Consider the following 124,412-nt stretch of genomic DNA (forward strand, 5'->3'; position numbering starts at 1 on the left):
TCAAATACCTAGCATCCATGTTAAAACCAAACCAAACCAAACCAAACCAAACCCAACCCAACCCAACCCAACCCAACCCAACCCAACCCAACCCAACTCAACCAAACCAAACCCAACCCAAATGCTGGGGAAGGCAAACAGGAAGATCACTGGGGCTTGTTGGTCAGCTCCTATAGTCCATCAGCACAATCTCCTGGTAAATTGAGAAAGAGTGTACTTCAAAAACTAAGGTGGAAATGAATATGCCAAACTAGACAGAGAAAAACCCACAAGGCTTCATTCTACCCAAAGAGCTAAGGGCAACTGAGAATAGCTGGGAGCAGGAAAATTAGTTTTCCTCAGGGGAGAACACACTAATTAGCTATCAAGAAGTCAACCCTGAAATCACACAGAAAGTAACATTATACATAGTGAACATGAACAGGAAAACACACACACACACGCAGACAGAGAGAGAGAGAGAGAGAGAGAGAGAGAGAGAGAGAGAGAGACATACACACACACACACACACACACACACACACACACACAAATGAATGCACACAGGGAAAGGAAGAGGGAGCAAGGAGGGACTTACATAGGCATCTAAAGTGTGCATCCTTCCTGAAACCCACAGGGCACACTATTCTCTATACTTCCCCTGCCTTGCTGCTTTCTGCCTAATCTCTGAATTTGGACAAGCCAATCACACTTCCTCTGGTTTGTTGGTTTGGGCTGCCCTTAGGTCTTTTCACTGAACTAACTCTGCTGTCTAGGGTATATCTGCAAAAAGAATCTTTCCTTTGGCCCAGTCAAGCCAGCGATCTCTTTGTGTATACAATTTCTAGTCCACAGGATTCAGACTGTGTGGTCAAAAACAGAGAGAGAGAGAGAGAGAGAGAGAGAGAGAGAGAGAGAGAGAGAGAGAGAGAGAGAGAGAGAGAGAGAGAGAGAATAGTAACACATTTTCTTGTCAGAAATAAAATAAATAAACAGAAATAAAGAAATAGCAAGCCATGTGTGGTAGCTTATGCCTTTAATCCTAGCACTCAGGAGTCTGAAGTAGGAAGAATGTAAGTTTAAGGCCAGCTGGCACTCAGGAGGCAGAAGCGGAAGTATTGCCTTGAGTTCCAGGCCATACTGAGCTACAGACTAAGACTTAGAGCAGAGCATTAACAAAAATCATGGCTTCTTCCCTGTAGAGCTACATGGATGAGATTATTAAACTTCTGAAAATGATATGAGATATTGTATATAGTGCATTTATAAGAATATGGCTCAAATTATAGCTATTATCTGTAGTAGTGATAGATATTATAGTAAAATTTGCATATCTTATGTCTAGAAAATTGCTACCACACAGCAAATGCCCAGGTGCTAAGTGAAGCAGGCAGCTGTTTCCTTACACTCTAGGACAACCTCCAGCAAAACAACTAGGAAAGACATAGACCTGAGCCTGATGCTTAAGTGCTACCTAAGTCAAACAGCTGTGGGGCTTACACTGGCAGTTTTTGATTGACATTTTAAGTTACCTGGATGAATAAAAGAATTTGCAGATTATCTAGTATAATTCCATTATTTTAAGATTTAAAACAGGTCAGAGACACTGTCTTAGTCAGGGTTTCCATTTCTGTGAGGAGACACCATGACCAGGGAAACTCTTACAAAAATAACAATTAACAGAGGCTGGCTTACAATTCAGAGGTTTAGTCCATATTATCAAGGTGGGAAACGTGGCAGCGGTGCAGACAGACAGACATCGTGCTGGAGATGGTGCTGAACGTACTGCATCTTGATCTACAGGCAGCAAGGAGGAGACTATCTTTTACAGGTAGCCAGGAGACTGAAATTCCACCCTGGGTGGAGCTTGAGCATAGGAGACCTGAAAATGTACCCCTACAATGATCCATTTTATCCAACAAGTGTCCGGCCATGGAAGGATATCTTGGTTCTTGGCTGGGCATGGGTCTTGAATCCTGACTCCAATGGATAAACTACAGGTGTTTGGCCACACCCCCAGAATCCAGGCTCCTACACTTGGTCTAGACCTCCATTTAACCTGTGCCTTGCAGTCATGTTTGGCTAAGCAGCCCCTCCCAGAGAGGTTTGCATAACCATCCACACATAGGTAGTGGGCATGACTATAGACTTCAGCCTCGAGAGATTTCCATATTCAAGAGTTCCCTAAAGGCCGGAGGGCATGGCTAAATTAAGTGGCCCTCCTCTCTTCCTCCTCCCTCCCCTATTTAAGTCATGCCTGCCCTGGCTTAAAGGGGGGGGGGCTGTGCATCTAGACCATCTATCACACACCATGAACAATAAAACTCTTGGAACTCTGGACTTTCTCCTGTTATGGGGCCTGCTGCTGTGGAAAGCTTCCCTGGGTTTCTGCCACAGAAACTCGAAAACAAGGCCATACCTCATAATAGTGCCACTTCTTGTGGGCCAAGCATTCAAACACACTATGGGGGACAAGCCTATTTAAATCAACACAGGCACCAAGAATGTTGTCTAAGACCAAGTTTCTAGCTGGGACGTACAGTCCAGATCACTCAATTCCCAGTTCAGTGCCAAAGAACTAAGTACATGATAACATTTTTTTCTTCTCTTCTCTTCTTTTGTTCTTGGGTTGATTTGAAGTTGCTGTGTAATCTCAAGCTAGCCTTAAAGCATTGATCCTTCAAGTGTGGGGATTACAGTAGCTTTCTTTCAAAAAATATTTCTCTATTCCTAGTTCATTAAATATGGCCCACCTCAGAATCCATCACTAGGCAATACTTAGCATAAGGATTATAGCCCTGTGGGCTCCTCCCCAATCTACAACTGATGGAAGATGGGTCTTCTTCTGCAGGTACATTGTAGGCAGTCATAGTTGCTGGGAGAGAATCACTGTATTGGCTGGGCCATGCCCGGAAGTCAGCATTTCACAGCCCTTGAGCCTGTCACCCGGCTTCTACATTCTTTCCACCCCCTCTTCAGCAATGATCTCTGAGACTTAGAAGGGGTGGCATAAATGTCTTGTTTAGAGCACTCAACTTTTACTCATTCTCTGTACCTTCAGTAGCCATGCATCTTTATATTCAGCCCCTTTCATTGCAAAGAGAGGCTTCTCTGATTAAGGCAAGGCATAGCATTTGTCTAAGAATATAAGCATAAATATTTATGAGATAGCTTGGCATTATGACAGTTTAGTTAAACAACAGTAGAAAGATCACCCCTAGGGCCTAAGACCTCAGAAGCTATGAGTTTTTGACTGTTATCACGTTTTTCTAGGAAAGCACCCAAATGCTTTGCTAACTGCAAAGGCATCTAGCAATAACAGAGAAGTCCCCAGAGTACCAGACATCTTCTTCAAGGACATGGTATTTGAAAGATTGTGCCAGTACCAAGCCCAATGGCAAACAGAGTGTGCCAATAGCCCCAACCTGAGTGGTGTAGGGTAAAATATTTAATGTCAACTCTGTATTATTTCTGGAATGTCAAGCATGACCTCTGAGTAAGAATCTAGGCAATTCATTCTAAAGCCAAAAGGACAGTTAAATGAGCCCAAAGTCACACAGGATATTATTGTTTACATGCAATTCTTATCCAATGGCTGTGGGAAAGGGAGCCAAATTCCACAAGTTCCTTGCTTGCAAGAGGTGCTTTGCAAAAGAGAAGAGTGGAACTGCTGTTTGCTCTATTGTTCTTATTTTCATTAGATGCCATTTTATTATGATTATCACTGTAATTTAAATGAAAATAAAATATACCAAAATAAAAATATTACAAAATAAATTTTGTATTTGACTATTTTTTCTTTTTTATTCTTTAATCTTTTTAAAGTCAGCTTTATTTGAAATGAAAAGAAATGTTATCTTTAGAATTCAAGTTGCAAAATTGAGAGAGGGGACAGACACATTAGCTTGTTTTACTGACAATTAATCTAAAGATGTAGAAATTAAATTAATATCTTGTTGGCCAAAAACAAAGAACTTCATAGGAGGGGGCAAAGGTAAATTACTAATGAATCTGTAATACTTCTAATTGAAAAATCAGTCTTACAGAACAAAAAAAGGATGCTTTCTATGGAAGAAAATCAATATTTAAAATTCCAATGGAGAAAGGGGAACATTCCTCTATTGCTGGTGGGATTACAAACTGATATAACCACTCTGGAAATCAATCTGAAGGTTCTTCAGAAAATTCAAAATGAGTCTACCTGAAGACCCAGCTATACCATTCTTGGGCACATGCTCAAAAGATGCCCCACCACAGGAACACATGCTCCACTATGTTCATAGTGGTCTTATTTGTGGTAGCCAGAAACTGAAACAATCCAGATGTCCCTCAACCAAAGAATGGATACAGAAAATGTGGTTCATTTACAAAATGGAATACTATTCAGCTATTAAAAAATGAGGAAATCATGAATTTTCAGGCAAATGAATGAAACTAGAAAATATTATCCTAAGTGAGGTAACTCAGACCCAAAAGGACATGCATGATATGTACTCACTACTAAATGGATATTAGCCCAAAATAAAGTACAGAATATCCAGGATATAATCCACAGAACTCAAGAAGATTAACAAGCAGAAGGGCCCAAGTGAGAATGCTTCAATCACACTTGGGAGGAAGAAGAAAGCAATCACGGGGCAGAGATGTCCCTGCATCCAGTCCTCAGCTCTGAAAAAAAGAAAAAATGAAGAGAGGCATTGAGGTTGAGGGAGGATGTCAGTTCATTGGAGGTCTGAAAGAACTGCAGGGACAAAAATAGAGAAGAGCCTGAGGAAAAGGAGGTCCAGCAACAGGCCCAAATTGGGATCCAGCTCAAGGGGAGGCCCCAAGGCCTGATATTATTACTGAGGCTATGGAGTGTTCACACAAAGGGGTCTATCATGACTGCTCTCCGAGAGACCCTACAAGCAGCTGAAATAGTCAAATGCAGATATTTACACCCAACCAATGGACAGAAGCTGCTGACCCCTGTGGTTGAATAAGGGAAAAGCTTGAAGAAGCTGAGGAGGAGGGTGACCCTGTAGGATGACCAGCAGTCTCAATTAACCCCAAGATCTCTCAGACACTGGACCAGCAACCAGGCAGCATACACCAGCTGATGTAAAGCTGGTCCAACACATATACATATACAGCAGAGGACTGCCTAATCTGGCCTCAGCAAGAAAAGATGCACCTAACCCTTGAGAGACTTCAGGCCCCAGGGAGTGGGGAGGCCTGGTTGAGGGGGAGGTGCAGTGGAGGAACATCCTTTTGGAGACTGGGGAGGAGGAATGGGGTAAGAAACTGTGGAGGGGCAGACCAGGAAGGAGGCAACAGCTGGACTCTAAATAAATAAAAGTAATAAAAAAAAAAAGAAATGAAAATTCCAGTGGCACTTTTTTCTCCTAAAATTATCACAGAAATACATTTCTTCTTTCCCATTGTGCTGCTAGGTAACGGCTGTTGCAGGCACATATGACTGATGGAAGGGGCCTGTCTCCATATCCATGTCATACATTTCCATGTCAGAAGTGTCATACCCTACTCCCCCAAGCACCAGTCAGTTAAAATAGGTCTGCACAGACTGAGGAAACATTATATGTGAACAGTGTCAGAAGCATAAACAAATATGTTTGTGTCTTTTCACAATGCCAGAAATTATTGCATAGCAATAAATTCCTAGGTTGTTGTGATTTCATTGGCTTTCATTTGCCAGCTAGTTCTAATTTTGCCCAATAGTTGAGGCAATTGTAGGTTCTTTGACTCCAACTTTAATTCTCAGGTCACATCACATACTCTACACTCTATGTATCCAGCAAGTTATGTGTATGTTACAGAATGGCTGCAAAGAGTTAAAGAGAGAGAATTTCACAGAATTCCAAAGAGGCTCAATTGGAAATAAGTAGAAATCTGAGGAAGATACAAAAGAGTCATCGAAGTGGTTGCATAAGACTATTAAGGAAACCAGTGGAGGTGATGTTAGAGGTAGTACTGCAGAGTCAAGTTGTGAAGTTAGAATAAAGCCAAGTCTCAGGGTTAATTCGTGCATCAGAAGAGCAGTTCCAAATGATGGCCATCAAGATTAAAACATGGTGGGCTTAAGATGGACAAATGGGTGTTTGGACAGATGGTAATTTGAGTAGAATCCATTGGCATTAGAAACTGAGCTGTGCTGAAGGCCATGAGACAGTTGGGTCTTCTCTGCCTGTCAGTGTCCTTATGTGTACACAAGGTTGATGGGGTCTCACCATCACAACGCTAGGTGTGCTCTTCTTCATGGGATCCAAGTGAAGGTGTCACATTCTTTCCTTGGTCTTATATGTTCCACAAGTTCCAAGGTCTGAGATACCTGATATCATTTTTAGTCCATCTGAACTAAAATTACTTGTCACACTGTTGTGACAAAATACCTGACCCCAATCCCGCATAAAAAGAAAACTTGAAGAAGAAAAGGATTGTTTGGGGTTATAATTCCAGGGGTATAGAAATGTTCTTCATGTCAGGGTAAATGTAGCATCAGAAGCAGATGGTTGGTCATGTTGCTGGTCAAGAAGCAGAGAGCACTGAAAGCTGTGCTCAGATTACTTCCTCCTTTCTGCCCAGTACAGGTTTTCAGTCCGTGGAATAGTGCCATCCACAGTTAAGGTGGGACTTCCCATCTCAGCTAACCAATTTTACATAATCACCCTCAGACATGCCCAGAGATTTGTTTCCATGGTGATTCTAAATCCAATCAAGTTCACAATGAAGATTAACCATTACAACCCTTGTGCTCATGTGTTCCCAAACTACTTTTTATAAATTTATAGAGTGGTACCCTTTCTTCTTTGAGAAGTGAGATATTTATCAGGCTGTGCCTAGTGGGTAGTGCCAGACAGATGGTGGTGTTTATCTGCCCAACAAGGTACAGAGTCATATAGTTCTTCTGTGTTTGTATTCAGAAATGAAGTCAAAAGCTGCTTGTAGAATGGAGTCTTCCAGGGTAAAGCACAGCTTGAAAATAACAGTTTTATGCAATATGGAGTAACTTAGAGCAGGGCACATATTATTCTCAACTCCATCTCCTTGGTTTTCTGTGGTCCTAATATAAATAACCATAGCAAGTCTTGCAGAAGTGTTATTAGCATGCTTGTTTTGGTCTTGGAAGTAAAGGAGAACATTCTTTTTAAAACATTTTTAAAATTAATATTTTACTATTTTTTATTTCTATTGTATTTGTGGTGTATGTGTCCGTGCATGCATGCGTGTGTGTGTGTGTGTGTGTGTGTGTGTGTGTGTGTGTGTGTGTATCTGTGGGTATCTGTGTGTGTGTGGCCAGAGGTCAACATTAGATTTCTTCCTCTACCACTCTGACTTATTCCTTTGAGATGGGTCTTTCACTGGACAGGAGCCAGCATGCCCCAGCTATGTTCCTGTCTCAGCCTCTATCAGCAATGTGTTTATAGGCATATGTAGCCAAACATGGGTTCTGGGCATTCAAACTCAGGTCATCATATTTTCATACTGGTAGTTTACCCATGGAACTGTCTACTTAGTCCTAAAAAAGTGCTTTTTGAAAACATTATTTTCATTTTGCATGTTATAATTAGTTTTAGTCTGATTGCATTCAATAACAGTTTACTATAGTATGTGTTCTGAGATAAACATTATATGCAGTGAGCAGGGGGAAGCAATCTGTTCTGATTGGTAGAGAAGGGACTGGACTTGATGCAATTCTAGTTAGTCTTAGAGGATATGAAGAATGTTTCAGCAGGCATGGAGGTGGCGATGAACTGCTAATGGCAGAGACAATAAAAGGAGAGAAGCTGGCTGATGGCTCATACTCTCACTTACTTAAACAGTCTACATCACTGGAGTGTAAACGATTTTCTACATTCTCAACATGCATAAGTATAATCATGGAAAATGTGCTTGTTATTAAAATGATGCAATGCCTTTTTGAAAAAGATTACATGGAATTGAATGCAATGGGCTTCTGTAACCATGTAAGCACTCATTTATAAGACTTCCGAACCTTCTAATAAACAGGAATTTGGTCTGTGTATAATTGAGTTTTAATGGCTCAAGCAAAATTAAAAACTAGAGTAATTTAGGATGACTATTCAAAATTTACATCATCATAATCTCCTCAGAAGCTATAAATTATGACTTACCCTCAGCAGACTATAAGCAAAGCCCATAAGCAAACAAAAATCAGATATTTTTAGTTGTATTGGATAGTACATATTACATCCTTGGCCCTACGATCAATAATATGATAATATAAATTTATTAATTTCATTATAGCTTATTGATGAAATGTTTTATGAAACTCAAAGCTAGCTCCTATACTGTTAGACCTTACATATACAAATGTGTATCTAACATCTATATCCCCATGGTGATATTATATCTCTGTTATTAATCAGACAGAAGAAACTAAAGTCAGTGATAAATCATTCTTCATTGTGTGACATTTTAAACAGTGTTATTCTCGGGCTTAGGAATCTTTCCATCTTAAGTTTTAATCAATTGGTAAAGGATGAACCTATAGAATCAGGGTGTTACATTATTTATAATTCTTTTGTTCAACAGTTTCACAAATGTCTATAAATTTTAATCATTTGGCTTACTCCCTGTCTTATCTTTCTTCCCAACATGTCATTCGTATATCTGTGTGAATCAGGAAATTCAATTATATAATTTATTATAACTGAAAAATAATGTGCGAAGGACCAGCCTCAGCATGGACAGCAGTTCTGAGAGAAGGGTTGTCTGGGAGGGGTGAAAAAAAGGGCTAAAAATCAAATCTTGTATCCAATCTGAAAACCTGTGTTCTGCTTAGCACAGCTTTTCCAGTTTGCTTCTCTCTATGTTCTGCTTTCTCTCTGGAGATTTCTCTGTCTATATTCTGCTTGCTTGCTATTCTAATAGATCTCACTGCCTGCCCATGTCCTGCTTGCTAGTGTGTGTCTCTTCTCCAAGCAATCCTCTTTCTGTTCTAAAAAAAAAAATGCTCTGGATAGCTTGTTTGATTCAGAACTCAAGTCCAGTCTTTTATTTTACATATCAATCTAGTCTTTTACTCTTCTTGGGAGACAGCAAGCATACATTTTTTCTTAACATTGCAAAAGAATTCAGAGATCTGTCTGCCTTTGTTAAGCACAGATGATAAGCTAGTTGGGTGGGAGCCGGAAACTACCATTTCCACCACACCTGGGCCTGGACTTGCTGTGCTGGAGACTGATCTTAAACTCAGGAATCTGCCTGCATTTGTATCTGCCTGTCTTTGCATCTTTCTGACAAGCTGGCTCCTAGTGTAACTACTTCTGTTCCTTTAGATTTATGAAGTCCCTCATAATTTATATTGCATCTTTATATTTTTGCACAGTTAAGAAATTATATACTTTAGAACTCATGTATTTAGAGCCCTTTCCCTAACCTTAAGGGCTGTCCTGAAGGTCCCACTGTTTAACATTTGCTAAGAAATAGTGACACCCTCGACTCCTGGATTCCTCCTGTTTCTAACCATCATTGAGTCATTAACATTAACAGGGAGGACATTCCTCAGAAGGAAAGAGTCCTCCACTGCCAGTGGGTCCAGAAGATGTGTTACACAAATAAGCCTTATGCCCTCAGCAGCCTTTGACATTCCTGGAGACTTACCTCAGGGCCTTGTCACAGGGGCAAGAACCATGTCACTCTGTCTCCATGAGGGCCATGACAGGCCCAGCAGTAGCAACTGTCTCTCTCTCTCCAAAATCTAATCCTTAACATGTAGCAGAAGCTTCTGCACAGAAAGTAATACTAAAAGAGCACAAAAGTAAATGGGTCATGCATATAAGGTGGTAAAATATTTTATCTCTAATTCATCATTTTCCCTATCATTTCCACCCCCTCATCACATATACACAGCAGTCTAGGGCTAGCCTGGTGTAACATGGGGTGGGCTCCATGGCTGGCCGAGATAATGAAGAGTAGACAAGTGGAAAGCTGTGTGTACTAAGGTTTTCTCCCCATTGCGTTATACATTACCAAAGTACACATTTTCTCAGAGGCACAGCTCTGTTTTAGCAATCCCACTGGGGAAGTCACTGGCTAATGAATATGTTTTAGATTTCCCCTGTAGTTAGGTACTACAGTCCAAGATAGCCAATAGCTTTAATAGAATAGGAACTCAACAAGAAAAGTAGTCCATGGGAATCATGAGAAGGCATGATGATACAATTAGGACTAGCAGTTGAATCTAGTAGGGTGTGTATTCTCTATACCAACAATACAAAGGGTCTGTGGCAAGAACTAAAGGGGCTGCAGGAAATCTGACCTACTGAATGAATCTCCTTTCTTAAACATAATTTCACATAAAGGACAAAAATACTGATACTGAAATAAAGATTGAACAGGATAGTTCCTTCTACTCCAAATTTGTTCCTTTTGATGTCAATTCATTGAAAGATACGCAACTATAAACTCAGAACAAAATATATATAAAAAAAATTGGGGCTGGAAATATGGTGCAGTGGTTAAGAGTGTAGCCTGATAATGAAGAAGACCCAAGTTCTACTCCCTGCACTCAAATCAGGCAGTTCACAATGGTCTATAATTCTAGCTCCAAAGCATTTGATACTTCTGGCTTCCACTAGCACTGGAAGTCACATGCACGTGTTCACACACAAACCCACATACACTCACACAAGTAAAACTAATAAATATTTTAAAAGACAGTAATTTGATGATAGTTGAAATTAAATAGAAGCTTCTAAAGAGGTGTTCATGTCTAAAGAGAGGCATTGTATAAGATGTATGTAGCCTATATCCTGTAAACAAAGGAAAAGTTGAAGTGACTAAGTACATCACGAAGAGCAGATAAGAAGTAAAGGACTGATATGAAGTAAAGGACAAATCCTAGGCTAGACAAAAATATTGACAAGTGAGAGATATTAGCTCCATATCTCTCACCCTGTATAAACATCAGTTCAAAATTGATCAAATATATTTGATGATTAGTGTTCACTGTCAACTGGACAGAATCTAGAATTGCAAGATCATGGTTGTAGGGAATTATCTTGATTATACTAATGGAAGTAGAAAAAGCTACTTACTGGAGGTCCTACAGTTCCAGGATTGGGATTCCTGGACAGTATAAATGGAGAAGGAGAACTGGGAAGTAGCATTCATTCATCTTTCCTGGATGTGGATGTCATGTGAGCATCTCCTTTAAGTTTCTGCTGCCTTGGCTTCTCCACCATGATGGACTATACTTTGCAATGATGAGCTAGAATAAATTCTTTCTCCCTTGACTTGTTTTTGTAAGAGTATTTTATCACAGTAACAGGAAAAAGGACTAAGACAATCTAAGACCTTACATCCTGAAACTATAATAGGAAAACATTTCTGATACAAGCATAGATATGTACTTTCTGAAAATAACTCCAATTTTATAGGGAATTATCCCAAGAGTTAACATATGGGATCATGTAACATTACAAAAAAATCAAAACAAAACAACAACAACAAAAACTCTTTGGCACAGCAAAAACAAATAAACAAGCAAACAAAACAAAAAAAAAACCCAATTACCAGAGTGAGTGAATATGCAGCCTACCAAATTGTAGATGGGCATCTTTCCTAATTATGTACCTGACATGGATTAATGCATAGGAGCTATAAAGAACTTCAAAATATTTGTAACTATCATCCAGCTTATACTAATTGTATGAGACAATGTATTTCTTTGTGACACTTTCATACATGAACATACTGTACTTTGATCACATCCTTCCATTCTTGTGCCCCTCCCACCTTCCTTCACTCCTTTCTTTTAGGCAAATAATTCTCTTTCTACTTCCACGTCTATTGTTCAAAATCTAACTTCAGATATAAAAGAAAGCTATTTTTTAAATATCTAGATAATGAATGCAGCTGAATGAGAGACATGCTAGTCCAAAGCTCAGCCCCAGTGACACACTTCCTCCAACAAGCCCATCTCTACTCCAATAAAGCCACATCGCCTTATCTCTGTACTAGTACTATTCCCTAATGATGAAGCATTCAAATATATGAGGCTATGGGGGTCCATTCCTATCCTTAGCTGCATTTGTTGTTGTTTTCTCATGGTGACCATTCTGATTGATAAGAGATGGAATCTGAGTATAGTTTAGTCTTTCATCTCCCTGATGGCTAAGGATCCTTATTCATATATTTGTATTGGCTGTTTATATTCATTTTTGGTACCATTTGTTCCATCCATTAGACTATTTATTAATTAGATCCTTTGTTCTTTTGGTGTGATTTTCAGAGTTTTCATTCTTACATTATTTCAGTTCTCCTTCTCCATTAATACAGGCCAGGATTCCATCTAGGCAATGGTCTCTCTGCAGTGGGTTGATTTTCTCATTTAATAAAGAAAATATTTTGAAGAGAGGACACAGAGAGAGGAGGAAGGTGCCATGGGGGGAAATGGACCATGAGCACATGACCAGGAGAAATAACAAGTAACAAGGGATATATGGCTGGGATGTAAGTTATCACAGCTCCAAAACCTGCCCCATCTAGGCTTACAGCTTGAAAATAAAATATCTGGATTTTGTGTCTTTTATACGAGCTAGATAGAATGATTAACTCCTTTTATACAGCCTGTCACGTGGACCCTGTAGTTCATTCTAATCATGTGGGACTATGGAGTTGGCAAACATTTTAAAGCAATGCTGATCTCGCTGGTGTCTAAGTAATACTCTGAATGCATTTGGGGTTGTTTTATTCTTTCTGTATGAGTCTATGGAATAGTAACAAATTAACCTAGTAATGCACAAGGGATACTATGAGATACTCTAGCTATACAACTGCTGCCTAGATTCCGCTTGACCTCTTGACAACAGATATTCTTTATCAGGTGAAGAGAAATGAATCCAAATAGAATTTCAGATATTCAGATCTTCAGATATTCACTTGAAATGAACTAGAAATAAGTTATACATACACATTCATGCATAAACAGTTAAAAACTAGTTTTAGTTGGGCAGTGGTGCTATACGCATTTAATCCCAGCACTTGGGAGGCAGAGGCAGGCAGATTTCTGAGTTCGAGGCCAGCCTGGTCTACAGAGTGAGCTCTAGAACAAACAGGGCTACACAGAGAAACCCTGTCTCGAAAAACAAACAAACAAACAAACAAAAAATAACTACTTTTACTCCTTTTAGATTCTTAGAGCACACAACATTCTTTGGAGCAAAGCATATGGTATTTTGCACTTTTATATATAGTTGAAATACATAGGACAGCTATAAAAAAAAGCCAGAGAGAGAAAGAGAGAGGGGGAGCGAGAAAGAGATTAAATTGACTTCTAATATTGCAAGATTTTCATATAAGGTTTTACAATATTCTCATAATACTGCCTTTAATTAGACCATGACCACAATAAAAGTTCTTAATAAAAATATTGCTAAAAAAACCCTAAAATGCCAGGAACCTTTATATTACATACAAAATTGGAAGTAAAACTTCTTTTTTTAAAAAAAAATAATTTCTATGTTTAATCGTAATTCATTCACACAGGGGTTATAAACACAGAAAGGCAGGATGTGGGGAAGGGAATGACACTGGAGTGTGGGTGTTCAGGGGGAATACAGATATCTTCAGAACCGGGTATCAGCTGGGTGAAGGTTCAGGGGACATGTCACTATGACTCTGTTTATGACTAGCTTGTCCTTATCTAAGTTTGTATTGTCTGCCAAGGCTACCTATTTACAAGGTCTATGACTACTCAGGCTTATAATTTTCCACAAAAGCTGCCTGTTTACAGTAGCTTATAGCCATCTCTTTCAATGTTTTTTTCACAGAGACCCAAGACTTGGTGTTAGTATACATGTATGACAGGCCTATTGGTGATTTTAGGCCTACGGCTGATGTTAGGCCTTCAGTGTATAAGCAGGGCTGCCCCTGACATCTCCTCCCTTCTCTAAGTATAGAAGGGTTGTGGCAATTCTAATCTTGCGAAGGCGGGCATAGAGGCCTGACCTCCAGTACTTGAAGGGGACCTTGTAATGGCTCTGGTCCCCCTGTTGTTGTCCAGTGAGGCATGAGGGCCATATCCGTCCCGATGTCTTTTTCCTGGAGAGGGGATACTTTTGACATCAACCCTCATAAAACTGCAAAGCTTTTGTAAAGCAAAAAAAGTAAAACTTCTTAAAATAATTTCATTTGCCTTAATCTTGAAGCTTGCTTGTCTTATTTTGGCTGGTGGAAGTGATATCTAAATAAACATCTTAGGCACTTTTCAAGTGAGGAAATAATAACAATGAGAAGAATTAAGATCATAAAGATCTTAAATGAACATTCCTATGAGAAAATCATCATTGCTTTTAAAAATTTTTTATTTCAAAATATGAATGCACATGAGTTTGCCAAACAAGCTCATACTCCACTGTATGTCTCCACTTGTTTCCCATTGTGCTGATGTATTACAGCATTAGAGCAGTGGACTATAGGGCTGACTCAGGTTTCTCAGTAGTTATATGATTTGTGGGTGTGAGAAGTACATACAAATCACCATCACAAAATCATAATCACGCCCACTTCTCACCTTTGTGTCTCTGTAAACCACTAATCAGGTATTCCACAATTATGTATTTGTCATTTCAAGAAGATTGTGTAATTAAAATTATGTGGTATTTACCCTTTGACATTGATTTTTTTCTAGTAAGCATCAAATCTATCACATACCTGCAGAAGTTTTTTTTAAACTTCTTATTGTTTCTTTGTGAATTTCACATCATGCATTCCAATCCTACTCATCTCCCACTCCCTTCATATTCATCCTCCACCTTTGCAACCTCCCCTCAACAGAGAAATATATTCTCATTGAGGAAGCTGTAGTGTATCATAGTGTCTCCCACAGTATACCCTTTTGTCCAAATTGCTTTTAAATGCTCATTGCAATGACTCATTGGTCTGGTACAAGGCTTCTGGTTTCTGCTATTCTACCAATATTGGAATTTCACTGGGACTCCTCTCAAATATCTGGTTGTTGCCTTACATCTTGGAAATCCTGTAGTACCATCTCCTTCATTCACTCCAACAGTTCATCGATGGGGTAGATGTTAGGGTGAGCCAATTCGAATCCTTGGATCTGGCTTGAGAGGTATCTGAGATGGTCATCCTATCAGCTCTACAGCTCTCAAGTCCCTTGGGGCTGGCTTATCAGCAACCTCAGCTACCAGGGCCAGCTCTACCCTGCTGCACAGGAGAAATGCAGGGCTCACTGTCTCTAGTGTTGAAACCTGTGAAGGACATGGCCAGTTCTCCCACTCTCATGATCTTGGGGCCAGCTCTCCTATCTGTTGTAGATGGTGAGAGATCAGGGAGTGGCGGAGAGTATCACACACTCAGAGCTGGCTCAGTGGCCACCCTGCCATCAGGGTCAGCTCTGTTGTGCTGCCAGATGAGGTATAAGGCTTGTTCTCCCGTTCCCCTGAGCAGGTTTTCCCCTGCTCCCCTGAGTCCTGCAGCAGAGGCGTGGCCAGCTCTGCCACTCCGATGACCCCAGGAATCAGCTCTTCTTCCTGCCATAGATGTCAAGGGGTCATCTCTCCATTGCCCATGTCATTTCACAAGAGACAAGTAGTGAGGCCAGCTCTCAAATGTTCATGCACTTGGAGCTGGCTCACCCATGCCCCTGCCACCAGGGTCAGCACTACTATGCTGCCCAGGTAAGGTGCAGGGCTGCTTTCCTGAGTGCTGCAACTAGTGAGGGGCAGAGTCAGCTCTCCTGCTCTCATGGTCATGTCTCCTGCCTATCACAAGTAGTGAAGAGGGAGGGAGAAGGAGGGTATCTCTCCCTTGTCCATACCACTGCACTGGAGACAAGAAGTAGGTCCTCCCATGCTCATATCCTCAGTGACCTGATCACCTACAACTCAAGCAATGTGCAGGACCCACTCTCCCAAGTACTGTGGCTGGTGAAAGGTGGGGTCAGCTCTCCTGCTCTCATCCTCCCAGGGCCAGCTCTTCTACAATGCCCAGGTAAGGGGTGGGGCCAGTTCTGCACAGCCCTCAGACATCAACTTGTTCCCAGGCAGCAGACTAGACTAGGGATGTCCACCTGGGCTTTGGTGGTAGCAGACCTCTGCTGCTGCAGGGTCATGAACCCAGATGTGGCCCCAGGTGGCAGTACAAGCCAGGACCCCATCATGGTCCCAGGTGATATCACCAGCTACTCACATCAGGGTGTTCCTCATTGCCCTCAAGTCTCCAGTTCTACCTCTCTTCATTGTGCCCATATCCTTCTGTTTTTCTTCCATTTCTCCACTTACTTGCTCTTCTTAGTGGCACATGGGGTCTCTGAGTGTCTGTGGTCTTCTCCGGAGTGGTCTTAGGAGTGGTTTCAGGACTGCCCCACTTCTGCATTATGGCACCAGGCAGGCATCATCTTGGGCATGATCTTCTCCCGCAGTCCTGTGCAGCACCTGACTGGTGGTCATATCAGGCTAGATCCATGTCATGGTCCCCTGACACTGGACTTCTGGTCATCTCTGGCTCACATTTTTTTTCGAGGAATGTTAGGCTACTAATCTTTCAGATGTTCATAAGTCAGAATACTGAGCATAGGCATAGCCTCTGTCCTCTCTGTCACCTACTGATGCACTTGTGACACAGTAGTCACATCTGCGACACTTTTAGGGGCATGTTAGAATTTTCATTCCTTTTACTGTTGAGCATTCCATGGTATTGAGGTACTGAAGTTTATCTAGTCACCTACTGAAAGACACTTAGGTTGTTTCCAGTTCAGGGATGATTATAAACTATCATGAACATCTATATACATATTTTATATGAGTATGGCTTTTCCTTTATGTGAGATAAATAAGAGTGATATTTCTTAGGTCTTAAAATTAATTGCATGTTTAGCTTTACAAAAAAGGGAGAATTTGCATGTGTAACTTAATGGTAGAACAACTGATAGCTTGTATTTCATACTCAGCCTTGGGAAAAAGGAAACAAAAGGGAATAGGCTATATCATTTTATATTCCCATGAGCAATATATGAGGGAGCTTGTCATTTGCTCTCATAACAAAGTCTTTAGTAGTGATGAGTTTTAAATTTTAAAAGTTTAGTTTGATACATTCTCATACATATTTACTTTAATGGATTATACTATGGATAATAAGAATCCTTCATCAAATCCCAGACCTAGAATTTTCTGCAGAATTTTAGAAGGATTTATAGTTTACTTTTATGTCCAAATTCCATGTAGGTCCATTTTTCTTTTAAAGTTACTCCATGAAAATGGGCAGAAGACAAGAATACATAATTTACTACCCATAGGAAGAAGCATTAATATCATGCAAATATAAATTCATTTTACTTTTAAATTGAAGGATGCAAAATTATAACAGTAACAAGTCATGGTTTTATTTTTGGGGGGAGGCAGGTTCTCACTTGTGTAATCCTGGCTGGTCTGAAACTCACTATGTATATTACACCAACTTTGAATTATAGATCTGCCTGCCTCTTTCTCCCAAGTGCTGGGATTAAAGATTTGTGCCACTACACATAGCAACAAGTAGTGATTTAAACACACACACACACACACACACACACACACACACACACACACACAAATTAGTGGGAATGTCAAACAGTTTACCCTGCATAAATCTTCATACTCTGCACTAGGCTGACAGCACTGTCATGATATTTTAATTTTTTACTGTTTTTGTTCAGGTATAGTCAAAATAACAGATCCCGAAGCTATTTACAACTCTCATAAGAAGTAGGCATACACCAGACCATCACATACAAAGGTTATATATAAAGATTCACCACAGTCAGTCCAAAAGCAAAAGGAGCATGAGGGAAACCTGGATATTAGTGTTTATTGAAGGTTTGGAGGGAAGAAATGGGTAGGCTGTTGAAGACCAGCTGAGCAGGCTTAGAAAATTAGATGGTTTAAATACAATCAGTGATCTTTGGATGCAGTCTTTAGTTGCCATTATCTGATCAAGTTGACAGTATTCTAGACTGCAGAACCATGATAAAATGAGGTAGAACTAGAGATGAGAATTATTAGTTGGTTTGCTTATCAAGCAAATTTTTATCTGTAGGGATCAGCTAACTTTGGGAGGAGCCACCCTTTCCTTTATCCACAAGGCCCTAAGATGCCAAACAACAGGAAAAAATGATTAACAAATGTCATGTTTTATTGAAAACAATTCATATACGTGGTGTTGTGGGGATGTACATTTTGATACTAAAGTGATTAATATATGTATTTGCAGTTATTGTGTCTTGAGTTTTCCCAAAAGCAATAAATATGCAATTGGATCCCCCCTCATAACAGAGGGGACTTACTATCTAGGCAGTACATTTTCAGGATCTTCTGGCCATAATATATCAATGACAGTGTTGTAAATGTAAAATAAAACCAAGCAACAATAGTAACTGGGCAGGCTAGAGGAGTGAAAGCCAAGTATAGAGAAAGTGAAATTTCCTCAGTCTTCCAAAGTCTCCAAGGTGCCATTTACTTCTGGCATACCAACCACTGTGCAGTTGCTTGGATGGAAGTTTGAATTTAATAAAAACCACATGAGGCTAAGCCTCATCCTCAATTTCTCTAAAGTGACACTGAGTATACCTTTCACACACACAGGCTTTTCAGTTCTCATACAGTGCCTCTCTTGTGGAAATGCCCAGTTTCGGAGTCCTAAATGTATGTCAGACAATGACAGAGGAATAATTTTAAAAATGTAAGTGACACTGAGTAACCTGCTCAAATGTATATGGAAAATAGAATGCATTTGTCTTAATTACCACAATGTTTACTGTTTCAAAATATTCAAAACAACTGAAATACCCATAAATTAAAGATTGAATAATCTATTATACAAATGCTCAATGGGGTTCTAACAGCTGCTTTAAAATTGTAAATTTATCTATAAACTGAGTTAGTTACACATGCATGAATGAAGCAAACTAAAGGATTTTAAAGCTTTTTAAAAACATTGATGTTTGTGTATGTGGGAGCTTGCACTTGCACGGTGTCTGTGGAGGTCAGAGGATAATTTTCAGGTTCTGCATCTCTCCTATCATGTGGACTCCAGGGGTTGAACTTGGTTTGTCAGGCTTGGCATCAAATGCCTTTACCTGAGAAGCCATCTCAGGAGCCCTGAAAGAATTTCTATAGTGCACTATCATTTCTATAGGATAAAAAAAGATCCAAAAAAGTGGAGGTGGGTTCTGAGGAGATAGCTTGGTGTTTTACATGTAAGCATGAGGACCAGAGTCAAGATCTCCAAAACCTATGTGAATTCCCAGTGGTCTCGGTATCCCATTAGTAATTCTGATCTTGGAAAGACAGAGCAATCTGGAAAGTAAGATTAGCCATATTAATGTGTTTGATTGTCAGATGCTGCTTTAATAGATAAGAGGAAAGAGCAGTTGAGCATTACTATTGGCATCAACTTTGGGCCTCCACATGCTTGTGCACACAAACTTACACACATATGTAAAACATGCAGAGGAACATGCAAATATCACACACACACACACACACACACACACACACACACTCAATTAATAAATGTAATAAATATTTTAAAATAAAGAAGCCTAGAATAACCCCTGTGCTGTTATATTGAAGTTAGAAGTACAGTGTGAATGACAAATGGTTGCATACAAAAAGATAATGACAAATAGGTCATCTGTGTAGTTTCAAAGTGTCTACCCACAAGAATATTACTAATTATAAGGATAAAGAGTAACTTCATAGTGGGATAATCTAACAGATATTTCTTTAACTGTGGAATTAATGCTAAAAGCACTAATGATAAAAGCCTAAGGTGTCATGTATTCCCAGATAGTATGCACCAAGAAAGACACACATATTTCTTTGAAATGCTTCCCAGAAAAACTATAATCTCAAAAAAGTATAAAAAATAATTTAAAACCAAAGCAAAAATAATCTTAAAAAGTTAATGAGGCTACTTCAATTAAAGTCTAAGTTATGCGATACAGTGAAAGATTCAGAAAGTATTCTAGTATAAAATATAATCCCAGATTAGGGGCAGAGAGAAGGCTGATCTTTGAGTTCAAAAACATCCTGATCTACATAGTTTCAGGCCAGATTGACTATCAGTAAGCCCCAAGAATCTTGTCTCCACTCAGGGCTGGGATTATAGGTTTATGCAGGTACTGAGGATCTAAATGTAGGTCCCCATGCTCTGCTCAACGCCTTACTGGCTGAGATATCTCCCAGCTCTGAATCTTTTGTTTTCAATTTTTTGTTTCATACATGTTATTGATGAATTTTGGCCACTTTACTCCTTTTCATCCCCCTTTCTCTACCACTGGCACATGTGCAACTCACCACTGGCTCGATCACTGAAGATAGTGACACCCTCACTGCCAGCAACAATTAACTGTCAATAGTTCCAAAGGAGGGGCACTGAGTCTCTTTCTCAGCAATGATGAAATGTTGACAGTCCTGATCTTCTGCAGGTCTTATGCTAAACCTGGTAAAATGTGACTAAGGAGGTCATAGGCTCTAAGGAGAAAGCTACTATACTAGTAGGTTATATGCATAGATTAGTATTGCCTTCAGCCTTGGTCAGAGACATTTCTTCATTGAGTGTGTGGCAGCTAAAACGGGGACTTCTAACTAATCAAAGTGCTGAGCACATGTAACTGTAACTGTTGAATGCTCAGTACACACAAATGGCAACAACAAAAGACACATCCAGGATTTCATCCTTTGTCTTACTTTGAGTTCCCATTAACCATTCAGTAACTGTTACAAGAAAATCTGTTCCTTTTAGTTCACAATTTTGCCACTTTTAAGTTCAGGACCCTTCACTTAGTTTCTGAAGTTCTCTAGTCTCCAAGTCATATATTTACTTCTGGGGCATAAAATTTAGAATTTAAGAACACAAGCTTTACAGTTTAAAAGACCTCGTTCGAATTCTTTTTCTACCATTCCTTAGCAGGAGACCATGTTACTAGATTGCTGTGAGCCCGAGTCTCCTAAAGTGCAATGACATTGCCTATAATTAATGAAACTGTTGTAGCAAATAAATGAATCAATGTAAAGTACTTAACACTGCATGGCACAGACTGATGACTCAAATACACAGGGACTGTTAGCGGCTTTGAATGGATCCTGTGATTTTCTTTTTTACCTTGTTGTTTTTACCTAGACTGTTCCCTCCTCCAAAAAAGCTTCTGTCTGTAGAAAGTTTGTTATTTGAATCCAGTCCCAAAACTCAATTTCTCAAGCCTTCTTTTTGCTTTGCTGGGATATTCTCTTTGTTTTAAATTTCCATTCACTTGCATCAGAAACCTCTTTCACACCAATTTTTGTACTTAGGAAATTCCTAGGGTTGCACTTCCCCTGAGGAGATGCTCTATGACTCTTGCCCAAATTAAATCATAAATCATATAGTGTTCAAATGGTACATAATTCCCTAGAACTTTTAGCTAGAGTTCTCAGCCCCTGAGCAATACATCATCACATGCCTTATTTCTACTAGCAACTTCAACTTACTCTTAAAAACTGTGAGTGATCAGCCATCCATGAGCTATCTACATCATACCTCCAGTCTTTAAGGTTCAATAATTATTGAGGAATAAGGGAGAGTCCTATAGGTTGGAAGAGCCAGAGGTTCCAGAGGAGTGTTGCAAGACAGTGTTTCTGAACATGCAGGACCATTGCACACATGAACTTTGCCATTGCCATGGCCAAATGTTCAAGCTGTGTATAAGATCAAGACAGTCAAAATTCAACTGTGAATATAGGAGAGGCTTGTCAAGTCCCTACCCCAACTGAATAATTATTGACAGTTGGTGGCTGCCTGAGGGTAGTGGTGGTAGTAAGTTTTCTTCAGAGATACAGCCTTAGTTAGGTTGTCCACGATCCAGGGGAGGTCCTACATTATGATACAGCAGCAACCTCAATTAGATTTAGTACTGGAAAAGAAAAGAATGCATGACATTGAAAAGGATATGTGGTATAGGGAGCCAGTAGGTACTGTGAAGGGAAGGACTGGGTAGATCTTATCAAAACATATAGTATACATCTATGAAAGTATTTTTAAAGACACATGACAAAGAACTGAATTAGTGTATAAAAACATAGATCAGACAAGAGGGAATTCTGCTGACATTTGATGTCAATGACAATGGTGTCTTGGGATGTGCTTTTTTTTTACCCGTGTTTTGAGATTCTGCCCCAACCATTTTCTATTGAGATTTTCAACAGCAGCAGCAGCAGCAGCAGCAGCAGCAGCAGCAGCAGCAAAATAGCCATGCAAACTTTGAAAACTAGATGATGGAAAAATGCCATGAACATACTCAAATGAGAAATGTTTTTATATTGGTAAAGATGTCATTTGTCCATAAGAAAATATAAAGCCATAAGTTAGTGCTCCTCTCAACCCTAAAGTCCCTTGCTCTAATTGCTTCTAGACATCAACTTAAAATTCCATGGGAGAATAAATTTGGGATCCTACTTATGCAGCCAGTCTTTCCTGCAAAGTAATAGTGTGTGATTCTGGACCAAGTTCTTAGTATTTGGATGCTGAAAGTTTCCCCACCCCCTAAGATTTGTTTGTTGAAAGCTTTGCTGTCAATGTAGTAATATAGATGAGGTGAACGAACGTGTAAGAGACAAACTTACTTGGAAGTAGGTAAGCCATTGGAAGGAATCAAGATTCCCAGCAGAACCTTGAATTAGCTGTTTTAAGAGTGACAGCAAGATTGGCTACTCTGAGATCTATGACTTCTTTTTATCATAACCCAACCATAAGGGTATCTGCTGAGATGCAATGCAGGCAAGAAAGTCCTCACCAGAGCTTGTGATAGGATGTTTAGGCTTTCCACCTCACAAAATTGGCAGACAAAGCCTTTTCTTTATAAGTCATCTATCTTTGTGTACTTTGTTATAGAAGTGGAAACTGGACTGATAAAATTATTTATTTTACACCAGTGTGTACTTGCTGTGTAGTAAAATATGAGCAAATGGAACTATCTTGCTGAAAGAGGAGGAAAATATTTCCTCCAGCTCTGTGGAAATGTATTGACAAATTCTGGATAAACAAAACACAACCTAGGGCTACTTTGCCTTAAAATTACTTACTTACTTGAGTATGTTTACTGGCTTTGCACATACATATTGTTTTCCATTGTGAATGACTCAAAGGGAGTTTGTGGGTTGCTGAGAACCAAGCACATGGTTAAAATTAATCAAAATATATGGGCTGCCTTTAATATTTTGCTAGTGAAATAAGCAATGCTCAATTATCATTTAAGTCACTCACAGACTTAACAAGGAAGATGTGGTTTGCCACAGTGCAAAATATTGTTACACACTGGCATGTTCTCTGCTCATGGCAATGAGGGCTACTTACTGTTTTCTTGAATTGAAACAACCTCACCTTCTTTATTCCCAACCTTTACTCCATTCCATTTTTTCTTTCACTTTCTTTTCTCATGGAGACATTTAATGAATATCTACAAGGTAGAGATCTCTGAACCAGGTGTTACTGGCAAAATGAGCACAGATAAAATGGTGTCTTCAGAGGCTTAGCTGGAAGATAATAGCAGAAATGAGCCACTTGTGGTTACTGTCCTGGAGGTGCCGCAGTTTGAAGTATCTAAAAAGGTAAAGAAATGCTTATGAGAGCTTCCTAGGGAAGTTAATCCACTCATATATATTCTATATTCTATATGTAGCTAGTATAAAATACTATTCTATGAGATCTCTGTCAACACTTCAAAAATCATCTTCCTTTTGTGAGAAGGAGATTCCCATAGAGTTTAGCTCTGCTGTAAGCATGTCTACCATTTCATGTTGGAGTCTTCTGACTTACAGTAGAAATTTTTACTATTAAATATGTACATATGGACTTTTTCTTATATGTCTTGGTTGACAACTTCTGAATCCTGTTCAGTGAAGATATGTGTACTTTCCTAAGTTTAGAGAATTTTTATCTTTATTTCTTTAAGTATTTAGTTCCCCTCTAGCTACTCTAGCTCCTTTCTGAAGCAAATGAATTTGGCACTTCTTCTACCTTCAGTTTCTCTAAGTTTCTCTCTATATTTTCCAAGTATTTAATCCTTTTCTAATGCTACATTGGAAATCTTTTCAACCTGTTATTCTGCCTTATTAATTCATTCTTTGACTATATCATTCTTTTATTTACCATCTTCATCAATTTTTTTTTTTTTTTTTTTGCTGGCGTGTGGGAGGCAGAAGCTAATGTTGAGCTTCCTCCATAGCTCTCCACATTAATTTTTGAGACAGGGTCTCTCATTAAACATGGAACTTCAAACAGATTTGCTGGCCATCAAGCCCCAGGGACTTCCTATTTCTAATTCTCTGGTGCTTTGACTCCATGTATGCCACTGCAGTCAGCATTGTTATGTGGATTAGGGTCTCATAGTGTGCAACAAGTAGTTTAGTTAATGAGCCAAATTTTCAGCCCCACTTTCTTTATTTTAACTCATTCTTCAGAACCAACATTCCTGGGTGGCCGTCTTTATAACTAATACCCATTAGCTATTCAATCCTATTCTACTGTGTTTTCTATGACTATTTTCACTAGCTCATCAATTATGTTTTTTGTTCTCAAGTCTCTTGAGCTTCTGGTATCACAGTCAGAAAGTCATAATAATCATGAGATAGTTTTAAGAGTACCTTTTGTCAGTAAATTCTAGAGGCACCACAACACTTTTTAGACTGACCACACCACATTGATTAGAATCTCCTACCAGCTCCCTCATACTAATTTGAATGAATCTACTCTTGTTCTATTGAGTTTAGTATTTACAGTCACCCTTCCTGAGGTTTATTTTCTTGTCAAGGATACAAAATTTCACTTTGGTTAAGGGGTTGCCACATTATACAGTAGCTGCCATGACAATTTACTTTGAAGCATAAACATTGTTATAGTTGTGGGGTTATTGCTTCTAATCCTAGAAATATGTTTTAAAACTGCAAAACAGAACAGCATTGCTTTACTTAAGCATAGAAAACATGGGAGAAATGATTGAATGGATAAATGCTAAACAAAGTGCATATTGGTATTTGTTTCTGCTGTGGCTGTGACATTTCCAAATCATGATTAATCTGTGCGAGATTCTGAACAAATTCACCAGAGGGCATTTGATTCATCACAGATCATGGTCTTTCCCCCTGTAATAGCCACTAACAATCAGTAGTGGTAATAAAGGAATAGAAATTTGAATTCTCTTTGAGTATGGCTTAGCTAAGCAAAGCAGGTGCTGAGGGAGCTGAGTTGCACTAGGAATTGGCAGCTCTATGCTCGAGCAGCAATACTCACACAATAGCTGGAGCCATCACCTAACTCTTTAGGATTGAATTTCTTTATTTGTAAAATTGAGGTAGAACTGCATCAACTTTAGCATCCCTTCAATGTACAGAAATTTGTCATCGAATTTTGAGAGGATATAACACTCCAAACAAGTTCCATATTTGACAGAGGAATCTGTTTTAGAGAAAACAATTCCACAATAAACAAACATATATTAAATATAGTGTATGCAGTCCCATGAGCAACTGGGAATAAAGAAAGTCTCTATGTAAAAGGTCCTATATGTAACTCCCTCTGCAAGAAAGCTTAGGCTCTAAACAATTGCCATGTCAATCATGCCTCTAACTCTGCTGCCTCAGGGCATTTTCACAACTTTCACAAACCTGTTCCAGTGTACTTTTACCTATTAAATCCATAGACTCCAAGTGCTGAATAATAGATTAATAGGCCCTAACTAAGAGATTCAATATCTCAGTGAGCACATGTGCCCCCAACCTAATCTCAAGTAATCAGCCTTTGCATACTTCCCAAGACTTAGACCTTTTCTCTAATTCTCATTATTTTTCTCTCCTTGATTGAGGTTTCTGAGCTGTAGTTTATGCCAGAGGCATATGACATCATTGTGTCTACCCCCAGCTGTTCTTAATTTTCTCGAAGATCGGTTCTCTTGAAGGACTCCCAGCAGGCCCAAAGACATAGCCCTCTCTTGTAAGTTGAAGATGAAAAGCTGGGGTAGAGGGGGGAAAGGGCAGTTCACCAACCCATAATGATTAATCCCAGAAAATAAAGTGCAGGGCCCTTTTAATAAACTGAGCACTCCAGGAAGAGGGAGTAGCCAACTGAATAAGGCTCAGACTCTGATGAGACAAGTGTGTTTTAGAAAGCTGTTATAGCAACAAGTTATCTAAGGTGTATTACTATCTCTGTTTGAGGCAGTTCTCTAAAACCAGCCCATCTCATGAGACCATCCTTGATATTTGTCCACTGATATGCTAAACACAAGCCTTCAGCCTCAACCAACAGCTAGGCTACTGTACCAATAGTTATGCTGGAGATGCTACAAAAATTCAGCTCTCTCCTTTACAGATGCTCAGTGTTTTGTGGTGTTTCAGAGAAAGCCCTGATAACACCGGCTCAAATGACTCATGATTCTTTTTTTTTTTCCTTTCTTTTTGGAACTCACTCTGTAGTCCAGGCTGGCCTTGAACTCAGAAATCTGCCTGTCTCTGCCTCCCAAGTGCTGGAATTAAAGGCATGTGCTACCACTGCCCGGCATGACTCATGATTCTTATTAAAGTGTTACTTGAAAAAAAAGATTATGTAATAATGCATGGCAAAAAAAAAAGAGTGAATCTCTAAGGTGGAAAGTCTTACTGTATCATGGAACGTGGATGAACAGATAGGATGGTGCCCATGAGCTATTCATTCAGAAAATTACATCCTACTGTGGTTGTTCTTAGCCTTGGTTTCACATAAGCAGCACAATGGGAGGGGTTAGATATTTTTAATTATTATATGGCTTTGAGTATTTTTGCTTTCATGTATATCAGTGCACAATTTGCATACTTCGTGCCTGTCGAGGACTAAAGAGGTTATTGGATCCCCTGGAGCTGGAGTTCCAGACTGTTGTAAGCAGCCAGGGTAGTGATGGATTTTTAATACAGGTCCTCTGCAAGATCAGCCAATGTTCTTCTTAACCTATGAAACATCTTTCCAACAAAGGGACAGGTGTTTTTAAAGTGTATTTTGAGATAATGTTTTTGTTTGTTTGTTTGTTTAGAAATGATCTCTTAATAATTTATTTTACCTTAAAATACTTTTAAAATTACAAAGAGTCACAAAAATAGTATATAGCTAGGACACCTACTTCATCTCACATTCTTCAGGTCACCTTATATATATAACTATGGGAAGGTTATCAGAATCAGGAACTAAAACTGGACAACAATACTAACTAAACTAGAAGCTACATTTGTCTTTTACCAGTTATTCTACTAATGTCCATTTTGTTTCAAGGGTTGATTTGAGATAGCAGGACATCTCTAATCATTTCCTCTCCTGGTCCCCCACCAATTTATGACAGTATCTTTCTATGAATATCATGATCTCGATACATTAAAGAACAAGGATGCATTCTTATTTATTCCTTTAGTAATTTGTCTATTTATTAATTTAATGTTGTGGTGCTGGGGACCAAAGTCATGGCCTTACACAATAGCCAAGTGCTCTACCTCTGAGCTCTAGCTCCAGCCCAACCAATTCATACAATACTCCTCAGCACCTTTTCTACATTTTGCTGTTCTCTGATTGACATCAATGTACATACAATGTTGCATTACATCATCATATTTCCTTTGTTGCTTCTAATCAATGGCAATTGACCAATGTTTGCTTCATTTTTCATAACTGAAAAATTTAAATATTAATAGATACTTATTATGTAGAATGTCTCCCAATTTTGGGTTTGTCTGTTTCTTCAAGGTTAGGTTGGATATATACACTTTGGAGAACAAAACTAGAGGTCAATTGCCTTTCTCATTAGAATATAACGTAGGTTCAAGGTGTGACCATAGCAGACTGATAATGTTATCTGTTTTATTTTCCAGCAGTTTGGCCCCAAGCATGCTAAGCAAGCACCACTATATTACTGTACTTCAGACTCACCATGTAATTGTGGGTGACCCTGTACCTGAAAGCCTCCTGACTCTACCTTCCTAGTATTTGACCATGAGTATGTGCCAACAGTTTTATGTTGAGCATCAAACCCAGGGCTATCTGCATGTTAGGCAAGTACTCTACTGAATGAGCAATATCTTCAGCCCATTTTCATTTTAGTTTTTCTGAAAGCTATTGTGTTCAGATTGTTATAGGTTCATATGAATTTGACAAAGTAATGCAGAGAGCCCCCGTGCATTCATAAACCAGGAAACTAACAATGGTACAAAACTGTATATATAGTTGTATGCTATTTGATTACTTGTGTATATTATATTTTTTGTCTTATATTTTTTCATTCATTTGCTTACTTCTTTGTTTGAGACACGGTCTTATATAGTTTAGGCTGCCCTTGCACTAAATATATAGCTGAGGATGTCTTTGAACTCCTGACCCTCTTGCTTCTGGCCTCTGAATGCTAGAAGTACAGAGTGAACGACCTACCATGCTTGGCTTTTGCAGTGCTGGGGTGGTGAACTCCGGGCTTGCATACAAAGTAAAGATCAACTGAATTACATTCTACTGTAATCCAGAAGTAAAACTATTGCATCACTCAAAGATCTTTTTAATTTTCTTGTGCTGTAGTTATAACCTCTACTCCCAATATCTCTCATCTCCTGGAAACACCAATTTATTATACATATTTTAAGTTTATCATTTCCCAGATTATATAAATGAAATTAAGCAGTATGTTACCTTTGAAATTGTCTTCTTTCTGTGCCCATCATCATGCCACTCATCATCCAAGTTTCACATATTAATAATTCATTCTTTTCATAGCTGAGTAGCTGCCCACATTATGAATTAACCTTAATTGTTCAACAATTTCTTTACTTTGGTACATCTGGACTGTTCTTGTGTTTTGTTTATTATAAATATCTCTAGTAAGTATACTCAACTATATATTTTTGTAAAGCCATAAAGTAATTCATTCTTTTCATTGCTGAGTAACTGGCCACATTGTGAATGAACCTTAATTTGTTCAACAATTCCTTCACTTTGGTACTTCTGGACTGTTCCTGTGTTTGGTTTATTACAAATATCATTAATATGAATGTTCAACTACATATTTTTGCAAAGTCATAGATTTCATTTCTCTGAGACACATGACTTGATGGTTGGTAAATAAATGATAGAGACTTTGGATTCCTAATGTTTGACTTAACAGTTAATATTAGTAATTAAGATTATAATAAAGAACCTGTGTGTTTGTTTTCATCTGCCAATCAAGGAAAGTGAGACTACCTTGCAAATGCCTGCCAATAAAACTACCATAGCTTGTAAATTTGTTGTTATTCTAGTAATTCTGACATTGTGGGAAGACCACATGTGTGTGGGTCCCTAAGTTCTCTCTCCAATACTACAAAAAAGCAGAACAAACAGAAAACTCATATGGGCACATTTAGTGGGTATATTTCTGTGTTCTCTATTCTGTCAAACTCAAGTGTGTATATATTCTCTTTGCCAACATCACATGGTGTTAATTGCTGAAGCTATGTGGTTAGTGATATATAGAGACAGCTACAATGATCCATGCAACTTCATTATTCTTCTAAACAGTATTTTCCCTATTCTAGAACATGTGCTTTTTCCATACATATATTGTTGGATAAGCTTGTTACTTCAATCCTCTCCCAGAGCTTGGAAATTATTAATCTCATTTTTTTAAGAAAAATATGAATGAATTGAAAATCAATGATTTTTCTTATACTCAGGAAACTGAGGTTGTGGAGTAAACCAGCATTTCCAACCTGGAGAACCAACAACATCTAGGGAGACAGAGTTGTAATTTGCATCACTGGAGAAAAGGCCACTGAGACTCAAAACCGTTATAAATACTTCAAGTGGTTGTTGTAAGGAGCTACATTCTGTGCGCAGATTACTCTGACATTAAGAGTATGAGAACTTTTTTTTGTTTTTTTTTCTTTTTTTCTTTTTTTCTTTTTTTTATTGGATGTTTTACTTACATTTCCTATGTTGTCCCCTTACCCCATCCCCCACCCATCCAGGAACCCCCAATCCCCTCACCCCTCCTCCTTCTTCTCTGTGGATGTAACCTCTATCTACCCCCCCACTCCCACCTCCCCACCCTCAAAATTCCCACCCCCTGGGGCATCCAGCCTTCATGAGGTCAAGGTTCTCTTCTTCCACCTATGCCCAGCAGGGCCCTCCACTCTTACATATTCAACTGAAGCGCTGGATCCCTCCCTAAGTGCTCCCAGGCTGATGGTTTAGACCCTGGAGCTGTGATTGGTTGGTATTGTTGCTCTCCTCATGGTGCCGCAAATCCTTCCAGCTCTCCTTCAGTCTTCACTCTAACTCCTCTATTGAGAACCCCATGATTAGTTCAATGGCTAGTTGTGAGAATCTGCCTCTGAGTATGTCAGACTCTTGAAGACCTCTGAGGAGATATCCATATCAGGCTCTTATCAGCATGCACTTCCTGACTTCCACATCAGCATCTACCTTTGGTGATTGCACATGGGATAGATACTCAGGTGGAGCAGTCTTGAGACGGCCCCTCCTTCAGTTTCTGTCCCTCACTTTGTCTCCATATTTGCTCCCTTGAGTATTTTGTTGCTCCTTCTAAGAAGGACCGAATCACCCCAACTTGGTCTTACTTCTTTATGGGCTTCATGTGGCCTGTGAGTTGCATCTTGGGCATTTCAAGGTTCTGGGCTAATATCCAATAATCAGTGAGTGAATACCATGTGTGTTCTTTTGTGATTGGCTTACCTCACTCAGGATGATAATTTCTAGTTCCATCCATTTACCTAGGAACCTCTCGAATTCATTGTTTTTAATAGCTGAGTAATACTCCATTGTGTAAATATACCACATTTTTTGAATCCATTCCTCAGTTGAAGGACATCTGGGTTCTTTCCAGCTCCTGGCTATTATAAACAAGGCTGCTATGAACATAGTTGAGCATATGTCCTTGTTATATGCTCAAGCATCTTCTGGGTATATGCCTAGGAGTGGTATAGCTGGATCCTCAGATAATGCTATGTCCAATTTTCTGAGGAACCGCCACACTGATTTCCAAAGTGGTTGCACCATCTTGCAGTCCCACCAACAATGGAAGAGTGTTCCTCTTTCTCCACACCCTCGCCAGCATCTACTATCACCTGAGTTTTTAATCTTAGCCATTCTGACTGGTGTGAGATGGAATCTCAGGGTTGTTTTGATTTGCATTTCCCTGACGACTAAGGATGCTGAACATTTCTTTAGGTGCTTCTCGGCCATTCGAGTTTCTTCCGTTGAAAATTCTTTGTTAAGCTCTATACCCCATTTTTTAATAGGGTAATTTGGTTGTCTGGAGTCTAATTTCTTGAGTTCTTTGTATATATTGGATATAAGCCCTCTATCAGATGAAGGATTGGTAAAGATCTTTTCCCAATTTGTTGGTTGTCGTTTTGTCCTATTGACAGTGTCCTTTGCCTTACAGAAACTTTGCAATTTTATGAAGTCCCATTTGTCAATTCTTGATCTTAGAGCGTATGCCATTGGAGTTCTGTTCAGGAACTTTCCCCCTGTGCCCAAGTATTCGAGGCTCTTCCCCAACTTCTCTTCTATTAGTTTCAGTGTATCTAATTTTATGTGGAGGTCCTTTATCCACTTAGACTTGAGCTTTGTACAAGGGGATAAGAATGGATCAATTTTCATTCTTCTACATGTTGTCCTCCAGTTGAACCAGCACCATTTGTTGAAAATGCTGTCCTTTTTCCACTGGACAGTTTTAGCTCCTTTGTCAAAGATCAAGTGACCATAGGAGTGTGGGTTCATTTCTGGGTCTTCAATTCTATTCCATTGATCTTCCTGCCTGTCTCTGTACCAATACCAGGTAGTTTTTATCACTATTGCTCTGTAGTACAGCTTGAGGTCAGGGATGGTGATTCCTCCCGAAGTTCTTTTATTGTTGAGAATAGTTTTCGCTATCCTAGGTTTTTTGTTATTCCATATGAATTTGAGAATTTCCTTTTCTAACTCTGTGAAGAATTGAGTTGGGATTTTAATGGGGATTGCATTGAATCTGTAGATTGCTTTTGGCAAGATGGCAATTTTCATTATATTAATCCTGCCAATCCATGAGCATGGGAGATCTTTCCATCTTTTGAGATCTTCTTCAATTTCTTTCTTCAGAGACTTGAAGTTATTGTCATACAGGTCTTTCTCTTGCTTGGTTAGATTCACACCAAGGTATTTTATATTATTTGCAACTATTGTGAAAGGTGTCATTTCCCTAATTTCTTTTTCAGTCTGTTTATCTTTCATGTAGAGGAAGGCTACTGATTTGTTTGAGTTGATTTCATAACCAGCCACTTTGCTGAAGTTGTTTATCAGGTTTAGGAGTTCTCTGGTGGAAGTTTGGGGGTCACTTAAGTATACTATCATATCATCTGCAAATAGTGATATTTTGACTTCTTCCTTTCCTATTTGTATCCCTTTGACTTCTTTTTGTTGTCTAATTGCTCTGGCTAGGACTTGCAGTACTATACTGAATAGGTAGGGGGAGAGTGGGCAGCCTTGTCTAGTCCCTGATCTTAGTGGGATTGCTTCAAGTTTCTCTCCATTTAGCTTGATGTTGGCTACTGGTTTGCTGTAAATTGCTTTTACTATGTTTAGGTAGGGGCCTTGAATTCCTGATCTTTCCAAGACTTTTATCATGAGGGATGTTGAATTTTGTCAAATGCTTTCTCAGCATCTAGTGAGATGATCATGTGGTTTTTTTCTTTAAGTTTGTTTATATAGTGGATTACATTGATGGATTTCCGAATATTGAACCATCCCTGCATTCCTGGGATAAAACCTACTTGATCATGATGGATGATTGTTTTGATGTGTTCTTGGATTCGGTTTGCTAGAATTTTATTGAGTATTTTTGCATCGATGTTCATAAGGGAGATTGGTCTGAAGTTCTCTTTCTTTGAAGGGTCCTTGTGGGGTTTGGGTATGAGTGTAATTGTAGCTTCATAGAACGAACTGGGTAGTGTTCCTTCTGTCTCTATTTTGTTGAATAGTTTGAAGAGAATTGGTATTAGGTCTTCCTTGAAGGTCTGATAGAATTCAGCACTAAAACCATCTGGTCCTGGGCTTTTTTTTAGTGGAGAGACTTTAAATGACTGCTGCTATTTCCTGAGGGGTTATGGTACTATTTAGATGGTTTATCTGCTCCTGGTTTAACTTTGGTACCTGGTATCTGTCTAGGAAAATGTCCATTTCATCCAGGTTTTCCAGTTTTGTTGAGTATAGGCCTTTGTAGTAGGATCTGATGATTTTTTGGATTTCTTCAGTTTCTGTTGTTATGTCTCCCTTTTCAGTTCTGATTTTATTAATTTGGATACTGTCTCTGTGCCCTCTGGTTAATCTGGCTAACAGTTTATCTATCTTGTTGATTTTCTCAAAGAACCAGCTCCTGGTTTTATTGATATTTTGTATTGTTCTTTCTGTTTCTATTTGGTTGATTTCAGCCCTGAGTTTGATTATTTCCTGCCTTCTACTCCTCCTGGGTGTATTTGCTTCTTTTTGTTCTAGAGCTTTTAGCTGTGCAGTCAAGTTGTTAGTGTGTGCTCTTTCCAGTTTCTTTTTGTAGGCACTTAGAGCTATGAGTTTTCCTCTTAACACTGCCTTCATGGAGTCCCACAAGTTTTGGTATGATGTGTCCTCATTTTCATTGAATTCTAAAAAGTCTTTTATTTCTTTCTTTATTTCTTCCTTGACCAAGTCATCATTGAGTAGAGAGTTGTTCAGTTTCCATGTGCATGTGGGTTTTCCATTGGTTTTGTCATTATTAAAGACCAGTCTTAGTCCGTGGTGATCTGATAAGATGCAAGGGATTATTTCAATCTTTTTGTATCTGTAGAGGGTTGTTTTGTGACCAATTATATGGTCTATTTTGGAGAAGGTACCATGAGGTGCTGAGAAAAAGGTATATTCTTTTGTTTTAGGATGAAATGTTCTATAGATGTCTGTTAAGTCCCTTTGGTTCATAACTTCTGTTAATGTCAATGTGTCTCGGTTTAGTTTCTGTTTCCATGATCTGTCCATTGCTGAGAGTGGGGTGTTGAAATCCCCCACTATTATTGTGTGAGGTGTAATGTGTGTTTTGAGCTTTAGTAAAGTTTTTTTTATGTATGTAGGTGCCCTTGCATTTGGAGCATAGATGTTCAGAATTGAGAGTTCACCTTGGTAGATTTTTCCTTTGATGAGTATGAAGTGTCCTTCCTTATCTTTTTTGATTAATTTTGGATGAAAGTCGATTTTATTTGATATTAGAATGGCTACTCCAGCTTGTTTCTTGGGACCATTGGCTTGGAAAATTGTTTTCCACCCTTTTATTCTGAGGTAGTGTCTGTCTTTGTCACTGAGGTGCGTTTCTTGTATGCAGCAAAATTCTGGGTCTTGTTTGTGTATCCAGTCTGATAGTCTGCGTCTTTTTATTGGGGAATTGAGACCATTGATGTTAAGAGATATTAAGGAAAAATGATTGTGGCTTCCTGTTATTTTTGTTATTAGAGGTAAAGTTATGTTTGTATAGTTATCTTCTTTTGGGGTTGTTGGGAGATTACTTCCTTGCTTTTTCTAGGTTGTAGTTTCCCTCCTTGTGTTGGCGTTTTCCATCAATTATCCTTTGAAGTGCTGGGTTTGTGGGAAGATATTGTGCAAATTTGGTTTTGTCATGGAATATCTTGGTTTCACCATCTATAGTGATTGAGAGTTTTGCTAGGAAGAGTAATCTGGGCTGGCAATTGTGTTCTCTTAGGGTCTGTATGATATCAGTCCAGGCTCTTCTGGCTTTTATAGTCTCTGGTGAGAAGTCTGGTGTAATTCTTATAGGTCTGCCTTTATATGTTACTTGACCTTTTTCTCTTACTGCTTTTAGTATTTTTTCTTTGTTTTGTGCATCTGATGTTTTGATTATTATGTGACGGAGGTATTTCTTTTCTGGTCTAGTCTATTTGGTGTTCTGTAGGCTTCTTGTATGTTTATGGGCATCTTGTTCTTTAGGTTAGGGAAGTTTTCCTCAATAATTTTGTTGAAGATATTTACTGGCCCTTTAAGTTGGGACTCTTCATTCTCATCTATACCTATTATCCTTAGGTTTGGTCTTCTCATTGTGTCCTGGATTTCCTGGATCTTTTGAGTTAGGAGTTTTTTGCATTTTGCATTTTCTACCGTATCTTCTGCATTTGAAATTCTCTCTTCTATCTTTTGTATTCGGTTGGTGATGCTTGCGTCTGTGATTCCTGATCTCTTTTTTAGGTTTTCTATCTCCATGGTTGTCTCCCTTTGAACTTTCTTTATTGTTTCTATTTCCAGTTTCAGATCCTGAATGTTTTTGTTTAATTCCTTCTTTGTGTTTTCTTGCATTTCTTTAAGGGATTTCTGCGATTCCTCTTTAAGGGCTTCTATCTGTTTACTTGTACTCTCCTGTATTTCCTTAAGGGAGTTACTTAATTCCTTCTTATAATCCTCTATCATCATCATGAGAAGTGATTTTAATTCTGAATCCTGCTTTACAGGTGTGATGGGGTGTTCAGGGCTTGCTATATTGGGAGAACTGGGCACTGATGATGCCAAGAAACTTTGGTTTCCGTTGCTTATGTTCTTGCACTTGCCTTTCGCCATCTGGTTTACTCTAGTGGTACCTGCCCTCACTGTGTAAGACTGGAGTCTGTATTTCCAGTTATCTTGCTTATTGCAGAGCTCCTCGGAGTCCAGAGGTCTCTGTGGTTTTATGCTCCTAATCTCCTGGGTGGAAGAACTCCTGGGACTCAGGCCACCTCTTGGATCTGGAAATCCTTCTGCTCTGAGTGCAGTGGCTTCTCGGCTGCTCTGAGTGCAGTGGGTCCTCGATGACTCAGGATTCAGTTTCAGCTGCTCTGAGTGCAGTGGCTCCTTGATGACTCAGGATTCAGTTTCTCCACAGGACAGGAGCAGACCGACTCTGTGTCTGCTCCAGCCCAAAGGACCAGGCAGGGGCAGAAGGGAAGTGGAATTCTGGAGGGGCGGGGTTTGGGTAGCTGCTGTGCCCTGAATGTCCCTGGCTCCCAGATGTATCTCTGGGGCTTAGTGAGTGAGATGGAGTTCTTACCGGCTGCTCTGAGTGCAGTGGCTCTTCTAGGATGACTCAGGATTCAGTTTCTCCACAGGACAGGAGCAGACCGACTCTGTGTCTGCTCCAGCCCAAAGGACCAGGCAGGGGTGGAAGGCGTATGAGAACTTCAAATATAGGAATACCTCTGTAATTTTATGGGTTTGTCTTTCAGGAAACTAACAGATTCTTCTCAGTTAAGGTGTAAGGAAGCTTTTCTTGAAGATCTCATAAAGAGTGAAAACTCCCTGTAATGTGATATGCTTAGACTCTTATCCGTAATAAGAGACTGACTGATAAAGAAAATGGCTTTTCCAGACAATTTTACATGCTGCAGAAGGGCTCTCTCCCTGCTGTAGCCCCCTGTAGTCTTGTAGGAAACCAAGGACAGTGTAAAACTCCTTTAAAAAGATGGAGTTGTGGGTTGTTTATAAAGCAACTAAGATAAGGTATACACCAAATTCTTGTCTGAAAGAATTCAAATAGGGAGAGAGTGGCATGGATGCAATTAATCTTGAAGGGAAAATAATCCATCATTTTATAATTCTATAGACAGGAGAATTATGCTTCAGGTGAAAGGGAAATAGTTTCTTAGGAAAAAACTTAAGGAAAATGAAAACAGACATGACCTGCTAGAAATAGTAAAAGTCCTTCATAGGAAAAGAAAAAGATTTGAGCTCAGTGCTTAAGAAAACAAAGGACAGTGCAGAAGGTATAAATGAAGTTAGGGCTAAGAAACATTAAAAACCACATTCATGTTGTGTGAGGTGGTGCATTCCTTTAATTTCTGCTCTTGGGAGGCAGAGGAAGGCAGATCTCTGTGTGAGTTCAAAACCAGATGGTCTACATAGTGAGTTCCAGGACAGCCAGGGCTACACAGAGAAACCCCATCTCAAAATACAAACAAACAAACAAACAAAACAACAACAAAACAAAAAAACTACAGCAAGCAAACAAAGAAAAGAACCCAGCATGGTTTTTGGTAGGACTGATTATGTTCAAATCGACTCCCAGTCTTCTAGAGCTTCCACTGACAACTATCAATGAAGATACTGACCCAACAGTAGCTGAGAGGAAGTATTTAGACAGTACTCCATTGCCTAAGTCTATTAAAGTGTCAAGTCCACAGTAAGTAAGTATTGTGTTTTGAAGAAAACCTCTCATTCTCCTGTCTATGGGAGTCTACAATACTGTCTTAGTGCCTACTAGTTACATATTGGCCGAGCTTGCCCAATGTGACTGAATATAAGACACAGATTATACCCATTTAAATTACTGCAGGTGCCATCTAAGCCATGACAGCCACTTCTCTGAGATAATTTTGATCTCTTCTGTTCTCATGTTTTACTGTCACCAGACCAGGCTCTTACCAAATTCAGTTCTGGACAGCTACATGGGCCCTGTATTCAATATTATTTACCTAAATTTCAGTTCCACAATGCATAAAAGCTCTCACTTATAGAACATTTTAGCTTCCACCAACAGCTATCCTTCCATACAAGAGGCTCTCAGTCTATGATGGCAGAGTAAAAAACAATGACTCACTTTTTTTTTATTTTATAAAAACAAATTGTATGAATATTTACAGTAAAATCAGCATAAATAAAAATTTCTGATTTGTTTCATTCTTTTTTTTCCAGACATTTATTTTCTCAAATCATAATTCATTCACACATTCATTCACACAGGGGTTATACACACAGAAAGGGAGGATGTGGAGAAGGAAATGACACTGCACTGTGGGTGTTCAGGGGGAATACAGATATCTTCAGAACCAGGTATAGGCTAGGTGAAGGTTCAGGGGACAAGTCACTATGACTCTGCCTATGACTGGCTTGTCCTTATCTAAGTTGGTATTGTCTGCCAAGGCTACTTATTTACAAGGTCTATGACTACTCAGGCTTATAATTTCCCACAAAAGCTGCCTGTTTACATTAGCTTATAGCCATCTGTTTCAATGTTTTTCCACTGAGACCCAAGACTTGGTGTTAGTATACATGTATGACAGGCCTATTGCAGATTTTAGGCCTATGGCTGATTTTAGGCCTACAGTGTGTAAGCAGGGCTGTCCCTGACATCTCCTCCCTTCTCTAAGTATAGAAGGGCTGTGGCAATTAAACTTGCAAAGGCAGGGATAGAGGCCTGACCTCCAGTATTTGAGGGGGACCTTGTAATGGCTCCAGTCCCCCTGTTATTGTCCAGTGAGGCATGAGGGCCATACCTGACCCGATGTCTTTTTCCTGGAGAGGGGATACTTTTGACATCAACCCCTATGCAGTCAGGCTTCTCCCTCAGGGAACACAGAGAGATATTTTTATCTTTTATTTATATTCCCTTGCAGTGCTTAGCCTTGCAGCCTAAGCAAGAATTCAGATCGCCTGTAAGAGGGGGTTCTGGGTGGCCCCTCTCTGCTTGGTCTACAGGCAGAAGTCCCCCCTTTTAGGTTGGGTGGAGACGGGTTTTGGAAACACCCTGTATAAAGTAACAACCTCATCTTGAGTCTCCTGGTCCTCCATAGCTAACTTATGATAATGTATCTGAGTAGGTTTTGCTACCAAATTATTTATCTGTTGTATCACAGAGTTAGTCTGCCTATTTGAGGGGCAGGGACCAGCAGAAAAAAGCAAAAAGAACCCAAAAAGTGGTCCCAAGATGGAAGGAAATAGGGTTGACAACCTTGGAGAGGCTGCAAACCAATTCTTGTACCAGCATTCATCTGTCTTTTTCTCTCTCTGATTTTTCTCAGGGCCTTCACTGACCTATTTCATGCTCTCTTTAACCCTCCTTGTCTTGTCTATGCAAAGGCAACCTTCTTCTTTGAGGGTTGAACACACCTAAGAGCTGTATGCAGCCTTTTCTATTGTACTAGAGTAAACCAAGTCCAATAAGGGTCTTTGCAATTTTAGGAGGTCTCTTCAGACTGCAAAATGAGGGTTTTCTTAAGATTAGTGATGTCAATCTCTAGCTGTTTGATGTTCTTGTCAGTGGCCCTTCAAAGGTCTGAGTAGTATAAGTTCGGAGGCCAGCATCTGGATTAGAACTTCTAACAGCAGACATCATGGGTGATTCATTTTTACCTGGAAAGGAAAAAGAAGGGAATTCTCAGGGAGATTTCTCTTCCCTGGATGTAAATTGTTATTCATCGTATTTATGGTTGGGCCTGGCTTTGTGGAGGTATCTATTTTTTTCATTAATCTTTTTGGTAGCCGGTTAACTGTGCCTTCTGTGGTATCCAACAGACATATCAGTCCTCGGCCCCATAAGGGAACTGACTCTGGGCCATTCCCTTTAAGGGTAAGAGGGTCCTTCTCCATATCTGTGGCAAAGTTTTATTGGTCTCAGTGGTGCCAGAGGCAGTTAGCAGCAGATTTGCCATGAGCTTTAAGCTTTAGAGAGTTAAAAGTGAACAAGGCATGATGGAGTGTATTTCAGGGGGACTCCTTCTTGTGGGGGGGGGGTACAGTTCAACCTCTTTTGTTTTAAAGCCAATTTTTCAGAGTTCTTGTAAAATCAGGGCAGAAGCGCCAACAGCTGCTCCTTCTACACTCAGAGAGTCATGAGACACTATTTAAGGATATATAAATCTATAGTAATAATCTTTTGTCAAAGGACAGTTATAGCACTGCCGACAACTAATCAGACTATACAATATATCGATTAGTAAAAGCTTCTTCTACTTTTTGTGAGATTACCTCTCTTTTGTCAATTCATTGTTGAGGAAAATTAGGGTTTACCTCTCTCTTGAGACTATTGAACAGAGACTTAAATTCTTTTAAGGAGAGCTTAAAATAGGATCTTAGCCAATTAGCAACTCCTAGAAACTTTTGAAATTAATTTAAAATAAGTAAACTCTCTCCCTCGATCTTTTTTTTTTAGACCATTTATCTGTGTGGTTTTTTTTAATTGGATATTATACATATTTACCTTTCAAGGTTATCTCCTCTCCCATTATCCCCAAAACCCCTTATCCCATACCCCCTCCTCCTAATTTTTGTGAGGGTGTGCTCCAAACATCCTCCCAATCCCATCTCCCTGCTCTCCAATTACCACACAGTAGGGGATCCAAACTTTGGGGACCATGGCCCTCCACTTTCACTGAAGTCTAACAAGGTCATCCTCAATTCCCTATACAGGTGCAAGAGTCCCTCCCTTTGTGCTCTCTGGCTGGCCATTTAGACTTTGGAAGCTCTGGTTGAAACTTTTGATACTCCTACTAGAAAGGAACAAAGCATCCACACTTTGGTCTTCCTTCTTCTATGTGAGTTTTATGTGGTCTATATGTTGTTGCTTAGAATTTGTGAGCTTTTGGGCTAATATCCACTTATCAGTGAGTGCATACCATGTATGTCCTTTTGAGATTGGGTCACCTCACTCAAGATGATATTTTCCAGCTCCATCCATTTGCCTAAGAATTTCATGAACTCATTGTTTTTGATAGCTGAGTAGTACTCCATTGTATAAATGAACCACATTTTCTGCATCCATTCTTCTGTTGAAGGGCATCTGGGTTCTTTCCAACTTCTGGCTATTATAAATAAGCCTGCTATGAACATGGCGGAGCATGTGTCCCTGTTGTATGTTGAAACGTCTTTTGGGTATATGCCCAGGAGTGCTATAGCTGGGTCCTAAGGTAACACTATGTTTAATTTTCTGAGATACAGCCAGACTGTTTTCCATAGTGGTTGTACCAGTTTACAATCCCACCAACAGTGGAGGACTGTTCCTCTTTCTCCACATCCTTGCCAACATGTGCTGTCACCTGTGTTTTTGATCTTAGCCATTCTGACTGGTGTGAGGTGGAATCTCAGTGTTGTTTTTATTTGCATTTCCCTGATGACTAGGGATGCTGAACACTTCTTTAGGTGCTTCTCAACCATTCGAGCTTCCTCAGTTGAGAATTCTTTGTTCAGCTCTGAGCTCCATTTTTTAATAGGGTTCTTTGATTGTCTTGAGTCTAATTTCTTAGTTCTTTGTATACCTTGGATATTAGCCCTTTATCAGATGTAGGGTTGGTGAAGATCTTTTCCCAATCTGTTGGTTGCCACTCTGTCGTATTGACTATGTCCTTTGCTTTACAGAAGCTTTGCAGCTTTATGAGGTCCCATTTGTCAATTCTTGGTCTTAGAGCACAGGCCATTGGTGTTCTGTTCAGGAACTTTTCTCCTGTGCCTATGTGTTCCAGGCTTTTCCCCAGTTTCTCTTCTATTAGTTTCAGTGTGGCTGGTTTTAGGTGGAGGTCCTTGATCCACTTGGAATTGTACTTTGTACAAGGAAATAAGTATGGATCAATTTCCATTTTTCTACATGAGGACCACCAGTTGGACCAGCACCATTTGTTGAAAATGCTATCTTTTTTCCACTGGATGATTTTAGCCCCTTTGTCAAAGATCAAGTGACCATAGGTATGGGGGTTCATTTCTGGGTCTTCTATTCTATTCCACTGATCCTCCTGCCTGTCTCTGTTCCAATACCATGCAGTTTGTTTTTTTTTTATCACTATTGCTTTGTAGTACAGCTTGAAGTCAGGGATGGTGATTCCCCGAGAAGTTCTTTTATTGCTGAGAGTAGTTTTTGCTATCCTGGGTTTTTTGTTATTCCAAATGAATTTTAAGATTGCTCTTTCTATCTCTGTGAAGAATTGAGTGGGAATTTTGATGGGGATTGCATTAAATCTGTAGATGGCTTTTGGCAAATAGCCATTTTTACTATATTAATCCTTCCAATCCATGAGCATGGGAGATCTTTCCATCTTCTGAGATCTGCTTCAATTTCTTTCTTCAGGGGCATGAAGTTCTTGTCATACAGGTCTTTTACTTGCTCGGTTAGGTTGACTCCAAGGTATTTTATATTATCTGTGACTATTGTGTATGCTGTCATTTCCCTAATTTCTTTATCAGCCTGTTTATCTTTCAAGTAGAGGAAGGCTACTGATTTGCTTGAGTTAATTTATATCCAGCAACTTTTCTAAAGTTGTTTATCAGTTTTAGGAGTTCTCTGGTGGAAGTTTTGGGGTCACTTAAGTATACTATCATATCATCTGCAAATAGTGAGATTTTGACTTCTTCCTTTCCAATTTATATCCCTTTGACCTCCTTGTGTTGCCTAATTGCTCTGGCTAGGACTTCCAACACTATATTAATTAAGTAGGGGGAGAGTGGGCAGCCTTTCCTAGTCCCTTATTTTAGTGGGATTCCTTCAAGTTTCTCTCCATTTAGTTTGATGCTGGCTACTGGTTTGCTGTATATTGCTTTTACTATGTTTAGGTATGGCCCTTGAATTCCTGATCTTTCCCAGACTTTTATTATGAAGAGGTGTTGAATTTTGTCAAATGCTTTCTCAGCATCTAGTGAGATGATCATGTGGTTTTTTTCTTTGAGTTTGTTTATATAATGGATGACATTGATGGATTTCCAAGTATTGAACCAACCTTGCATTCCTGGGATAAAGCCTACTTGATAGTGATGGAAAATTGTTTTGATGTGTTCTTGGATTCGGTTCCCTAGAATTTTATTGAGTAATTTTGCATCAGTGTTCATAAGGGAGATTGGCCTGAAGTTCTCTTTCTTTGTTGGGTCTTTGTGTGGTTTAAATATGAGCGTAATTGTGGCTTCATAGAATGAATTGGTTAGTGTACCCTCTGTTTCTATTTTGTGGAATAGTTTGAAAAGAATTGGAATTAGGTCTTCCTTGATGGTCTGATAGAATTCTGCACTAAAACCGTCTGGTCCCGGACTTTTCTTTGTGGGGAGACTTTTAATGAATTCTTCTATTTCTTTTGGGGTTATGGGACAGTTTAGATGGTTTATCTGGTCCTGATTTAACATTGGTAACTGGTATTTGTCTAGAAAATTGTCTATTTCATCCAAATTTTCCAATTTTGTTGAGTACAGGCTTTTGTAGTAGGATCTGATGATTTTTTTAATTTCCTCAGTTTCTGTTGTTATGTCACCCTTTTCAGTTCTGATTTTATTAATTTGGATACTGTCTCTCTGCCCTCTGATTAGTCTAGCTAAGGGTTTATCTATCTTGTTGATTTTCTCAAAGAACCAGCTCCTGGTTTTATTGATTCTTTGGATAGTTCTTTTTGTTTCTATTTGGTTGATTTCAGCCCTGAGTTTGATTATTTCCTGCCTTCTACTCTTCTTGGGTGTATTAGCTTCGTTTTGTTCTAGGTCTTTCAGGTGCATTGTCAAGCTGCTAGTGTGTGCTCCCTCCAGTTTCTTTTTGTAGGCACTTAGAGCTATGAATTTTCCTCTTAGCACTGCTTTCATTGTATCCCATAGATTTTGGTATGATGTGTCATCATATTCATTAAATTCTAAAAAGTTTTTAATTTCCTTCTTTATTTCTTCCCTTACCAGATTATCAAGGAGTAGGGTGTTGTTCAGTTTCCATGTGAATGTGTGCTTTCCATTGTCTTTGTCATTTTTGAAGACCAGCCTTAGACCATGGTGATCTGATAGGATGCAGGGGATTATTTCAATTTTTTAATACCTGTTGAGGCCTGTCTTATGCCCAATTATATGGTCTATTTTGGAGAAGGTACCATGAGGTGCTGAGAAAAAGGTATATTCTTTTGCTTTAGGGTGAAATATTCTATAGATATCTGTTAAGTCCATTTGGTTCATAACTTCTGTTAGTTTCACTGTATCTCTACTTAGTTTCTGTTTCCATGATCTATCCATTGCTGAGAGTGGGGTGTTGAAGTCTCCCACTATTATTGTGTGAGGTGCAATGTGTGCTTTCAGCTTTAGTAAGGTTTCTTTTATGAAAGTCTATGCTCTTGTATTTGGCGCATAGATATTCAGAATTGAGAGTTCATGTTGGTTAACTTTTCTTTGACAAGTATGAAATGTCCTTCCTCATCCTTTTTGATAGCTTTAAGTTGAAAGTCGATTTTATTCGATATTAGAATGGCTACTCCTGCTTGTTTCTTAGGGCCATTTGCTTGAAAAATTGTTTTCCAACCTTTTACTCTAAGGTAGTGTCTGTCTTTGTCACTGAGGTGGGTTTCCTGTAAGCAGCAAAAAGCTGGGTCCTGTTTGCTTATCCAGTCCGTTAGCCTATGCCTTTTTATTGGGGAATTGAGACCACTGATGTTAAGAGATATTAAGAAGAGGGTGTTGTTGCTTCCTGTCATTTTTGCTAATAGTGGAGACATCGATTGTGTGGTTATCTTCTTTTGGGTTTGATGGAAAAGGATTATTTTCTTGCTCTTTCTAGGGAATGATTGACCTCATTGTATTGGAGCTTTCCTGCTATTATCCTTTGTAGAGCTGGATTTGTGGGAAGATACTGTGTAAATTCGGTTTTGTCATGGAATATCTTAGTTTCTCTGTCTATGATAACTGAGAGGTTTGCTGGGTAAAGTAGCTTGGACTGGCATTGATGTTCTCTTAGGGTCTGCATGATATTTGTCCAGGATCTTCTGGCTTTTATAGTACCTGGTGAGAAGTCAGGTGTAATTCTGATAGGTTTGCCTTTATATGTTACTTGGCCTTTTCCCTTACTGCATTTAAAATTATTTCTTTGTTTTGTGCATTTTGTGTCTTGATTATTATGTGACGGGAGGTATTTCTTTTTTGATCTAGTCTGTTTGGTGTTCAGTAGGCTTCTTGTGTGATTATGGGCATCTCATTCCTTAGGTTAGGGAAGTTTTCCTCAATAATTTTGTTGAAGATATTTACTGGCCCTTTAAGTTGGGAATCTTCACTCTCATCTATATCGATTATCCTTAGATTTGGTCTTCTCATTGTGTCCTGGATTTCCTGGATGTTTTGTGTTAAGAACTTTTTGCATTTTGCGTTTTCTATGACAGTTGTGTCAATATTTTCTAAGGTATCTTCTGCACCTGAGATTCTTTCTTCTATCTCTTGTATTCTGTTGGTGATGCTTGTTTCTATGACTCCTGATTTCTTTCTTAGGTTTTCTATCTCCAGCGTAGTCTCCCTTTGTGATTTCTTTATTGTTTCTACTTCCATTTTTATGTCCTGGATGGTTTTGTTCAATTCCTTCATCTGTTTGTTTGTGTTTTCTTGTAATTCTTTAAAGGATTTTTGTGTTTCTTTAAGGACTTCATCCTGTTTACCTGTGTTCTCCTCAAGTTTTTTGATAGTGTTATTTATTTCCTTCTTATAGTCCTCTATCATCATCATTAGAAGTGATTTTAGATCTGGTTCTTGCTTTCCTGGTGATATGGGGAGTTCAGGTCTTTCTAATGTGGGAGAACTATGTTCTGATGATGGCAAGTACCTTGGGTTGCTGGTGCTTGTATTCTTGTGTTTGCCTTTGCCATCTGGATCACCTGTGTGCTATCTGTGCTGTCTCTGACTGGGGTCTGTCTTTCCTATTATCTAGGTTGTGTCAGGACTGTTTGGGATGGGTTTTGCTGCTGGGGTTAGAGCTGAGGCCCAAGATGTGCTCCGTGCTCAGGTGGAAACCGGAAGGGCCCTGGGCTCTGGGTCAGGAGTGGTTTACTGGGTCCCAGTGGGTCCAGGTTGCTTCCTGATTGGGGGCAAGTATTGCCACCTCCTAGCCTAAGATATTGCTTGAGTTAGAGCTACTGAGAGCCCAAGCATAACCTCTAGGTTCTGAGAGATTGAGTGCAGAGCTGACTCCCGGGATCTGCGCGGGCTCAGACTGGAAGGAACCCATGCTCCGGGCCAGGAGTGAGTTCCTGGGTCCCAGTGGGTCCCGGTTGCTCCCTGTTTGTGGGCAAGTATTGCCACCTCCTAGCCTAAGATACTGCTTGGGATAGAGCTCCTAAGAGCCCTGCTTCCTCTGGGTTCTGTGAGATTGGAAGCAGAGCTGACTCCCGGGATCTGTCGAGTGCTCGGGCCCAGACCGGATGGAGCCCGCTCCAGGCCAGGAGCGAATTCCTGGGTCCCAGTGGGTCCCGGTTGCTCCCTGTTTGGGGCAAGTGCTCCTTTTTCCTTACCTGGGATGCTGCCTGAGTTAAAGCTCCTGGGAGTCCCTCTTTCTCTTGGTTTTCTGGGGTTGGGTATGGAGCTGCTGCCTGTGACCTGCTCTATGCTCGGGCCCAGACCGGAAGTCCTTTTTTTTTTTTTTGGAAGGTTTCATGTACTTTATTTCTTTATTAGTTTTTCAGTCTGCCATAGTTTAATGAGTACATGATTCTTTGACTTGGCATTCACTTATGAGTTAGTTTGGAAACAATTCCTTGATTATTGTACCAGCTGACATGACTACTGATCTCTCCATTCCTTTGGGGTGACTCTGCCAACAGGGGACAGGTTCCATTCTATTCCAATTTGTGTGGCTGTATATGTCCATGTAGATATACAGAAGATGCCTCCACTTGCTAATATAGCATTTCCATATTTATCATGGAAATTAGGTGTCCTCTTCTGACGGCTCTGCCTTGCCACCACTTGCTGAATGCTTCGAACTTGGAGACGGCTTAGTGCGTTTTTGGCCAATGGCAACATCATGGAATCGGAGATGGAACTGCGGCTACTACAGCTGCTACCTTGGTGCAAATTCACCCCAGCTACCCTTGCCAATGGCTCACTTTTGACCTGCTCTCACAGTTCAGATCTTAATTCTCTAACCCAGCTCTCATTGGTTTGGTTTATCAGTATTATCTTTCAAACCCATCTTAGAACCCAAATATGATTTTATTATATCAAAGTAACTATATCAAAAGGCAAGAAGAAATAAAAAAATGTGTGTACAACACACAAACCACCATCACTACCCACAAATAAATAAATACATTTATTTTTATAAAGAACTAGAGTTCTGTAATTTCAAAAGTAAAGTTTCCTTTTACCAGGTTGTTATGTGACCACGATAGATGACTTAATATCTTTAAACCCAAGATCTATTCTCCATCCTACTTTCAGTCATAGGAGATTAGCCCAGACTGATATGGAGTGTATATGTGTGTATGTATATGTGTATGTATATATGTATAGTGTATAATGTGTATGTATGTGTGTGTCTGTGTGTGTGTGTGTGTCTGTGTGTATTACAATATTTCATTGGTTCTTGGCTATTCATTGAGTTTGGCTGAGTGGATTTCTGGCAATTAACCAACAACCTTGAATTGTTTCTGCTTGCTTCCTACTTGTGGAATCACCCCTTGAGTAGTTGGGTCTATTCCTACAGCAATGGACAGCTATTGTGAAAGACCTTCCTTCTAGACATCCTCTTTATAGATCGATATCCCATTATTCCCTTGCTTTTAAATATGGACAGGTAAAATATCTTCACTAGTGTAGGTATAATGTTTTTCAGTATCCCTGAACCTTTCCCACAACTTGTAAAATAGCCTTTTTGCTGATCTTTCTTAAATGCTCCTATTTGCATAAAAAATCTGTTTGATATAAAATTCTTGACTAATATTGACTTTTCTTCTCTTTCCTGTAAAATAGAAATGTTTATATCATATGCTTGTCATCAAACTATAAAAGAGAAAAGTTATATTAAACCAACTAACATAGTATCTGGTACAAAGCAGATGCTGAAATAACTCCCTTATTATTTTCTCTTCTTCAAAAATTTTCTTGTTTTTTACATTACCACTTATGAGATAGGTAATTTTTGACAGTTGCATCATATCCTTAAACCTTAGTTTTCACACTTGTAAAATAGAGTGCATTCAATACTTATGCAATAAATGCTTACTAACTACTATGTACTATGATTTTTTCTAAGTGGAGTTAAGACTTATGCTTATTTCAAAGCATTGTTTTAAAATAAAAATGAAATGATGGGATATTCATAAAATGAAATTCTGTTAGTTGTGGCAACTTAAATGGGCCTAGAGGATAGACAAATGCATTTTCTCACCAATATGTTGCTGATAAAAATGTTGGTTTCTGAATTCAAGAGCAGAGCATATCAAAAAGATTATCCACCATGATCATGCTGGCTTCATTCCAGAGATGTGTGGAGAGTTTAATACATGTAAATAAATAATTATAATCTAGCTCAAAAATAAACTAAAAGATAAAAACTCATGATTTTCTCATTAGATGCAGAAAGGGTCTTTCAAAAAGCCCACCATACATACCTTCATGATAAAATTCCTGGAGAGAATATAAATAAGAGAGATATATCTCAACACAATAAAGAGAATTTCAAGCAAGCCAAATCCAACATCATTTTAAACAGGGAGAAACAAAGCAACGCCACTAAAATTAGGAATGAGAAGGATGCCCACTCTCTCTATAACTCTTCAATGCAGTGCTTGCAGTAATGGCTAGAGCAATAAGACAACTTAATGAGATCAATGGGACACAAATAGGAAGAAAAGAAGTTACTATATCTTTATTAGCAAATGATATGACTGTATACATAAATGACCCTAAAAACTCCACCAAAGTAATTCCACCACTGATAAGCACTTGTAGTAAAGTAGCAGTATACAAGATTAACAAACACACACACACACACACACACACACACACACACACACACAACAGTAGCCTGCTTATATACAAATGACAGATCGACAAAGAAATCAGGGAAACAGTATCTTTCATTCACAATAGCCTCAAAAAAATTCTTGAGATAACTGTAACTAAGCAGGTGAAAGATTTGTAAAATAAAAAACTTCAAGTCTTTTAAGAAAAAAATTGAAGATACCAGAAGATGCAAAGATCTCCCATGCTCATGGATTGGTAGGGTTAACATAGTTAAAATGGTCATCCCACAAAAGGAATCCACAGATTCAGTGCAATCCCAATCAAAATTCCAACACAATTTTTCACAGAAATTGAAAAAATAATCATAAACTTCATATGGAAATGCAAAAATCACAGATAGCCAAAAGATAATCCTGAATAATAAAAGAACTGCTAGATGGATCACCATCCCAGATTTCAAGCAGTATTTACAGAACTACAGTAATAAAAACATCGTGGAATTAGCATACAGTGGAGTGGATCAATGGAATAGAATTGAAGACACAGACTTAATTCTATGTACTTACAGACACCTGACTTTTCTAGATGGCCATTTTTGGCTTCTTTGTTCAAACAAACAAACAAACAAACAGGTGTCCGTAGGTACATAGCTGGAAACTGGAAACAACCTAGATGTCCATTAACTGATGAAACAATTAAACAATGAGAATGTGATACATTTACACAATGATCTACTATTCAGTCCCATCTAAAAGAATTGCAGGGATTCTCCTGCTACCGTTAGACTTCTGCCTCTCTCCTCATCTCCATCAGATTCCTGAACCATACAGGTAAGCTTCCCTTCTCCCACCTACCTGCCCTGCTGGCTGAACACTCTGGGTCCAAGTCAAGCTGCCCTGAGAAGCTTGCTATCCTAGGGGGCCCTCCATTCTCCCACCACCTCTCCTTCACCTCCACCAGACTCCTGAACCATATAGGTCAGTTTCCCTTCCCCACACATCTTCCCTGCTCTCTGAGCCCTCTGGGCCAAGCCAAGCTTCCCTGAGCAGCCTCCTAGCCTAGGGAGGCCTTTATTATTCTGCCACCTCTCTGCCCACCTTCATCGGACCTGAGGCTCCTGAACCTTACAGAACTGCAGGTCCAGAAATATATTGTCCATCAGAGCCTAGCATAACTGTCCTGAGTGGCTATACCCAGCAGCAGTTGGAAACAGTAGCAGGTACCCACAGTCAAATATTAGACGGAGGTCAGAGACACTTACAAAAGAGTTGAGGGAAGAATCAAAGGCCCAGAAGTAGATGGGAACTCCACTGGAAGACCAACAGAGTCAACAAACCTGGGACCCTTGGGAGATCTCAGAATCTGAGCCAACGAAAGAACATACACTGACTGGACTGAGGCCCCCAGCACACATGTAGAAAACAGGCAGCTCAGTCTTCACGGCTGCCCTTTCTGGCCTCAGTGGGAGAGGATATGCCTAATCTGGCAGAGACTTGATGTGCCAGGATTGGGGAAAATAAAACCTATGATGAAAAAGCACTACATGGTTGGAAAATTGCAATATAGAGACTTTCTGGTAAATCCTGATATTTATGTTTTAGATTTCTAAATGTACTGAAATAGTCATTTACCCACAGTGATCTGAATACATCTGGTAAAAAAGGAAGATAAACTGTGTCTGTGTTTACAAATGACAGTCAAATTGAATCAGATCTTGTGCCAGTATGGAACAATACAGCATTAGAAGTTGTATGATGATTCAGCCTAGATACCCTCTTTACCCCATTTTGCCACTGCTTAAGTACTTAATGTTTAATACTTGACATGTGCACCACATCTCAATGGTTTCTTCCTTGATCACATATTTTCACTGCAGAATGACAATGTAACAATCTCTTTCCTTCCAACATCCTTTCTGCTTCATGTTCCGTTTGCATGTTTGTGTCACTTAAAAAAAAATCTTGTTTTCTACAGTTTGAAGGTTTTTGCCTCCCCACTAAAGTTTATAAGGTTGAAACTTAAGCCCTTTCTGTATTAGTTTTCTATTGCTGTGAAAACATCTGAGAAAGCATCTCAACGCAAGGAGGATTTATTTATTTGGCCTTCCGGTTTCAGGGATTTTGGTGAAGGGTCACTTGGCTCTGTGTTTCTGGGCCTGTGGTGAGGCAGAGCATTTCATCAGAGAGGCAGCATAAATTGGAATTGCTTAATTCATGGTAGTAAGGAAGCAGAGAGAGAGAGATGTGGGAGAAAAGGTACAGTAATGAGATACAACATTCAAAGGCATCTCTCAAGGATCTTTGGCTTATTTTATTTTTTATTGGATATTTTATTTATTTACATTTCATATGCCATCCCCTTTCCCCTCCCTAGAAACCCCCCATCCCATCCCCCCTCTTCCTTTTTGCTTTTATACAATTTTAATTACATGAAAGTATTAAGGTCAGTTCTAGGTTGAGGAACAAGCAATACAATAGATGCAAATAGTCAAGGAACAATCAAGACAATGAACACAAACAGTCAAAAAACAAGCAGGGCAATAAACAAAATTCTGTGAACACTCCCATTATCACTATTTCTAAGGGCTTATCAGGATGACCAAAATATTTGACCCTACTTCCCTGTCCTAGCCCAAAGTCATTTTCATGTCTGAAGCCTACTTCCTTGTTGTAGCCAAAGATTTACATTCCTGCCTGAAATTATTTCTTTGTTCTAGCCTAAAGGGGGAGAGGCAGAGAGCTTCTGGGGCTGCTTGGCAGGAATCTGACACTGGCCATGGACAAAAAAGTGGGCTTCAGGCAGAAATCTGACATTAGGCTAGATCAAAGAAGTAATTTCAGGCAGATCTCTAAATCCTAGGCTAGAACAAAGAAGTAATTTCAGGCAGGGATTGTTGGCTTCTTAACAGCACCCACTTCCCAATAGTCTATTCAGCTATGAACTCAGTAAGGGGTTTATCTACTGATGAAATTAGAACCCACAATGATCTAGTTGCCTCTCAGCATTCTAGCAGCTGGCAGCCAAGCTTTTAACATTAGATCTTCAGGGAAAAGTTTAGATTCAAACCATTACAAACACTTTCAAGAGGTAGGGGCATTTTGAAGTTAGTACATCATGGGACAGATCCTGCATAAAATGGATTCCTGCTCTCACAAGAGAACATTTACAAAAGAAGCACATATGAGGCCAGAACAAGGAGGAGGCCCTGTCTATAAATGAAACCACATTTTCTTGTACATCTCAGCCTTGAGAACTACTGAGTAACAAGTTTCTGTTTCTGAATTACCACATGTAATGTGTCTGTCATAGGTCCCCAAATGGATTAAGGTGGTGTTTTACTTATTATTCATTTAGTTATTTGTTCACCACCGGGTCTTACTATGAAGGTCAGGCTGCCCATCTCTGCTCAGCTTCCTAAGTGCAAGTTTCAGTGACTGACTACCTCCATGCTCTGTGTTTTGGTGTTAATTGCCCCAAGTTTTTACAAGCTATTTCAAAAGAAGGGAAAGAGCCTTTTCATCTTTATATCTCCAATACCTAGCATGATGACAGGCATATTTCAGGAGTTCTCATTAGGTAAATGAATGAATAAATGGGTATATATGAATAAATCAGTAGAGAAATCAAGGTGGAAGAAATGTGACTTTTTAAAAAATCATGTGTTTTAGTCAAATTATTATATTCTGTTATGTCAATGTCAGCTTTATTGTCATGATTCTTGAACCTGAGGGTAGAAGTACATAGTGATTATTAAATACATTTTAGGATAGCAAAACTGAGTTGCCATTATTATACAGAAAGCAGACACTCTGCCTCATGGGAAACTATCATAATGCACATTAATTTTCATTTTCATCCACCCCTAAAGAAGCCATATTCTGAATTACTGCTACAGGTTTCTAAAGAAGAGAGAGTTACACTAAAGAAAACACGTCCTATTTAATGAGGAACTTCTATGATCCTCCTTGGACCTCCATGGTCCAAGTGTTGATTGAAAAGATCCTGAAGCCTTTGTCTGAGGAGAAAAGATAGCTCCAGAGTTCCTTTCAAAATAAAAGATAAAAGAAAAATCGAGGGAAGTAAAACAAATAAGTCAAAGAGTGAAAAATTCCCAAGCCTGCTTTTCTTTTGCCTTAGCAAATTCATTTCACTGTGGAATCATTCAGTCCTCCATCTACTCCTTATGTCACTCTGTAGGTCACAGAGGAACCACTAGGCTCTCTTACCTCACTCATGCTATGACTTCAGAGGTCAAAAAGACTATGTGACTTTCAGGAAATCTTCACCAGATAATTTTTTTCTTGATTAGCCTCATAATATTAACAATAATATGATAATAAACAATTTGCATTATTTATTTGGGATCATCAACTCCATTGCCACTATTAAGTACCTGTCAAAACTGTTGTCAATGAAGGAAAATACTACCTCTGGTTTTAAGTAAACTCATCGCATAAATAATTCAACTTCACATAGCATTCTAGTGACTGATGAACCGAAAATGGGGAGCATGAATGTGAAAATCCCTATGTTAAGAAGTGTTTGCAACATATTTTACTCATTGTAAAGGCTTCCAGTTGACACCAGTGCATTTAACAATCTATTCTATGCAAGCACATCACAGTTCCCGGGGGATCTGAGAATGATGGGACACTGTCAGGCACTCATTACTTACTCTAAAACCTTCCTTTGGACACCTGTGCATGTGCAAGAGTGACATCCAGTAGCAAGAATGAAGGTTTTCACAGTACATTTTCCTTAATGCCCCTCCAATCAGCAGTGCTTTACCTGTAGAATTCTGAGCTCAACTTGTAGCTAAGCACTGTCAAATGAAAAGGAAATAATACAATTACTAGTGTGTTGCAGGGTGATTAAATTTACATAATGTCCCTGAATTTGATTAAATGCCAGATTCCTCCTCCAAAACTTACCTGTGGAAGCATTAAATCTTGCAACCACATTCACTTCACTGCCTTTACCCCTTATCCGCAGAAGCTCCCGTTTATCTTAGCACAGATTACTGCCATCCCCCCACAGGAGCACAGCATGCAAGTAATGCCTGAAAGCTTATTCAAAAGAGTAGCAGAGGCTCATGCAGCTGATTTGCAGAGCAAATATCTGAAAAATGTGACAGAAGACATTCACTGTGTTCACACAGAGAATAGAATATATGACAGACTCAGATGCAGAGATTCTACCTCACTGCAAATGGAATGGTTTCTTTAAATGTCATCCAATGCTTTTGAAACCCACAACTTTCCTCCCACTAACAAACCCTAGGCACATAGGAACATTCACCACAGGCATATAGGAACACATTAGTGAAAAGTGAAGCCATGATATGTCAGATCTGGAGTTCATCTCTGCCAAGTTGTTAGGTAACTAATGAATGTTCTCTCATCCTAAATACCATTCCAGAATGAGATTTCAGAGTGGGGTGCTTCCCCTTTGTTTGATTGCTGCATAGACTGACTGTGACTTGACTCCTTTTCCTAATGGTATGACAAAATACTCTGGCAAAAGCAACTTAAGGGAGAACTGGTTTATTTTGGCTCAGTTTGAGGTTACAGTCCATCGTGGCACAAAAGTTACAGCAGAATGAGTTAAGGGGGCAGCCGCAGTTAAACTAAACCATAAGCCTCAAATACTTAAGCACTTATGTCCCACTCATGTTCTCCTTTTTATACAGCCAATGATCTGAGCTAAGGGAATGGTACTAACCTAAGTGGGTGTGTCTTCCTCAATTGACCTAATCAAGAAAATCCCGTCCAGGCTTGCCTGAGGCTAAAACACAATTTAAAGAATCCCTTACAGGTATGTCTGGAGGCTTGAATTCCAGGTGATTCCACCTTTATAAGGTTGACAACTGACACTATTACAGCCTGGATGACAGACTTTGAATCACACAAGTAAATTAATAAACAAACAAACAAAAATACATATGCATTGTTGTGAAGATGTACAACCTAACAAAAGGCACTATAAAAGGTCTCCCAAACTGCCTGTGCTGACTAGTTTTGTCAACTCACTTTAGGCTACACTCACTTGGAAACCCAGACCTTCAATTGAGAAAATTTCCCCTACTATGTTGTGGGGCACTTTTAGGGGCAGGTTCAAGACAGGGTTTCTCCATGTAGCTGTCCTGGAACTCACTCTGTAGACCAGGCTGGCCTCAAACTCAGAGATCTACCTGCCTCTGCCTCCCAGGTGCTGGGATTAAAGGTGTGTGCCACTATCACCCAGTGGGGCATTTTCTTAATTAATGATTGATGTGGATGAGCCCATTCCACATAAGACTGTGTCACCCCGAGTGTATGATCTTCAATGACATAAGAAAGCAGACTGAACAAAACACGATGGGCAAGCCAATAAACAGCATTCCTCATGGCTTCTGCTTCATTTCCTACTTTCACATTCCTGCCCTGACTTCCCTTAGTAACAGATTGTAATCCAAGAGTTGTAAAATCATGTAAGTTCTTTCCTCCCAAGTTTCTTTGAACCTAGTGTTTTATCACAGCAATAAAACCCTAACTAAGACAATCCCCATTATATCTACTGAAGGTTGTTCAACAAAAGTACTCATAATAATCATTTGCTTTTAGACAAAGTCATGGGAAATGGAAAGGAAAACAAAGCCCTGTCCTTTCCAATAAACATCAAGAATATAGACTGTAGCATTGGCATGCTATTTGCTGCATCCAAAGTAGTTCAGAGAAAGTACTGTTATTACTATGACCCATCAAAACTGATAGTCTTAGATATTCTTAGTCCTAGATAGTCTAAAGTTCAGTAACAGGCAGAGAGTTGTATGGAAAGTATGGCACTCAAATGCCATTATTCAATGCTTTATGTGTATATCCCCTTTAAAACATAAAAATGTGCATCAGTCCTGTTGCTCATCATTTGCAAAATTTAAAGACATTGTGGTCCACTGATAGACTTGCTACAGTGCAAACCTTAGGTCAGTGCACTCTAAGTAACTTTAAAGAGTTAACTACAATTTAGCAAGCAGGTAGTCTGAGAAACTTGAAACAGTGCTTTAGCATATGTCCCACTGACAATGCTTATGAAATAACCTTTTTAAAACTATCATTATTGGGCTATTTTTCAAGTGTGCAACAAATTTGAATATAAAAAGAACAAATTTCCAGTTGCTGGCACAAAGTAAATACTATAAACTAGTGGATTAATATTTTCTGGGCATCTGTATGTATGAATGCAATAAATAAATAGTTTTAAAGGACACAGGATGTCCTTTAGTATTTCAAAAGATTGTTTTCTAATTTTTGTAATAATCATTCAAAGGCTAAAACTGAAATTTGTTTCCCTTTAAAATATTTTTCTTTATTGCATTGATTATTATGGAATAGTTGCTATGAGTCATAAAACTGCCTTGTTCCATTATCCTTTTTTTAAAATTCCCAGGGAACACAGGGAATTAAACTCATAAATTTAATTTCAATATGTGGTAAGCTGTGAGGACAATTATTAAGGCCGTCATTTATGAGTATCTAGGGGAAACCCTAGTGATAAACAGTAGTCAATATAGTTTCTTCAAGCACAAATCATGCGAAACAAAGCGAATTCCTGCTTGTGATAGGATGTCAAACTGAATGGCAAATGTGAATGGATTAAAGTTACCCTGCCTTAAAAACAGAAGCATTTAATAGAATTTAATCTGACATTCTAGTAAGAATACCAAAGAAAGACAATAAATTGAGCCAGTAAAGAGAAACCGGATGGACTAGTTAGCACTGGTTTGATGGAAGCTCAGAACAAGTAAAACAGATGACAGGGTAAATTCCAGATGTCATCCTCATCATGAATAACCTCTCTTGGGTTATATCAACATGGAGTGAAATCTTAGACAATGTTATACAAAACATATGTAGTTAAATATGCTGTTGGGGGGGAGAAATAAACACATTGTTGATATATTAGAGATGTTTAAATCAGCCTCATCTGGTGTGTATTTTTTAATGTTAAATATTTTTCACATAGAAATATTCAATAAGAAGGAAATACTTCTAGGAAGAAAACTATCCATACAAAGACACTGCTAGTAAAGAGACGTGGTACAGTAACAGGAAAGACTGCTGTATTATTTTGGGGCAGGCTATTTCTCTTATTCTACTGACCCAAGGCTCAAGTTTTAACCCAGGGCTCTAGAGTCTTCATAAAACAGATTAGTGTTTCCACTGTATTTCATTCTGCCCTCCACACCACTTTGCCAATCTCCAGGCCTGGGACTGTACACCTAGAATTATGGGGATCCTTAGTCTTCAGCACCCTTTATCTCGATGTCTTCCTATAATAATCACCATAGTCCTTTAAGAGCAAACACAGAATCTCCTTCTTTCAAATAGCAACTTTCTAGATTCCCTAATTAGAATCAATTTTTACTCTTCAAATACTCCCATAGCACCTTGTTTAAATTTCTATGTAGGCTGTATTATTGTCTTCTTTGTATGAGAATTAACAGTGTACAAGTCGATTTTCCATTAGATTGCGAACTCCTGGAGAGTTAGAGCCATGCCTTATTCATTCTTTATCTTTTTCACAGCGGGCATTCAACAAATATTCATTGAACTGAATTAGGTTGGAACAGGAATAAACAGATCATCTGAGCAGTTATTATTGGAAATACTCAGTTCAGGACAACTGCTATTGGTCTTTCCTTTTCCTGATTTCAGATTTATTTTATAGTAGTGGAAATAAAATAAAACAATAAAAAACATTAAAAACAAACACTCTTGGAACTCAATTTCTACCACGCAGTAAAGAAATGAGGGACATTTACCTGAGATCTATAATGACCTTTCTTTTTGATACTGAAGAACATAAAATTCCCAGTATAGGGAAGCAAGATGGCTCATGTGGTAAAGACACGTGCTACTGAATTCAATCCCTGGAACTCAAATTGTACAAGGAAAGAACTGACTCCAACTCCATACATATATGATGGCACACTGCTACACTGGTATGTATACAAACATACACACACACACCATATGTATATATATTGATAAATACATACATATACATACATACACATACATATACATACATACATACATACATACATACATACATAATCAAAAAAGGAAATGCCCAATTCTGTGAGTGAGCCATTATCTTACCCTAATTCATTTTCTTTTTCATTATTAAAGTTGTTTAATTAATTAATTAACCTGTGTGTGTGTGTGTGCGCGTGTGTGTGTGCATATAAATACCATAGAATGAGAGTGGAGGTCAGAGGCCAACTTGTGGGAGTTTATTTTTTCCTTCCACCATATGAGTCCTGGGGATTGAATTTAAGTTATCCAACTTGACACCTTTACCCACTGGCCCGTCTCCATGGCCCACACATCTTTATTCCACTGGACAGAGCTAAAACTGTCCAGTGGAAAAAGGACAGCATTTTCAACAAATGGTGTTGGTTCAACTGGAGGTCAGCATATAGAAGAATGCAAATTGGTCCATTCTTATCTCCTTGTACAAAGCTCAAGTCCAAGTGGATAACATAAAACCAAATACACTGAAACTAATAGAAGAGAAGGTAGGGAAGAACCTCGAATACCTAGGCACAGGGAAAAAGTTCTTGAACAGAACACCAATGGCTTATGCTCTAAGATCAAGAATTGACAAATGAGACCTTATAAAATTGCAAAGCTTCTATAAGGCAAAGAACACTGTCAATAGGACAAAATGGCAACCAACAGATTGGGAAAAGATCTTTACTAATCCCACATCCGATAGAGGGCTAATATCCAATATATACAAAGAACTCAAGAAATTAAGACTCCAGACAACCAAATAACCCCATTGAAAACGGGGTAGAGAGCTAAACAAAGAATTCTCAACTGAGGAAACTCGAATGGCCCAGAGGCACCTAAAGAAATGTTCAGTATCCTTAGTCATCAGGGAAATGCAAATCAAAACAACCCTGAGATTCCACCTCATACCAGTCAGAATGGCTAAGATCAAAATCTCAAGTGATAGTAGATGCTGGCAAGGATGTGGAGAAAAAGGAGCACTCCGCCATTGTTGGTGGGATTGCAAGATGGTGCAACTACTCTGGAAATCAGTCTGGCGGTTCCTCAGAAAATTGGACATAGCATTACCTGAGGACCTAGCTACACCACTCCTGGGCATACACCCAGAAGATGCTCCAACATATAACAAGGACATATGCTCCACTATGTTCATAGCAGCCTTATTTATAATAGCCAGAAGCTGGAAAGAACCCAGATGTCATTCAACAGAGGAATGGATAAAAAAAAATGTGGTATATTTACACAATGGAATATTACTCAGCTATTAAAAACAATGAATTTGAGAAATTCTTAGGTAAATGGATGGAACTAGAAAATATCATCCTGAGTGAGGTAACTTAATCACAAAAGAACACACATGGTGTTCACTCACTGATAATTGGATATTAGCCCAGAAGCTTGAAATATGCAATATTCAACTCACAGACCACATGAAGCTCATGAAGAAGGAAGACCAAGTGTAGGTGCTTTGGCCCTTCTTAGAAGGCGTAACAAAATACTCAAGAGAGCAAATATGGAGACAAAGTGTGGGACAGAAACTGAATGAGGGGCCATCAGGAGACCATTCCACCTGGGTATCCATCCCATGTGCAGTCACCAAAGGTAGACACAGATATGGCTGTCAGGAAGTGCATGCTGACAGGAACCTAATATAGCTGTCTCCTTAGAGGTCTACCAGAGTCTGACATATTCAGAGGCGGATGCTCACAGCTAGCCATTGAACTGATAATGGGGTTCTCAATGGAGGAGTTAGAGTGAAGACTGAAGGAGCTGAAAGGGTTTGTGGCCCCATGAGGAGAGCAACAATACCAACCAAGGAGAGCTCCCAGGGTTTATACCACCAGCCTGGGAGCACTTAGGGAGGGATCCATGGCTCTAGCTGTATATATAAGGGAGGATAGCCCTGTCAGGCATAGGTGAGAGAGGAGATCCTTGGTCCCATGAAAGCTGGATGCTGAGTGTGAGGGAATTCGAGGGTGGGGAGGTGGGAGTGGGGGGGTTATGGGTTAGGGGGATTTTGGGTGGGTGGGGGAATGGGGTAAGGGGCATCTGAAATGTAAATAAAATATCCAATAAAATTTTTTTAAAAAGCTCAACATGAAGATACTATCTCCACTTTGAACAAAAATACTCAAATATAAATCTAAGCAAATTTTCCTACTAGTCCCATACAAAACACTTCTTTATGGTTTGTTTGTTTGTTTGTTTGTTTGTTTGTTTTTCTGTTATTGGGGCTAATTTTTCCTCTGACTTTTTGCTCAGCATTCCATTTGTAATTACAGTATTTGTACTGGCTAAATAGTCAATGACAATACTTTGATGTCTTTTGTGTTTCTGAATTCTTACCAGTTACAAGAATAAACTCATATCTATGTTAAAGTTTAAAAAAAAAGGAAATACCCAATTCTGTGAGTGGGCCATAATCATACCGTTTCCTTCATCATTATTAAAGCTGTTTAATTAATTAATTCATGTGTGTGTGTGTGTGTGTGTGTGTGTGTGCATATAAATACCATAGAATGTGAGTGGAGGTCAGAGGCCAGCTTGTGGAAGTTTATTTTTTCCTTCCACCATATGATTCCTGGAGATTGAATTTAGGTCATCCAACTTGACACCTTTACACCTTTACCCACTGGCCCATCTCCATGGCTCACATCTTTATTCTGAATCTCTATGGCATTAAGTCAATGCAGTAACAGAAACCAGGATTGGAGGCTCCCAAACAGAAACAGAAAAGGAAATAATCTTTTAAATTTCTCTCTCTCTCTCTCTCTCTCTCTCTCTCTCTATATATATATATATATATATATATAAATATATATATATATATATATGACTTTCTCTTAGATGTCTCAATTTAGAAATCATACACAGATTGAGAATCATACACAGATTGAGAAGCACTATAGATCTGATATGGAAAAGTATCTTCTTTTGTCTCTTGCTTATCAATATTGTGTATCAAAATAGTAGCTATAGGCTTATAGCTCCATCTAACATGGAACATGAAGATATTAAACAATTATGCATACTAGATAACCAATGCTGCCTATGGTCTTCATGATAGCATTACAGAATATGGGAGTTCCTTTCCAACTCATACAAGCAGGAAATGCTTCTCTCCTGCCCCTATGTCTCACACATGATCTCTCTTTCCAGAAAATACCATTTCCATGTGAGAGATCTCAGCCCCAGTGTATTGTTCAGATCTAGTTATGAGTAATTTTGAGGTTTTACATCAAAAAACTCACCAGCTCTCAGAGGCCGGAGATGCTCTACATGACTTTTTGGGCAACAAACACTTGCTGCTTTAAGGGGGCAATATACAAACTAACTAAACCCAGAATTTTATAGCTATACAAACCTGAATATAAAGTCTACTTCTATCTGCTAGCTATGTGATGTTGGACAGTGTCTTTAATCTTTTTGTGTCTGTCATTTGGAGATAATTAGCACACCTTCATTATGGCTTTGTAATGAGGGTTAAAGGAAATGATGAATACAATATAAAGTATAGAAAATACCCAAATGAGGCTCAGCTGGAATTCATAGTTCTTTTGAGTCATGTCAAAATGAAAACTACTAAAGAGAGAATCTTTCCAAAAAAGGTGTGTGTGTGTGTCTGTGTGTGTGTCTGTGTGTGTGTTTATGTGTATCTGTGTGTTAGGATTTAGGGACTAAAGAAACATCTCAATGTTTAAGAACAACTGCAATTCTTAAAGAGAATTCAAGTTAGGTTCCCAGAACCCAAATATAGTGGCTTGCAATGGTTGTAACTTATTCCTCGAGGAATATGACAACCTCCAGCATAGACACACAAATAATAGAATAAGTGTTTTTAAAATTTTGGTTGATTAGTTGAAACCAGAATATATAAACTGAGATTGTTAGAGAAAACTAATAGGGTTACTCTAGAGACTAATCTGGGAATTACCTTGGGGATAATCTGGATCCAGAGTAGATAACATATTTTTTCAGGAAAGGGAAGCAACTTTGATGTCTCAAGTTACTAGAGTATTTCAAGTTTAAGAGTATCTAAGTGGAAAGCGCTACTGAGATAGAAAAGAATTCAAACAAATTGCACAGGGCATGAATACTGAATGTGTGCATTCAAAAATGGCTCATTCTCAGCAATGTCTATAGAAAACCCATTATATATGCTGACACAGGAATCATACCAGGATATGCATGGAAGAAGGCTGATGACATTTTGTATATTACTCTCCAATCTATTTTCCAAAAGAGTACACATGTAAAGAGATATGTGTATGTATCACTGCATGTATATGCACATACACTTACATACACACAAAAAATTCTAGAATGATATAGAAGGATGTTTTCTAATATTACAATTAAGACATGAGATTAGTGGCTTGAAATGGGAAGGAATCTTATTAGGCTATATTCTTTTACATGGTTTGCATTTGTACCACCAACCTGTATTTCTTTTGTGAGTCACATAGGTAAGTCAAGAGCAGGGAAGACTGACTCTACAAATTCAGTAGCCTGCTCAGTAAATAAATAATTGAATGATTAGGTCTCAACTAATCATTTACTCAATCAGTAAAGAGAAGAGTAAGAGCACATAAACAACTTTTAACAGTTTCTAATCTTCATTAAGAAAAATTAGTGCAAGACAAGTGACCAAGGAAAAAGCTGGCAGGTGTCTTCCCCATAGCAGTTTTTACCACTTAAACTTCTATTGCATCTACTGTCTGTAGATGTATAAAATGGTGGAAGCAGGAGGCTTTAAAGAGCTGGTTAGAGCTATGGAGTGCTCCAAGTAGAGCAAGTGTTACTTTTGTTTTCTGGCCCTGAGTTGCTTTGCTAAGAGGATGGGCCCAGAGACTCAATGAAAAGTTATATACTGAAAGCCCACCCTCCCCACATTGGGAATAATATATGCCATTTTTAGAATACTACTCTTTTAAATATGACAGTTTACTATGAAATGATTTTTCATCAACAGTAACAGAAATTAAACACAGAAACTCTAGTATGCTATTTAGATTGAATCTAATTCTATATGAATACTAGCACTTTTAGTGATGTTTACAGGAAACTTACACTAACAAATCCTAAATGGAAAACATGGACTTTATATAATTATACTGAAAGTTAATCACTATTACAGATTCATCTGAATACATTCCATGGCAATTATGAATTTCCAACATTATAAAAACTTATTTCCTTAGAAAATATCACAACTTCATGGAAGCTCTAGTGAAACTATCAGAGTTCAGATGCACAAACATGTGCCAATTTTAATTGATTAATCTAATTCGCTCTTGGAAAATAAAATTTCTGTCCAAATATGAAAGAGAAACAGGGAAATTTGTTACTGTAGCAAGCACAATGATCTGTTATTTAAACAAACAGAAACACTTTGGTGCCTTTGACTTTCCAAGCCTAGGTTTAAAAATTCTCAGGCTATGGAAATGGCTCAGTGGGTAAAGCACTTGCTATGCTGATATCCCAAGATCCAATGTAAGAATGGGTGCAATACTGTATACCTGGAGTCCTAGTGTTCCTAAAGTGAGATGGGAGGCAGAGTTGAAAGAATCCCTGGGAGTTTGCAGGCCAGCTAACCTGAAGTAGCTAAAACAACCAAGATTGCATCTCAAAGAACATAGGAAGGAAGTCCCACACCCAAGGTTATTCTTTGAGTGCCACAGATCCACCACAGCATGCATTCATCTTCATTCACAGACATGAATGCACACAGGTACATACACACATGCATATCACATCACATACATACACACTTTTAACAACAACAAACCTAGAGTGTAGAGATGACTGTAGAGAATGATTACAATGGATTTCTTGTCCCTGGAGAAGTTCATCAGAGAGATAATTTATTTTTCAACAAAATCCTCCTCTCTATTGATCAATTTTGTGATTTAGTACTGAGTGATCTTTCACTTTTGGACAATTACTCACTAAACAGCCCACAGAAAACAACACAATGGGAATCCAGACTTCTCTTACCAAACAACCTGATTTCTTTCTGTTCTGCCTTCTCTTTCATGGCTATTGTTAAGACTTCTGAATGTTGTACCTAGTCACACCACTAACTTGCTAAATGATTGAAGAAGTGTCCTTATCTATCTCAGGTTGACTCTCCTGGAGATTGAAGTAGTAGATGAAATAAGAACAGTACATGACATCAGCTCCATCAAATCTAAGTAAGGGAACATTAAAAACTTCATCTCATCACTACCTTGACTCTCTCTCTCTCTCTCTCTCTCTCTCTCTCTCTCTCTCTCTCTCTCTCTCTCTCTCTCACACACACACACACACACACACACACACACACACACACACCAAAAAAACCTATTTATAGGACTATCCTCTGAGTCAAACTGCCACCATCTTTATGAGTTCAATTGTGCCTACTTGCAAGAGATCTTCATAGCTAGATTTGTTGAGTGTTGACATTTAGTCATGGAAGAGGGGAGCACAGAGGGTTATGGGATCCTCATTTGAGTATCCATCCACACCTCTGAACCAATTACATGCAAATTTTCCCAAACTGCAAAAGGCCTCAATGTCATGGGGTAGGGAATGGAGTACATAGGCTAGGGAGGATTAGGAGAAAGGAGCTCCCTCTATACAGCCATGGTGTGTACAGACTTTATGGCATGGTTGCTTTAAGGTCACCCACATGCCTGCCTATAACCCCTTACCCATTTCTCTGTAAGTAAGTAAGTAAGTAAGTAAGTAAGTAAGTAAAGAAAGTAAGTAAGTAAGTAAGTAAGTAAGTCTAATTGTTTCCCCAGGATTAACTTTGGTTTGTCACTGGCACCTTTTGAGACGGGGGTAGATGCTGCCTAGTCCTCAAAGAGAAAATTCTCATAACGTCCATGTTTAGCTTAAGAGCTTTGACTAATCTTGAGTGAGGCTTCTGTGATATTCTGGAAAATAATCCGCTCCAATCAAATTTGGCTCAATTAATTTTTTTTTAGGGAAATAACTCACGTAGGTTTTAATTCACATTATTGTAAAATATTGTGTTCTCAGAGAATTTCAAACATGTTAAGATCTAACTAATATTTGAAAAGATGTGTGCATTTCTTCCTGATGGTAATGTTGTTTATAAAACAGAAACATTTCAGAGACAAACTCTTTTTAAACAAAATAGTTCTAAAAATAATGTTTTTAAAGCATGAAAATGAAAAGACAGCTGGGAGGTTGTTTTTTTTTTCAAAATTTTAAAAAATATTTATTTATTTTGATGTCAATTAGGTTACCTCTAAGTTAAAATTTTGAACATCTATTAACAGTAGTTTGTAGTAATTTATTATTCGTCCTAAATGATAAAAATTGAATTGATATAAAATCTATACTCCACATACAATTAAATTCATTTTTCTAGCGTTTTATAGAAATGTAGATTTGTTAATAAAATATATTTTAAGTTTTTGAACATTTTAAATAAGAAAATATCCAATAATTTTTTCTCAAATCATAATTAATTCACACAGGGGTATAAACACAGAAAGGAAACGTCCCTAACCTAAAGAAAAAGATGCCTATGAACATTCAAGAAGCCTACAGAACTCTAAATAGACTAGATCAGAAAAGAAATCCCACATCACATAATAATCAAAACACCAAATGCACAAAACAAAACAAAAAAAGAATATTAAAAGCAGTAAGGGGAAAAGGTCAAGTAACATATAAAGGCAGACCTATCAGAAATACACAAGACTTCTCAACAGAGACTTAAAAGCAATAATATCCTGGACAGATGTCATACAGACCCTAAAAGAACACAAATGCCAGCCCAGGCTACTATAATAAGCAAAACTCTCAATTACCATAGATGGAGAAACCAAGATATTCCATGACAAGACCACATTTACACAATGTCTTTCCACAAATCCAGCCCTACAAAGGATAATAGAGGGAAGTCACCACAAAAGGAGGGAAATTATGTTACAGAAAAAGCAAGAAAGTAATCTTCTTCCAACAAACCCAAAAGAAGATAGCCACATAAACATAACTCCACCTCTAATAACAAAAATAACAGGAAGCAACAATCACTTTTCCTTAATATCTCTTAACATCAATGGACTCGATTCCACAATAAAAGACATAGGCTAACAGAGCGGATATTTAAACAGGACTCAACATTTTGCTGCATACAGGAAATGCACCTGAGTGACAACAATAGACACTACCTCAGAATAAAAGGCTGGAAAACAATTTTCCAAGCAAATGGTCCCAAGAAACAAGCTGGAGTAGGCATTCTAATATCAAATAAAATCGGCTTTCAACAAGAAGTTATCAAGAAAGATGAGAATGGGCACTTTATAACTGTCAAAGGAAAAATCAATCAAAATGAAATTTCAATTTTGAACATCTATGCACCAAATGCAAGGGCACCCACATTCATAAAAAATAACTTTACTAAAGCTAAAAGAACACATTGCACCTCACACACTAATAGTGGGAGACTTCAACACCCCACTCTCATCAATGAACAGATCATAAAAACAGAAAATAAATCAAGACACAGTAAAACTAAGATAAATTATAAACCAAATGGATTTACCAGATATTTATAGAAAATTTCATCCAAAAACAAAAGAACATATCTTTATCTCAGCAACTCATGGTACCTTCTCCAAAATTGATCATATAATATAATTGGTCACAAAACAGGTCTCAACAGATTAAAAAAATTGAAATAATTCCATGTATCCTCTCAGATCACCATGAACTAAGGCTGTTCTTAAATAATGATAAAATCATTGGAAATCCCACATACACATGGAAAATGAACAATGCTCTTCTCAATGATAGCTTGGTTAGGGAGGAAATAAAGAAAGAAATTAAAGACTTTTTAGAATTTAATGAAAACGAGGACACATCACACCAAAACTTGTGGGACTCCATGAAAGCAGTGCTAAGAGGAAAACTCATAGCTCTAAGTGCCTACAAAAAGAAACAGGAGAGAGCACACACTAGCAACTTGACAGCACACCTGAAAGCTCTAGAACAAAAAAAAAGTAAATGCACCCAAGAGGAGTAGACAGCATGAAATAATCAAACTCAGGGCTGAAATCAACCAAGTGGAAACAAAAAAATTATACAAAGAATCAACAAAACCAGGAGCTGGTTCTTTGAGAAAATCAACAAGATAGATAAACTCTTGGCCAGACTAATCAGAGGGCACAGAGACAATATCCAAATTAATAAAATCACAAATGTAAAAGGAGACATAACAACAGAAATTGAGGAAATTCAAAAAAATCATCAGATCCTACTACAGAAGTCTATACTCAACAAAACTGGAAAATCTGGATGAAATGGACAATTTCCTAGACAGATACCAGTCACCAAATTTAAATCAGAATCAGAGAAACCATTTAAGTAGTCTTATAATCCCTAAAGAAATAGCAGCAGTCATTAAAAGTCTCCCTACAAAAAAAAAAAAAAAGCCCAACACCAGATGATTTTAGTCCAGAATTCTATCAGACCTTCAAAGAAGACCTAATACCAATTCTCTATAAACTATTCCACAAAATAGAAACAGAAGGAATACTACCCAATTCATTCTATGAAACCACAATTATGCTCATACCTAAATCACAGATAGACCCAACAATGAAAGAGACGTTCAGAATGATATCCTTTATGAATACTGATGCAAAAATACTCAAGAAAATTCTCACAAACCAAATCTAAAAACACATCAAAACAAACATCCAAGTAGGCTTTATCACAGGAAGGCAGAGATAGTTCAATATTTGGAAATCCATCAATGTAATCCACTATATAAACAAACTCAAAGGAAAAAAAAAAACACATGATCATCTCACTAGATGCTGAGAAAGCATTTGACAAAATTCAACATCCCTTCATGATAAATGTCTGGGAAAGAACAGGAATTCAAGGCCCATATCTAAACATAGTAAAAATCAATATACAGCAAACCAGTAGCCAATATCAAATTAAGTGGAGAGAAACTTGAGTCAATCCCACTAAAATCAGGGACTAGACAAGGCTGCCCACTCTCTCCCTACCTATTCAATATAGTACTCAAATCCTAGCCAGAGCAATTATACAACAAAAGGATATCAAAGGGATAGAAATTGTAAAGGAGGAAGTCAAAATATCACTAATTGCAGATGATATGATAGTATATTTGAGTGACCCCAAAACTTCCACCAGAGAACTCCTAACCCTAATAAACAACTTCAGCAAAGTGGCAGTATAAAATTAACTCAAAAAAAATCAGTAGACTTCCTCAGGCTGAGAAAAAATTATTGAAATGACACTTTTCGCAAAAGTCATAAATAATATAAAATACCTCGGTGTGAATCTAACCAAGCAAGCAATAGATCTGTATGACAAGAACTTCAAGTCCCTGAAGAAGAAATTTAAGAAGACCTCAGAAGATGGAAATATTTCCCATGCTCATGGATTAGAAGGATTAATATAGTAAAAATGGCCATCTTGCCAAGAGCAATCTACAGATTTAATGCAATCCCCATCAACATTCCAACTCAGTTCTCCATAGAGATAGAAAGAGCAATCCTCAAATTCATTTGGAATAACAAAAAAGCCAGGATAGGGAAAACTATTCTCAACAATAAAAGAACATCTGGGGGAATCACCATTTATGAACCCCTAGCTGTAATGATAATGTAGTGATAAAAACAGCACGGTATTGGTACAGAGACAGGCAAAAAGATCATTGGAATAGAATCGAAGACCCAGAAATTAACCCACATACCTATAGTCACTTGATCTTTGACAAAGGAGCTAAAACCATTCAGTGGAAAAAAGATAGTATTTTCAACAAATGGTGCTGGTTGAACTGGAGGTCAGCATGTAGGAAAATGCAAATAGATTCATTCTTATCTCCTTGTACAAAACTCAAGTCCAAGTGGATCAATGACCTCCATATAAAATTGGACACACTGAAACTAATAGAAGAGAAAGTGGGGAAGAACCTCGAACACATGGGCACAGGGGAAAAAATTCTGAACAAGACACCATTGGCTTATGTACTAAGATCAAAAATTGACAAATGGGACCTCACAAAATTGCAAAGCTTCTGTAAGGCAAAGGACACTGTCAGTAAGACAAAACAGCCACCAATATATTGGGAAAAATCTTTACAAATTCTACATCTGATAGAGGGATAATATCCAAAATTTACAAAGAACTCAAGAAATTAGACTCTAAACAATCAAATAACCCTATTTAAAATGGGGTACAGAGCTCAACAAAGAATTTTCAACTGAGGAAACTTGAATTGCTTTGAAGTACCTAAAGAAATGTTCAATATCTTTAGTTATCAGGGAAATGCAAATCAAAACAACCCTGAGATTCCACCTCACATCAGTCAGAATGGCTAAGATTAAAAACTCAGGTGATAGTAGATGCTGGCAAGGATGTGGAGAAAGTAGAATACTCCTCCATTGTTGGTGGGACTGCAAGATGGTGCAACCACTTTGGAAATCAGTCTGGCGGTTCCTCAGAAAATTGGACATAGCATTACCTGTGCATCCAGCGATACCACTCCTGTGCAAAAAGATGCACCAACATATAGCAAGGACACATGTCCAACTATGTTCATAGCAGCCTTATTTATAATAGCCAGAAGCTGGAAAGAACCAAGATGTCCTTCAACTGAGGAATGGATACAAAAAATGTGGTACATTTACACAATGGAATATTACTCAGCTATTAAAAACAATGAATTCGAGAAATTCTTAGGTAAATGGATGGAACTAGAAAATATCATCCTGACTGAGGTAACTCAATCACAAAAGAATACACATGGTGTTCACTCATTGATAAGTGGATATTAGCCAAAAATCTTACAATACCCAAGACATAACTCACAGATCACATGAAGCCCAAGAAAAAGAAAGACCAAAGTGTGGGTGCTTCGGTCCTTCTTAGAAGGAGAAACAAAATACTCACAGGAGAACATATGAGACAATGTGTGGGGCAGAAACTGGAGGAGGGACCATACAGAGACTGGCACACATGGAGATCCCTTCCAGATGCAATCAACTTATGCAAACACTGTTGTGGATTCTGGGAAGTGCATGGTGACAGGAGCCTGCTATACCTGTCTCCTGAGATGCACTGGAAGAGCCTGACATATACAGAGGCAGAAACTCACAGCTAAACATTAAACTGATCACAGAGTCCCCAGTGGAGGAGTTAGAGAGAAGACTGAAGGAGTTGGAGAGGCTTGAGGCCCCATGGGGAGAGCAACAATATCAACCAACCAGAGCTCCCAGGGTCTAAACAGCTAGCCTGGGAGAACACATGGAGGGACCCATGTCTCTAGCTGTATTTGTAGAGGAAGATGAACTTGTTGGGCATCAGTGGGAGAGGAGAGCCTTGGTTCCTTGAAGGCTGAATGCTCCAGAGAGGGGGAATTTCAAGGCAGGGAGGGGAGAGTGGGTAGATGGGTGGGGGTACACCTCCATAAGAATAGGAGGACGAAGGATGGGATATGGGGTTTCTGGGAGGGGGAGGAATGGGGAAAGCTGGTAACATCTGAAATGTAAATAAATAAATTACCCAATAAAAAAATCAAAACAAACAAAAGCAAAAACAACCAATTCCCCCCCCCAAAGATAATGGAACTAGCTATAGCAGTTGAACACTTGAGACTTTTAAGTAGCAATTTAACATTACCCATATTACTGGGATTCCTTATAATTGTAAAGGACAAGAGACTGTGGAACAGGCCCATGGAAGTTTAAAACAATATCTTCATAAAATAAAAAAAGGGGGAGATACATCTCTGTTCACCACAAATTTGTTAAATCATGTTCTTTCTATTTTTTATTTCACATATTTTTTAAAAAGATTTGGATGCTGAGGAACTTTCTGCTGAGTGTCTATGGCACTCTACAACTAGGCATACTTATGCTTAGTTGAAAAGGAAGAATACATTTGCTGGCATATGGCATGATTCCAATCAAGTATCTAATATGGGGAAGAAGGCATGTTTGTGTTTTTTTCTGCAGGATGCTGAAGGAGCCTGGTGGCTGCCAGAGTGACAGGTGTGACATGCTGATGCCAGGACAAAGAATGATGCTGACCTGTGAGCTTGCTGAGTTCCCTGACAATGGAGATTGGTAAGCTGTATTGGACATACGTTCCTGACCCACCATTGCTTACCTATACCCCTGATGGGAAAAACTGCCTTGCCTCAAGTTCTTAGACCTTGTGGAACAGAGAATCAAAAAAGAGAAGTTATAACTCTTGCACTGTTCTTAAATGTTATCAGTTATTCAGACTCAATCATGGACTGTTCTAGAAATAAATCCAATGTTGGAAATAACAGTCTTCATTTGGAATTGTGGTTCTGGACATTTTCAGAGGCATACTTGGAAGCAAGCTGCAGTTTTCTATGATGTCATGTTAGCAAGTGATAAAGTTGGGGCAGGATCTGGATTTCAAACAGGTGGTAGCACATGTGTTAAGGCTCTTTTAATTGTCAACTTAAAAATACTTTTGTTTCTTCTACAGTATTTAATGCAAGTTGCATTGGTTGTACATCTTCTAATCGTGCTAGTGTTTCGAAATCTGGCATGCCAGTTACAGAGGTTTATCAATCGGCTTTTGTTTTATTGCCCTGAGTATCACAGAACCTTGGTATTCTAAAAATAGCTTGCAAGTACTGGAAGAAATGAGCCAGGATTTAAGCAGAAGCAAGAGGGTAGTGGGCTTGATTATTGCTGGTATAACAGCTTTAATTACATTAATTGCTAGCACCACTGCTTCTGCAATTGCTGTGACACAAGAAGTTAAGACAGCTACTTTTGTTAATCCTTTAGCAAAAAAAAAGCTACTAATGTGTTGAATATACAAGAGGGTATAATGGATTGATGTTCTTCATGCTATTCAAATTATTGGAAAGAGGGTCAGAGTTTAAGGGTAAGGAGCCATCATGTGTGCATGCCAAATACTATTGGATTCATGTTAGTTCTAAAATTTACAGTGGTAGTCATTATAATTAGGAAGAAGTTTAAAGACACTTGCAGTGTATTTGACATAATTCTAACACCTCTCTGGATGTTTTAATGATAAATAGGGAGCTTATAAATTTCAAGAATGCTACTCTGCTGAGTGCTGATACAGTGTATATGGCAGATAAAATTGCCCATGGCCTGAGGTCAGTATTTCTATTTTTGTCAAGCTTCAAGAATGACATATATAGCTTGATCATGCTAGCCTGGAATACTTTTGTCCTGGGAATACCTTTATTCCTGCCCATTATGTTAAAGCTTTTCTTTTAACAACATCAACATGTTGGCAGCCAAAGTACAGGCTTGAACCTGAAAATGAACTCCCCAGATAGACTTATTAAATTAACAGGCTAGCAAGCCAAGGACTGGTAAGATTCTGCACAGAGCCTTACCAACCTAAGACAGAAGGGCATTGCTTTTGATAATGCATATTCCATGATGGGTAAGGAAGGCATTCTTGTCAGAACAAACTAAGACAGTCTCAGTCTTGTCAATGAAATAAAAAAAGGGGGAGAGGCAGAGAGTCTTTGAGGCTGCTTGGCAAGTATCTGACATGGGCCAAGGACAAGGAAATGTGCTGCTTGGCAGGAATAGGACATTGGCCAAGGACAAGCAAGTAGTCTTCAGGCAGGAATCTGACATTAGGGTAAAACAAAGAAGTAATTTCAGGTAGGAATCTAAATCTTAGTTTAGAACAAAGAAGTAATTTCAGGAAGGAATATATATTTTAGGCTAGAACAAGGAAGTAGGCTTCAGACATGAAAATGACTTTGGGCTAGGACAGGGAATTAGGCTCAGATACTTTGGTCATCCTGGTAAGCCCTTAGAAAGAGTGATCAAGGGCATTTTCACAGAATTGCTTGTAATGCCTTGCTTGTTCTTTGACTATTTGTGTTTATTAACTTACTTGTTCCTTAACTATTTGTATCTATCATATTGTTAGACCCTCAACCTCAAACTGAACTTAATTCATTCATGTAATTAAAATGGTATAAAAGCAAAAAGGAGGAGGGCGATTGGACAGGGGGTTCTAGGGAAGGGAAATGGGGAAATGAGATGACATCTGTATTGTAAATAAATAAAATATCCAATTAAAAATAATTAAATCTAGTCAAGCTAGGAGTTAAAGTATCAGTGCATGAATTTTGACAGACAGAATTAAGTCCATAGCAGGTTATTTTGTAACATAGTCCCGGAATATCATATGTCACCAAGATTGGTTCCATAAAGAGAATATTTCTTTAGCTAACGAGATTTATTTTAATTCCACCACAGATACCTGTTTCTAGATACAACAATCACATTTTCTCTGAATTAATGTAACAATTACCTAGAAAAAAAAGCTCATATACCAAGAAGGCATATAATGGATTTGATGTGAAAGTCTCTCTAGTAAGAGGTAAGAAACAGAGGCTAAAAGTCACAATCAGAAAGCCCAAGATATGAGTGACAAGAGTGTCTGCATAATCCAGAGTGAACACTCCTTAAGATTTAGCAACAAGCAGCAGTAGATACAGGATGCAGCTGCAGTGAGGACCAGCAGCAAGAAGCTAAGAACTAAATTGGCCTGGAGGCTATGAGGTGTCCTAAAGTCCCAGCCACAAGCTGCACACAGATGTTTCAGCAGATGGGCTACTTCAGTGAATCCTGGAAATGGTCAGACCCAAGCTCCCAAACTGAAAATAGCAACAGAATCTCAATGTTCAATAGACATGCACTCCAAGCATGGAGCCAAGGCAAGTACCCAGGTTCTTAGAAGACTCTGGCTCGCTAAAAGAGAAAGAATCACTGGGAGACCATGAGTTTCTTAATGTGGAGGTAACTACAAGGAATTGGTCACAGAAAAGTGGCAAGAATATATTTATTACGGCTGAGGGAGAGAACTTGAGAACATGTAGCTACACCTCATCAGTGACATTTCCAGGATAGAATTTCTATTTCTTATTTTCTTAGTCTGTCTGTCTGTCTGTCTGTTGTCATTCTCATATTCTCTCTCTCCCTCTCTCTCTCTCCCTCTCCCTCTCCCTCTCCCTCTCCCTCTCTCTCTCTCTCTCTCTCTCTCTCTCTCTCTCTCTCTCTCTCTCTCTCTCTGTGTGTGTGTGTGTGTGTGCATGTGTACCAGTGTGTGTGTTTTGTAGATAAAGTTGACCTCAAATTCATGAGATTCTTGTCTTGACCTCTAAATAGGAGCATACCTGCTATTAAATCTCTTTTGTCTAAACACAGGATATGGATCAGAGCCTTGCTGGATGGGGTATAATAGAGATATCGGTCTAATTTTGAGATCTATATAGAACTACTGCCCATGGGGAATGGAGAATCTAAAGACCACAAAGCCAATAGTAGACTCTATTATATATCTGATCAAGTGGAAAAGAAACTATGGCTACCCCAAAAGTTTATTTTATTCCTTCTAAGATCAGAGATCCTAGAATATTCATTTTTTTCTTCTCATTTCATTCCATTGTGTGCCACTAAGAAGCCACAGGAATCTTAACTCTAGGCTTTTCAGATTCACACACACACACACACACACACACACACACACACACACACACAGAGCAGCAACAACAACAACAAAATCCAGATATTTACTGACAATCTCATAACAGTTTAATGATAGAGGTTGGTAATTGGGTTTCCTGATTCCCAGGCCAGTGTTCTTTCCACTAAATCCCAAAAGTGAATATTCTAACACACCCACACAAATCTGTAGATGGCTTTCTGACAGCCCAGTTTCCATCCATGCCTTAGACAATCAGGCCAAATTATCTCATTTGGTTTCAAAGCATGCTTTATAGATATGAATCAAGGGATGGAGAAATTTCATCTGCCACAATATATAATAAATTTATTTTCCTTCCAAAACCTGACTTATTCATTTGAAAAATAAAGGAAATACCTATGAGATACACCTCACCATAAACTACGTTATATTTAGCAAGTTTCACTAGCATGTTAATCTTAAAATTCCAGTATTTCCCTGTTGCTATAGCTATGTCATTTGGTTAAGTTAGAGTTCAGCAGCTGCCAGCAAAGCTAATGCTGCTTCCAGCCAAGTTTTGCTTTGTTTTTTTTAATTCAGGATGAAGAAAATAGGAACAAAATGGTCACATCTCTCCTACCCACTCTTAGGAGTAAAGCCCCTTAATTAGTCTGGATTAGATAACATATTGATTCCCCATCTGGTACCAATACAATTGGAACCATGAGTCCTGAGGTATTGACACAATGATATGCATAATTCCAGATCTGCAACTAAGACTCACATGTGCTCATGTGCTAAAGCACTGATCCTATCACCCAGAAAATACTGCTGCCTTGTATGCTGGATGCTGGTCTGTCAATTCTTATAGAAACTGATCTTTTCAGGACTAGTGAGTTAAAAAAAAATTAAGGCCTTCCAATGGAGTCATCACTTTGAGCAACACAGTTTTTCTCTTTGGAATTCAATTTCAAATGCCTATTATTTAAGAAATTCTTTTACTTAACGTTCAAAAGACATTTAAGCAGTTTTCTTAGTCTATACACTCTACCCACTAATGTACCTGCTCCATAGTCTCTATTTGTCTCTGAATAGTGAGTTGGTTTCTAAATGTTACTCTGAACATTTATGAGCTATCGCAAATGTATACAACACTATTTCCAAAGTCACGACAATGAAATCAATACAGTATAAATGATGACATGGATTTGTAATGGCATGCTGTCTTACAGGATTGGAAGAAGAGCTAGGCTCATTTTTAAAAGGGCATTTAGTGGATTTTCTATGATTCTTTCTCCCAGTGATAATTTTCTCTCTTGAAATTTACAATGTTTTATTGGTACACATTTTATGGAAAACAAGAACTTAAATGTACTTTCAAAAATCATTCACATACACACTGAGCTTATTCCATTCATATACACACAAATTGTTAGGTGATAATTCCTTAAGGACAACCTCATATGGAGTATGGGGGCACATACCTGTAAACACAGAACTTGAAAAGTGGAAACAGGAGAGTCAACAGTTCAAAGCCAGCTTTGGCTACATGTCAAGCCTGAGATTAGCTTGATCTGAGATCATATCAAAAAGAAGAAGAATTTAAAAAAAGGAGGAGGAAGAAGGGGAGGAGGAGGAGGAGGAGTTCTAAGAGGAACTGCAGTATATCACTAATAGAAGCATATTCTACAAATGGTTCATGGTTTCTCTGAAATCTTTGGAGAGTGATACACCCCTGACTAATCCATGTGCACTGAGTTCTAGAGAAAGAACTGTAGTGCTCATGCATTGTAAAAAACTCACCCTGATCTGGCAGATACAACCATAATAAATGACTCTACTTAGAAGGATAAAGATTTTCACTTGGTCACAATGCTGAGTCTTTACTTGGCTCTGGTAGCATTCACACAGAAAAATCAGACTTGGTTCATCCTCACATAGAGTCAGCAGCTTGTCTCAGTGAGTGTATTTGGAAGCCCAACACTTGAAATGCAGAAGAACACATAGGAGTGTACATTTAAACTTTGATACAGATCATGTTTTACATAAAATGTGTATTAATGTAACCTTTTGGAGGGTCACATAATATATAAATCTAGAGATTCTTGTCTTTATTTTTTACTTAAAAATGGCCTCTGAAGAGCTAGGAATACAGATTATTTGGCAGGGTGCTTCACTTAATGTGGAGGTTAATTTTTATTTTCAACTTGACATACCCTAGAGTCATCCAGGAATAGGAAGCCTCAACTAAGGAATTGTACAAATCAGACTGACCTGTGATCATGTCTATGAAAGACTGCTTTGATTGCTGATTGATATGGGAGGACCTAGCCCACTGTTGGTGGCACCATCCTTAAGTAGATGGGCTAACTAAGCATGAACCAGAAAGAGAGCCTGTAAGCAGCACTACTACATGGTTCTTGCCTTCAGTTTCCTGCCGTAACTTCCCTCAATGATGGATGTGACCCAGAAGAAAAAGATAAATAAACTATTTCTTCCCTTAAGTTGCATTTGGTCATGGTTTTTCTCACAGCAACAGAAAAGTAACTTATTGGGCACAAAATCCTGGGGTCAATATTCTCCACCACAAAAACTAGGATCCCAGAACTTGGGAGTTGGAAGGATGAGGATCAGCAGTTCAAGGACATCCTTGTATGTATGGAAAAGTTGAGGCTAGTCCCTTGTTGGGAGCCGCGGCAGGTGCTGGCAAAGTCCGCCATCGCTAGGTGGTGCTGTCAGCCATAACTCTTCCTAGTAAACAAATAAATTGCGCATGTGCCATGGTAAAAGCCCGCCAAAGTTAAAGCCCATCCCACGGCGTTTGGCGCGCTACGAGTAAACAGCCAATCAGAGGTGAATACGCTGCTCTAGGGTATATAGGGGCTTTCCCAGGGCTGGGGGCCGTCTTCTGCCACCATTTTGGTTTAAGGAAATAAACGTGTTTCTAAGGAAGGATTCTGGTGTGGGTGTGTGTGTGTGTGTGCGCGTTCTTGCCGGCGAGACACTACACGCGCGCGTCACAGTCCCTGATATAGAAGACTCTATTTTTAACCACGAATTACCTGTAGAAGATGTATCATCTCTCTGGTAGCCTGGAATCCTAGTAACAACTTCTCATTTTCAGGACCTGAAAAGGCCAGTGTAAATATTATCAGGATGAATGCAGTCATTTTGAGTTTCTATTTAGACTGAGTATACAATAATATGATCATATGAGATCAGTGTTTTATCACATAATAACAAGCATTATTGACCAATATTTCCACTCTTATTCATGAATGGCTTTTCAAACTTTCCATGTTGTTCCCATGTTTGTCAGAAGCTCAGTGTTCAAAGTCTTTTCAATAATGAGGAATTATACCCTTGATATTCATTCAATTTAAAACTCAAGAGATGTACAGTTTTGGTCAATGTGGCAAAAGTGCTGTGGAGATAAATTCAAGACTCATAAGCACCTTCTTATCTAATTCTATAAATTTCTAAATACATTTCACAGTTAAACAGAATAGTGTGTTTCAGAGCAGGCAATGCTGAATAGTGAATCTGTCCCCACAAATAAAAAACACTTTTAAAAATTAAATAACAATGATCACTGATATCCTAAATAATGACTTAACCTCATCATAGTGACAGATATAGTATGTATGAATATATATAGCATACATGAATGCTAACATGAAATATGATTTACTTGTCACTTTAAATGTGTAAAACCCACACAGCTGTATGTAGGCATTAATGATATCTTAAGAGTAATGAGGGTCAACTTTATGTAGTTAAATCTCCTCTATGACTTTCCTGCTATGTTATCAATCAGTCGCTTGAGCTATCCCAGTCATGAGAAGTTCACTAAAGAAATAGCCCACCACAATGCTTGATGGAATAGAGTCATTAGAAAGTATTCCCTGCTGTTGAGCCATTCATCTGATTATAGCCATTTCCATCCATTGGTCTTTATTTTATTCTCAAGGGATGTACAGAACCAGGCTCTTCTTTGCCACATCTGTTAGTCCTTAAAATCTTTGTAAGTCACCAAAACTGAACAGAGACTCCTCTCTTACCCATGTGAATTATGTCCAGTTATTTTCATTATTCCCCATATGACTGAGTTACAGAGCCTTCAACCTCTAGCTCATTTTCTGAATAGAATCTGGTTCATGTAGGTACCTTGCTTGTATTGAAGGTATTTGAATGCTGTCTCCTGTACTTTAGACTTCAATAAGGTGATTTGAGGTCACATTACTCCTTTGGAAAAGCAATATCAATTTGTTGAACACTGTTAGCCTTCTCATCAATTCAAATACTGAAGACTTTTGCACAGTTGATGTTATTAAATAAATACATCTTTGTATGACTCATTGAGGTTTAAAGGGCACCATTCTTTTCTTTATTATATTTCATCTTCTTATATTTAGAGTCCAGTTGCAAACCGAGGGGTCCAGAATCTGTGAGGTGATGCCCAGTTCCCTGATATCTGTGATTCTCATCACAATCCATCAGTGGTTTTTTTCCCATATCACTATTAGTACAGCTGAACAGAGAACTGAGGACAGGTCAGTTCAGGGGGCACTAGCCCCAGCAGCCTGCCCTGAGAGCTTCAGTCCACCTAACAGCATTGGTCTCTGTAGGCATAAAAAGACACATTTATCTACTCTTTCCTTATCAACAAAAGGAAATATTTTGAGCACTAAAAGGAAATATTCTGTGGGGATACTTGGTATTCTTTTCTCTTATGACACAAGGGACTAATATCAGGGCCTTGTATATTCTGGAGATGTACTCTTCTATGGAACTACCACCCTGGTCCTTTAGCTAGTCTTTTAAAACTCATATTTTCTCATTAATTCTCTAAGGAGATATAAATGTTGAAAACAGTTGTTTTGTTTATTCTTGTCTGAGGAAAGTAAATGAGCTGTTATTCATCAGGTTATCATTCCTTTAACCTTAAATATTTGTTGCCTACCTGTGTACCTGGTAGCATCCTAAAAACTGAGGATAAGCCAAGAAGCAGAAAAACACATTCAAGTTAGGTGCATAGCCCAGAAGTATATTCTTGAAATACCAGGAATATGTTAATGAGCTAATTTTTTTTTTGCCTCAAAGTGTAATATAAGTAAACAATCCAGCCACTCTTGAGAAATGGTTATCTCCTTAGGAGAGAACCTGAAACCTACTTATCTTAAAGAAGCTACAGACGAAGAATTATATGGTTCAATTTAATTCAATGAATATCTGGGAGTTGTCTTTCATATAGTTTTAATGTACTGATGGTCTCTTTCCTTTTTAATAAAGATGTCCACTCCAATAGGTAGATAGATAGACCTATATTTAGGTTCCTAAACTCAGTTACAGAAACCTAGGATGGATAAAATCTGATTTCAGAGTCTATTACTTCAAGGGGAACCCAATGAGAGATTGGGAATCTCCATGGCCCATTTCCCTCACTTAAAATTTAAGACTTATAAATGGCCCTGAACAGGTGTGGTATTGCCCCTTAGGAGACATTAGGAAATTTATAAGGTGAATGTTTTGTTGGTCATTAAACTGAGGGGTGCTTATCTAGTTGATGAGAACCAAGGATGTTTCACATCTTTCATTACATGAGAAAAGTAGCCCCTAGAGCAAAGAATGGTTCCATCAAAAGAGCCAAAAGTCTTCATGGGTTCTATCTCTCCCTTCTCTGCGAATTATGGCTAAAGCCAATCTCCTTGGGTCCTGGGAGCCTCATGCTTATCTAGTTTCTGGGACACCTTGAGTGGCTATGCTTACTACCTATCTTTATTTGATTTCTTGACCCTCTGTACCTCTCTCACCTCTCCTCCAGATTTTGATACTGCCACCCTTATTTCCTCCTCCTCTTCCTTTCTCCCTCCCTTGTCCCACTTTCCTTCCATCTCCCACAATTTTCCTGTTACCCCCTCAATGGGGACTGAAGTATCCATCCCCTGATCTTCCTTCTTGCTATGCTCCATATGGTCTGTAAGTTGTATCATATGCATTGTGAGCTTTTGGGCTAATAGCCACTTATTAGTGAGTGCATACCATGTGTGTTCTTTTGTGTCTGGGTTACCTCACTCAGGATGATATTTTCTAGTCCCATTCATTTGCCTGTGAATTTCATGAAGTCATTATTTTTAATAGCTGAGTAGTATTCCATTGTGTAAATGTACCACATTTTTCTGTATCCATTCCTCTGTTGAGGGACATCTGGGTTCTTTCCAGCTTCTGTTTATTATAAATAAGGCTGCTATGAATATAGTGGAGCATGTTTCCTTGTTACATGTTTGAACATCTTTTGGGTATATGCCTAGGAGTGGTATAGGTGTGTCCTCAAGTAATACTATGTCCAATTTTCTGAGGAATGACAGACTGATTTCCAGAGTGGTTGTACCAGTTTGCAATCTTGCCAATATTAGAGGCATGTTCCTCTTTCTCCACAACCTCGCCAACATCTGCTGTCACCTGCGTTTTTGAACTTAGCCATTCTGATTGTTGTAAGGTAGAATCTCAGGGTTGTTTTGATTTGCATTTCCCTGATGACTAAGGATGTTGATTCCTCAGACCACCTCCATCCAGTAGGTAGGCACAGCCCCTGGTTGAGGGATGGAACTACCCACCCATCTCAAAGATTTTTTTTAACTCAGAAATGTTTCTGTCCAAAGGAAGAACAGGGACAAAAAAAAAATGAAACAGAGACTGAAGGGAGGGCCACTGGGAATGGCCCCACCTGGGAATTCATCATGTTTGCAGACACCAAACCCAACACTGATGCATGGTCAAGAGGTGCTTGCTGACAGGAACCAAGTGTGGCAGTTCCTGGGGAGGCTAGCAACTGACCAATACAGAGGCAGATGCTTGGAGCCAACCATCAGGCTGAACTCAGAGAACCTGGTGGGGGAGCTGGTAGAAGGACTGGAGGAGCAGAGGAGGATTGCAACCCCATTGGAACAACAACATAGGCTGGCCTGATCACACAGTTCTCCCAGAGACCAGACCACCAACCAAGGAGTGTACCTAAAGGGATTTTTGGCTCCAGATACGTATGTAGCAGAGGATGATCTTGCCCGACAGCAAGGAGAGGGGAGGCCCTTGGTCCTGAGAGGTTTGATGCCCTAGAGTAGAAGGATGCTGGAGTGGTGGGAGAGTGTAGGTGGGGCAGGAACACTCTCAAACAGGCAAAAGGGAGGGGGAAGTCAGATATGGGATGGTGGGGTGTCAAAGGGGTAACTAGGAAGTGAAATATCAAAAAGAGTCAAAAGTGACAACCCATTTGTTATACCAGTAGACCATCCTACTATAGCTCTATGACTGTGATTTAAGAACTTTTTAACTGACAATGACCTTTTTTAAAAAAAAAAATAAAACAGGAAACTACCAAGTCAATATTGGACTACTATTTAAGCAAGGTAAATCCAGATTCTCCTGGATCCCAAAGCATAATGATCGTTTGTGTGGTGCATATTAAAGTACATATCTGATACTACATATTGAAATAGAATCTCTATGAGTAGAGATAAATCGTGAAATCTAATGACCACTGCTATTTAATCAAGAACAAGGGAGAAGAATGGTAGACAGAAACAGAATAGTCATCTGAGAGAAAAAAATATTAGTGAGGTAACACAATCACAAAAGAACACACATTGGTATGCACTCACTGATAAGTGGACATTAGCCAAAAAGAAGTTTGGAATACCCATGATACAGCTCACAGACCATATGAAAACCAAGAAGAAAGAAGATCACACTAAAGTGTGGATGCTACAGTCCTACTCAGTAAGGGGAAGAGAATAATCTCTGGGAAGTAGAGGGAGAGGGTGATCTGGGAGGGAGTGAGGAGGGTAGGGCAAAAGGGGGGCCAGTTCAGATATAGGATGAGATGGGGGAGAAGTACAGAAGGTCAGGAATTTGAAAGTAGGTGTGTAGCAATTGGGGAGGAGGAATGGGGGATAGCAACTAGAAAGTCCCAGATGCCAGGGACCCAAGAGGTTCCCAGGATCCAACAGGGAGGACTTTAGCAGAAATACCCAACAAAGGGGAGAGAGAACCTGTAGAGACCATATCCAGTGGATAGGCATTGCCCCCAGTTGAGGGATGGGGCCATCCACCCACCTCAAAAATATTAATCCAGAATTCTTCCTGTCAAAAGGAAATTCAGGGACAAAAAGTGGAGCAGAAACTGAAGGAAAGGTCATCCAGAGACTGCCCCACCTGGGGATCCATCCCATCTGCAGACACCAAACCAGACACTATTGCTGATGCCAAGAAGTGCTTGCTGACAGGAGCCTGGTATAGCTGTCCCATGAGAGGCTCTGCCAGAGCCAGACAAATACAGATATGGATGTACACAGCCAAACATTGGACTGAGTACGGGGACCCCAATGGAGAAATTAGTGCAAGGACTGTAGGAGCTGAAGGGGTTTTCAGTCTCATAGGAAGAACAACAATATCAACCAACCCGACCCCTCACAGCTCCCAAGGAGTAAACCACCAACCAAAGAGTACACAGGAGTCCATGGGTCTAGCCACATATATAGCAGAGGAAGGCCTTATCTGGCATCAATGAGAAAGGAGGCCCTTGGTCCTGTGGAGGCTTGATGCCCCAGCATAGGGGAATGCTAGGAGGCAGGAGTGCATGGGCAGGTGGAGGAGCACCCTTATAGAGGCAGGGGAGGGAGGAGAGGATAGGGGGTTTGTGGAGGGGAAACTGGGAAGAGGAATAACACTTGAAATGTAAATAAATAAAGTAACCAATAAAAAATTAGAAATAAAAAGAAAATGCCTCCATAACATCTAGCTGTAAGTATGCCTATAAGGCATTTTCTTAATTAGTAATTGACAAGAGAGGAACCAGCCCATTGTGGGTGTGGCCACCACTAGGATGGTGGTCCTAGGTGCTCTAAGAAAGCAAGCTGAACAAGAAAGTAAGCAGTAATCCTACATTGCCTCTGCATCAGATCCTGCCTCAGGGTTCCTGCTTTGTTTGAGTTCCTGTCCTGACTACCTTTCATTGATTAACTGTGATGTAGATGCATAAATCAAATAAACTTTTTCTTCCCCAAGTTGCTTTTGGTCATAGTGCTTCATCACAGCAATAGAAACCCTAATTAAGATTGTACTGCTCAGGCTAACATAAATACAACTTCTACAAAAAAAAATATCGATTGCCTCTAAAATACTGTCTCACTTCTTTATACCTTCCTTTTATCTTGATACCAAAATAGGGTTACAAGGAGAAAAGAAAATAGAACAAACAAATTTGAAAAATAGGATTAAAACTAAAGTGAAGCCACTGTAACAGAGGCCACTGAGTCTGCATTCTCCAGATGAGGCAACTGGGAGACCATGTGACCAAAATCCAGCCACTCTGGTAAGAGTGTTGTCAAAGCCAGGCTTGTGAATAAATAATTCCCACCTGGGGAAATGTAAACCATAGACTAGGGCAAAGAGAATAACTTTTGATTTAAAAATTATCTAGCAAAATATATTTGGCCGAGGAGAAGGGATGAGAAAATTAAGGTAGGGAACTGTAAGAGGGGAGTGTGCTTCAGGCTCATATGTTCCTATAGAACACAGTACTATAAAATGATTTCTTCTGTAATTCAGAAGTCAGCACACTGCACCAAGACACTGGAGTGAACTACTATTTTTTCAGCAGTTACTTGGTAGGTGCTCTGCTTTGAATGACCTTACGAGGTCATGATTATTATTCCCATTTTCACAGATGAGAAAATTAGACTCAGAATTATAAAGCCAGCAAGTAGAGTCCTTTAAAAGTCAATAATTTATGATTCCAAAGACCGTTTTAATATTGTTGTTCTAAGAACCTAAAATGTAGAAATCATATTTAGAGAAATACAATATTATAAGGAGGCTATACTAAAAAGATATGCTCCCACCCAAATTCATCAGAACACAATGGCAGGCAAGATGTGTCTGCACAACCACCACAATCAAGTACAGCCAGAAATTATTCCAAAGGATTAAATATGACGGCAGGAAATTGCAGTGCATCTATCACCAGGGTTGTGATAGATGAAATCAAAGATTAACAAGTACGAGGAGGCAACATTTCATCTCTGCAGATGGTAAACTGATCTAGAGATTAGCAGAGCCTAGCATGATTTGTCTGCAAGCAAAGGGCATGGACTGACTGTGCAATTATGATTTGCCTCTTCACTATTTCTTTTTTTAAAAAAAACATGTTTATGGATGTTTTGCCTGTGTGTATATCTGTGTAATACATAAGTGCCTGTTGCCCATGGAGTCCAGAAGGTTTCATATTGGCTAGAATTGGAATTAAACTTGGTTGCAAACCACCATGTACTGGGAACAAAACCAGTATCCTTTTGCAAAGAAACCAATATTCTTAACTGCTAAGCTATTTTTCCAGCCCCACTCCACTATTTCTAGTAGAACATATCATGTTCCAGCCTGGTAGAATCTGATAGAAAGAGAGATCATAAAAATAAGAGAAATTACATTCCTCTGACAAAAACCACATAAATTTTCAACAAATATACTGTCATTATTAACTCATCTTTAGTTTTTTTGTTTTGTTTTGTTTTGTTTTTTGAGACAGGGTTTCTCTGTGTAGCCCTGGCTGTCCTGGAACTCACTCTGCAGACCAGGATGGCCTCAGAAATCTGCCTGCCTCTGCCTCCCAAGTGCTAGGATTAAAAGTGTGCACCACCACTGCCTGGCTTAACTCATCTTTAAACATTTATCAAGATAATATTTTACATGTGACCTCAAAATGGCAACAAAGATGAAACAGTCCCAATCATTACCTGTGTAGCTCAGACTCAAGCCTTTCTTTTTAATACTCTCTGTGTTTACAATGATTCAGTATCATCTTTTGCTATGAGGATGGGAACAACTGTATTAGTTTGACTCGTCTCAGCCCTTGTAGCAGAAAACTATAGGTATGTCTGTCATTTTAGCAATAAATCTCATTTTGGGGGTAAGGGAAAAAATTGAAAATCACACAAATCAAGATTACAATAATCGATGAAGAAATGATGAAATTAAGTAAATCAAGGTTTGCAATGAAATATATGTAGAAATGAGGAAGGTAAGGGAAGACAAAAGAAGACTAAGGGTATATCAGGGAAGGAATTTAAACCCAACAGAGATTAACATGGTCAAGAGTTTGTAGTGAGAAAGAACTCCATGAACTGAATTCCAAGTGTTAGTAGGCATTAGTAAAAAGAAGAGAGAAAGAGAGCAATTTCAACACATGGACCAGCAACACCAATTGCTAGATTTGACTGAAGTACTATAAGTAATTACTGATCAGTTAGCATATGACATCATTTTACATTTCACATAAGAACAAACAGCATTTTGAATATGCCCCACACAAACAAATGATATGTGAAGTGATTTGTATGCTAATTGCTCTGATCTGACAATTACACATTGTGAATATGTATTAGAGTGTCACACTGTAACCCATAAATATGTACAACTATTGCTTGTCAATTAAAAATAAAATGCATTAAACAAGAAGTTCAACAAGCCTGAGATTGCCCTGCTAGTGAGGCCACATGTAGTTCTGGTTTATAAGACCAGATCAGCCTTGTACTCAACTCTGCCGAGGCACCAGAGATATGAGTGACAGTATGACAAGCCCTCTAGACTAACCTATTAGCCTTCTGAGTACTTCTGAGTGGTTAAAGTGATCAAGAGAATCACCTGGCTGAGATTTAGCTGAACTGATAAATGGTTGATGCATTAAATGACTAATTCAGGGGAGTGGGTTATACAACAATAAATAAGTAGAACATGCTGTAGTCCATAACAGTGGTGCTGTTGGTAATGTGCCCAGCAATTACTCGAGTATTATTACAAGTTTGCTAACTAAAGGAATTAGTTCTAGAGAGAAAGGCGGGAGCAGGGGCTATTAGAGAATGATGAAAACAAAGCACAGGTAGTAGTTACTGTGCAGCCCTTGAGGGATCATCCTACAGTCACATGTGCATACAGGTAGCACTAAGAGGACTCAGTGGATTAAAAGAAAGACCATATGAGATTGAGAGGGAAACTGAAAGGTGGTGAATGGTGAGTGGGATAGTAAAAGAGACTGAGTAGGCAGTGATTTGATTAAAACACATTGTGTGCATGCTTGAAATTATCAAACAACAAAAATTATATGTGAAAAACAGTACCTATTCTGGAAATCTCACTGGGGTACACAGACAAGTGCACTCCACTTATAGTCCTCTGGAAGGAATCAGAAAGAAACAATTATTTTTGTTTTATTTCCTACCACAAAGTGCAGCTGTTCAATGGTTCTCCCTTAATTTCAAGATCTCTGGGTTTTCCAGCTCTCATGGTATGAGCCCAATCCAGTTAGAATTAGCAAGTTTTTCCTTTTCTTTACTGTAAGACCTTTGCACATTTTTTGAAAGAGATTAACTCCCCAAAGACAAGCTAGAAATTTTGAACAGTAGAATGATTACCAAAATGAACTGGCTTCGAAGTTTGCCTTTAGAACCAGGGCTGCCTTTAAAACATGAAGTGCGCAGACTATGCCTCCTAATGAAAACATATGGGCTTGGATTCTAACTCTAACTATGCTTTACTTCCTCTATTTTTAATTGCCTGAAGTTTAGACCTAAGTTCAATCAGTAGCCTATTGTTTCTGTTTCCTGGGAAGCAAGCAGCAGCAGAAAGGAGAGCTGGGGAAGAATTGGGTGGGGTTGAAAATCTGAATGTTGGCATTGCTTATATGATTTTTTCTTTTTCCACTTATTCACCTCCTTCTGGGTCTGATGTTATCAGTAATTTCCCAAGACAGAGAAAACCCAGACTTCCTCAAGGAGGTCAACTACCTGCCTCAGCAAAATCAAAAATGAGGAGATCAGCTGCTCTATAGAAACTCTGCTCCTGTGTTTGCATTCAAGGAAATTCAAACAAAGGACCACACACTGGCAGACCTCTTTTATTTCTGTCTCTTAATTTGTCAAGCACAAAGTCTATGGTAATTTGGGTTAGCCCATCCAAAATATAGACAAATAGGATGCCTTTTTAGACAATAAAGAAATCAAGAAAAATTAACCACTTTAGATGTGAATTGAAAGACATGAGCTAGCCAGCACTAAAAAGATAGATGGTGATCTTTGTAGAAGATAAAGTGTAAAAGTACATTTATTTGAATTTCATCAGGTCCACAGTTTCAATTCCTCAGTGTTGGTCTGCAATTGACACAAATGCTAAAAGACCAAACTTAGTGTTCAAATCTATCCCTGCTTATCAATATTGTATTATCATATTTGACCCTATTACTTTCTGTAATTAATCTCCTACCCATGCTGAAACTCCTTCTTCACAACTAGCTTCCCATTCTACTTTTCTATTTTTTTGTTCTGATCTGTGGGTCTTGGGCAGGTTGCCACAGCTGATATGTGTTCATGATTGTAATAGTCATGTTATATCCCAAAGTCACTATATCATTTCCTAGCACTCCTTCCCATTGGCTCTTACAATCTCCCCACTCTTCCACAATGTTCCATGAGCCTTAGATGGGAAGATTTGTGCCATTTAGAGCAAAGCATTCAATAGTCACCTGTTTTCAGTACTTCGATGAGTTATGTTAATCCAGAGATGCATCCATAACCCACTACAAATAAAAGTTTCTTTGACCAAGGCTAAGAGCAGTAATATGTCATGGATATAAACATAAATACTTCGAAGGCAATCTGTCTGTGTCCATTTTAAAAAATCAGTAATATATTCCTCCTTAGGGTCTGTGACCTCTCAATACATATGCCTTTTTTAAAGATGTATTTTATTTTTCATTTGTATGTGTATGAGAGGTTTGCCTGAGTGTATGTATGAACAACATGTGTGTGCCTGGTACCCCAAGAGACCAGAAGAGGATACTGAATTCTTGGGGACTTGATTTGCAAAAGGTTGTAAGTTACCATGTGGGTGGTAGGGAACTAAACCCAAGTTCTCTGAAAGAACAAGTATTCTCAACTAAATACAATCAGAAATATAATCAGAAAGCAGTTAATTGTCAACCCCCCACCCCAAGATAGTCTTGCCACTATTGAACCAATGACAAATCTAATTCTGTATGGTTTTATAAATGCAAAATGCAGATACAAATAGTGAAGCAGAGGATATGAATTTCAAAGAGCTAGATTCTAGTCCTGATTGTACTGCTAAATGTGTTATCTATCCTAAATGAGAACCTCCCCTCTTCACTTAAATTGTCTTCTCTCACCTGAAATGAATAGCATGGGGGAGGGGATCAGTGTTTAAGCCTCTGCATGTCAAATACACCCATTTCATCTCCAAGGCTACTCCTTACTAGTATAACTTCTCTGTCTTTGCTTCCAAATCTGCATATAGCACTAATTTTGATTGTTGTCTTCAGTTCTCAATTAAGGTCTTACTGCCATTTTAGAGTTCTTTATTTGGGTGTATTTACTAACACTCCTGGAAATGTATATACTTAATTCCCATTGCATTAAGGAAGTGTTAAAGGGGGAACCCAGAGACCTTGGGTAGAACCACAGAGGATTGAAAAAAATCAATGAAATTATTCCTAATGACATTCTGCTATATTCATAGATCAGTGTCTTGTCCAGTTGTTATCAGAGAAGCTCACTCTTGTGCCTGCTCTTGGGACTCTTCTCTTCTTATTAGGTTGCCTTGTTCAGCTTTGATATGGGGCTTTTGCCTTGCCTTTTGTGTTTCTTGTTTTGTCTTGTTTGACTGTCATCTCTTGGACACCTGCTCTTTTCCTAAGAGGAAACAAACTGGGAATAGATCTGGGGATAGAGGAGAGGGAGCTGAGAGAAATATGGGGGGGGGAACTATAGTCAGGATGCATTATATAAGAGAATAATTTATTTTCAATAAAAAATAAATAATAAACAGTGATGCTCACATTGTTCTGTGAGAAATTACAGATGATGAATGCTTATTCAAGACTAAGTATAACAGCACAATTTCCAAATAATGGTGTCACATTAGGTGTTTACTATGTATAAAGATTTCATAAGGATCATTCCACTGCCATGAACAGAAATAAAGCAATATGAGAACACATTCTTGTCACTCTAACAGCAAATACTACACATAATACTTTCTGCTTGCTAGGTCTTACTCCAAGATCTACATGCATATCAGTCTCTTGAATATTTGTTCTTACACCACAGAGAAACTATTATTGACCTCATGCTGCAGATGAGGAAACCACAGCATAAGAATGTTAACTTCACTAGGGACATATAAATTACTAAATAGCAAAACAACAAATGTAATGGATAGAGTCTGATCTATACAATCTTGTATCAAAGATTATGTTCTATAGTACCACTTCTTGATGGGGACTATTTATATTTTGAATATAAATTGTCCCTCAAAAGCTCATTTGATTGTTTCTCGGGTAGTAGTATTTTGGGAGACTGTACACATTTTAGATAAGGAGCCTAGGTGACATACTAGGGACACTGGAATGGAACTTCTGAGTTATGGTAAATCTATATGACCCTGAGCTTTGTGGTTCCTCAATCCCTGGGATACGAACAAGATGCTACTTAAAAGCTCTTACCATTATGGAGCTGCCCACTACCATGAAGCTGTAAGTATTCTGGCATAAATTAAAATAATCTAAAGAAAAACTTGTGTCTCTCAATCTGACTATCAGATAATTGAAAACGGAACAACAAGAAATGAAAATTGTTCCAGGAATCTCATGCTGGGAGAAGAAAAAGGCACCTCCCTTAAAGAGATCACACAGTTTCAGTAACTTGTCACACCACCATATAGGATGAAATTTAAACCCAGACAATAATGAGTCAATGGGAGTAAGAGTGCTTTGATGTGAACTGCCTAAGTGTGCCTTTAAACTGAAATCTCACTTCAGAACCCTAAATATGAACTTGGGGAATCCATTTAATCTCTTTGTCTTTCTTTATAATGTGGCTACATTGAATACATTTCCTTTTTCTGCTTTCAACTATTGATTTTGCTCTTTCAATTGACTTATTGAGAATAGGTGGCTCAGTGTGGCTTGGGGAACAGGCTGTGTCCCCCAGGTTCAATAGCAAAACTACATATTCTATACCTTGCTTTCCCCACCAACAAGGATTATACCTTCTCAATCATAAGCCAAATAAATCCCTGCTCTCATCAGTTACTTCTACCTATATTTTGTCACAGTAATTACTGAATGGCAGTCCTGAGATCTCCCATATTTGACCATTTCATGTCCTAAGTCAATCTAAACTAGGAGCAGTGGAGTTGGAGACTTGTAGTGGTGTGAATGTCAGGTACAGAATGATGGCAATGGAAACAGGTGGTATTGAAAAGAAGTGTGCTGACAACCTAGCTAATCAGGAATGATTTTGTTGATAAATAATATCCATGACAGACACAGCAGACTGGGTAAACATCTCAGTTGATATACATATATATATATGGTATTGGTAGAAAACAAATTTAATTTGCCAACAAGGACACAAAATAATCTCATACACTGTTCAAGAGTTATGGGATTCTGTTCATTGAAACTTCCACCAAGACCAGACAGGGTATCAAAAATGAATTTTATACACAGGGAAGAGAAATATGCTTATGTAAAATGAAAGAGCTCAAAAACAGCAATAATGAGACTCAAGGTTGCATGGAGTTGCTGTGTGTGGTAATGTAACAAGATATTTGTGAGTAATTCACTTGTACACTTTGCCCCACCAATGGCCCCTTTTCTCTTTCCTGTTTTCTGTTGTTACCCCAAGATATGTGCTTATTGTTTACTTCATATTTTCTATTACTAAATATAAATGGCCTTTTCTTTTTAAAAAGATACTTGTGAGGTTCTTTCATCAGAAAAGAGTGCTTTTCAAGCTCCACTGGCAACCTGGAAAAGTATCCTTGTTGCAGTCTTCATCTCAAATGTGCTCCTGATACATTGCTTCCCACTTTCAGTGGATGAGCACTGCAGTCTACTTGAGACCACAGAATAGTTGCTCCTCAATTGGCTGGCCAGAAAAAATGGGCTTGTTGTTTGTACAAACTGATGGATTGTCATCACACTTTCCCAACATCAGTTTTTTCCACAATTCTTGTTTGCCCTATATTTTCCCCTGTAGAAACAAATATTCCTCCACAAGCCAAACTTTTCGCCTGAAACATATTTCTTGTTCTAAATCAGCAAAGTAAACTGTAGACATGACAGTCTATTGAGAATGTTTTTTTAAAACTATAAGGAGAATCTGTGGTTAATTTTTTTCCTTTCTTACTATTGAACTTGAACATGCCAGTCTTTAGAAAAATGTCATAAATTACTATATTGGGCAAGAATAGAAATAATGTTGATTGGTTTGCTTGTAATTTGATCAAATATATTCTGCAAACTATCACTGGCTTGGTAAATTATTTCATTTGCCACCATTGTTCTTAGGACACAAGAGATGTATTAGATGACAATTCTAATCAAAATACACTAGGAACATCAGTTTTGACAGAAGACAAAGAAGTGACAGAAAATAGAGAGATTTAGTGAAAATCTACATACAGAATGGCAGATCTCAAGCCAGTTTTACCCAGATATATTCAGGCAACATAGGAGATTCTATATACTCTCGAAAAAGTGACAGTAAACAGAAGAAACTCATCAATTTACTAACATTTGGATTTCCTCCAACAAAAAGTTACTTATGACTAGTGACTCCATAGTAAAGTTCACTAGGTGACAAACTCTGCTTTCACATCCCTTACTTGCAATTCACTTTTTAACTTCCTTTTTTAACTATGAAAAATTCTTCTGGGGATTATGAGACATTTAGACGAAGTCTTTAAGATGACAGAAGCCAAAACAAGCAAATTGGGAAATGGAAGCCATACATAACAGAAGAAAATTCCAAATAAAACTATAATTAATACTTTCAAAGATATGAGAGAAAATTTATAGCCATATGGATGAACAAAGTACTATGGAAAAGGCAGAAAACTGGGAAATTAATGAGCACTGAAAATGTGACAAGCAAACTGCAAAAATACAGAAAGAAAGACTGAAACAAGAAAATATTCCCCATGGGCTGGTGAGATGGCTCAGTGGTTAAGAGCACTGACTGTTCTTCCAGAGGTCATGAGTTCAAATCCCAGCAACCACATGGTGGCTCACAACCATCTGCAATGAGATCTGATGCCCTCTTGTGGGGTGTCTGAAGACAGCTACAGTGTACTTATAATAAATAAATAAATAAATAAAGTTTAAAAAAAAAAGAAAAAAAGAAAATATTCCCCAAAGTAAAACATGAAAATGAATAGACAAAAATGTAAGAATCAAAGATGGGCAATTCATAGCTAACCTACAAATGATCAATTTTTAAGAAAAAAAAGGAGGGGAAGCAAAAATTATCTAACTATAGGAAAGTGTCTCTGAAAATAATTACATTAATTTCCACATCTAAAGCTCCTAAGAAATGATCTGTTTAAAAATCCATAACAATCTGCATCAAGTCATTCCATCATACATGTATCAAGAGCAGGACATAAAGGATCCTTAAAATGTATTAGAGTAAAGAAAACTTTTACATAGAAGACTAGAAATCAGATTGGCATCACACTTGTTTGGGGCTGTTTGACAGACTCTCTGTAGTTGAGCCTGGACTACTCTCTACATAGCAAATTGGCCTCAAATTCATAATAATCCTTCTGCCTCAGTGCAGTAATTACAGGCATGAGCCCCCATACCTGGTGAAAACTAGGAATCAATAGAGCAATGTTTTCAGAAAAAAATAAGCTAAAATTATATATTCTAGTTGGATAATTTCTATGATAAATCATATTTCTTTGCCAATATGAAAACTATTTCATTCTTATTGACAACAGGTTTGGTCATGGTCTTCATTTTGCCCATGAGATGTAAACAGAAACAGTAATATGGACCACCTCTGAACAGAAGTACCAAGAATCATCACTGCTTCTATCAGTACTCGTTTCTCAACGCAAAAATTTCTTTGTGTATACAAAGACCGTTTACTTACATGGGCCCTAGAATGCAAGAGATCTTTGTAGAGCTACAAGGACCCATAAATGACATAGGTTGTGGTCAGAAAGAAACACTGCCATATAAGCCTTTGAGCTTGTGGAACTGTTTATCACCATAGTACAACTTACTAAAAATCTGATCAATATCATTGCAGAGATTTACTTAGGAAACTATTAGAACATATGCTTCACAAAACAAGTTTTAAAAAGAAGGAGAGATACATGTGTAATTAAAAGAACTCAGGTCCTAAAGTGGGAAGGGGGCAAAGTGCAGTCTCTGGATGATATTTATGTATTAGACCAAGAGAGCAAACTGGAGGCTGGAAGACTCCAGAAAGAATAAAGATAAACTGATATATATATATAATCTGCTATAGAAGAGTTTTTAGACAATAATGCTAAAGATTCTTTGATACATCAAATTATGCAATTATTCATCTTGGGAAAAGTAAGATATTGAAAAAAGGAAAATGTAAACAGTGTATTCCTTGACTTGGCAGTGTTAAACTTTCACTAAATCTATAACAACACAAATGCTGTCTATTAATTTGAAAAAAAAATTACTGTCAGAACATGCTCCATGAACAAAGCTGTGTAAGTTTACTGAGACTTTTTGAGAAAACTCCAAGTAAACAAGAGTCTTGTAATCTCTTGTTTCTACATAACATGGAGTTCTTGGATTGTAGTTTCATGCCCTTCCCAGGTGTAGTGGATAAGCATGTGTTTGCTTCAAATTATTCATTACAACTTGCTAGTTTTTGTTTAGATGCCTCTATAGAAAAACATGGTTTTGCCATGTGGGGCTTGCCCTTATGATTGTATACTGTGTTCATGTGACTCTTTTTAACCCTCAAAGTATAAATTGTCTGATGCTCTGAATAAAGTCAGCTAGTGCATGGGGCTTTAGTCCTCCTCATTTTTTGGCCCCACACTCCCAGGTTCACAAAATCAACTAGAGCAATAAAGTACTCACATGGCACTTGGTAAGCAGAAATAAATCGATTTTGTGAATTCCAAGACGAATCTGGTCAATATAGTGAGACCTAGGATAGCCAAGGCTACACGGAAAGACCCAATCTAAGATAGATGGATGGATTATGGATACATAGATAGGTAGATAGTTAGATATTTTTAAAAGTAGAGGCTGGAGAAATGGATCAACAATTAAGAGAACTTGCTGCTCTTGCAAAAGATCCAAATTTGGTTCTCAAACCCAAAACTGCCTATGAGTCTAGTTCAAGAAAATCAGGAGCTTCTTCTGTCCTCTATAGAGACCAGGCACACATGCAGCACACATATCATTTACACATACACATAAAATAAAAATAAAAAATCTTAAAAGTTCATTTACTAATTAGAAAAAAATCAGCCAGGTTCTCGACAAAATGCAATATCAGTCTCCTTAATATCATACTAATACCATATTAGATTAGTAACAGAAAAAAATAATGAAAGTAATTGTCGTCCAAATTCTTTCACAAATCTACCTAATGTGAAGGATCAATCAGAACTTTCCATGATCAAGGTTGGAGATATTGCTCAATGGATAAGAGTGTTTACTGCTCAGTTTTGGAGACAGGAGTTTAGGTCCCAGTACCCAAGTAGCATTCTGGGCATTCCACAAATGTTTTCACTTCAGCCTGAGGGATCCAACATCTTCTGGCCTCCACAAATCACATGAAAATACACACACACACACACACACACGCACGCACGCACGCACGCACGCACGCACGCACGCACGCACGCACGCACGCACGCACACACACAGTGAGGGGGTAGATAATTGGATAATGTTTATTTAAAAAACCAAATTAAACTGGTATAGGTGTATACCGATGTTAAACCCGTACTTTGTGGTACTGAATTTGGAAGAGTGAAATTAGAGGCCAGCCTGAGCTACAGAGTAAGATTCTGTATGATAAGGAAAAAAAGTAATTATTAAACAAGAAGAGAACTGGAAGAAAGAAATGTTGGCCTGATTGCATTTGCTTTTAAAGTTTTAATTTAAAATATTATTTGTACTATTAAAGTGACAAAATGATTAAACTACTCTATATTTTCATACTCCAGAGAAGACAGAGTATAGAAAACAAGATAGCAACAGAGTTGGAATGATTTTTTTTTAACCAATGTTTAAGATTCACAGTGGGGAGAAAACCATGTACATTTTTTTCTTTTTTTTATTAGAGGAACAAAATTATCATCCAACACTTGAGAGGGCTTTCTCTAAATTAAGCACTTACTCCAGGCATTATGTGGGACTTTTATTTCTAGAATCAAAATCTAAAAATATAGGATTCATAAAAACAGTGTGCAGATGGGTGAATGTATAAAACGTAATTAGTTGACACTTAGAACCAATTGGCTAGGAGAAATTCAGTATGACATTTTTAAAAATCACTTTATATACTAGTAAACATTTTTCTTAGGCCTGTGAATGCACCAAAGAGATTTCTCACAATAGGGTATCTGTTCACTGATAGCCTCTCCCAGAACTTTCTCTTCCTTAGGGAGTTTTTCTGCACATTGTTGAAGGAATGAATTAATACTTCATTGTGGATTAGTATATCAATCCAATCATGCTTTTGTTATAATCATTGCACCATGTCTGTGTGGAATATTGGGAGTAGAAACTACTGGGTTTACAGTATAGTACAATCAATAGCTCTTATTGTGCCAAACATATTTCTAACTGGTTTGAACTTTGTCTGTTCATATAAGCCTAGTCATCATTTTATTATGGCTAGTTATTAAGTGAAATCTCATTAATAAATGAAATTAGTCCTGAATTGGCAGTGAGGTGTTCATACTTGGATTGTTGTACATTCTGCAATATCACATATTTCAAGACAATATTACAAATCAATCTAGCACTGTTCCCCTTTTCCACACTCAATCCTATATTCAAAAGCAGGCCTTCTTTTTATTCCCTAACATAGAGACAGATCACATACATCTCAGACTGATGAAGATCTCTGGCATGAAGCCATACTGGATCTTCTAACTCTGGCTCACACTATACTTTTGGGTTAAATAGCACTCTTTTAGTCTTACTAGTTTTCTTTCCCATTTCTACTCTTCCAGGCCCATGGCTAGTTTCTTCCTGCCAACATTACTTCCAGTCCACCAAACCAATCATATATTTAACTGTTCTCAAAATTTTCATGTCAGAGTCTTAACTAAGAACTTTCTACTCAGCTTTAATGTTCCAAATGAATCATACTGTATTGGTTGGTTTTGATTGTCAACTTGACACAAACTAAGGAACATGGGAAAAGAGAAAGTCAACTAAAAAATGCCTAGATCAGATTAACCTGTGGAAATGTATTTGGGGCATTTTTTCCATGATTTTTTAATTATTTTTTTCATGCAATATATTTTATTGCTATACCCATAGATCAGTGCATAATTCAACCGTCATCAGGGAAGTTTCCACTTGCAGTAGATGAGAATTAATACACAGACCCACAATTGTGTCTTGCTTGTCAATTGATAAAGAAGGCATTTTATTTGTTGCCAATTGAAAAAGAAAGGTTCAACTCTCTTTCAGTGGCATCATCTCTACACAAGTGAGCATGGGGCATAAAAATTGAAAAGTTGATCAATGGAAGATAATCAAAGACCCAGAAATCCACAGACCTAGGGACACTTGATTTTTGACAAGGAAGCCAAAACTATATAATGGAGAAAAAGAAAGCATCTTCAATAAATGGTGTTTGTCTAACTGGATGTCTCCATGTAAAAGAATGCAAATAGACCTATATTTATCACCCTGAAAAAAATCTAAAGTTCAAGTCTATCAAAGATCTCAACATAAAACTGGACACACTAAATGTAATAGACAAGAAAGTGGTGAAATGCCCTGGATATATTGGCACGGGAGACAAATTCCTGAACAGAACACCAATAGCTCAAGCACCAAGATCAACCATTAATAAATGGGACCTCATGAAACTGAAACGCTTTTGAAAAACTAAGGACACCATCAATAGGACAAAATCACAGCCTATAGAATGGGAAGAGATCTTCACCAACCCTATATTTGACAGAGAGTTAATATGCAAAACTATATAAAGAACTCAAGAAATTAGACACCAACAACCAAAATAACCCAACTAAAAATGAGGTTCAGAGCTAAACAGAGAATTCCAAACAGAGAATTCCCAACAGAAGAATCTCAAATGGCCAAGAAGCACTTAAAGAAATGTTCCGCATCCTTAGTCACAAGGGAAAACGACTCTGAGATTCCATCTTATCTCCATCAGAATGTCTAAGATTAAAAACTTAACTGATACCACATACTGGGTAGAATGTGGAGCAAGGGGAACACTCGTCCATTGCTGGTGGGAGTGCAAACTTGTACAATCACTTTTGAAATCAATTTGGGGGTTCTCAGAAAACTAGGAATAGTTCTACCTCAGAACCCAGCTTACAGACAAATGGATAGAAGCAGAAAATATCATCCTGAGTGAGTTATCCCAGACACAACAGAACATGCACGGTATGTACTCACTTATAAGTGGATATTAGGCATAACATGCAAAACAACCATCCTACAATCCAGAGACCCAAAGAAGCTAAGTAGTAAGGAGGGCTCAAGGGAGGATTAGTGAATCTCCCTGAGAAGGGGAAACAAAATAGTCATCAGAGGTGGATAGAGAGAGGGAACTGGGTAGGAGAGGAGATAAAAAGGCTGGGAAAGGATAGGGATCAGGTGTGGGGAGAGGGGGTATAGGAGAAGGCTGAGAGTGAGAATGGCAATTGATGAGGGATCTGGGATGGGGGAAGTTCTGAGAGTTTATGGAGGTGATCCTAGCTGAGAATCCTATCAGCGGGGAATATGAAGACTGAAGTGGCCACCTCCTGTAACCAGGCAGGACTTCCAGTGGAGGGAGGGAGACATCAAACCACCTATATAATCTTCAAATCAAAATTTGTCCTACTTATAAGACATGCAGGATAAAAATGGAGTAGAAATTGAGGGAAATGGCCAACCAATACGTGGCTCGACTTGAGACACATTGCATGGGAGAGAGCCAACACCTGACACTGTTAATGATACTCTGCTATACTTGCAGACAGGAACCTAGCATAACTGTCTCCTGAGAGACTTCATCAAGCAGCAGATGGAAACAAATGCAGAGTCCCTCAGCCAAACATCAAGTGGAGTTCAGGGAATTTTCAGGATGAGTAGAAGATAGAAGAGAACAAGCCAGAGGGGTCAAGAACACAACAAGAAGATCTACAGAGTCAACTAACCCATGGGGGCTCACAGAGACTGAATCACCAACCAGAGAGCATGTATGGGCTGATCTAGCCCCTGCCCTGCATATTTATAGCAGATGTGCAGCTTCATCTTTATGTGGGTCCCCTAATTATTGGAATGGGAGATGTCTCTGACTGTTGCCTGGCATTGGATCTCCTTCCTCTAGCTGGACTGCCTGGTTGGGTTTCAATGAAGAGGGTATGTTTAGTCCTTCTGGGACTGGATGCTCCAAGGCAGGGTAGTAATCAAAGTGCGCTTCCCCTTCTCTGAGGAGAAAGGGGGTCATAGAGGGAGAGATTTATAAGGGTGGGACTGGGAGGAGAGGAGGGATGAGGGAGAGGTGTGATTGGGATGTAAATAAGTAAATTAATTTTTAAGAGGAAAGAAAAAGGAAGGAAGGAAGGAAGGAAAGAAGGAAGGAAGGAAGGAAGCAAGGAAGGAAGGAAGGAAGGAAGGAAGGAAGGAAGGAAGGAAGGAAGCTTACTAAACATGAATCAGAGAGCAGATCCATGGTTCCTGCCTCTGCTCCTGCTTGAGTCGATGTTCTTCAATAGTGGATTTGTACCTGGAAGTATAAGATGAAATCAACTCTTTTTTTTCTCATCTTGCTTTTGGTCATGCCGTTTATCTCAGCAAAAGGAAGAAAAGTAACTAGAAAACATAATGTTCCACATGGTATTTCCAAAATGTAACAATTTAAGAAAAAAAAAAGGTCATACATACATTTGAAAGAGAACAAGAAGATTGGTGCATGGGAAGTTTGGAGAAAAGAAAGACAGGTAGTAAATGATGTGATTAAAATATAACAGAAAAATATCAAAATAATTATTTGAAATTGCCAATGCAAGTCTTGTTCAGCACTATATGAGATAAAATACGAAAGGCAAGGCACAACAAAACTCAACCAAACAATGCTGATCTTAGATCTCATTTTTTTTTAAGAGGAAAACTCCATTTTTCAAAGCATTTCCTTAATGTAGCAATAAGCCTTGAGGAAATTTTCCAAATCTGAAACAAAATACAATATGTGATTCTTGACCCTTCACATGTTCTAAGCTTAAGGCAGGTAATGGAGGGGATTCTGTTTCTCTCAGGAGAAATCAGAATGTGGCAGAATGTAGCCAACTCTTTGTAACTAATGTGTCCATGATATTGGCTGCTAAACTGAAGCAGATATAAAGGAAACTAAAGAAACCTTCAGCCACCAACCAAAAAGTGGGAAACTACATGGAAAGATGGTCTATTAGCAATTAAAAGGGCAAACACATATACAGCATTCATGCTATAGTACTCTTAGACCCCCTAGGCACTGAATATGGGGAGCTTAATAATATAGATGTCATTAAGAATATAAAACAAAACAAAAATAATATAAAACAAAGTATGCTACATATAATCTAGATATAGTACAAAGCAGATTCCTACATAGGTTTAAATGACAACATCCAATAATATGTAGCTTTGGGTACCTTGTTTACCGCAAAGTCTATACTCAAGAAAGGAAAACCATGACATCTCCAATTCTATATGGGAAACAGTGGGATAGAGGGGTACTACAGTGTGGGAAAAGGAACAAGCAGCTACCAACAACTGTGATTTGTATGTTCATGTTTGTCCAAAGGCCTTGAAGCCATCTGGATGAAAGCTCACAAAAGCAGTGAAAATTCAAGTGCTTTTCCAGAGGGGCAAAGGCACGAGACAAGGATGAGATGTAACATTGTGACTCCAAAGAGGGACTTTGCACATTGAATGCTAAGAAAACCAGTGAGGGAAGTTAGTTTAAAATATATAACAATTGTGATTCCTCTTTGGTGAGAATAATATCCTTTGATAAAGGTGGAAGATATTTGGAAAATAATCAATGGCCCTCCTCAATAGCTTATTTTTAGAAAATGTTAGTAATCCTTTTATTGACTTTTCCTCAGCCATGTACAGATGACAAATGGCTGCTCTAAATTCCTCCCATTGACAATTTGCCCTGGAGAATCTCTTTCACACTGGACTACAAAGCAAAAGGGAAAAAATGTCAAAAAGCTAAAATCAGCCAGATTTTGTTAATAAATCTGAAGAGTCAGCTGTTTGGTAGCTCAGAGCATTTTATTTCATCGGAGAGCAGTAAATCCCCTTGTGTTTTCTTTGCTGGATTCTTCCAGGCAGGCATAGGCAGGGACTTGGACTCAGTCTCAAGTGAAAAGTAAGATATTGTTGAGATCAAGCTGTGCCCTGACATAAGTTATGCCATATCATGCAAAACAGTTATTTTACAGACTGTGCCTTCCTCTGAGAGAGACTTCATTTTATAGGTAGTTTTTCATGTCATCTTAAGATTCAGGATGACTCTGCACTGGGCACACACTGTTAATAGCACTATCTGACCAGCACAAGAAGAAATGGTTTCATCCTACAGATGTCATGGAGTACAACTCCCTACCTGGACCCCACAAAATGATGGACATCCAGTGCTCTAATGGCAACAGCTCTGCCAACCTGTGTTTGTGAAAAGGAACTTACATCCAGTTAGAGACAATGAGTTTACTATTGCAGGGAAGGCTTACCATAGGTTAGGATAAATTCCAGAGCTCCAACCAAACAGGATAGCATTCCAGTGGGATCCATAGCTTCACCATAATGTAAAAACGAAGGTTTCAAAGTGAGTCTCCTAGGAAAATGATTTTCAAGATCATTTACCACTGGGGGTTTCAGACTAATCTAGTGTTACTAACCTAGTGGGTGACAGGAGGACTCAGTTATCTTGCCAACATAGTTCCAGATACTACAGGTATTGGGAGGCCCTGGGTCTTCTAGCTGCTGATTTTTTCTGATCATTTGGGATCTAAAAATTAGATGACAGGATTAGAAAGCAAGGCCTATCTTACCATCTTGCTCTGACAAAGAAGCCATGAATCCACTGTGTGGGGTATCCAATGCCGTGTAAGGAAATGGAATTCAGCCTTTGGTTCAGTGACCCAGGGCTTGAGCTCACATTATATCAATATCTAAGTGATACCAGAAGATAAAAATCTAGCATTAACATTTCAGTGTCAGTGGCCTTAGAGAAAGCTTCAGCTTATGTACCAGATGGATTCACTCTCTTAGATTTAGTTCCTATCTCTCAGTAAACTCCTGCATCACCAAAGGAATAATTACGGCTCAGTGGAATACTGCAGAGTTCTAGCCAAAAAAATAAAGTCACATCAATTTTAACCAACAGATATGAATTTTTGGAAGAGAAAAGAAATCTCTTTCCAAAGGAAATTATTTGCCTCTTCAGAAATGTTTCCTAATATAAAATCCCACATCTCCCCCTTACTTGTGGAACTGAAAAATGAAATCACAGCAGTGTGTCTGCATGGAAGAGGCTGGAAGGTGTCAGGGGTATAGGGAGCAGGGAGTGGCAGAGCTGGCTTTCCACAAATCATTGGTTAATCATGAAAGCTGCAAAGCTGAGGGGAGGGCAGGCACAAACTAAAACAAAAGCACAGGTGAACACACACTCACGAGAAAACAACAAACAGTGGGGTGGCTCTTTCCTCATGTGTGCTTCAATTGTCACTTATAAAATCACTTTTGCGGGACTGGAGAGATGGCTCAGCAGTTGAGAGTGCTTGTTGCTCTTCCAGAGGTTCTGAGTTAGGTTCTCAGAGCCCACATTGGGCAGTTCATAGCTCCCTGAAAGTCTTCCTCCAGAAGATCCAATGTTTTCTGGCCACACTCATATGCAAATACCAACACACAAACACATACATGCACTCGTGTGTGCACATACACCACAAATACATGAATAAAACACCTTTAAAAACATTTTTATTCACTATTTCATTAGAGAGGAATCTAATGAAAGAGAGATATCTCACTACTAGGGGTAGTGAGGTAGGCAGAGAAAGAACTTTCAGGTCTGTTTCCTGTTTACAGATGATGAAGCTGGGATATAAGCTCAAAGATGGAAATCTATTGGGTTTATTTTCAGGATTGCTTTTGGGCAACTACAGTATCAACCAGGTGATGGCAACAGACACAGAATTACAAATTTGGTTCTTCCAACAGTCACCATGTGTTACCCAAAGCACATCAGATAGTAATTTTAGTTCATCAAGGAAACTTGTATCCTGGTTTTGTAGAATGTTGTTCAAAGAATTCTCACATCCACATCCACTTGTTTGCTGTTTGCTGATAGAGGCTAGAAGGTGTTTCAATTGAAACATTATTAAGCCTTAAAAAAGTTTATAGTATTGCTTTTACAGATAAGTAAACACATGTTTCACTCTGGTTTCCTTCTAAAATGTTAATGGTCCCACTACCACAATTTCCATCACACTCCTGAGAAGAGTTAGAATATCTTTCACCCAACCAAACATTGCCTTGAATATTTAGGGTACCTCTCAATTGTGTCACCCATAGACTTAGACATCCAAGTCCCTTCCTATGGCTTCAAAATTAATAAGGTTTTCTATGGCCCTGCTCCAACCACATGGCTCCACACAAAGCAAGGAGTCTCCAGGGTCAATACAAATTGCTGACCCAAAATTCATACTTCCCACTTCTAGGCAACTCCTAAATAATCAGGACTGAAAAGGGCCTTCCTGGGTCACCCACACTTGCATTCAGACCTGAGTGATTTTCCCTTGTTCTGTCTCCTAAGCCTGAAGATGTTTTCAAGGCAGCTGTTGCCCTTCTAGCTAATGATGACAGAGCTTCAATATACAGATTCAAGTTGTGGTTTTTATACTTTAATGAGAGTATGTGAATGCCTACCGCCTTATTAGAATCCAAACCCTGGTTCAGCAGCCCTAGAATGTAGCCTGGGAGTTTGCAGTTCTAATAATCTTTCAAATAATGTTCATATTCTAGGCTGGGTTCCACACTTTAAGGAACAAGACTGATGTATACAGAAAGATATAGAAGTCCATTAGAGTAAAGAGCACAACCAGGAATTTGAAAAGGTGAGGAGGTTTTAGTTGTTTAATATTTTACATCTTGTCTCAGGTCAACAAATTTATGGGAGATCTTATATTTTTTCATGCTAAAGAATGACATCATAAGTTATGTCAGCCATTTCTAGGCACCATAGAAAAAACAGTCAAGTGAGAAGTACCACTTTCCTTGCTTCCAAGTCCCTATTATTTCTCTCCATGTCTGAAACTGGAAGACTGCCCTCTGGGAAATGTCACAGTGATATATATTGTCACTTTTCAATATAATCTGCTGTTTTATATGGATTTCTATGTGCCGTTTTAAGATTCTGGTATCCTGCCCTCAGAAATCAAGCACTCCATCCCATGCACCAACAGCATCAAGACCAAATGATTTAGAATTCAAATCAACTAAACAGGAAATCTATATCCCTAGTGACAATATACCTTCTGCAAATCTATGTCTTATATTCCTTGTCCATAAAAGGATAGAACCCTTTATGTGGACTTGACCTACCTACACTAATACATAAGCAAAAAAATCTATAAAATTTCAGCCTTAGACACTATTTGTTATACCACTAGCTAATTATAGACAATCTGTATTCTAATTACCATATTTAAATGACAGCCTGGATCTTCTTTTCTTATCATTTTTATCATTATCATTATGAAGAGGATACAAACAAATATAAACACAAAACCATAGAATTATTGTTTAATTGGAATAGTCAATTCAAGAGCAATTAGTAAATTCATTCCTGAAGCACAGTAGTTCTCAAAAAAATTACAATATAATATTATTTTAAATCCATCAGCATTGTGGGCCCACGTACTCCACAAGAGCATAGCTATCTTGTTAAAACAGGGCCTGGCATTCAGAGTCTTTCTCACTTGGGACTTTACAATGACTGAAACACACAAGTGATCCCCTAAGCATTGCCAAAAAAAAAACAAAAACCAAAACAAAAAAAAAACCTCTGGTACTCCCAAAAGCCTCACTTGAAAATCAGCACACAATCAAATATCCCTTTATTAAAATCAGATTTTCTTCCTAATCTCATTGGTTAGCATGCAGGTGCAAGAAATACAAAGCAAAACAGAAAAATCAGGTGAAAGGAAAGAAATCATGCCACAGCAGTCTAGAAAATGGGTTACAGTGCTGCAAAATGTTTAAATGCTGTATCTAAATGAAGCTTCACAATAGTTTCTGTAATACAGAGAACAGGATCTGAGATGTGGGTCTACAGTAATTCAATCTGATGTTAAATAAGTTCCTTCCCTTCTGTCAACCTCAGACAGTCAAGGAAAATGAAACACAACCTTCCCATTGTTCCTGCTGGCGTAATTCTGTGCTTTTGTTCAGAAGCTCAAACATTTTAATAATATTCTGTTGAATTTGCAGTAGGAAAACAAAAAAGAAATCAATCTTGGAGAAATCATATGTCTGCAATCTTTGAATCTCTCTTACTCAATAAGGTGCCAGCTATTTCTGCAGAGTGCCAGCCCTTATTGATTTCTGGACTAAGGAAAAGAATGGTATTTCCATATTTATGAGAAGGATGTGGTCTTTACAGAATGAGAACAAGGAAGCAAAGATGAAGCACTCAAAGTAGTCTAGATAGATAAGTTACTATGAGTGTCTGAATGCAGGTCCTCTCAATGAAGGCAGAAAGAAAAGGACATATCCAAGTGTCATTTAGAAGGATACACTGGCAGCACCATGTGATCAGGCTTTGTTTTGTTCTGGGGTTGTACTTGCGTGCATGTGTGTGTGTGTATGAGAGAGAGAGAGAGACAGACAGACAGACAGACAGACAGAGAGACAGAGATAGAGAGACAGAAACAAATACAGATTCAGAGTCAGAGAGACAAAGACAGAGAAATACACACACACACACACACACACACACACACAAACACTATGGTATCTTGAATGAGAATGCCTCCCCCACAGGCTCATATATTTGAATGTTTGATTCCCAGTTGGTAGAACTATTTAGGAGGTATTAGGATGTGTGGCCTTCTTGGAGGAGTTTAAAAGGCCCATGCCACTCCTGTTTAGCTCTCTCTCATTGCATGTTGCTTGAAGATGAGACATAAGCTCTCAGCTCCTGCTCCAGCTAACACCATGACTACTTGTCTACCTATTGCCACACTTTCTACGATAATGGTCATGGACTCACCTTCTGAAATTGTAATCAAGCTCCTAATTAAACGCTTTCTTCTATAGGTTGCTTTGGTCACGATGTATCTTTAGAGCAATCAGAGAGTAAAGACATAATGCTAATTCTTTTCTTTGAATGAGGTCATGTACATTGGTGTTATTACCCAAGCTGTTAGTCTTAGAAGCAAAGATATTTGAGAGGCAAGGTAAGTTATAAATTTGAATACTGAGATGTCTGTGGATATTTTAGGGTACAACTGTCAACCAAGTGTTTTAGTATACCTACATAAATCTCATAGGATCAGACAAGATAAAATGCAGCCATGATATTAATTTGGAAATCTTCAGCATATAGGGACAGATCCAATCTTTTAACAACTCTACCTCCTTGCCTCCTTTACTCATAACAGTATTTAGTGTTTCTCTCCCTTGGCAAAATTTTTAGAGTCCCTTTTTATTTTGCTAGATTAAAGGAAACATAGGTGAACTTTTTAAGAGGTAGATGTGTCAAATAGTTTATTTCTCTATTCCATTAGTATTTTTAAATCATAACATCACTTTGTATTACATAAATACATACAGATAAAATTTGACATTTTGTAATCTAAATTAAAAATGGAAAAGTAGTAAGTACAAATTAAACATAGTTTTTTCCTTGACATAGCTTATAGTCTAAATGTGGAGACAAGAATAAGGTATAGGTGTGGTTTTAAATTGTGATATATACTGTGGAGCAAATGAATGGGTATAGCTATCAAGAATACTAGAAGAAAGAAAGGGGAACCTCTTGGAATCAGAATTTTATGGACATTCCTAGACAAGAAAATACTAAATCAGTGGTTCTCTGGGTTGTGACCACTTGGGAAGTCACATATCAATATCCTGTATATCAGATATTTACATTAAAATGCATAACAGTACCAAAATTACAGTTATGAAGCAGCAATAAAAATAACTTCATAGTTGGGGTCACCACAACATGAGGAATTGTATTAAAGGGTCAGAAAAAGGAAGGTTGAAAAATGAATCACTAAAAGCGAGAAGAATTTCTTCACAATGCTGTGGTACTAACAACCTTGGTTTCAGTGATATGCTGTGAATATTTGCTGTTGTGGCTAGTCATATTTAAATGATACTAATAAAGTAGTACAATAAGACATGATATAAGATTATACCCAAGCAAAGCACTTGGTATGCATGAAATGGTGTTTTAAAACTTTATGTAGTCATTAATGGGGCTAGATAGAGATGGTTACATTAGCCAGATGTAATATTAGATTAAATGAAACTTTAAATAAAATGCTACAAAGCTGTGCACTCCATCAGTATGAACTGTCTCAAATCACACCAGCACACTGAATCCTCACTTTGGGCATTCTTCAGGGTTTCAGGCAAATACTATTATTGGCGAAGCAATTCTTAAAACGTTTCATTTAATGATTAGAGAGTTACTGCAAACTGTAGGACGAAAAAAAAAGCTATTTAGCCTTTTGGGGATGGATAAGTAGGTTCTGCTTTGCAATTCCTTCTTGGTGAGTTAACAATTATTCCACAGCATGACAGCTAAAAATGTCTAAGAAATTACTTACCTGAATCTCAATAACAATTAGTCCCCTCCCTTTGATATGTTCAGCGTGAGTTCATTTGACCTCCCTGCATGGGAAGATTAAGTTTACCCATTTACAGTTCTCAGTATTTATTCTTTATAGGCAAATGAATGTGCACTATGGGTTAAACAAATCCTGCCCAGCCCTGTGTATTTTAACTAAAATGTTTAAGATATATCCATTGAATAATTAATGTATAAATCTTAGTTGGCAAGGAAAGGAATCTGAAAACAAGCTTTACTTGTTAAAGACATAGATCTAGCTGTACTGAAGTCTTTCTGCTTTGAAGAAACATGTATGTCAAAAAAGCTAAAAGATGGAAATGCTACTGTTTGTAGTGCAATTAAAAAGGAAATTAACAAATTATGTTAATTTGTTGAGCTTGTAATTTGGCTGAAAATTGTGATGTTGCAGTATTACAATTTGGGCATGGGACAACATGCAAATGAACCCACCAGCACTCAGCAACTACTTTCTTATTCCCTCATTTGTTTAATTATTCAGAAATGTGAGGTCTGTCTGCAGTAGTTTATAATTAATATTTTTTTTAAAAAAATAATGAAGGCCTATTTTTAAAATGAGTATTTTAACGTCCACTGGCACCCCTTACATCTTTTGTCCCATACTGGTGGAACCCACAGGATGAACCATTCAGAAGAGGTACTCAATCTTACTACAGTTCTCAACAAATGAGCCATGTAGGATTTTGACAAAGGACAAAAGGGCTCTGGCTTGTTGGTGGTGTGTGCATCACTAGAAGTCTATCAGCTCCATCAGTGTCCCTGGAACACAGAGGACTTCTGGACTAATACCAATATGTCAGCTGTTGCACCTGCAGCAGCTGACAAGCATACGGGTTCCTCTCAATTCAGCTTACTTCCTTCCATTTCTGTAAATGCTAGATAGTTGTCTTCAACACCTTTTATATTTGACAAAAACAGCGAAGCAAAGGATTTTACTGTGGTTGGTTTTCATTTTGTTTTGTACTGTGAGGGTTTACATTCACAGGATCCTCTTGAATACCACAGGAGGATTTTAGCCCTAGGCTGCGTTCTTAGCCCTTTTTAGAAATTTTATTTTGAGACAGAGTTTCACTAACTTATCCAAGCTGCCCTTAAATTTGCAATTCTCTTTCTAACTGACAAATAGAATCTAGGATAACAGGTGTGTACTAGTACACCCAGCTACCGTTGGTTTAGACTCTCAGAAGTTTAACACAAGTATATTGCTCAGTCTGTGATGCATTTACTTTTTTCAGGTTAAACAAATCACATTCCCAAGTCCACAGACTATTTTTTCTGTGTTAGAACTCACAGTTGATTTATATGCTACATATTTGTCTCTCCCCAATCCCTATTCTATATGGCAGGGCTACTGAGGCCCTGGGATTTCATAGACAAATGGAACCAGAAAATTAACTAAAATTCAGTGTTCCTGCTTGTCTAGCACAGGAAAGACTGTTTCTAGCACAGTCTCTCTCTCTCTCTCTCTCTCTCTCTCTCTCTCTCTCTCTCTCTCTCTCTCTCTTTCTCTCTCTATCTCTCTCTCTCTCTCTCACACACACACACACATCCCCAAAGTTAGGCTACTGGAAAGTTGTCCAAACAACGAGTTGTATGGAATTTAGCTTATATAAAGTCAGATTTGTGGGGCTGTAAATGAACAAACACTACAAGACTCTTTATGGAACTTACTTTTCATTAGCTTCCCTATGGATCATATCAAAGCTTAACAGCATGCTATATTAAAATATTGGACATGATGATGCAAACAGGCCTTAAGATTGACTATGTCCCGCTGTTCCCTGTATCACACCTCTTTCCCAACTGTCTGTGATTTTGATCAAGACAGCATTCCTAAATTTGTCTCTTTGGTTTTACTCAAAGATCTTTGCTAATACTCTCCTCTTCAAAAATTATTCCTTTTGTATATTCTGTCCTTGAAAATTCCAATTTTGTTCCTCCCCATGCTGGTCTATTATCCTCAGACACAAAATTCTAGGCCACCACAGAAAGATTACTCCTTTTATTTTAGTCTGCTAGTTACTATCGATGAGGAGCAAGTATGTGGAGTGAAGTAGGGGCTATAACAGTAGATATGTTTATTTTTACAAAATATCAACAATGTGTTGTCATAGCTGTAGTACAGTTTAGTGAAAAGGCACAATCAAAATTGACTAAAGGGGCCTTCTGGTCTGTGACTGCTCCTGAAGCAGTCCTAGGGCATCAGCTCTGCACCTAATCCCTGAAACCCTAGAGGAGGCTGGACTCCCAGGAGTTTTAAAATCCCCAGGAACATAGGATAATAGAATCACAGGATCTCAGGAATTATCACACCCAGGATCTCAGGATCTCAGGATCACAGAGACAGCTAGACTCTGAGGAGTTCTGACACAACCAAGATAACAGGACAGACAGGCTCCAGTCAGAGACAGTGAGTAAAGGAAGCACTAGAAATAACCAGATGTTGAAAGGCAAGTGCAAGAACATAAGCAACAGAAACAAAGGTTGCTTGGTATTATCAGAACCTAGTTCTCCAACCATAGCAAGTCCTGAATACCTCCATGACACAAGAAAAAGCAAGATTCAGATTTAAAATGACTTCTCATGATGATGATAGAAGACTTTAAGAAGGACACAAATAACTCCCTCAAAGAAATACAGGAGAACACATGTAAGAAGGTAGAAACACTTAAAGAAGAAACACAAAAATCTCTTAAAGAATTACAAGAAAATACAACCAAACAGGTGAAGAAATTGAACAAAATGATTCAGGGCATAAAACTGGAAGTAGAAACAATAAAGAAATCTCAAAGGGAGACTACCCAGGAGATAGAAAACCTAGGAAAGAGATCAGTAGTCATGTATGCAAGCATCACCAACAGAATACAAGAGATAGAAGAGAGAATCGTCTCCAGTTCAGAAGATACCACAGAAAACATTGATACAACTGTCAAATAAAATACATAATGCAAAAGGTCCTAACCCAAAACATCCAAGAAATCCAGAACACAATGAGAAGACCAAACATTAGGATAATATGTATAGAAAAAAAAGTGAAGATTCCCAACTTAAATGGCCAGTAAATATCTTCAACAAAATTATAGAATAAAGGCATCTCTAAGCTAAAGAAAGAGATGCCTATGAACATACAAGAAGCCTACAGAATTCCAAATAGGCTAGATCAGAAAAGAAATCCCCCCTCACATAATAATCAAAACACCCAATGCACAAAACAAAGAAAGAATATTAAAAGCATTAGGAGGAAAAGGTCAAGTAACATAAAGGCAGACCTATCAGAATTACACCAGACTTCTCAACAGAGACTGTAAAAGCCAGAAGATCCTGGACAGATGCCATTCAGACCCTAAGAGAACACAAATGCCATCCCAGGCTACTGTATCCAGCAAAACTCTCAATTACCATAGATTGAGAAACCAAGATATTCCATGACAAAACCGAATTTACACAATATCTTTCCACAAATCCAGCCCTACAAAGGATAATTGAGGGAAATCACCAAAACAAGGAGGGAAATTATGCCCCAGAAAAAGCAAGAAAGTAATCTTCCAACAAACCCAAAAGAAGATAGCCACATAAACATAACTCCACCTCTAATAACAAAAATAACATGAATGGACAATCACCTTTTCCATAATATCTCAATATCAATGGAGTCAATTCTCCAATATAAAGACATAGACTAACAGACTGGGTAGGTAAACAGGACTCAAAATTTTGCTGCATACAGGAAATGTACCTCAGTGACAATGCCAGACACTACCTCAGAATAAAAGGTTGGAAAACAACTTTCCAAGCAAATGGTCCCAAAAACCAAGCTGGAGTAGTCATTCTAATATCGAATAAAATCGACTTTCAACCAGAAGATATCAACAAAGATAAGAATGGACACTTCATATTCATCAAAGAGTGGCTGGATATAAAATCCACTCAAACAAATCAGTAGCCTTCCTCTACTTGAAGGATAAACAGAATAAAAAAAATTAGGGAAACAACACTCTTCACAATAGTCACAAATAATATAAAATACCTTGGTGTGAATCTAACCAAGCAAGTGAAAGCTGTATGACAAGAACTTCAAGTCTCTAAAGAAAGAAATCAAAGACGATCTCAGAAGATGGAAAGATCTCTGATGCTCATGGATTGGCAGGATTAATATAGTAAAAACGGCCATCTTGCAGAAAGCAATCTACAGATTCAATGCAACCTCGATCAAAATTCCAACTCAATTCATAGGGATAGAAAGAGCAATCCTCAAATTCATTTGGAATAACAAAAAATCCAGGATAGCAAGAACTATTCTCAACAATAAAAGAACTGGTGGAATCACCATCCCTGACCTCAAGCTGTACTACAGAGCAATAGTGATTAAATCTCAATTCTGAAAATCTAAGCATACATACACATGGAAAATAAACAATGCTCTACTCAATGATAGCTTGGTTAGGGAGGAAATAAAGAAAGAAATTAAAGACTTTTTAGAATTTAATGAAAATGAGGATACATCATACCAAAACTTGTGGGACTCCATGAAAGCAGTGCTAAGAGGAAAACTCACAGCTCTAAGTGCCTACAAAAAGAAACTGGAGAGAGCACACACTAGCAACTTGACAGTACACCTGAAATCTCTAGAACAAAAAAAGCAAATGCACCCAAGAGGAGTAGACAGCATGAAATAATCAAACCCAGGGCTGAGATCAACCAAGAAGAAACAAAAAGAACTATACAAAGAGTCAATAAACCAGGAGCTGGTTCTTTGGGAAAGTCAACAAGATAGATAAACCCTTAGCCAGACTAACCAGAGGGCACAAAGACAGTATCCAAATTAATAAAATCAAAACTGAAAAGGGAGATATAACAACAGAAACTGAGGAAATTTAAAAAAATCATCAGATCCTACTACAGAAGTCTATACTCAACAAAACTGGAAAATCTGGATGAAATGGACAATTTCCTAGAGAGATACTAGACACTAAAGTTAAATCAGGATCAGAGAAACCATTTCAGTAGTCCTATAATCCCTAAAGAAATAGCAGCAGTTATTTAAAGTCTCCCTACCAAAACAAGTCCAAGACCAGATGGTTTAAGTGCAGAATTTTATCAGATCTTCCAAGAAGACCTAATACTAATACTCTATAAACTATTCCACAAAATAGAAACAGAAGGGACACTACACAATTTGTTCTATGAAGCCACAATTACACTCATAACTAAACCACACAGAGACACAATAATGAAAGAATGCTTCAGACCAATCTCCCTTATGAATATTGATGCAAATATACTCAAGAAAATTCTCGCAAACCAAATCTAAGAACACATCAAAACAATCATCCACCATGGTCAAGTAGGCTTTAACCCAGGAATGCAGGGATGGTTCAATGTTTGGAAATCCATCAATGTAATCCACCATATAAACAAACTCAAAGGGGAAAAAAAAACATGATCATCTCACTAGATGCTGAGAAAGCATTTGACGATATTCAACATCCCTTCATGGTAAAAGTCTGGGAAAGATCAGGAATTCAAGGCCCCTATTTAAACATAGTAAAATCAATATACAGCAAACCAGTAGCCAACATCAAACTAAATGGAGAGAAACTTGAATCAATCCCACTAAAATCAGGGACTAGACAAGGCTGCCCACTCTCTCCCTACCTATTCAATATAGTACTCAAAGTCCTAGCCAGAGCAATTATACAACAAAAGGAGATCAAAGGGATAGAAATTGGAAAGGAGGAAGTAAAAATATCACTATTTGCAGATGATAGTATACATAAGTGACCCCAAAACTTCCACCAGAGAACTTCTAAACCTGATAAACAACTTCAGCAAAGTGGCTAGATATGAAATTAACTCAAAAAAATCAGTAGCCTTCCTCTACTTAAAGGATAACCAGGCTGAGAAAGAAATTAGGGAAATGGCACCCTTTACAATAGTCACAAATAATATAAAACACCTTCCGGTTAATCTAACCAAGCAAGTGACAGATCAGTACGATAAGAACTTCAGGCCGTGAAGAAAGAAATTGAAGATCTTAGAAGATGGAAAGATCCCCCACGCTCATGGATTGGCAGGGTTAATATAGCAAAAATGGCCATCTTGCCAAGAGCAATCTACAGATTTAATGCAATCCCCATCAAAATCCCAACTCAATTCTATCTAGAGATAGAAAGGGCAATTCTCAAACTCATTTGGAATAACAAAAAAACCAGAATAGGGAAAACTATTCTCAATAATAAAAGAATTTTGGGGGGAATCACCATCCCTGACCTCAAGCTGTACTACAGAGAAGTAGTGATAAAAACTGTATGGTATTGGTACAGAGACAGGCAGGAACATCAATGGAATAGAATTGAAGATCCAGAAATGAACCCACATAACTATAGTCTCTTGATATTTGACAAAGAAGCTAAAACCATTCAGTGGAAAAAAAGACAGCATTTTCAACAAATGGTGCTCGTTTAACTGGAGGTCAGCATTTAGGAAAATGCTAATAGATTCATTATTATCTCCTTGTACAAAACTCAAGTCCAAGTGGATCAATGACCTCCATATAAAACCGGACACACTGATACTAATAGAGAAAGTGGACAAGGGCCTTGAACACATGGGTACAGGGGAAAATTTCCTGAACAAAACACCATTGGCTTATGCTCTAAGATCAAGAATTGACAAATAGGACCTCATAAAATTGCAAAGCTTCTGTAAGGCAAAGGACAATGTCAATAGGACAAAATAGCAACCAACAGATTGGGAAAAGACCTTTACCAATCCTACATCTGATAGAGGGCTGATATCCAAAATATACAAGGAACTCATGAAATTAGACTCCAGACAATCAAATAACCCTATAATATTGGGGTACAGAGCTCAACAAATAATTATCAACTGAAGAATATCGAATTGCCGAGAAACACCTAAAGAAATGTTCAATAACTTTAGTTATCAAGGAAATGCAAATCAAAGCAACCATGAGTTTCCACCTCACACCAGTCAGAATGGCTAAGATTAAAAACTCAGATGACAGCACATGCAGGTGAGGATGTAGAGAAAGAGGAACATTCCTCCATTATTGGTGGGATTGTAAACTGGTACAACCACTCTGGAAATCAGTCTTGCACAGTTCCTCAGAAAATTGGACATAGTATTTCCTGTGGATCCAGAATACCACTCCTGTGCATATACCGAAATGATGCTCCAACATATAGCAAGGATACATGCTCCACTATGTTCATAGCAGCCTTATTTATAATAGCCAGAAGCTGGAAAAAAAAACAGATTTTCAACAGAGGAATGGATACAGAAATTGTGGTACATTTACACAGTAGAGTACTACTCAGCTATTAAAAGCAATAAATTCATGAAATTTTTAGGCAGATGGACGGAACTAGAAAATATCATCCTGTGTGAGGTAACCCAAGCACAAAAGAAGGCACATGCTATGCACTCATTGATAAGTGGATATTAGTCCAAAATCTCATAATATCTAAGACATAAGTCACAGACCACATGAAGCCCAAGAAAAAGAAAGACCAAAGTTGTGGGTGCTTAAGTCCCTCTTAGAAGGAGTATCAAAATACTAACAGGAGCAAATAAGAGACAATGTGAGGGGCAGAAACTGGAGGAGAGGCCCGAGAGAGACCTCCCCATCTGGGGATCCATTTCAGGTGCAATCACCATATGCAAACAGTGTTGTGGATGTCAGGAAGTACATGCTAACAGGAGCCTGCTATACCTGTCTCCTGAGAGACACTGCCAGAGCTAGACATATACATAGGAGGATACTCACAGCTAACCATCAATCTGATCACAGGGTCCCCAATGGAGGAGTTAGAGAGAAGACTAAGGAGTTGAAGGGGCATGTGGCCCCATGGATAGAGCAACAATACTAACCAACCAGAGGTCCCAGGGTCTAAAGAGCTAGCCTGGGAACACACATGGAGGGACCCATGACTCCAGCTGTATATGTAGGTGAGGATGGCCTGGTTGGGCACCAGTGGGAGAGGAGGGCCTTAGTCTCCTGAAGGTTGGATGCCCCAGTGAGGGGGAATTTTAAGGCAGGGAGGTGGGAGTGGGTAGATGGGTAGGGGCACAACATAATAAAAGAGGAGGAGAGAGGATAGGATAAGGTGTTTTTAGGGGGAGGGAATGGGGAAAGGGGATAACATCTGAAATGTAGATAAAGTATTCAATAATAAGAAAGAAAGAAAGAAAGAAAGAAAGAAAGAAAGAAAGAAAGAAAGAAAGAAAGAAAGAAAGGAAGGAAGGAAGGAAGGAAGGAAGGAAGGAAGAAAGAGAAAAACAAACAAACAAAAACAGATAGTGAAACTGGCCTTCACAGTCTAACATTTGAGACATTTTGGCAGCAATTTAACATTACCCATATTACCCATATTGCTAGGATTCCTTATAATTTTCAAGGACAAGCGACTGTGGAAGGGGCCCATGAAACTTTAAAACAATATCTTCATAAAATAAAAAAAGTGGGAGATATATTCCTGTGAACCACAAATTTATTTAAATCATGTTCTTTTTATTTTAATTTTTTTAAAAAAATTGAATTCCAAGGAACTTTCTGCTGAGTATCTATGGCACTCTACAACTAGGCATACTTATGCATAGGTGAAAGGGAAGGATCTACTTACTGGCATATGGCATGATCCCACTCAGGCATCTAATATGGGAAAGAGGGCATGTTTGTGTTTTTTCTGCAGGATGCTGAAGGAGCCTGGTGGCTGTCAGAGTGACAGGTGTGACATGCTGATGCCAGGACAAAGAATGATGCTGACCTCTGAGCTTGCTGAATTCCCTGACAATGGAGATTGGTAAGTTGTGTTGGACATATGTTCTTGACCCACCATTGCTTACCTATACCCCTGATGGGACAAACTGCCTTGCCTCAAGTTCTTAGACCTTGTGGAACAGAGAATCAAAAAAGAGAAGTTATAACTCTTGCACTGTTCTTAAATGTTACCAGTTATTCAGACTCAATCATGGACTGGTCTAGAAATAAATCCAATGTTGGAAATAACAGTCTTCATTTAGAAATGTGGTTCTGGACATTTTCAGAGACATATTTGGAAGTAAGCTGCAGTTTTCTATGATGTCATGTTAGCAAGCAATAAAGTTGGGGCAGGATCTGGATTTCAAACAGGTGGTAGCACATGTGTTAAGGCTCTTTTAATTGTCAAGTTAAAATTCTTTTTGTTTCTTCTACGGTATTTAATGTAAGTTGCATTGGTTATACATCTTCTAATCATGCTAGTGTTTCGAAATCTGGCATGTCAGTTACAGAGGTCTATCAATCGGCTTTTGTTTTATTGCCCTGAGTATCACAGAACCTTGGTATTCTAAAAATAGCTTGCAAGTACTGGAAGGAATGAGCCAGGATTTAAGCAGAAGCAAGAGGGTAGTGGGCTTGATTATTGCTGGTATAACAGCTTTAATTACATTAATTGTTAGCACCACTGCTTCTGCAATTGCTGTGACACAAGAAGTTAAGACAGCTACTTTTTTTAATCCTTTAGCAAAAAAAAAATGTTACTAATGTGTTGAATATACAAGAGGGTACAGATAGACATTTGGAGCAATGGATTGATGTTCTTCATGCTATTCAAATTATTGGAAGGAGGGTCAGAGTTTAAGGGTAAGGAGCCATCATGTGTGTCATGCCAAATACCATTGGATTCATGTTAGTTCTAAAATTTATAGTGGTAGTCATTATAATTAGGAAGAAGTTTAAAGACACTTGCAGTGTATTTGACATAATTCTAACACCTCTCTGGATGTTTTAATGACAAAAATAGGGAGCTTATGAATTTCAAGGATGCTGCTCTGCTGAGTGTTGATACAGTGTATACGGCAGATAAAATTACCCATGGCCTGAGGTCAGTATTTCTATTTTGGTCAAGCTTCAAGAATGACATATATAGCTTGATCATGCTAGCCCGGAATACTTTTGTCCTGGGAATACCTTTATTCCTGCCCATCATGTTAAAGCTTTTCTTTAACAACATCAACATGTTGGCAGCCAAAGTACATGACTTGAACCTGAAAATGAACCCCCAGACAGACTTATTAAATTAACAGGCTAGCAAGCCAAGGACTGGTAAGATTCTGCACAGAGCCTTACTAACCTAAGACAGAAGGACATTGCTTTTGATAATGCATATTCCATGATGGGTAAGGAAGGCATTCTTGTCAGAAAGACCTAGGACCATCTCAGTCTTTTCAATGAAATAAAAAAGGGGGAGAGGCAGAGAGTCTTTGAGGCTGCTTGGCAAGAATCTGACATGGGCCAAGGACAAGGAAATGTGCTGCTTGGCAGGAATAGGACATTGGCCAAGGACAAGCAAGTAGTCTTCAGGCAGGAATCTGACATTAGGCTAAAACAAAGAAGTAATTTCAGGTAGGAATCTAAATCTTATGCTAGAACAAATAAGTAATTTCAGACAGGAATCTAAATTTTAGGCTAGAACAAGGAAGTAGGCTTCAGACATGAAAATGACTTTGGGCTAGAACAGTGAAGTAGGCTCAGATGTTTTGGCCACCCTGATAAGCCCTTAGAAACAGTGATCACAGGAGTGTTCACACAATTTTGTTTATTGCTTTGCTTGTTCCTTGACTATTTGCATCTATTATCTTGCTATTCTCTCAACCTAGAACTGACCTTAACTCAGGCATGTAATTAAAATGATATAAAAGCAAAAAGGAGGAGGGTGAATGGGATAGTGGGTTTTTAGGGAGGGGAAATGGGGAAAGGGATGATATCTAAATGTAAATAAACAAAATATCCAATAAAAAGAAGAAAATAATAATGACTAAAGGGAGCTAGAGATATCATTCCATGTTTAAGAGTTGTGACTGCTCTTCCAGAGAACTAGGATTCAATTCTCAGCACCCATATGATGGCTCATGGCCATCTAAAACTCCAGTTCTGGGGGAATTCCATAACCTCTTCTCACCTCTATAGGCATTTCATTTCTATTATTATTTGCTTGTTTTCTGAGACAGAATTTCTCTTTGTAGCTCTGCCTGTCTTGGAACTCACCCTGTAGACTAGGCTGGCTTCAAACTCAGACATGCACTATCCTCTGACTCCTGAGTGTTGAGGTTAAATGCATGAGTGGAAATATTTCATTTGGAGAAAGTTATGAAAAAAATGGTTTCATTTACCAAATGACTTACAGCAGTGATTATCAATGAAATAAATACAAGAAAATATAAGAAAAATGGTATGGTTCATTTTTGGTTTTCATTTAATTTTTGATTTTGAGAATTTCTTATATAAGTACTGTATTAATATCAGTTTCACCTCATCCATTCCCCCTCAAATCCATCTCATGCCCTACCATACTCTTTCAGCTTCATGACCTCTTTTTCATACACACATATATATTGCTGAGTCTATTTGGTGTTACTAATTTGTACATGTGTTTAGGACTGAAAACTTGAGATTGAATAAACTACCAAGGGGTACATATTTGAAGAAAACTTGTTTTCCCTCCCAGTAGCCACTGATTGCCTACAGCTCTTCATCTAGAAGTGGGGCCTTTTGAGATACTCCCTCCCCCAAATCGTGTTGTATGTCAACCAGTGTGGCCAATATGTAAGTCTTGTTTAGACAACCATACTGTTGAGAGTGCATGGGTACAACATCTTTGTCTTGTCTAGAAGACACTGCTTAACAGTAAGCATCCTGAATGACTACTCCAATCATTCTGTGCTTTCTTGACAATGTTCCCTAAGTTTAGTTGTACGAGTTTTATTTTTGAAGTGACAATGTGAGAACCCACTTTCACTTATTCTGTCCATTTTGACCTGCTGTGGGTCTCTGTAACAGTGTCTGCTAAAAAAAAAATAGAAGCTTCTTTGATGAGGGGTAAGAGTTATACTTATCTGTGAGTATAAGTATTTAGAATATAATTTAAAACTATATTGACTTTGGATAAATGGCAGTAGTAGGTTTTCCTCTAAGGTCTATGAAATCTCCAGCCATATTTGGCTAAGTTTATAGTGCCAGGCATGCATTCCTTCCTATTAAGTAGGCCTTAAGTCCAATGAGACAGCTGTTACCCCCAAGACAAAAGTATCACTATTGTACCACTGGAGATGTCTTACCAGGGTAGTCATTGTTCTGGTTCACCAGCTTTAACAGCTAGCTGGCTAGATTGGTTACTTTTCTGCCTCAGTAGGTTACATCAGAATTTCAGATACTAATAGAGTTAATACTCAAAGAAGAGGCTTCCAAGTCAGTTCCAGCTCAATTCCCTCAAATCCTATGTCCTAAGTGTGTAATGTCTTAAGCAATAAGGTCTACATGTTCAAGTTCTGAAAGATAAGTAAAGTCAACAGCAATAGCCTATATGATTTTCAGAGTCTCTTGAATTCTGACCAACAACTAGAAGGGAAATGTCCCCTGCCTAGCACTAGTTTTTGTTTGTTTGTTTGTTTGTTTGTTTTTCTTATTTTTAGATAGTATATGGTACTTAAAAGAAGCATCATCACCCACATGACATAACTTCACTATACCATTTTAATTGTGTGACACAGTCATATGCTGACATATTTTATCTTTCTTGTATCCACTAGGGGTAAAATGGCAAAAGCAAGTTTTAGAGTAAATTAATATAAATGTAAATTCTTTAGAGATGTTTAACTCAGTTCAGATAACAAACTTTCTAAACTCTCTAACATTCATTTACATATAAATAATGTACTAATTTCAGATGAGTATTATGTGTTTATTGCCACATCAATCAAACCTCTATTTGGCAATATTTTATCAGGTATTCAAAATATTTCTGCTTTAAAAATGGCAAGAGTGGGCTCAGGGGGAGAGGTGACTGAGTAGAAGTACAGCTACATAATACAAGTGAAAAGAATAAGGATGACACCCAAGGGGAAAGGGGGGTTGAAATAAACAAACACAAATTTGGGGAATGAAATGTTCAAAAAGTCAAGGGAAAACAGAGGTTTTTACTTGCTAACAGACTAGACCAAACAGAAAATAGTATATCAGTGTTTGAATAAATAGTTCATGAATTATTATACTCAGACAGTAACAAACTAAAATTATAAACATGTAGGGTACATGTTTCAAGTGACCATACATAAGACTAATCCATTTAGACAAAGGGGCAGAAGTCCAGGTTAAAACCATAGAAAACCTATTCAGTGAAAAAAGTTATTGAAATACAGAAAGTACTTAGATATGACCAGAAAAGAACTCTCTTCCATATCATAGTGTAGCAGCAAAAAAGAACATTAAAATCTGCAAAAGAAAAGTTCCAAGTCACTTATAAAGTCAACCCTATTCAAATAACAGAATACTCTCAGCAGAAATTCTAATGTACAGGAAGACATAAAGTGATATATTTCAAGTTTTGAAAAGTATCTCAGGCTCCTGTCAGCATGCACTTCCGGACATCCACAACAGAGAAATTACTTCTTTGTTCTAGCCTAAGATTTAGATTCCTGTCTGAAATTACTTCTTTGTTCTAGCCAAATGTCTGATTCCTGCCTGAAGCCCCAAAAGCTCTCCGCCTCTCCCCTTTTAGGCTAGAACAAACAAACAATTTCAGGCAGGAATGTAAATCTTAGGCTAGAAAAAGGAAGTAGGCTTCAGACATGAAAATGACCTTGGGCTAGGACAAGGAAGTAGGCTCAGATACTTTGGTCATCCTGATAAGCCCTTAGAAACAGTGATCACGGGTGCTGGAGAGATGGCTCAGTGGTTAAGAGCACTGACTGCACTTCCAGAGGTCCTGAGTTCAAATCCCAGCAACCACATGGTGGCTCACAACCATCTGTAATGAGATCTGATGCCCTCTTCTGGTGTATCTGAAGACAGCTACAGTGTATTCATATATAATAAATAAATAAATCTTTTAAAAAAAAAAAGAAACAGTGATCACAGGAGTGTTATTGGAATTGGGATTGGGTTTAATGCCTTGCTTGTTCTTTGACTATTTGTGTTTACTATATTGCTTGTTCCTTGACTATTTGCATCTAGTGTATTGCTAGACCCTCAACCAAAACTGACCTTAATACATGCATATAATCAAAATGGTATAAAAGCATTAAGAAGGAGGGGGTGGGATAGGGGGTTCTAGGGAGGGGAAATGGGGAAAGGGGATGACGTCTGTATTGTAAAACAATAAAATATCCAATAAAAAATAAAAATAAATAAATACAAAAAAGCCACCCCCCATAAAAAGAAGAAAAATATCTCACAAGCAAGACTGCTATACCCAGGAAGATTATTTCTTACGAATGAAGTTAATCTGAAATAATCATAAGCTAAAGGGACTCATGAAAACTGTGTTGTGGTGGTAAAAACAAGAGAAAAATAACATTAAAAAACAAAGAGAGTTATTCTGGTTCACAAATGGATGCCCAGTTCCATTGTTTCTGAGCAATGATGAAGTGGATCATAAAAGGAGGGTGTGTAAAAAGAGACCTGCTCATTTCATGACGGATAAGATGCAGAAAAGAGAAATGTCATGAGATAATATACATCATTCCAGGAAACACCACTGGTAGCCTGCTTTATCCAACTATGTTCTATCAATTTGATTTCAAATCCTTCCAATAATGCCATTGATTAGATCAGAGCTCTCAGTACCCAGTCACTTTACCCCTACGGAACTGGTGGGAAACAAGCTAAAGTACATGAACCTGTTAGAAATATTTCATATTCAAATCATAACAGCTGCTGAACTACAAAGCTACTGAACTACAGAAAATGATAATCACATGAATAGAAGAGAAAGGGGAAAAAGTGACCATGGGGGCACAGGAAATGATAAATATCACTAGAAAAGTCTACACAAATGAGAATTTTTAAAAAAAGAAATGGCTAATAGTTCTACAATGAATAAATGAAAAAGATACAAAAAGCAACAAAAAAGGAAAAGAATAAAATGATGAATGTAATATAGTCCTTTCAATACTAGCCCCAAATATAAATGGTCTTAATTCTTTAATTAAAAGACATGGTCTTTGACCTACCTACTGTGAGAATAAAGACCACTCTCATCAATCAGATTATGAACATCCCAAAAAACTGTCAACATCATTCTGACAGGGCACACAGTCATTGTGAAGGGCCCCAGGGAAACTCTGCAGAGGGACTTCAATCACATCAATGTAGAGTTGAGTCTCCTTGGGAAGAAAAAGAAGAAGTTTTGGATTGACAAATGTTGGGCTGACAGGAAGTAAGTGGCCACTGTCAGAACCATGTGCAGTCATGTTCAGAACATGATCAAGGGTGTAATGCTGGGCCTCCATTACAGGATGAGGTCTGTGGATGCTCACTTCCCCATCAATGTCCTTAATCAGGAGAAAGGATCTTTGGTTGAAATCCAAAATATCCTGAGTGAAAAATACATCAGCTGAGGGCAGGCATAGGCTTGTTCTGTCTCTTGAGTCCAGAAGGATGAATTAATTATTGAAGGAAATGATCCTGAGCGTGTTTCAAATTCAGTAGTTGATTCAGCAAACTACAACAATTAAAAACAAGGTTATCAGAAAGTTTTGGGATGACATCTGTGTCTCTGAAAAGGTAACTGTGCAGCAGGCTGACAAGTAAGACCTAAGGTATCCAGCTTCAAAAACAAGATCCTAGATTTGGGCTCTCTGGCTACAATAAAAGACTTGTATATTGGGAAAAAGACACAGAGTGGCTTACTGAATCAAAACTCAGTGCCCAACTCTGGCCACATTCAAGAACCTCACATACAATACATAACATAATTGAACTTTAAATGATGGAAAATGGTATTCCAAATGAACCTCATCCATAAGCAAGTAGAAGCAGATATCCACATCCAATAAAACAGACTTCCAGCAAAAGCAAGATAGAAGAGACAAAGATGGTCACTACATATTGATGAAAATGATAATCTGCCAAGAAGTTAAAATGACCCAGGTCTGTGGTGCACAGCTTTAATCTGAGCACTGAGAAGCAGAGGTAGGTAGATCTCCATGAGTCTGAAGGCAGCTTGGTCTACATAGGTAGTTTTAGGCCAGTCAAGGCTTCATCTGAGACTCTCTTTCAAACAAACAAACAGGACATAAAGAGAGATAGATCAGATAGATCCCAATATAATGATAGTAGGTGATTTTAATATTTCACCTTCACTGACAGATCATCCAGAAGAAAATTCAACCATGAAAAATCAGAGTTAAATTATATATCATATACACTTAACAAAATCTATAGACTATCTTATCCAAAACTGATGAAAATCATATTGGTTTTCATTAGCATGGAATTTGTTCTAAAACATAATATTTAAGCACAAAGGCAGATACTAACAAATACTGAAATACCTTAAAATAACCTCTTCAATGTAATTCAACGAATCTAGAAAGCAATAATTTTGAAGAAAAAAACTTCAAAATACACTTTTGAATAAATAGTGTGTCATTGAGGAAATAAAGGGTGAACTTTTAAATTACTAAAACACAAATAAAAGTATAATTTATCAGATATATTGATATACAGTAGAAGCACTAATATGAGGAAATTTCATTGTTAAGAGGCCCTATAATAAACAGAGAGAACATCAGTAACTATTCTAATGATGTACATCTTTGTCCAAGGGGAATAAAATAATAGAATCTCAAATTCTTCAGGCATCTATCAATGATTCCATGTGACATTTTGTCCATTCTACTAAAGAAATCAGACCTCTCATTGGCCAAGAAGTGAATCATTGAACGGAGGAGCAAGCAAAATTATGGTAATAGATAGGTAAGGATTGGAAGTAAACCATTTACACACAGAAGTCCCAGAACATATATGAATATTTATCTACTAATGAACATTCATATCCGTAATTTCCTATATACTCTAGCCTAAAAATTATTTCTGCCTCCAGGAAACCTTAAAGTTGAAAGTTCTTTGATTTGGGAGAGAAAATAAAAGGGATGAAACATGTTACATATTATTTCCATACTTAAAAGTCATATAGCTAGACTTTCAATAGTCACCAAGTATAGTAGAATATGCTTTTATCTCAGCACATGCAAGTTTGAAGTGGGAGGAGTTCAGCTGAGTTCAAGGCCATTCTAGGTTATATAGTGAATCTTTGACATGCACGCACACAAACACACACACACACACACACACACACACACACACACACACATACACTACAAGGATATGTGATAAGGCTCAGTTGGTTGACTGCTTGCATTTCGTGCACAAAATATTCAGTTTGATCTTCAGCAGCCCTGAAACAAGGAGTGGTGGTGCAAACTGATAATCTCAGAACTTGGGAGGTAGAGTAAGAGGATCAGAAGTTAAAGGTCATACTTCACTACAAGTTTGAGGACACCCTCTACTAAATAAGCCCCTGTCTACCAGAAGAAGAGAGAAGAGAAAAGAAGAGGA

The 124,412-nt window shown here is 38.3% G+C and overlaps 1 long non-coding RNA gene, 1 other non-coding gene and 1 pseudogene across 3 annotated transcripts; all 3 read right to left on the bottom strand.

Annotated features, from left to right (window-relative positions):
- Positions 1 to 16,489: 16,489 nt before the first annotated feature.
- Positions 16,490 to 16,621, bottom strand: LOC114639273. The gene has a single exon (XR_003713985.1). It is a non-coding gene; the product is annotated as a small nucleolar RNA SNORA17 (small nucleolar RNA).
- Positions 16,622 to 46,145: 29,524 nt separating this feature from the next.
- On the bottom strand, positions 46,146 to 46,587 carry LOC114639269 (annotated as a pseudogene). The gene has a single exon (XR_003713982.1). The product of XR_003713982.1 is annotated as a cytochrome c oxidase subunit 7B, mitochondrial pseudogene (transcript).
- Positions 46,588 to 53,168: 6,581 nt separating this feature from the next.
- Positions 53,169 to 100,923, bottom strand: LOC114639237. Its single transcript, XR_003713981.1, has 3 exons — positions 100,860 to 100,923; positions 77,087 to 77,151; positions 53,169 to 53,284 (listed from the first exon to the last, which is right to left on the bottom strand). It is a non-coding gene; the product is annotated as an uncharacterized LOC114639237 (long non-coding RNA).
- Positions 100,924 to 124,412: the final 23,489 nt, after the last annotated feature.

Source organism: Grammomys surdaster, unplaced genomic scaffold (assembly GCF_004785775.1).
Source record: "Grammomys surdaster isolate TR1022 unplaced genomic scaffold, NIH_TR_1.0 125690, whole genome shotgun sequence".
Taxonomy (NCBI): Eukaryota; Metazoa; Chordata; class Mammalia; order Rodentia; family Muridae; genus Grammomys; species Grammomys surdaster.